The sequence below is a fragment of the Pituophis catenifer genome, unplaced genomic scaffold (assembly GCF_029215685.1).
Source record: "Pituophis catenifer annectens isolate HBS135680 unplaced genomic scaffold, rPitCat1.0.hap2 SCAF_2, whole genome shotgun sequence".
NCBI classification, from domain to species: domain Eukaryota; kingdom Metazoa; phylum Chordata; class Lepidosauria; order Squamata; family Colubridae; genus Pituophis; species Pituophis catenifer.
In genome coordinates, this window is record NW_027256882.1 from 187,271,182 (window position 1) to 187,415,360 (window position 144,179).

Consider the following 144,179-nt stretch of genomic DNA (forward strand, 5'->3'; position numbering starts at 1 on the left):
TCAATTGAATGTTATAATTGTGGATCCAAAGAACATTGTAGAAGAGATTGTCCTAAATTCCTTAGAGAAAGACAAAAACATGACTATAGAAGCAGATATCATAACAGACAATCATCTATTGATAGATATAGATATAGAAACTCACCTAATTTTAGAGAGCGTAGAGGGGGCAGGGATAATTCAAGAGATAGAAAGTCTGGATCATTAAATGGATTAGATAAACATAATATAACTAACATACAAAATTCAAGGGATAATGCTTGGCTCATTGATTCTGGGGCAACTAATCACACAACACATGACAAAAAAATACTATCTTCCTTTATAGAAGATAAATTTGTAATTAAGGTAGCCAATCAAGAAAAAGTCCAAGTTATTGGAAGAGGAAATGTAAATTTACCCGGTCTAGGGAAAATAGAGGGGGTATTATTAATACCAGAAATACCTCATAACATACTTAGTGTAATAAAACTAAGCAGAGATTCTGACATAAATATAGTATTCTCAAAAGGAAAAGCAACCCTAGAGAAAAACAAAACAAATTTGGGTAGTGTGGTTATCAAAGGGGGTCTACCATATTTAATCACAGAAGAAAAATGGCTACACAATATTGATTCAAACATGGGAGATGACACTAACATAGAGAATGAAGACAACAGCAATAGTGATAATGAGGAACATGAAACAAACCATAACCACAAAAACACGTCTATTGGTGACACACTCAATAACAAAAAAACTACAATTGGAAAACCAATTCACGATGAATGTGCACATATATTACATAGAAAGTTGGGACATGCTAGTTTTCCTGTAGTACAAAAAATGATTGAACATACTGAAGGTGTTAAAATAAAAAATTGTAAAAATTATTTGGAATGTTCAGTATGTAAATCCTCAAAACTCAGAACTAATCCCAGGCCAAAAAGGGCTACAAGATCAACTAATCACATTTTTGATCTGGTACATATGGATCTAGTTGGTCCATTAACCCCATCAATCACATATAGAAAATGATATTTTCTAACTATTGTAGACGACTATAGCCGTTATGGGTTTGTCTATACTTTGAAATACAAAGATGAAACATTTCAAAAATTTAAAGAGTTTTACAAACGTGTAGAAACACAACATAATATTAAAATAAAACAAATCATGACAGACAGGGGATCTGAATTCATGTCAAAAGAATTCTCCCAATGGCTAAAGGACAAAGGAATGCTACACTTCACATCTAGCCCTTTCTCTGCATTCCAAAATGGAGTGGTAGAACGAAAGAACTTGACACTACAAACCATGATTAGATGTACATTAGAAGAGGCTGGCTTAGGAAAACAATTATGGTCAGAAGCCCTACTATATTCCAATTATACTCAAAACAGAACTTGGTCCAGCATCGTAAACAAAACACCATATGATCTAATGTACAATAAAAAACCTAAGATAACACACATGCACATATTTGGAGTCACAGCGGATGTACACATACCAAAACAATTGAGACGTAAAGGAGAGAACGTATCCAGAAGACTTAGATTCATGGGATACGAAACAGGCACAAAAGTGTACAGATTTATTGATAATAACAACAAATTCATAATTTCTAGAACAGCTGTATTTCATGAACAGGCCAATCGGTCTAAGATACATCTTAATGAGATATTCCCAACTACAAAGACAGACACTGAATATCAAGACAAAATAGAAAGAGAAGAACACAATCACAACACATATGAAAACAAAAATAAAACATGGACATATAGTCACCCCAGAATAAAAACAGATTCATTAACCAAAAAGGAGGCAAGATACCTACACGATAACGATAGCAAACCAGAAAAGACAATCAGATGTAACAGAAATCAAGTGCCAAGTAAATATAAGGATTACATAATGTACATAAGTAATGAAACATCAACACCCAACACATACGAGGAAGTATTAAAGCTCCCCATTGAAGAAAAAAAAATGGGAATTAGCCATGGCCAAAGAAATGGACAGTTTGCGAGAATTAAATGTATTCACACCTACTCCTGCACCTAAGGACAAAACTATAATAGGCACCAGGTGGATATTCAAAATTAAAAATCTGGAGGAAGGTAACCCATTATATAAAGCTAGATTAGTTGCACAAGGTTATGCTCAAAAGTATCCTGAGGATTACACAGACACATACTCTCCCACAGTAAGGACTGAGAGTGTTAAGACTGCTTTAGTTATAGCATCTGCACTTCATCTCGATGTCTTCCAATATGATATACAGACTGCATATTTACACGCAAAGCTTGATAAAGAGATATATGTAAGAGCACCTCATAGCCAATACACAAACAAAAATGAAACTTGGTTATTGAATAAAAGTTTGTACGGACTAAAGCAATCCAGCAAACGTTGGTATGTGTAAGGATCGCCTCTCCTTCCAACTTAAGAAAGAACAAACTCTTGAAACGTAGTTGTTCAAAAGGATTCTTTTATTAAGCAGAAGTGAAAACCATCCAGTTAAAGCACAATCTGAATGCCCTTAGGCAAAGCAGTAGGATTAAAGTGGTAGAGACCCCTCCCTTTAGGTCAGAATGCGGATTTCAGCCAATACACAAGTGTGAAGATGTTTTCTTTACTATTTCCTTTGAGAACCCGAACACACATGCATTCCCACCACTTCCCTTTAAAGTGAGACAACCCACATGGCTATCATATAAATTCCTGCAGGTAAAGGGAATCTCAGGCTTCCTTGGCGCCAGGATATAGGTTGTAAAATATCTGATGACACAGGCCATCCAAGTCCCCCCTTCCTTCACTTGAATGGCAGTATCACTTTTAGGGATCTGACAGTATGAATGTTTGGTCAACGTACTCAAAACTATGAATTTCAATGCCACAACTGCAGACAATTGTTTCTTTTTTTTTTTATTGCAAAAGTTTTACAATTACATTTTCACCCCATTTTCCCCCCCATCCCACCCCCTCACCCCACCCTAACCCCCCAAGCCCCCCTAACCCTCCCCCCCGACTTCCACAAAATATAATCCCATCAAAATCCCCTTTTTATAAAACTTGAACCCCTCAGACCCCCTTAAAAAATTTTTTATCTTCACAGTTTTCATACATTTCTATTTTTATATAATACTTTCAATGAAAAACTACTTGGTACTTTCTAACTTGATATTTGTTCTGCACATAATCTATCCATTTTTTCCATTCCCATTCATAAGTCTCTTGTGAGCGATCTTTTAAATATGCTGAGATCTTCGCCATCTCCGCAAAACTGGCCATCTTCAAAGTCCATTCTTTGATAGTGGGTAAAGCTTCATTTTTCCAATATTTACCTATCAATAATCTCGCTGCAGTTATCATGTACAATATCAACTTGATTTCATCCAGTGTAAAACCCTTTACTATACCCAATAAAAACAATTGTGGAGAAAATGGAATTTTTTTCCTCAAAACATTCTGCATAACCCACCATATTTTTATCCAAAAAGCCTTAACTTTCTTACAATTCCACCAAACATGATAATATGTAGCATCTAAACAATCACATCTCCAACATTTTGGCTGAACATTAGGATACATACAGGATAATTTCTTGGGATCTAAATGCCATCTGTAAAACATCTTATAAAAATTTTCCCTCAAATTCTGCGATTGCGTAAATTTAACATTCTGAACCCATATTTTCTCCCATGTTTCCAACATTACTGGTTCTGCAAAATTCTGTGCCCATTTAATCATGCAATCTTTAACCAATTCAGTTTCTGAGTCCCTTTCTAACAAAACATTATATAGCCTTTTGATATGCATTGGACCTTTCTCTTTTATATGTCTAACCAACTCTTCCTCATGCAACATAATACCAGTTTTTTGGTCCTCTTTCCATCTCAGTTGAAGTTGATTGTATTGTAGCCAAATTAAGTTAATCCCTTCAGCCAACAGTGTCTGTAGTGTCTTCAGTTGCCATCTGCCCACATCTGTAAAAAGAACCTCTTTATATAAAAACCCCCCGAGTGACATTATATTTGTATTCCAAATAATATGACCAAGATCCAGCCACAACGGTATTTTATAATCCCATTTGATTCAGTGCTTCTTCCATACTCTCATCAGAGACTCTCTAAGTATATGACTTTTAAATACTTTATCCACTTTGTTTTCATAAAACAAGTAAGCGTGCCAACCAAATTAGAGATCAAAACTTTCTATATTCAATATTCCAGTCTTTTTCCTTCCAAACCAATCGCTTGCTTGAGTCAAAGCTGCTGCTTCATAATATAATTGTAGGTTTGGAAGTTTAAGACCTCCCCTTTCCGGAACATCTTGCATAATTTTCAATTTCACTCTCGGTTTTTTCTTGTTCCAGACAAACTTATTCACTCCAGTTTGCCACTCTTTCAATTGTTTATCACTTTTAAGCACCGGAATCATTTGGAACAAAAAAAGAAATCTTGGCAAAATGTTCATCTTCACTGCTGCTATTCTTCCAAGTAAAGAAAGCTGCAGTTTTTTCCATGTCTCCATGTCCTTTTGTACCTCTCGCCACAACACCTCATAATTATTTTGAATCAGTTTCATATTAGATTCTGCAACCTGAACTCCTAAATATTTAACCTTTGAAACAATCTCAAAACCTGCCCTCTTTTCAAGTTCATGTTTTCGATCTTGTGTCATATTTTTGACTATCATCTTAGTTTTTTTCTGGTTCAGTCTAAATCCTGATACTGTACCATAATCTTTTATAATGTCTTTCATCAGGATTATTGATTCCACCGGCTGTGTTAGGGTAACAACCAGATCATCTGCAAATGCCCTTATTCTGTAGTCTTCTTGCCTTATCACTATACCTTATCACAATTGTTTCTTTGTTAAAAAAGAAGGTGACTCATTAGAATTTGTGTTGATTTATGTGGATGACATTTTATATATTGGCAAACATAAAGAGAAAAGAGATACATTTGTAACAAAACTAAATGAACATTTTTCTTTAAAATCATTGGGAAAAGTAAACAAATATCTTGGAGTTCAAATCAGTAAGACCAAAAAAGGATTTAAATTATCTCAAAAAGATAAAATTATAGAACTCCTGAATAAATGTAATTTGAATGATGCCAAACCTTGTGATACTCCAATGCAGGCCGACTTTTTAAGGAACATGGATGAATCATCCCCTGAATTTAGAGATAATACACTTTACAGATCAGTTATTGGTTCCCTTTTGTATATATCTAATTGGACTAGACCTGATATTGCCTTACCCCTCAACCTATTATCCAGATATGTTAGTAAACCCTTAATGTATCATTGGGAAGCCATTAAATGAGTATTAAGGTATTTAAAGCACAGCTTAGACTTCTGCCTACTACTGGAACCCAATAATATTAAAGAGCCCATTCTTACTTGTTACGCTGATGCAGATTGGGCAGGTGACACTAAATGCAGAAAAAGCACCTCAGGTTATATATTTTTTCTTAACAATTGTCCAGTCTACTGGTATACTGGAAAACAAGATTTAGTAGCCACATCAACAACCGAGGCAGAATATGTTTGTTTATGTAAAGCCTCCAATAATCTTGTATGGTTTAATGATTTATTATCAGATGTTTGGAAAAATCCTTCATTACCATTTATCATACATGAAGATAACAAAGCTGCTATAGAGATATCTAGATCTGATGCTATTGGTCAAAGATCCAGACATATAGATATCAAATTCAAACACGTAAGACAATTATCTCAAGATGGATTCATTAAAGCCATTCATTGCGAAACTTCAGAACAAATAGCTGACATATTGACTAAGCCTTTGCAATCTAAACAACACAAATATTTAACTTCTAAACTACAAGTTTTATATTGTTCTGAATCTGAATGTAATTATTGTTGTATGTCGAATCGGCATTTAGAGGGGGATTTGTCACGAGTAAATGCCTTATTCTCAAATGGGGAGAATGTATATTCACAGAATATCAGGGGTTAATTTATACTTCCTCCTTAATGTATTCATATGTAACCACTCTCATCCATTACTCCGCCTTGTCGATATAAAAGGGGACGTACGCTCCTCCCACTTGCTTCTATCTACGATCATTCAGAGAATATAGAATGCCTACTGTAAATAAATAGTATTTTGTTTAAATACTTCGTTCCTGAATCATTTATTGAGTCTGATCCTCAAAATTACGCAACAGGATGAAATGTGGGACATAGTTTCTGAAGTATTTGAATGCAAACCAGAGCAGGAGTTGCGTTTGGAGGCCTTAAAGGCTTGTTTGATTGCTGAGAACAAGCACCATTTTAGAAAAAGCCACAAGGAGACATTCCTGAGGTGGGGGCCCAAGGAGCAGAAAGAGAAATATAGCAGACTAGCTGTCTGCAAGGAGCAGAGCAAAAGACAAGATGTCTGCAAAGAGAAATGTAGCATCAGAAGAGACCAGATTACAACCCAGCAACAGAGGCGGTGCTTCATCTGTGATGAAAAGGCACATTTAAAGAAGGACTGTTTGCAAAGAAAAATCTGTTTGCAAGGAAGAAAATCAGCAGAAGGACAAGTTGCTGTGGCAAAAGTTAGCTATTGCAATAGCAGAGACAAATGGTTGCTAAACAGTGGGGCAAGTCAAACAATTGTTAATAATTCTAAATTGTTTTACAGGATAGATCCAGCTGCTGGAGATGCAGTAGCCTTGGCAAATGGCCAGAAGGCTAAAGTCAGGCAGAATTTGCACGCATGCAGTGTGCAAATTCCATATCTGGAAATGAGGTTTAATGATATATTATGTGTGCCTGAAATGGAGCATAATTTATTGAGTGTCTCTAGTTTAGACAAGCAAGGATTTGAGATCACATTTGCAAACGGGAGGTGTCTCATAAAGAGAAATGGGAATGTATGTGAACAGGGCATAAAACAGGACAATCTTTATGTGTTGCAGGGACAAAAGGTTCAATGTGCCCAAATATTTGGCACATCACAATTCATGTGTTCATCTCTTGCACAGAAAGCTTGGCCATGCCAGCTTCAGAGTTTTGCAAAAGATGGACCAGTTTGGAGAAGGATTAAATTTAAAGGGATGTGTAAGGCATACTTGGACTGTGCAGTATGTAAGTCAACAAAGTCCAAGGCATTCCCAGTAAGCAAGTGTAGCACAAGGCAGATGACAAGAGCTCTAGAGCTGGTGCATGCAGATTTGGTTGGGCCATTGCAAGACAGTTTGGGAGGAGCGAAGTATGCACTGGTCATTGTAGATGACTACAGCAGGTTAGGTTTCTGCTATTTACAAAAGAGTAAAATAGAGGTGCTACAGAAATTTAAGCAATGTGTAAGCTTCGTAGAAAGAAGATATAAACAACAGGTATGCCAGTTGCAAACTGACAGGTTCAGAATGCATGTCAACAGGTTTTCAACAGTGGTTGGGACATTTAGAAATAAAACACAGATGCACTAATCCATATACAGCAGCTGAGAATGGTGTAATTGAGAGGCAGAAACAAGTCTTACAAACCATGAAGGACTCACTGCTGGAGGACTCTGGTCTGAGCAAGTCATATTGGGGTGAAGCCATGTTGACTGCTAATTATTTAATTAATAGGCTGTGGAGTTCATCAATTAATGATACTCCATATGCAGTGTTATATGGGAGAAAGCCATCTCTGGCACATTTAAGAGTTTTTGGAAGCAATGTGTGGGCACATATTCCAAAAGTAATTAGAAGAAACGGACAACCAAAGGCTACAGTAGAAAGCTCAGGTTTAGGGGCAATGAGCCAGGCTCAAAGAGCTATCATTTTAGTGATGGGAGCAAAAGAATAGTGATTTCCAGGTCAGCTAGCTTTGCAGAGCAAAACTGGAACAGAATTGATGCAAATTTATGGAATGATCCACTTAGTGATGGTAACTCACTTAGTGACAGTGTCAGCAAACAGGGAGGAGAAGCTGTGGAAGCTGAAAAAGATATGAAGCAAGAGAGGGTTGAAACACAGAAGCAGTCAATGCCACGCAGGTCAGAGCAATGGAACAAAGGGATTCCACCTGACAGGTATTCTGCTGGTAAAGTTAAAGTGTGTAATGTATGGCATGAGCCAAGGAACTATAAGGAAGTTTTGGCATTACCTAAAATTGAACAAGAAAAGTGGAAAGAAGCCATGGACAAAGAAATGAAATCCATGGGTGAGCATGGTTTATGGTTTATGGTTTATTTGATTTATATACCGTCCTACTCCCGAAGGACTCAGGGCGGTGAACAGCCAAACAATAAAATACATAAATACAAAAAATTAAAAAAACCTGTTAAAATCAAATTAAATCATTTTGGCCCAGACAAATTAAAACACCCCAATAATTTAAAAACAGATTAAAATTTACATATTAAAAGAGGGAGGAGATTAGGCCAAGCCTGCTTGATGGAATAAAAAAGTCTTCACAGCGCGGCGGAAGGTGTGCAGATCCGGGATCCTCCGTATCTCTGGGGGGAGCTCATTCCAGATGGTTGGTGCCCCCACAGAGAAGGCTCTCCCCCTAGGGGTCGCCAGCCGACATTGTTTGGTTGACGGCACCCGGAGGAGTCCCTCTCTATGAGAGCGTACTGGCCGGTGGGAGGCTATTGGTGGTAGTAGGCGGTCCCGTAGATAAGCAGGTCCTAAGCCATGGAGCGCTTTAAAGGTGGTAACCAAAACCTTGAAGCGCACCCGGAAGACCACCGGGAGCCAGTGCAGCTCGTGCAGGAGAGGTGTCACATGGGAGCGCCATGACGCTCCCATTACCACCCGCGCGGCCGCATTCTGCGCCAGTTGGAGCCTCCGGGTGCTCCTCAAGGGGAGCCCCATGTAGAGAGCATTACAATAGTCCAGGCGGGAGGTGACGAGGGCATGAGCAACCGTGCGTAACGAGTCCCGATCCAGAAAGGGACGCAACCGGCGAATCAGGCGAACCTGATAAAAAATCCTCCCGGTCACGGCCGTCAAGTGCTCTTCTAAAGACACCCATGAATCCAGGAGGACGCCCAAGTTGCGAGCCCTCTCCGTGGGGGCCAGTGATTCACCCCCAATAGTCAGAGATGGCGTCAACTGACTATATCGGGACATCGGAAACCACAGCCACTCGGTCTTGGATGGGTTGAGCCTGAGCCTGTTCCTCCCCATCCAGATCCGTACGGCCTCCAGGCACCGGGACATCACTTCAAGGTCATCGTTGGGGTGATCCAGGGTGGAGATGTACAGCTGGGTGTCGTCAGCGTACTGATGGTACTCCACCCCGAAACCACGGATGATCTCACCCAGCGGCTTCACATAAATGTTGAACAGGAGAGGCGAGAGGACCGACCCTTGCAGCACCCCACATATGAGGGGCCTCGGGGTCGACCTCTGTCCCCCTGTCAACACAGACTGCGACCGGTCAGAGAGAAAGGAGGAGAACCACCGCAACACAGTGCCTCCCACCCCTAACTCTTCCAACCGGTGCAGCATGATACCATGGTCGATGGTATCAAAAGCCGCTGAGAGATCTAACAGGACCAGGACAGAGGAGCACCCCGTCCCGAGCCCTCCAGAGATCATAAACCAACGCGACCAATGCCGTTTCCGTGCTGTACCCGGGCCTGAAGCCCGACTGGAACGGATCCAGATACGTCGTTTCATCCAGGTGCTGGGGGAGCTGTTTCGCGACCACACTCTCAACAACCTTCGCCACAAAACGAAGGTTGGAGACCGGATGATAATTTACCAACATTGCCGGGTCCAGGGAAGGCTTCTTGAGGAGAGGCCTCACCACCGCCTCTTTCAAGGCGGCAGGAAAGACACCCTCACCCAACGAAGCATTTATAATCCCCTGGAACCAGCCTCGTGTCACCTCCCGAGAAGCCAGCGCTAACCAGGAGGGACACGGGTCCAATAAACAAGTGGTCGCGTTCAGTCTACCCAGAATCCTGTCCACGTCCTCAGGGGTCACAGGATCAAACTCATCCCAGATAACATTCTCAAGACCTGCCCCAGTCCCTCCCCCTGAGACTACCCAGTCGGAGTCCAGATCTTCCCGAATCTGAGTGATTTTGTCATACAGATATTGAACAAAATCCTCGGCTCTACCCTCCAAGGGGTCCTCCTGCGCTTCCTGGTGGAGCAGGGAGCGGGTCACCCTAAACAGGGCAGCCGGGTGATTATCTGATGATGCAGTAAGAGCAGCAAAATAGCTACATTTCGCTGCTTTTATCGCCACTAGGTAATTCCTAATATGAGATTTTACCAGTGTCCGGTCAGATTCAGAACGGCTGGCCCTCCAACTATTCTCTAGGCGTCTTTTCCGGCGCTTCAACTCCCTCAGCTCCTCGGTAAACCAAGGAGCTAAATGAGATCGGCGCCGGGTCAGAGGCCGCAAAGGCACGACCCGGTCCAGAGCTCCAACGGCCGCCCTATCCCAGGCGGCCACTAGGTCTCCAGTCGGGGCGTGTGCCAGAGCCTCAGGGAATGGCCCAAGCTCCATCTGGAACCTGTCAGGTTCCATCAGGCGCCTGGGGCGGAACCATCTTACCGGCTCCGCCTCCCTGTGGCGGGGTGTAGCGGTTTGAAGGTCAAGACGAGAGAGTGATCAGACCATGACAAGGGCTCGGTGACTATATCCCCTATCTCGAGATCACTCAACCACTGTCCAGAGACAAAAACCAGATCCAGCGTGTTTCCCCCCGTGTGAGTAGGGCCATGAATTAACTGGGTCAGGTCCATAGCTGTCATGGAAGCCATGAACTCCCGAGCCACCTCAGACGCCTCGCCCATGGACGGTAGGTTGAAATCCCCCATGACCATAAGCCTGGGGGTATCAACCGCCACCGCGGCGATGACGTTGAGTAGCTCGGGCAGGGCTGCTGCCACGTGGCAGGGAGCCAGGTACGTGATCAGCAAACCCATCTGAACCCCATGGCCCCATTTCACAAGGAGGGATTCACAGCCTGTCGTCTGAGGGACAGTGGCCTCCCTCGGTTTCAGACCTTCCTTAATGATAACCGCTACCCCCCGCCCCTCCCCTGTGACCTCGGCTGATGGAAGGCAAGGAAACCTGGAGGGCACATTTCAATGAGGGGAAACCCCCCCCTCATGGCCCAACCAGGTCTCCGTAACACCTGCCAGGTCCGCATCCCCCTCCTGAATAAGATCACAAATGAGGGGGGCTTTATTTACTACGGACCTGGCATTGCACAGCATCAGCCGAAGGCCCGGACCCTGAGGGTCTGTGCAACCTGGAAAACGGGTGGAGCTTTGGGGGCCGGAGCACGCCATCGCTCGTAAACAGCGAGTGCGCGCTCTCCTAACACGATATGGCCCCCTGCTCCCGCCATATCTACCCCTCCCACTCACAGTAATGTGTTCACATCTATGACTTTGCCACAGGGTAACAAAGCCATAGGATGTAAGTGGGTATACAAAAAGAAAGTATCCAATAATGAGATACAATATTAAACAAAGTTAATGGCACTAGGTTTTTCACAGATGAAAAATGTGCACTATGATGTGCACTTACAGTAAAGTGCACATCATAGTGCACTTTACTGTAGGTGTATTCGCACCTACAGTAAAGAGTGAAAGCATAAGTGTAAAGACCAGCCTCTCCCCCCTTCCAAGAAAGTATGAGCTCTTGAAAACTTTGTATTTCAAAAGGAACCTTTTTATTGAAAAGGGATGAAAGCAAGTCAAGATTAAAAGCAGGTTCTGAGGTCCCTCAGGGCATGCAGTCCATGATAAAGGAAATTAGGAACCCCTACCCACCGTCCGATGTGGATTCCCACCAATCCACCGGTGTGAAGATGATATTGTACCGGCCTCTCTGAGAAGCAGATAAGAAGAACTTCTCAGGACCATCTTGCAATCCACACATCACCCCTCTTCCCCAGAGGTGAGAATTCTCCAGGCATTTCTGGCACCAGGCAATGGTTATAAATCAGGTTAAAGTTTATACAAAGAGGACCAGGCAGGAAATAGAATACTTAGTATACATAGGAAAGAGAACTAAATGTGACAAATCCAAATCCCCCCCTTCTTCCACAAAAAATGGCAGATACATGGATCTGACATATTGCCCTCCTCAGAAAAATGGAAAATCCATCTAGAAAGACATAAAACATATAATATATCAAGATTTAGGATGGTTTGTGAGGGTATTTCAGGTGGAATTTCCTTAACAATGTGGGGGCTTTTACATGTTTTTTTGGCTACCCATTCGTTCTAAGAGGATGGTAGGTGTTTCCATGCCACTAAATATTGTGTGGAGCCGTGGTGAGTGCGGGAGTCAAGGATATCTTTAATTTCAAAATGTTGTTCTCCTTCCACCATAATGGGAGGTTGGAAGTGTGGGCAAAGGGGGTCTGACTTTTGAAGTGATTTCTGGCTTGAGTAGGTTGCAGTGAAACACTGGATGAACCTGCCTAAGTGTCTTGAGAAGGAGGAGTTCTACCATGACAGGGTTAATGATTCTGGTGATGGAGAATGGGCCAATGAATTTTGGTCCCAGTTTCTTAGATGGTTGTAAGGATTGTAGAAACTTTGTGAATAGATATACATGGTCCCCAATCTTAAATGGTTTGGGTTCACAACGTTTTTTGTCAGCTTGAATTTTAAAAGTTGCTCTAGCCTCTTTAGAGCTAGTCTGACCACTGGCCAAGTAATTTGTAGGTTGTTTATCCACTCCTTAAAGGAGGGGATGTCAGGTTCCTTAGCTGGTAGCTCTGGCATGGGGTTGAATTCTTGTCTTGTGGCTACCTGAAATGGGGTGAAGCCAGTGCTACTGTGTACAGGGTTGTTGTAAACTACTTCAGCAAAAGGTAACAGGTCAGTCCAATTGTTCTGTTGGTAGTTAATAAAGCATCTTAAATATTGTTCCAATACACCATTGGCTTTCTCCATCCCCACCCCCACCCCCGTTTGTTTGGGGGTGGTGTGAAGATGACAGCCACTGGGCGGAGTCTATCAGGATTAAGAAAGCCTGCCAAAATTTGGAGGTTAATTGGACGCCCCTGTCTGAGATAATCCATTGGGGAGCTCCATGGAGGTGATAAATGTGGACTAAAAACAATTTTGCTAATGCAAAATGGACCTGTTTTGAAAAGAAGTCCGTTACAACCCAAATAACTGTGTTTCACGTGCTTTCAGGCAGTTCCACTATAAAATCCATAGAAATCTCTCTCCAGGGTGCTGAAGGATCTGCTACAGTTTGTAAAAGCCCTGGGGATTTTCCTTGTTGTCTTTTTGCAGCTGCACAGGTGGGGCAGCTAGCCATGTAGCTCTCAATGTCTTTTTTAAGGGATGGCCACCAGAATTGTCTTTTGATTAGGTGTAGCATTTTCACAATCCAAAATGTCCAGCTATCTTGGAGTCGTGGCATCACTTCATGAGTTCCAATCGTTGGTTAGCAGGGACATAAAGTTTGTTTTCAACCCAGGCTAAGTCGTCTTTGAGCAAAGAAATGTTTTTGTGTGCTTGGAACCAGTCATCCTTAAGTAGTGCCTCCTTAAATTTTGAGACTGTTGCATTGTCAGCAAGTGGTTCTTTTTTGGCTTGTGCTCAGGTAATTACTTTGGTGGCTAGCTGGGGCGTTTGGAGCATAGGTTTAACAATTTCAGTCTTTTTGCTGTTATATTGGAGTTTTCTGGACAGGGCATCAGCTAAGAAGTTTTTTCCTCCTGGGAGATATTTGAGGGTAAAATTGAAATGTTTAAAGTATTGCGCCCAACGTACTTGTTTGGGGGAGAGTTTTTGTGGGGTCTTCAGAGCTTCTAAGTTTGTATGATTCGTCCAGACTTCAAAGGGTATTTTGTTCCCTTCTAAGAATTGCCTCCATGTGAGGAGGGCCCATCGTACTGCATAAGCCTTTTTCTCCCATATGGCCAATCCTTGCTCAGTTTCTGTCAATTTCTTGAATGGTTGCAATTGTCCCTGTTCATTGTTTTGAAGTAGGACCATTCCTACTGCCACGTCACTGGCGTCTGCTCGGATGACAAATGGTTGTTCTGGATCTGGGTGTTTTAGGATTGGTTCAGCTGAGAATAGTTGTTTGAGTTTTTCGAATGCCGCTTGGCATTCCATGGTCCAGTTAAGGGGTTGCCTTGGTTTTAGCCCCCCCCCACTTTCGTCTTTAGCATGTTTGTAATGGGGAGGGGAATTTTCGCAAAGGCTGGAATGAATTGACGGTAAAAATTAGCAAAACCAAGGAAACTTTGTAGTTGGTTATGGGTTTGGGGCAGCTCCCAATCGATGATGGCTTTTACTTTTTGTGGATCCATCTCTATATTCTATATCCCAGATAGTCAATTCTTTCTTGGTGGAACTCATATTTAGAGAGTTTTGCATAGAATTTGGCAGCTTGGAGTTTAGCAAGAAATTGCTCGGACTAGTTTTATGTGTTCCGCTTTTGTTTCGTAAATTAGGATGTCATCAAGGTAAACCAGGACCCCTTTGTATGAATGTTCATGGAGCACCTCATTAATTAGTTGCGTAAACCCGGCAGGGGCCCCTTGTAATCTGAAAGGGAGTACTTTATATTAGTAGCACCGCAGCAGGGTGTTAAAGGCAGTCATCCCCTTTCCTAAGTCTGATGCAGTAGTACGCCTCTCATAAATCCAGCTTTGAAAAGATTTTTCCTTTTGAGAAGTGGGCCAGCATGTCTTTCATGAGGGGGAGTGAGTACATATTTTCCACGCTGATCGTGTTTAGGTTACGGTAGTCAACGCAGAGGTGTAAGGAGCCATCTTTCTTTTCACAGAATAACACTGGGGCTGCTATTTTTGTTCGGGTGAGTTAGATGAAACCCCTTTCTAGGTTTTTGTTGATAAACGCTCTGAGTTCATCTAGTTGTCTGGGGACATGCAGTACATTTTCAGTTTTGGGAGTTTAGCCCCTGGTAGGATCTCAATGGCACAGTCTGTGGTGCGATGGGGTGGAAGTTCATCACACGCCTCCTCGCTAAATACTTTAGCCAAATCCTGGTATTCTTTGGGGATGCTAGTGGGCTCAGCAGGGTGGCCAGTCATTGCCATTTTCCTGTTTTCCTTTCCTTCCTCTTTTCTCTCTGGGATGTTCATGAAGTTACATGCCCCAGGAATTTTACGGTTCCTGTCTTCCAGTTTATTTTTGGGTTCCACTTCTGTAACCATGTGAGCCCTAGGACTAGTGGCCATTCCATTCCTGGGGCTACTATGAATGTGAGGATCTCGCTATGATCCCCCAGCTTCATTTGCAATGGTTCTATGGCAAAAATAGCTGGCTCCCTCCTGCTACAGTTCTGTCTAGTTGGCAAAATGTGATGGGGGTTTTTATTTTTCTTAGGTGAATTCCCAATCTCCCTGCCAGGGTTGGGTTAATTAGACATCGGGTGCACCCCGAGTCCAGTAATGCTGCTACTTCCTCCCCTTTGCCTCAGCTGGGGATAAAAAGTCTTAGGGGTAGGGTGAATGGTTCGATTGGGTTGCTTACCAGCGGGTCATCTTCTGGATTGCTTTCAGACTGGCTCAGGTCCTGTCAGGGTGCCGGAGTTTCTTCCTCTGATTTTGGAGGGGAATGGAACTCCATGGCCTCTTGGCTTCTCAGTGCAGTTTCTTTTCATCGGGGAGTGATTTTTGCAGGCTTCCCCTGACAGGCAATTAGGCTTTCTGGCAGGGGTTTTTGACCGTCATTCTGCTGCATGGTGCCCCTCCTTCCCACACTTAAAGCAACCTGGTGACCCCAATGTCATGGCAGTTTGCGGTTTGAATGGCTCTCGCTTCCCTTGGGGTGGGGATCTTCTCCAGGCCCTGCCAGTGCGATACTGGTTTTGGGTCATGTCAATCTCTACCTCCTCTGTCATCAGGTACCATTCATGCAGGTGGTTAGGGGCGCCACGGGCCAGACAGGCAATATACAGGTCGTCATTGAGTCCATCTTTGAACCAGCAGACTAGGATATCTTCTGGCCAGTCGATTCAGCTGGTGAGGTCACAGAATTCTTTGGTGTATTCAGCTACAGGACAGCGGCCTTGCTTTATGACTCTAATGTGGTCGTGGGCTTTGCAATTGGCAAGGGGGGCTTCAAAACAGTGGCTTAGGGCTGTCATGAATCGATCGAAGTTTCATAGCTCTGGAGCGTTGGCTCACCATCCACCTGGCAGCGGCCCCTTCTAGGGCTAGGTGACAACTCGCACTCGTGCCCCAAGGGTTGGGAAATTCCACCCGTACTCTTGCATATAGGTGAGGACTTGAGCCAGGAAAACCCACAACTTTTTGGGGTCTCCACTGAATCTTACCCCCAAGGGGGGGCCTTCCTCTCTAGCTGTGGGCCCCTGGGTTGGCCGAGGACAACCGCCTGGGCTGGGACGGCAGGAAATTGGATACCTGGAGTGGCTGTTGCTCCACCGGCTTAGTTATCTGCTTGGTCAGCCGCGGCTGGGTCAGGGGTGATGGCCCGAGCTTCCTTGGCTGCTGGTCCGCCTGCTTTCCTTTGTTGGTAATCCTGTTCTCCTCGAACGTTGAGATTTTCCAGGGGTTCCATCACGATACGGTTGATGTACCGCTTCAGTCGATTATCCGCCAATAACCATTCAGTCAGCTCTTCCTGATCAGAGAGGGTCTCCAGCTCCAGCTCTATTTTCCATCCAGGCTTATGGCTGCCATGGATGAGGAGTCACCCCCCTGGCTCTTCCATCCCAACTGTCTCTCTTTCCTACACTTGACCATTGGGGCTTCATGGAACTTTCGAAGACAACTTTGATGTCCTCGATGGGACATGTGGAGCCAGGGTCTGGCATGGTAGTTGTCGAGGTTTCTTAACAGCACTCAGCTTCCCCTTGCTCGCTGCTTCGTTCAGACATATTTGCAAGGTCCCCTCAGTAGAGTGGAAATTAAGGGGGAAAAAATTTCCTCTCCAGATTGATCACTATTGCAGAGTCTGCTTTATGTAAGGACCAGCCTCTCCCCCCTTCCAAAAAGCACGAACTCTTGAAAACTTTGTATTTCAAAAGGAACCTTTTTATTGAAAAGGGATGAAAACAAGTCAAGATTAAAAGCAGGCTCTGAGGTCCCTCAGGGCATGCAGTCCAGGCTAAAGGAAATTAGGAACCCCTACCCACCATCCGATGTGGATTCCCACCAATCCGCCGGTGTGAAGATGAAATCGTACTGGCCTCTCTGAGAAGCAGATAAGAAGAGCTTCTCAGGGCCATCATGCAATCCACACGTTCCCCCCCCCCCGTCCCCTCTCATTGGGTGAGAGGTGAGAATTCTCCAGGCATTTCTGGCACTAGGCAACTGCTATAAATCAGATTAAAGTTTATGTAAAGAGAATCAGGCAGGAAATAGGATACTTAGTATACATAGGAAAATGTGACAAATCCAAATCCCCCCTCCTTCTTCCACGAAGAATGGCAGGTACATGGATCTGACAATAAGGCTGGCACTAGTGTTGGCAGCGGCACATGGCCATAAAATTTGGCATTTTGACATAACCACTGCATTCCTCAATGCAGAACGAGAGGAAGAAATTTACATGTTTCAAACTCCAGAGTATGAAAGTAAGAAGCCTAACACAGTGTACAAATTGAACAAGGCCATTTATGGGCTGAAGCAGTCAGTCAGGATTTGGAATATCTGTCCAGATACTGCATTGAAGGGTCTTGGGTTCAAGAGTTGCAACCCAAGACCCTGATGGTTGCATATACACTGGAAAGCCACAAGGTGGGGCTTGCCAACTATTAGCATTTGTGGATGATCTTTGTTTCATTGCAAAGGATGTATCACAGGTAAACGAATTTGCTAATAAGTTGGAGAAGAAATTTGAGTTAAAGAATTTGGGAGAAATACAAAATTATCTTCGTGTGGAGATACAAAAAACTGAGAAAGGTGGTTATGTTCTCAGTCAAAGAATAAAAACTGAACAGCTGTTGGAGAGATATAACATGAAAGATTGTAATAATGCTCCAACACCTATGAGCACAGATTTTCATAACAGTTTGGGTGAGGACAAAAGTGAAGCCGGTGATCAAGATATATATCAGTCAGCAATAGGGAGCCTGTTATATCTATCACAATTGTCCACACCAGACATAGCTTGTGCAGTAAGCATTTTGAGTTGCTTTACTGCTGTACCAACGCAATTGCATTGGATGGGTGTAAAAAGGATTCTCAGATATTTGAAGGGAACTGAATTTGGGTTTTCAAATACAGGTATCTGAAGAATATTAAGGTAATTGGATTTATGTCTCTTCCAGTCATGAATGGAGGAATGTCAATGTATTCATGACTGGCAGAGACATGGTAACAAGGTCAGCCAACGAATAGGGCTTAGTAACAAGGTCAGCCTATAGGAACTGAAACAGTTTGGAGCCTGGGCGTGGCTTAGTTCTGTAACCTCTGAGTCTGTGCAAAAGCTGCAAACTAGTCTGCTCTCTGAACTCTGAACTGAAAATGTTTTCTCCTCTGGCTGTTGGTATTGTATATTCACTTATGTGTTATATTATGTATAAAGAGAAGTTAATCAATCCTGCTGAATCAGTTACCTGTGTGTGCTTTGCACAGCGGTGTAGAAAGCAAAGGGAAGACTACTACACTATGTATTTCCCAGAAAAATGTTAATAAAAATAGGATTGCCAACATGATCGCCAACGTTCTATGATGGATATGGCACAAGAAGAAGAAGTGTGTGCTTCTGGATTTGATTTCTGCAACCAGAGCTGTGGAGTCGGGAGATAAATGTTCCGACTCCGACTCCGACTCCGACTCCTCAGTTTTTTGTACTTCCGACTCCGACTCCGACTCCCCGACTCCGACTCCTCTGTATTAATATGCGAATGTATTTTATACATTCCTTGAAGGAAAGAAAGGCAACATACATGTCATTACCACAGGACTACTGGCTGGGAAGCCAACAGTCTACTGTATTGAACAGTTTAAGCAAAAGACAAACACAATGAAAACAACAAAGTTTTATTAATTTTTTTTTATTAATTTAATTAATCAAGTTGCTGGATAGTAGCAGCAGGCATAAACATCAGGAACAGGAACTTTACCAGTTCAAAAATACAAACCACATTATTTGGTTGTTTTAGAACAAAAACAAAGCTTATCTATATGAACCAAAAACAAAATCTGTAAAACCTAGAAATGGTTTATATTAATCTTGAAATGTAGTTATAGGCTTAGCAAATGCAAATCAATTCAATGTAGAGTTCTAAGGAAGAGAATTGCCTCTGCCAGATCCTCTTTCATAGAGGCTCTTAAGTCAGACTTTATTATTTTTAGGGCTGAAAATAATCTTTCGACACTGACTTGGGTGGGTGGCATTGCAGTAACTATTCTGGCCACATCACTAACGATCTCTGGATAAACAAGGATGGCTTCTTCAACAGTAAGTTTTGATGAGCGATCATACTTTTCAACTTCTTTTAGTGCTTTATAAAACTCCTGTTGGAATTTTTTTATTTGGACATTTACTGGTTCTGTAACGCTTATGCGACGTCGCTTTCCTTTAGCAACTTCCATTTTGTCTAAGAAGGAATCAAAGTCTAATTCTTCGTTTGAAGAAGATGATTCTGAGTTACCACTATTGCTTAAAAGAACTCCATCCTCCTGTGGAGGTATTTCAGGTCGTAATCCCTTCATGCGAACTGCTACATCATAGAGGGCCTTTTTCCCAGTAGCAATCTGTTTACTGTTCAATAAAAGTCGGCTCATTGGGTCGACATAAATAGCCGCTAACAAGATTTCATTTTCCAGCAAAAGACTCTCTCTTTTCATCATTGAAGATGCAATGCCCTCAGCTATTAACCCTCCATTTTTGTTCAGGCGATATAACAGGCTCTTCCATTCCAAGAGGAATTTACCCGGGGTTAGATCATCACATTGCAACCTCTTGGTGACAGTGAAGGGGTGAGAAAGAAGGTTCTCCAGCTCTTTTGTTTGTGTCCACTGGCTTGCAGTTAATGCAAGATTTTCATTGTCCATTTCTTCTATGAAGTCTTTAAGTTCAAGCAAACGCTTCACCATTAAATAAGTGCTTCCCCAGCGAGTTGTTTGATCCAAAATGGCTCCTTTTCCTGCACGTCTTTTCAAAATTGCATCTGTTTTTGGGGCCCTGGCTGCAACAGTTACTTGCCGTAATTTGCCAATTAATGTAGCTGCATGGCGATCTTTTAATCCATCTCTTATGGCAAGTTGCAGTGTATGAACAGCACATCGCATATGATGAATAGTAGCAAGCTTCAATGCTTCTTCAACAAAGTTGTCTAAAAAAATGTCAGCATTCTCTTCAGTTTCTAAACTTTCTCTAATACTTGCAGAGCTGTCTTCCTCTAAGTCTAATATCTGTTTGATACCTTCTTCATCTGCCTTCATCTTCTCAATTGTGCTCAACATGTTAGAAGCGTTATCTGTCACAACACATAAAATCTGTTCCTTTTTAATTTCAAAATCTTCTAGAACACCCTCCACTAACTTCTGAAGGTAATCACTGGTGTGATGTGCCTGAGTGTCCTTTACTCCGAGGGTCCGTGTTATTGTTTTGTTTTTTCATCCACAAATCTAACATTAATAGCGAAATAATTGACTCTGTGACGTGTGCATGCATCCATTTTAAGGAAGACAAAACGTCCTTTCATAACTTTCTGTAGTTCTTCCTTTTTACATTTGGCCTCCTCAATTATAAGTTTCCTTATACTTTCTCTTTCCAGAGAAACACCAAGTTTTTTTGCCATTTCTCCATTTAGGCCTAAAAAGGCTGTCTGTGAAAAGAAGGATAGTGGTACACTATTCTTTACTACCATTTCAATAATGTGGTGTTTGAATTTTTCTGGTGTCATCCTTATGGTAACTTTGTCAGATATAAAGAATTTTCTTATTTGTGATTGTTCTCCAGTAGATTTCTGAATGTTTTTTGTCACAGAAGTAGATGCAATGTTTTCATTGCTATCTTTCTCATTCACGGCTTCTAACACTTTGGGATGAAAACGCTGTAAGTGTCTTTTCAAATTTGATGCTCTTGTAGGTGCATTTTTATCAGGCCCACTGAAACTGCTAATTTTTGCATCACATTGTTTTTCACCATCATCATCTTTTCTAATACATTGGCACACGTAATGTTTTCCATCACTTGATAATGCAAAGTGCTCATAAACAGTAGACTTTGTTGTGTTTGTTGTTAGCAGTCTTTTTGCCATTGTTTAGGATGCCTCTTTCCCTAAAATATAAAATATGTTATACTAACTGGCATATAATTAGATTTTTAATATCAACATACACAGTCTTGTAAGTTGTACGTACATGGCTTTATACAAACAAATAAGCTATATATCCCAGCACTAAACCTAGACATGATTTGTCCTATACAATATAAACACTTACAGTTGAATCCAAGAAGCTGTTCCACCAAGTTCTTCTAAGCCAGTGGTTCTCAACCTTCCTAATGCCGCGACCCTTTAATACAGTTCCTCATGTTGTGGTGACCCCCAACCAGGGGTGGGTTCTAAATTTTTTTACTACCGGTTCTGTGGGCGTGGCTTATTTTGTGGGCATGGCTTGGAGGTTATGTGACTGGGTGGGTGTGGCTAGCTGGTCATGTGACCGGGTGGCCATGGCTATGTGTATAGAGGGCTGAAAAAAGTCATTTCTGACAGGTCCTCGCACTTTTGACTGGTCCTCACACTTATGACCATCCTCACATTTATGCCCGTGCAGCATTTTTAACAACCATGTCACTCATTTCACAACTGCTTCTCTTCACCATGGTGACAAGATAGGGCAAAAACGTAAAATGTGAGGACAGTCGTAAGTTCGAGGACTGGTCAAAAGGGAGAGGACCAGTCAGAAATAACTTTTTCAGCCCTCTGAGTAGTCCATATACATAAAAGGATACAGCAATAGAGAGGGATGAAGGAAGGGAAGGGAAATTAGAGTAGGAGTGAGGGTAAGAGAGGGAGGAAGAGAGGAGGAGAAGGAGAAAGGAAGAGGAAGTAGGGAGGAGAAGAAGAGGGTGAGGAAGAGAAAGTAAGAAGGAAAGAAAAGAGAGAGGTGGTAGGTTTGAGGAGAAAGATTGCTGTACAATAAAAAAGATGAAAGGGAAGAAAGCCAACCCCAAACAAATATAAAGATATTAAGATAAAGAATGAATTGTTAAACTTTAAAGAATAAAAGAGAACAAATATGAATAAATAACAATAATTAGAAACACACATACAAACATACAATGTATTTTCTTTGAACAGAGTATTTGGCCGGTTCATAAATTTAAACAGTGTTTAGTCATGTTTAAAGTTTAAGCTAACAATCAGAGTTACAAGTTTTTATAGCCTTAGCTGAATGACAGCAGTTTTTCCAATGGTTTACAGCTTCAGTCTTGAACTATTGACCCTCCATTCCCTTCACTTATGCAAGTGTCTCTAGTCCTGCAAAAAACATATTTACTTAATCCCTTATCAGTGAGAGGCTAGGTTACCCATGGGCGCTGCGTTCCCTGTAACAGCAGAACACAACACTATGGAAAGTATAAGTATTGCCACTCCTAATTGTGCGTTGCGTGCCTTATAGTGAAGCACATGAAAAGCATGCTTCTTCACGGTCACTTAACGTGTTCATTTTGCGGTTACGTGAGGCACTGCATGCATTGGTCTTTATTCTTACAGTAGAGAAGTCATTAATTATAACTTTTTGTGAATTGGGACATTTAAACTTGCTTTTTTTAAAATTCCAATCTAAATTTAGTAGGAGTCGGAGTCGGAGTCGGTGCATTGTTTGCCGACTCCGACTCCGACTCCAGGTACCCAAAATTTCCTCCGACTCCGACTCCTCGACTCCGACTCCGACTCCACAGCACTGTCTGCAACAAACTCTGACACCCCCCTTCCCCCCATCTCTACTCTCTACATCCCATTGCCCACTCCTCCCACCCCACCCCCTCAGCATTTTATGACAGGATGCCAGCAAAACATAGAAGCTGAAGATGGCAGATCTGACAAATAGGTGATCATAATTTTTTTAGGAAGTATTCTTCATTTAAGCAAGTTCGTTAGTACAAGCAAAAGGGAATTTTTCCATATTCTGCAATCTCAGAATGGTTATTTAGAAAAAAACATTTATGCTGTTTTTTTCAGTCGAACAATGGCTTTCAGCAAATAAAAAATGATGAGTTATGATGAGTGTATTAGGGTTATTTTAATTGTCAAGTTTGAAATGGAATATTATGACTTCATAAGCACTGTTCCACAAATGTACCGTATTTTTTGGAGTATAAGATGCACCTTTTCCCCCCAAAAAAGAGGGTGAAAATCTGGGTGCGTCTTATACTCTGAATGTAGCCCCACCCAGCTTCTCAAATGGAGGTTTCAGGGGCTGAAAAAAGCATCAGAAACGAGGCTTCAGAAAAGAAGCCCCCAAACAGAGTTTCAGAGACTTTTTTTCTGAAGCTCTGTTTCGGAGGCTTTCAGAGGCAGAAAAGAAAGTTTTTTCTGAAACAAGAGTTTCAGAAGTTTCAGAGACAGAAAAAAAAAAAAAAAGGCACAGAGCTCACAACCAACGAACCCGTTGCTAAAATTCATGAACAGCTGATTGGGGGTATTCCGGGAGGCCGATCCACCTGCCAATCAGCTTTTTTCTTATTTTCCTCCCCAAAAACTAAGGTGCATCTTATACTCTGGTGCGTCTTATACTCTGGTGTGTCTTATACTCCAAAAAATATGGTAAGTAAAATAGAAACTGAATTCATTAAAAAAGAACAAAATCAAAGTAGAAAATTATAATGGAATAAATATCAGCAATGATCTAAAGATCAGAGTTTCTCCAGATAAGAACTTTGTTTTCTTCTCTTGCATGCAAGACATTTTTTTTTATTGAGATATGTTTTCAGCACATTGGCTCCATGGGTCATGGGAAACAGAGTACCAGCAACCTCTCCTTTGGTTCTACTCCTTCCCTCTTTAAACATCCCTTTCCTTTTCTCTGTCCTCTGCCCTAAAAAATAAAATACAAATCTTGACCAACAAGATAACCCTCAGCAGTCCTAGAAAAATAACATCAAACAAATATATATGGGGAAAGATTAATGGATATAATCATAAAAAACGTATGAAGAAGGTTTGAGATTCTGAAGTGTCCAGAATTCACATCCCTCCTTCTAATCCAGGGATCCTCAATTTTTTTTAAACAGGGGGCCAATTCACGGTCCCTCAGACTGTTGGGGGGACGGACTATAGTTTGAAAAGCTGTTTCCAAGGGTGCTTGTCTGCACATTGGTCTTGTGGCTGTTTCAGCCTTCTGGACACAGCTCCTTTAAGAGGCAACGCTTCCGAGGAACAAGGAGGGGGGTTACCATAGAGACAAGGAGTTGATGCTCCTAAGAGCTCATGTGGGAAGGTGAAGAATTGGGGGAAAGTGGAGGGATTCCCCCCTCCCTGTGGATCTGTGTGCAGGGGGTGTTTGTCAGTCTACCGGCAAAAGTGAGAGGGGCGAGGAATTAAGTTGGCAGCATGATCGAAGCTGGGCCCAAGGTAGGGGAGACTGCGGGGTTAGTTTGGCCAAGCAAATTATTACCACCACCCCTGCTATCAAAGTGGATCCTGGGCGCTGCAATGGAGAAATGGGCAATGGAACGGCCGGCATGAGGGAAGGAGGAGCAGGGAGAGGGAAAACATCCTCCTCCTTCCCTTGTGCCAGACACTCTGTTGCCATTTCTCCATTGCAGCACAGCGCTGTGGAGCTTGCCACACCCACCACCACCCAGATGCCCTCGCTTCCCCCAAGCATTTCTTTGCCTACCTGATTTCCACCTTCGTTGCGTTTCTCTGTCACGTTTCTCGCCATTATGTGCAGGGAAACAAAAGTTTGTGGGACTAAAAAAAGTTAAATCAATAATTTCAACCCAGTGTCACAGTCCATCACACAGGCCTGGAAGGGCACACCTGCAGCAGGGTGGCAGGCGGTGGCAGCAGCGGCGGGGCATGCTCAGCAAACTGCTCAACGAATTTGGGTGGGTGGGCATACAGTGTGCCCAGGCAGCAAATGCAGGCCAGGAGGGCGGCCTTGCTTGGCTGCAGGAACAGTGGCGGCTCCAGGGACACTTGTGGGGGAGGAGGAGGAGGAAGAGTGCTGGGCTGGGACCACAGAGGGCCTCCGCAGTGCCCACCTCAAGCCACTGCCCATGAACAGTACACCCGGGTAGCCGCGCAGCGCCAGCAGCAGCTCGTGGATCATGGCTGCACCACATGGGGACTGGGCCTGAGACCCTCTTCGCAGGAGCCCCAACTGGCCTCCTTCGGGCAGAGCCAGCTCCAGGCACTAGATCGGTCCCCTGCGAAGCCCTCGTCTGCCGAGGAGCCTGGCCAAGGCCTCGCTTCCCGTCCGCTGAGGCGCCCGGACTTCTGGTGACTGAATGGGGTCCTTCAGGCACTTAGCTTGGCCGCCTGTTTAGGAGCTTCAGACGCTCCCACTGAGCTGCCCTGGGGTTTTGCCTGCACCGACATCGCTTGCTTAGAAGGGGGTGGAGGGCGGTTAGAGGAGCACGGGCTGGATAAATTGCTTCGGCTGGCCGTATCCGGCCCGGGGGCCATAGTTTGACGACCCCTATTCTAATCCATGGAAAAGGACTGAAAAGAATAAGTCCTGTAAGTCCTCAACTTACAACAGTTTCTTTAGTGATTGTTCAAAGTTACAACAGAACTGAAAAAAAGTGACTTATGACCATTTTTCACACTTATGACCATTGCAGTCTCCCCATGGTCATGTGATCAAAATTCAGATACTTGGCAACTGGCTCATATTTATGATAGTTGCAGTGTCCTGGGGTCATGTAATCACTTTTTGCAACCTTCTGACAAGCAAAGGCAAACCCATAACAACTAATTTGGAAGTTCTGGCTCTATCCAGTATAGTGACATTACTGATGAAATATCAGCCACAAAGTAAGGCATCATTTCTAACTTTCTAACTAATGTTAGTTAGAAACTAACATTTCTAACTGAGGGCCATAACAAGATGAAGATTTCATCAAAATGATGAATCCATTAGGACATCATGAGGTAAAGTTTGTCCCCCATGTATGACATTGCATTGCAAGCAGAAAAAAGTGTCTGTGTTGAGGCACAGGCTATTGGATTAGATTGCCAGAGGCATCATATGCAAATGCCCCTTATTCCTTCCTGTCCACTTCCATTCTAATGATTCTGAGCAAGGTCATTAAGAGAAACGGAATAAGATTTCTTCCTTCCTCCAGAGACCTGCCCACAAACTGCTTTGTGAAAAATGGATTCATCTTTAATTCTTTTATTAATTCAGGATAAGGTGGGGAATTTATTAATTGGGATGTTATCTTAAGGATGCATTAAGTGACTGTATGCAGCCTTCAGCTGGCAGTCAAAGGCTGCAAGAAGAGAGACTTTCTATATTTTGGGTCACAATCCCGATTCCCCTCTCCCACGCAGCCCATGCAGAGTTCCGTGTCTGCAGTCAAGTTTCATCGAGCTGGCTGCTGAGCTGGCAAAGAGCGAACGGTCCCTTTCAACGAAGCTGGCTCACGAGATAGGTACAATTCACACCGTTGGGCGTGGGCGAATACCATGATATTTCCACAGAAGTCTGCAAAATGGGTGGGGTCGACTAGGAAACGGCCACAAATTCTTAAGAGAATAAGCCCAGTGAAAACTGGCAGCAGAGAAGGACAAGTTTGCTGCCACACTAGCTCAACTCCGCTTGTGCCTCACGTACGCGCGCTCCCCTCCTCCTTTTAACGACTACAGCTGCTTCTGAGGAGACGGCACCCAACTGGGGCGGGGGAGGGGAAAGATCTCTGCGCTTTACCGCTCCCTGCGCGGGATTGGTTGGAGGAAGGGGAGGGGGCTTTCATCTAACGGGCGCGCGCGAAATGGGGCGTCCTTGAATACGCTGCGTGTGCCGACCGCGCCCCCTCCTTTTGCCGTGCGCGCGCTAGTGGCGTCTTCCGATCCCTCCCTCCGACCCTAGCAGGCTAAGCAAGCAGGCTGGCAGGCGAGATCGGAGGTGGCGGTTTCTGGGGGACTGCGAGTGCGATTTAGGCGACCGCGGGAGCCCTACGGGTGGGCAGAGGCGCTGCCTCTCTCCCCTTAGTCGTGGGAGAAATTAATTTCGCTGGTTCATCTATAGTACCAAGGTTGGGCACGTCAGCTCCCCCGTCCATCATCAGCCTCTTGCTGACGATCTTGGTGGGGGAGAGCGCGTGTGGCTGGAGAGGCCGATTTCGGCACCTCCCCACTTTTTTCGTTTTTCCAATTTTGATCATTATCACATCGTCGGGAAATAATTCTGACGCTACCGACCGAGGTTTGAATAGTGCCACATTTGCGGGATCCATCGAGTCTTTAGTCTCTGCTGAAGCGTGTCCTCTTTCCCAGTCCTTTTATGTCTCCCCACACTTATTTTATTGACACCCTTTTATAATATTCGAGGGGAGGCGTTGGATTCCCCGCCTAATCTTCCTAAAATCCAGAGTCCTGTTCAGGAGGAGGAGGAAGAGACGACGGAAAGAGCAACCAGGTTAGTGATGACTTGTCGAAAGCCTTTCGATTAGAAATTGCCTCATCTTATGTGTTCAGGAAGGGAAATGTGCATACGTATGTTATTTTAGAATTCTTTGTCTGAGTACTGATGCTTTAAGTGTTAATGGTGACATGCAATCGCAGCTGTGTTAAAAATATTTCTTGCTAGTTTTATAGTATAACAAAGCCTCTTCTGTTGTACTTATCTTTGGATAGAAGAAGATAGTCTGCTGCACAGAAAATACTTTCTTGAACTGTACTGCTTTAGAATACATTTGTAATGAAATACGTATTCTGTTAAACCATGACTTTCCCCTTCAGGCTTGCAGTTTTGCTCATGGTCAATTTGCCTTTTCTTTTTTTTTTTTTTCAATTTAATTATTTTGTACTATAAGACGGTTTTGAAGGTATGTTTTTGCTAAATGATTCAAAATATTTTTTATCTCATTAGAGTCATATCACATATTTATGAGTAGTAAGTTTCATTTTGTCCAGTTTGAATGCTCCCTTAGCATCTTAATCAAATCTAATTTTAGATTATACATTTAAAATCACTCTTTTTTTTTCTTCAATAAGGCCTTAAATGTAGAAAGCTAACCTGAATTCTCTTTTTTCTTCTTCTTGTTTTCCAGATACTGGTGATGCCAGGTACAGTCTTTGTAAGGGCCCTGTTCTGAGGAAGATCCAAACAAGGCGTTTGTGTGCTTTGAATGCTTAGTCTTCTAAGCTTAATATTATTTTTTCCTTTGTTTATTCTCCTTTCCATGGAAGTAATTTGAGGATTAAACCTCCCAACCAAATTACTTCAGTCATCAGAACACCGGTTAGGTGTGGACCATCAGGGTACCAGGCAAAAACAATTCCCATGACACCTTTCTTTTTTTGGAGGTTCAATGACCAAATCATTCTTGAAGAGTCAAAAGGCACTGAGAGGACTTGATTATCCTCCAAGTGGGTGGTAAAAGGGAGAGGAAAAAAAAGAAAGTTCCAGAAATACCTCTTCTCAGAAAGGAGGGCAGAAGCAACAATTCATAAGCATTGCTGTTTTTCCCACCTTTGTGGTAAGTTATACTCAAGATTATTTATTTTTTTCACCCTACTCCTGTTTTAGGAAATAGTGCTAGATTAAGGAAGGGAAGGAAAGGAAAAGAGGAGGAGTTTTGAGCATGGTCTTATACAATAATTTGGCATTAGGTTATGCAGTGTAGATGTTCAAATAGCTTGTGTCCTGAATAGACATCTCAACAAAAAGAAGAAACACAGAATGCAGAGGAACTTCCTACAATCCTAAAGAAAGTAAAAATGGAGTTGTTTTTTTCTGATGTATGGAATTATGGGAAAGAATTTAAAGGGTAATTAACTTCATAAGTAGCTGAAAGTAATTAGCTAGGTTTTCCCTTATGGACAAGTGAGAAGAAAAAGTTTAAAAAAAGATGTCACAGTTGGCTGAACAGTGCAGAGAAATATTCCCTCTTCACCAGGATGTGGCGTCCTTTGTAAATAAAAGAAGTAGAGGAGGTGTATAAGTAGATTGATGCAGTCAAAAAGCATGTTTGATCACCTGGTTTCTGTGGTTATTTCTCTAAAAGGAGTGTAGCAATTGATGACTGGCTAATGTTTATGTTACCTTTTTGTGAAGATATTTAATTTAAAACTTAAATCAGTGCATAACATGTAAAAGGAGGCAGATTAATACAAAATCAGAATTAATATTTTTAGTTCAACTAGATTTTCATTTTGTAAATTCTAAATATTTCTTTATATAGAACATAACATTTTCAATAAATATATAAGTTTTATATAGTTTGCACCAAATCTGTATTGATTCTTTTCACCTATTGATTTTTAATGTTATATTTTTTTTAAAAGGTAGCCTTTTAAATAAATGTTTATAAATAACATTAGGATTTTAAACTTCTATAGCACAGATAATATTTGGATTCTCTAAATAACCTTTGTTATTTTTTTCCATACGTGGTTCTCTCAGATTAAATAAAATATGTTCATCCTGTCATATGATAAAGGGATGCATCTACCAGATTATCTAACTTTTTCCCAGGGAATAAATATTTCAGTTGATTAAATTCTTCCCAGAGAAACTTACTGCAAAGAAACAGTATGTTTTGTTAATATTTAACTGTATCAAGATACCATGCTTCTTGTTGTTGTGGGAAAAATGGAAAAAGATAGGTTGTTGCTTTGAGTTATTTATAAAAATAAGGGTAGAATAAAAATGAACAAATGCAATATACTATCTATCTTACAGATAAAATAGCTTTAAACATGTAATATTTAAACAGGTTTCTTTTAATGGGTTAATCATGTATTATATGATACTGTGCAAAAAAAGATAGGATTGCAAATGTATCTGAATTTTGAGGAACTTCATATTGGATCCATGTTCCAAATTATTATTGTACTATACACAGAATTTATACTATATATGCTTGATCACATCCTTATAATCTAAATTCTTGATTTGAGACCATCAGTCTGGATTTTAATTCCCACAACTATATATAAAGAACACTGACAAATATAGGACAGAATTCCATTCTGTCATGATGGGTCATACATCGAGGATTACCTGTATAGGAATTAGCAAAATATTAACATTAATATTTGAAAGTCATTGAGTAACAGGAGCCCATTCCTATAGGCTGGAAAACATGGCAAAAGTAACATCTTCAATTTTATTCTTATTTATATTTCATATTTTAAGATATTAAAACCTTTGTTTCATGAATTGGCAATCTTTAAAGGGGTCCTTTCATATAATTTTGTGCAGTGTCAAGTGAACAGTACTCAAAAATGAAACATGTTTTGTTTTGCATTTTTAAAATTAAAAATCTGAAATCTTGTTCTCTTACACAAACAGATTTTGTGAAATTTAGGTGCCTAGATTGTGACTGTCATTAATTTTTAATTTGACAGGTAACACTTTTTCTGTATTTGTTTTTATATAATGCAGCAAGCATACTACAGATGGTAACTCCAAACATACTTTGTATGTGACCCTGAACCTCTTATTTATGTTCTCCCACATTGAAAAATATCTCTGAAGTCATAATGCCAGATTTTAAAAATAAACAACTAAATGACCTTCCACCAACTTTTGGTGAAAAATAAAAGAATGTGGTATTCTTTTGGCAAGCTTAGCACATCTAGAAAAGTGAAACTGCCCAAAGCAACTCAGAAGATATTTCCAATCTAATTCTTAATGGCATTATTAACTTCCAAACTGCACACTGCATCAGATTACTTTAAAATGTTTTTAATAAAAATTGTAGTCCCTATTCACTCAAAGAGTATCCACAACTTTTATACTTTTGTCACTTGCCTTCATTTTTCTATCCTGCATGAGGAGTATGCAGGTTCTGTTACTTGTCTCCATAAATACATAGTTGATGAAAATGAGAGCTGAATTGATAACTTTAGAATTATACCAAATATGTATTCAATGTATGCAGCCACCCACCACTTTATGCACACGCATATTATTTTTATTTAAAATATTGATTATAGTAGTAAAAACTAATGCAAATTTAAAGAGAAAGGAATAGGAAGGAAGAATAAAGTGAAGAAAAAGCAAAGTGTGAATATAATGAAAAAGAATATACATACATATACATATTATATATATGATTTCCAATATTCATCACAAGTATAAACAAATGTGGCTTTCCACTTCTATCATGGCTACAAACAAATATATCTTCATCCCATATCCTATCCCTTATCCATAAAACATCAACTTTTCAGTCAAGTCATCAACCAAAAGTCTATAAAATGTTGGACAATTTTAAAAAGTGATTAGAAAATGAGGTTTATGAAGTTAGTATCTTTAAAAACTCTGCCAGTGTTGCAAACGAATGCTGATCCCTTCATTTCCCAGCACTCAGATGCACAAAAAACCACTGTCCTGCGGTTTCCTCGCATGAAGCAGCCATCTGGAACATATGAGTGCTGTCTCATCCTAATCCAGAGAAATTCCAAGAAACCTGTTGACTCACCAGTTTCTTGGTCTTTTTTGTGGTCATTTCCACTTTTGCAGAGCTGTTTTCAGTTTGCCATTATCTCCCCTAGAAATCCTCTATCTTAAACATGGCTTGGGGCACTAATAAGAAATAAATAATAAAGATGGGAGCCAAGGTAAAACCGTACAATCAGCATAATCAAGAGATGGGCTGAATCATGCACCCTAAGCCCACAGATTTGTATTACTTCCCCTCCAAAAGGAATTCTTTTGGATGGGCAGAGATATCATTTTTGAATCTCAATAATTTTCCTGTAAGATTCAGATACTTTTCTTGTTCCTTATTTCTTAAATTTTCTTCAATCCTGTTATCCTGATTTCAATAAAACAGTACCAAAAAATAAAAATACTTAAATATTAAATGGTTTCCAACATTTTAATTAAAACTAAATTTAAAACTATTTTTTCTTTGTCCCCTCTTCTCAGCTCCAATTTGAGCAAGAAATAGGTGGAGCATTAGCTTTTACCAAATTTTACAAGAAAATGAAGTGTCATTTGGAATGGTTTATATGTAAGTGTGAGCTAAGTTTCTTACTTATATTTTTTAGATATTGCTTTCAAAGGATACCTAAAGTCTGCAGAACTACTTCAAGATGTGTAGCTCTGTTATTCCCAGGCTCTGGTTTTTAACAGATCGACGTATCCGAGAAGATTATCCTCAGCAGGAAATTCTAAGGGCACTTAAAGCCAAATGTTGTGAAGAGGATCTAGACTTCCGAGCTTTGCTGATGGATGAAGTGGTCTTGACCATTGAACAAGGAAATCTGGGTAAGAATACTATATAGAAGATATGACTTGATGACTAGAGTATGGAGGAGAATGTTTGTAGCTCAGGGTTGAAATGAGGGGTCCTTGGTGCTCTCTGAGCTTGCTTGTTTTCTTGCAGACGTTTCATTACCCAGACTAGACAACATCAGTGCTGGTCCGAGTATAGAAATCTCAGAAATTATTGTATTTGGTCAGCCTGGCATTGTCTCTTGTTTTTTTGGAAAATAAAGCAGATTAATAATTAAAATGGTACCCGCATCATAGCAGAACCCAAGGAAGATTATAACCACCCCAAGGGGGTGGGGTATCAACCTAAAGTGCTATGTAATATAAATGTGTCACCAACTCTGTTCTGGCACTGAACATTGTTCCATATTACATGGCATATTTCTATTGTGCTGTACCATCAGTATATTTCAACTGCAGTGAAAAGCTTCATACTACAGTCTTTCCCTACTCTGAGCTCATCTGATTTTTGGACTAATTCCCAGAATTCTCAGTATTGGTTAGATTGGCTGGGAGTAGCTCAATGAAATGAAATGATTATTTTTGAATTTTAGTTTTTTTTTTTCAAATGAAAGCTATGTCGTCTTCAAAATGTTCAAATTCTGAAGAAAGTGAATTGATTTCTGAGTCAATGTCCCACGAGAAATTTGCAGAGAGGTAATATTATAAGTGTACATATATTAATACCCATTAAAAAGTTATTAATTATGATTTATTTCATTTATGCAATTTGTATCCATTATAATCAGCTGGTTGACAGATTTCACAAGAACATAATACAAATAAAACACTCACGTTAAGAATAAAATAGTTTAAAATTATTATAAATAATAATGGACAAATGGACATTTTTGTGATCTGTATGTTCAGTCACCCCTTTGGACTATGATAGACCCCCGGACTGGCCTTTTTCCCATCTCTGGTTCGGTTGATGCTCCAAAAAGCCGACCTTCTTGCGCTGCGAGACTCCCCCCTCTCGCAGGCCTGGCCCTCCACATTATCGAGGGCCTATCTTGATGACGGGCTTTGGAACCCCGAGAGATGGCATGTAGCGAAGAGGGGGTTGAGGGGTTTTTTAGGAAAATTTTTTAAAAAAATTTTAAGGGGACCCGGGAGGGAGGGGGGGGTTGTAAAAGCGGACCTGGGGGGGTCCAGATAGCAACCGAGCGGGATGATGGGTCGATTAGTTGCAGCAGGAGGGTCGCGAAAGGAAATTCAACCGGGAAGCAGGGGGATGACAGGAAGGGCTGTGAAATTGAAATAATGAGTGGGAGGGGCAGGTATGACGGACGCAGGGGGCCATATCAAGTGTCGGGGGTGCGCATACGCTGTTTACGAGCGATTGCGCACTCCGGCCCCCGATGCGTGACTCGTGTCCTGGGTTGTGTAGAGTCTCAGGCCCTGGGTCCGCGGCTGATGTTGTGTAATGCCAGGTCGGTGGTTAATAAAGCCCCCCTCATTTGTGACCTTATTTCGGAGGGGGGTGCGGACCTGGCAGGTATCATGGAGACCTGGTTGGGCCAGGAGGGGGGGTCCCCCTCGTTGAGATGTGCCCGCCAGGTTTCCGTGCATTTCATCAGCCAAGGGCCCAGGGGAGGGGTGGGGGAGTGGCGGTGATTATTAGGGAAAGTCTTTGTCCGAGGGAGACCACTGTTCCTCAGATAGCCGGATGTGAGTCCCTCTGTGTAAAGTGGGGCCGTGGGGTGCAGATGGGTTTGCTGACTATGTACCTGGCTCCCTGCCACGTGGCAGCGACCCTGCCCGAGCTACTCGACGTCATTGCCGGGGTGGCGGTTGATACCCCCAGACTTATTGTCATGGGGGATTTCAACCTTCCATCCGCGGGTGAGGCGTCAGAGGTGGCTCGGGAGTTCATGGCTTCCATGACGGCCATGGACCTGACCCAGTTAGTTCAAGGCCCCACTCACATAGGGGGACACACTCTGGACCTGATTTTTGTCTCTGGTCAGTGGTTGAATGATCTTGGTAGAGGGGACCTAGATATTAAACCCTTGTCATGGACAGATCATTCGCTCCTCCAACTAGACTTTCCTACCGCCGCCCCCCGCCGCAGGGAGACGGAGCCAACTAGATGGTTCCGTCCCAGGCGCCTGATGGAACCCGAAAGGTTCCTGACGGAGCTTGGGCCGTGTCCTGAGACCCTAACACACGACTCGACTGAAGAGCTGGTGGCCGCCTGGGAAAGGGCGGCCGCTGGAGCTTTGGACCGCGTCGTGCCTTTGCGGCCTCTGACCCGATGCCGATCTCAACTGGCTCCTTGGTTTTCTGAGGAGCTGAGAGAGATGAAGCGTCGGAAAAGACGCCTAGAGAGCATTTGGAGGACTAGCCAATCCGATTCCGACCGGACACAGGTGAGGTCTTATATCAAGACCTACCTAGTGGCGATAAAAGCGGCAAAGTCTAACCACTTTTCCGCTCTTATCGCATCTGCAGAGAACCGCCCAGCCGCCTTGTTTAGGGTGACCCACTCCCTCCTCCGGGGGGGAGTGCGGGAAGATCCCTTGCAGGGTCGCGCTGAGGATTTTGTGCAATTCCTGCACGATAAAGTCGCTCGGATTCGGGATGGCTTGGACTCCGACTGGATGAGTCCACGGGAGGAGACGAGGGCAGGTCTTGAGAATGTTACCTGGGAGGAGTTTGATCCTGTGACTCCCGAGGATGTGGACAGGGTTCTGGGTAAGATTAGTGCCGCCACGTGTTTATTGGACCCGTGTCCCTCCTGGTTGGTGCTGGCCTCCCGGGAGGTTACACGAGGCTGGCTCCAGGGGATTATAAGTGCTTCTCTGAGTGAGGGTGCCTTTCCTGCCGCCTTGAAAGAGGCGGTAGTGAGGCCCCTCCTCAAGAAGCCTTCCCTGGACCCGGCTGAATTAGCCAACTATCGTCCAGTCTCCAACCTTCGTTTTGTGGCGAAGGTTGTTGAGAGCGTGGTGGCACGACAACTTCCCCGGCACCTGGATGAAGCTATCTATCTAGACCCGTACCAGTCGGGCTTCAGGCAGGGGTACAGCACTGAAACGGCATTGGTCGCGTTGGTGGATGATCTCTGGAGGGCTCGGGACAGGGGCTGCTCCTCTGTCCTAGTCCTATTAGACCTCTCGGCGGCTTTTGATACCATCGACCATGGTATCATGCTGCAGCGGTTGAGGGGGTTAGGAATAGGGGGCACCGTTTTGCGGTGGTTCTCCTCCTTCCTCTCCGACCGCTCGCAGTTTGTGTTGGCAGGGGGACAGAGGTCGACCTCGAGGCATCTCGCATGGGGAGTGCCACAAGGGTCGGTCCTCTCGCCTCTCCTGTTCAACATTTATGTGAAGCCGCTGGGTGAGATCATCCGTGGTTTCGGGGTGAAGTGTCATCTGTACGCTGACGATACTCAGCTGTACATCTCCACCGCAGACCACCCCAACGATGCCCTTGATGTGATGTCCCGCTGCCTGGAGGCCGTGCGGGCCTGGATGGGGAGGAACAGGCTCAGACTCAACCCCTCCAAGACCGAGTGGCTGTGGCTTCCGGCGCCCCGATATGGTCAGCAGGTGCCATCGCTGACTATTGGGGGTGAATCTTTGCCCCCCACAGAGAGGGCTCGCAATCTGGGTGTCCTCCTGGACGCACGGCTGTCTTTAGAAGAGCATATGACGGCCGTGGCCAGGGGGGCCTTTTATCAGGTTCGCCTGATTCGCCAGTTGCAGCCCTTTCTGGATCGGGACGCCTTGCGCACGGTCACTCACGCCCTTGTCACCTCCCGGTTGGACTATTGTAATGCTCTCTACATGGGGCTCCCCTTGAAGAGCACTCGGAGGCTCCAACTGGTCCAGAATGCGGCCGCGCGGGTGGTTATGGGTGCAACCCGTTGTGCCCATGTGACACCCCTCCTGCGCGAGCTGCACTGGCTCCCAGTGGTCTTCCGGGTGCGATTCAAGGTGTTGGTTACCACCTTTAAAGCGCTCCATGGCATAGGACCCGGGTACCTTCGAGACCGACTTCTGCCACCAATAGCCTCCCACCGACCAGTTCGCTCCCACAGAGAGGGTCTCCTCCGGGTGCCATCAGCCAAGTTATGTCGGCTGGCGACACCCAGGGGGAGGGCCTTCTCTGTGGGAGCTCCAGCCCTGTGGAATGAATTGCCCCCCGAAATACGAAAGATTTCCGACCTCCGGGTGTTTCGCTGCGCTCTGAAGACCCTGTTGTTCCGCCAGGCAGGGCTATTAACATAATGTTTTAAATTGGGGTATTTTAAATTTCTGGGATTTTAATTGGAGCCTAATTATTTAATGATTTTAAATTTTAATTGTTGTCGTGTTTTTTGTGTTTTTAAATAGGCTGTACACCGCCCTGAGTCCTTCGGGAGAAGGGCGGTATAGAAATAAAATTATTATTATTATTATTATTATTATAAATATATAATGTATGCCCACAATAAAAGAAAATAAATTTCAGAAATATTCAAGCAGCAAAAATTATAGAACAGTATTAATGGTGTACTTCAGTCTTCATTAGAAATAATACATGTAGTTTTTTAATAGTTATTTTCAACTGTTTGAAATTAAAACAGTGCTGAATGAATGAATGAATGAATGTCCTTGCCTGAAGTTACAGCTGTTGTTGCAGTGTCATGGTCACATAATAAAATTTCAGGTACTTCAGACTTCAGGGGTGCTCTAATTCTCCACCTGCCCATCTCTTCCAGATCTAGGCTGTCCTGAACAGCAGCACTAGGCAGCCCTCTATATCAGCCCTAGCCCTGCTACTGCCACTCAAATGCCACTTCACTGTATTCTCCAAAATATGCTTGCTTTGGTGAATGGCACAATTGCCCTCACTGCCCAGTACTCCTGAGGTTTTGCTTTGTTCTGCCCACCTTCATGTGTTTTTTCTCCTGCTGTTAAGTGGCTGCAATGATCTATCTGAGGCAGCTCTCAGAGCCTCTTCATTCATGACTTTGGAAACCTCCAAAAGCCATATATGATTTTTGGAAACCCCCATAAGCCCTGCATAAACAGGGCCCATTCTTTGGAAACTTCTGAAGGCCCAATTTGACTTTGGAAGCCTCTGGAAGCCCCACATAAATAGGCTCTTTTCTTGAGCTTTCGGAGGCTTCTGAACTCATACAGGGCTTTCAGAGGCTTCCAAAGAACAGATCCTGTTCATGCAGGGCTTCAGAGGCTTCTGAACTCATGGATCGTATGAAATCATGTGCAAACAGGTTCTTTTCTTCAGAAGCTTCAGAAAGTCCCACTTGACTTCGGAAGTCTCCAGAAGTCACACAGAAATTTGGAAGCTTCTGGAAGTCCTGCATAGACAGGGGCTTCTGAAGAATTGAACAATAAGTCAACCCCCTCTTCTTTGTGAGATCCTTTTAATTAACTGCAAAACAGGTATCGTGTCCAATCTTTCCTTGAAAATCTCCAGTGATGTCCTGAAGCAAGCTGTTCCATTGATTAATTTTCTCATTGTCAGGTAATTTTTCTTTAGTTCCAGATTGGATCTCTCTTTAATGAGTTTTTTACCCATTGCTTCTTGTCCTGCCCTCTGGTGCTTTGGAGAAAAAGTCGACCTCCTCTTCTCTGACTGTCCCTCAGAGCAATGAGAGACCGCTATAATGTCACCCCTAATCCTTCTCTTTGATTGGTTCCACATACATACTTCCTTTAAACATTCATAGTATGGTTTAGCCCCTAGACCGCTTATCATCTTTGTTGCTCTTCTTCTACTCTTTTTTTAGGGTCTCAGGGTCTTTTTTGTATCATGGCAACCAATTGAATGCAGTATTCCAAGTGTGGCCTCACTAGTGCAGTATAAAGTGATACTATAACTTCTTCTGATTTTGATGCTGTTCCTCTGTTGATGCAACCTAGGGCTGTATTGGCTTTCTTTGGCAGCTGCAACACTCTTCTGACTCAGTATTTAAATGGTGGTCCACTAGAACACCTCTCAGTTACTACTGTTGAGCCAGGTATTGCCTATTCTATACCTGTGCATTTGGTTTTTCTTGCCTAAGTGCAGGATCTTACTTTTCTCATCATTGAACTACATCTTGTTGGATAGGGCCCAATGCTGAAGTTTGTCAAGATCCTTCTGAACCTTGAGTCAATCTTCCAAAGTGTTAGCAATTCCCCACAACTTGGTGTCATCTGCAAATTTGATGAGTTCCCCTTTTATCTAGATCTTTTATGAAGAAGTTGAAGAGCACAGAACTTTGAGGTATCCCACTGCATGCATCCCTCCATGTACATGTAGTTCTGTTAAGGGCTACACATTGACTGCAGTTAGTCAGCTAATTGTAAATCCATCTAGTAGTGGTACTGTCTGTCCAATATTGTTCTATCTTATGAAGAAGTAGGCTTCATAAGATAGAAGTCTATTTTATTAAATGCCTTAACTGTAGTCTAAGTATAATACAGGTGGTCCTTGACTTACAACAGTTCATTTAGTGACCGTTCAAAATTACAACAGCACTGAAAAAAGTGACTTGTGAGCAATTTTCACACTTATGACCATTGCAGCATCCCCATGATCGTGTGATTAAAAACTCAGGTACTTGGCAACTGACTTATATTTATGACGTGGTCATAAATAGTGCAGTGTCTCGGTATCATGCGATCACCTTGTGCAACCTTCTGACCAGCAAAGTCAATGGGGAATTTTATTGAAAAGTCAATTTTATGATGTTTGTGTATCTATATTTTTCTTGACTGTACACCGCCTTGAGTCCTATGGGAGAAAGGCGGTATAGAAATATAATAAATAAATATAATAAATAAATAAATAATGGGGAAACCAGATTCACTTAATAACCGTGTTACTAACTTAATAATGGCAGTGATTCACTTAACAACTGTGGCAAGAAATGTCATAAAATGGGGCAAAACTAAATGTCTTACTTAGCAACAGAAATTTTGGCCTCAATTGTGGTCGTAAATTGAAGAAATTCATAAAATCTCTGATCTCCGTGTGTTTCGCTGTGCCCTCAAAACCATGTTGTTCCGCCAGGCTGGGCTATCAATGTAAAGATTTTAATTGGTTTTAAATGGGATTTTAAATTTGGGGTTTTATAAATTGGGCCTATTATTTAAAAATTTTAATTATTTTTAAATTTTGTCTGTCTTTGTGTTTTTAATTAGGCTGTACACCGGCCTGAGTCCTTCGGGAGAAGGGCGATATAGAAATAAAATTAATAATAATAAAATAATAAATAAATAAAGACTACCTGTATATCCACATCATTTTCTTGATCCACTAATTTAGTCACTATGAAAAAAGGCAATGAGGTTTGTCTAGCATGATCTATTTCTAACAAACTCACGTTGGTTTTAGAAATCTCTGTTTATTTCTAGATGCTTGCAAATGTGCCGTTTTATCATCTTTTCCAGGATTTTCCCAGGTATTAAAGTCAAACTGATTGGTTTATAGTTTCCTGGTTCCACTTTTTTCCTGTTTTGAAGATTGGAATCATATCAGCTCTTTTCCAGTCCTCTAGTAATTCTGCCGTGCTCTAGAATCCCTGAAAGATTTTGTTCAGTGGTTCCAAATTTTTAAAAAAAAGTTTAGAAAGAATTCTGAAAATGGATTCATTAGGTCTTTTCCTCCACATTACCAAAGTTACACTCTGTTAATCTATTTTAGGTCCAGCACTCTTCAATATCTTCATAAACAACTTATATGAGGGAATAGAAGGGGAACTTACCAAATTTGCAGATGATACTAAACTGGCAGGAATAGCTAACACCCTAGAAGATAGGCTCATGATCCAGATGGATCTTGACAGACTTGAACACTGGGCCCTATCTAACAAAATAAAATTCAATGTAGAGAAAAGTAAAGTCTTACACTTGGGCAAGAAAAACCAAAAGTACACATATAGACTGGGTGAAATCAGACTAATAGCAGTAACTCTGAGAGAGATCTTGGAGTCTTACTGGACAACCAGCTAAATATGAGCCAGCAGTGTGCAGCAGTTGCCAAAAAAGCCAATGCAAACCTAAACTGCATTAACGGATACAATCAAGGTCAGGTAATGTACTAATACCACTCTATAAAGCCTTAGTAAGACCACACCTAGAATACTGCATCCAGTTTTGGTCACCGCACTATAAAAAAGATGTTGGGACTCTAGAAAAAGTGCAGAGAAGAGCAACCAGGATGATTAGGGGACTGGAGACTAAAACATGAAGAATGGTTACAGGAACTGGGCATAGCTAGTCTAGTGAAGAGAAGAGAAGGACCAGGGGAGACATGACAGCAGTGTTTCAATATTTGAGGGGCTGCCACAGAGAAAAAGGAGTCAAGCTACTTTTCAAGGCACCTGAAGGCCAGATAAGGAATAATTGATGGAAACTGATCCAAGAAGAGATTCAACCTAGAAATAAGGAGAAATTTTCTGACAGTGAGAACAATCAACCGATGGAACAGCTTGCATTTGGAAATTGTGGGAGTTTCAGCACTGGAGGTTTTCAAGAAGAGATTGGACTGTCATTTGTCAGAAATGGTGTAGGGTCTCCTACTTTGGCGAGGGGTTGAACTAGATGACTGACAAGGTCCCTTCCAACTCTGTTAATCTGATCTAATCCCATGAAACATTTATTGGTTAAACAGTTTGAGGGAACTGTGTCTATTAATTATCAACTGTGTCAATTGCTTCTTTAAACTAAAGACAAAATATCCGGGGGGGGGGGGGGCATGCAGAATAGTATAAGCAGACTTGTTCATGTTCTCTGTGTCTATACATGTTCTCTATGTCTCAAGTATGCTTCTGACTCTAAAATCTTGCCAAAAGAAAAGTTTTTCATTCTCTATCAGCTAGTCCCACTCTGGATTCTTACTGAAAATAGGAAGCCTTGGTACTACAGTGGTTTAAAGCACCCTGTTATTAACACAGCTGCCTGCAATTTACTGCTGGTTCGAATCTCTCCAAGGCTCAAGGTTGACTCAGCCTTCCATCCTTTCTAAGGTAGGTTAAATGAGGACCCAGTTTGTGGGGGCAATAAGCTGACTTTGTATAAAAATACAAAAGTATGAAGGCTATTGCTTAACGCACTGTAAGCCGCCCTGAGTCTCCGGAGAAGGGCGGCATATAAATCAAATTAAAAAAAAAAAAAAAGATGTCAAAATAGTGAGATTTCTAAAAATTTTCTATCATACCTACTCAGGCACAAAGCTAAGATATACTGCTAGCGATATGCTTGCTTCCCAGGTATTTGGACTAGAAATGTGGCTTTCAGTTGCCATTTGTAAGCAAATGGGGATAGTAAAATTATAGCTGTTAAAACAAATGTCTTTTTGTTCATTTCTTGTGGAATATCCCATGGTAATGTCTTTATATTAAGATGATTTTTTTCCATCAGTTAATTATGTTTATGTATCTTCATATTTTGATGGCATGCTAGTGCACTTCTAGACAGGAAATAGCATTTGATTCTCTTCCTCTTCCTCTTTATAGCAATAGCACTTAGACTTACAGACCACTTTACAGTGGTTTACAGCCCTCTCTAAGCGGGCTTAGAGTCTTATAGAGTCAGCATATTGCCCCCAACAATTTGGACCCTCATTTTACCAACCTTGGAAGGATGAAAGGCTGAGGCAACCTTGAGCCTGTTGGGATTTGAACTGCCAAATTGCAGGTACCCAGCAGTCAGCAGAAGTAGCCTGCAGTACTGCACTCTAACCACTGCGCCTCCAAGACTCTTTATGCACACATTTATATGGTTTGAGACAGTGCTTTTGTTTAGTTATTTTCTTATAGGAAGCTCTATTTTTAACTGTTTTTAATGTGTTAACTTTTCTTCCTATTTTCATTTTAGAGACTATGATTCTAAGGTGGCCTTAAAATAAAGTTTCTTTTAAGGAGCTTGATCATACATGTGCCAGTCTTTCAGAGACCAGGAGATGCTTAAACAATTAAACAATTATGTACTCACAAATCCACTGCTTGATTATCTTTTCCAGATTTTCCCAGATATTGATATCAAGCTGATTAGCCTGTAATTTCCTGGACCCATTTTCCCCTTTTAATAGATTGGCACTCCATAAACTCTTTTCCAGTCTTCTGGTAGTTCTCCTATGCTACGGGAGCTTTGAAATGTTGCATTCCATGGTTCCAAGATCACAGTTGCCAGCTCCCTTGGAACACTGAGATATAAACCATCTGTATCTGTACTTACCTAAAGTAGATAGATAATCTCTTACCAATTCTTTGCCTATTTTGACTTACAATTCTGTCTCTCGGTGCTTGCTTTTAATACATTGGGCTATTTCTTCTTTTGCATAAAGACAGATGCAAAGAAGGAATTGGTTTTTTTTTAATTTACTTTATTGTCATTGCACTTCATACAACAAAATTAAATGCCATCTTCAGTGTACATTGTAACTATAAAAATAAAATACAAACACATCCTTCACATTCTATACAATTGAATTGAAAATCCAATATTGCATTAATATTGCACTATACAGTACAATTCAATATAGTTACTGCCCTGGGATAGAAGCTGTTTTTCAGCCTATTTGTCCTTGTTTTTATTATCCTGTGCCGTCTGCCAGATGGTAATAGTTCAAAAAAAGGGTGCCCAGGATGAGATGGATCTTTAAGAATGTTTTGAACTTTCTTAAGGCAGTGGGAGCTATAAAGCTCTTCCAAAGAGGGGAGAGGACAACCAATGATCCTCTGGGCAATGACGTTGACCCTCTGGAGTGCTGTCCTATCTGCCACTGTGCAACTCTCTGGTTTAGCGGTAGGAGGTCACCAGCAGTTTTTTATTCAGTTGTTGTTTCCTGAGAAGTCTCAGGTAGTATAATCTCTGCTGGGTCCTTTTGACCAGTGCTGCAATGTGAGTGCCCCAGGTCTCCATTGATAAGCAAGGGCTGGTTGTCTGACCTATTCCTTCTATAGTCCACTATAAGCTCCTTGGTCTTATTGGTGTTAAGGACCAATTTATTGTCTCCACACCACGAAAGCAACCGGTCCCCCTCATCTCGATAGGCAGACTCATCCCCACCACTGTTATATCATCTGCAAATTTAGTACTAGTATTACTAGCGTGAGTGGGAATGCAGTCATGCACATAAAGAGTATAGAGTAAGGGACTCAACATACAACCCTGTGGTGTACCAGTGTTAAGAATAAGGGCTGAAGAGATATGATTATCTAATCTGACTCTCTGAGAGTGGCCAGACAGGAAATCCATAATCCAAAGGCAAACTGATCTGCTATCTTCCTGCTGCCTATCATTTTCTTGCCATCTGCTTCCATTAGTGGACCTATCATTTCCTTGACTTTCTAATGTAAGGAACAACATAACATATTGAAAGAATTTTTTTTTTTTGGTTATTTTTGGCATTTGTTGCAAGTCTTAGTTCATTCTGGACCTTAGCTTTCCTAACTCCCTTTTTGCAGATTTGGGTTGTTTACTGGTATTCTGCTTTAGTTATCTGCCCCTCTTGTCATTGTTGCCAAATGAATTATTTTTTTAACAAGGTGTATGTTCCATATTTGGGATATTGCCATTATCAGCTGATTTCAAGTATGCGAAAATCAATATTGAAAGAGTGATTTGTTTTTATTTCAGTCTCATTTATGTTTTAAAAATTTGTACCTTTTTTAATTAGAGCAAAAAGGAAATACTATATTTTTCGGAGTATAAGACGCACCTACCTTTTTTGTTTTGTTTTGTTTTGTTTTTTACAAAAAGTTATTTTTATTTTTTAGACAAACACACATACAAACATACAATGTATTTTCTTTGAACAGAGTATTTGGCCGGTTCACAAATTTAAACAGTGTTTAGTCATTTTAATTAAATTTACAATTTCTATATTTCCTTTTTGCTATATTTATTCCTCATCTATTTTTTTAAAAAAACAATATTACCCTTCATCCTCATCTCTAATCTTAATCAAATTCAATTTTTCCCTTCTATTTTATATTATACCCCTTCCCATTGTCATCTATTTTTATATCCATCTTCACATTGGTTAATTATGTAATATTACAATTGTTTAATACAAATTCAACATTTTAATACAAATCAAATAGTTATATAACACTCTTTTTTGTATATTAATTAATATGAACATGAATATTCCAATTATTTCCATGCAATCCAATTTCTTACAAATCAATTAATCATATTTACCAATAATAATAAACCAAATAATTTTCCCCATATATTCCTCCAAACCACAACTTAACCATTTCTGCTTTCAACACAATATACAATTAATAGTATCTCAATTATTACAATTCCCTAGTTAAATAGAGCTTTCCCTTTATGTTACTCATTTTCACATTTTAAACTCTCCCAATAGCCCAAATAGTTTTGCCCATATAATCCTCCAAATAACAACTTAATCATTTCTACTTTCATCACAATATATAATTTAAAATATTTCAATCGTTACAATTTCCCTAATTAAATTTAAAAATGTTCTAGCTGTTATCCAAGCTACAACTTAATCCTTTTTACTTTCACCACCATATACCATTAAAGATATTTCAATTGTTACAGTTTATACTTATCATATTTCTAAAAAAAAATTAAAAAATAAAAACTTATCATTGTCTAGATTTCAAAAATACAAAGACAAATATTCCAATTATTATTCATTTCATTTTTACAATCATGATTTCCCATTTATTTCTTACTACTATTCTAAATATGTATAACATCTTTCTTTTTCATTTCTTTTTCTCCCTTCCCATTTTTATTTTTGCCTTTTTCTTTCTCCTTTTTTTCTTTTGTGTTTTAAAATCTTGAACTCTCCTCTTTTGCCCTAAATTTCCTATTCTTTGCACCTACCTATTTTGGTGAGGAAAAAGAAGAAAATGAAATCTCCCTCTGCCTCTGCCTAATTTTGCCTTGTTACAGCAAACAGCCTGCTTTACTTTCAGTTTCGTTTTCAGCATAGCTTGATTAGCACAAGGAAAAAAAAAATCTGCTCCAGCAATTTACCTCCTTGCAGCAAGCAGCAGAGTCCTGCGCAAAACAGCTGAGAGCAAATCAGCTGTGAGTCGGGAGGTCAATCCAATCAACTTGTGCTAATTAGCCTATGCTGAAGCTGAAAGGAGCTGTTTTTTTCTTGCTGTTTGCTTGCAAGGAGGTAACTGCTGCGAGGCACAGGCCAAAGGGTGGGGGGCAGTGGGTGGGCAGGGTACATTTGGTGAATAAGACGCACCTAAATTTTCACCCTCTTTTAGGGGGGAAAAAGGTGCGTCTTATACTCCGAAAAATACGGTATCTTTCAAAATTGAACTTTTTTGAGGTGCCATTCTTCACTAGAAGAATGATCAGAGCTTTCTTAAAAGATATTAAGAAGCCTTGGTGGCGCAGCGGACTAAAACTGCTGTTAAAGTAGCACTTGCTGCCAGCTGCCTGCAATTACTGCGAGTTCAGTTCTCACCAGGCTCAAGGTTGACTCAGCCTTCCATCTTTTCGAGGTAGGTAAAATGAGGACCCAGTTTTGTGGGGGCAATAAGCTGACTTTGTATAAAATAGAACACCGCTCGGGGGGGGGAAGCCCTACTAAGCAGGTATATACAAAAAGTATGAAGGCTATTGCTTAATGCATTGTAAGCCGCCCTGAGTCTCCGGAGAAGGGTGGCATATAAATCGAACTAATAAAATAAATAAATATATTTGTGCATTGTAATAACCAATAAATAGCTTGTCAGTGCATGAATCACTATGACCAGGATAATTTTTTCAAGAATTATCACAGCTGTACAGAACATTCAGTATCATCATACAGAAGTCCAAAAGCAAGAGTGATAGTATGGAGTCTTGAAAATCCTCATTGTGCAAGTATACATCTACTTTTTTTGTTTTTGTTTATACTTCACTAAGTAAATTAGAAATAATAGTCTTTGTAAGCATAGTCCCTCATGTACATTATAGCATCACAAATTCTAAAAATAGAATTGTAGAAAAGGAAAATAATGATTTTACCTACATATATTTTTTTTTACACTTGGTTCCCAACCTCAGAATGTTCCTGGGTGAATTGTACCAATTATTCTTAATAAGAATGGTGCTTTGGTGTAAAACAACAAGATTCCTCATCCCCAGTTTTACTTGGGAAAATAAAAAAAAAGTTTAGACAAACATAAAATTGGAGAAAATAAAAAGTGGAGATTGTAACAGTCTCCACATACAGCATCGTGTAGATTCAATTAAAAATAACTATGCCAGCTATTTAAGATAATACAGTAATATGGCTTACTCCTATGTTTAACAACTATCCCAATTTCAAATTATACTAGCTCTTTAAAATATATAATGACATTAAAGTCTAATTGAACTTTAACTATCCTAATGAATTTGTTGATATTTTAGAAAATCCTAAGGGAGGAGCAGGGCAGAGTTGTCCAAAAGTCAATAAGAGTTGAAATACTAAAAAGGGCAACAGATGATGGTTAGATATAGAATACTTCTTAATATTTATGCTGCACACTGTTGGCTCATATTTAATTGGTTGTCCACTGAGACTCCAAGATCCCTCTCACAGTTACTGTATTAAGCCTGGTTTCACCCAGTCTATATGTGTACTTTTGGTTTTTGGAAACCAATTGTTCATAGTAGTTCAGCTAGCATAATGTTAAAACGTCTTAAAAAGCATTTCAGTCATAATTCTAAAAATAAAATGCTGAAGAGGAGAGCCTCTTCCAGTTCTCCCAGTAGAAAATTATTTTTTCTACTGGGAGTGTGGCTGTGGTGCAAAATCTTCCTTTCTACCCTCACAAGGTCCTTATCTACATACCGTATTTTTCGGAGTATAAGACACACTTTTTCCCCCATAAAAGGGTGAAAATTTGGGTGCGTCTTATACACCAAATGTAGCCCCGCCCACCTGCTGGCGCCCCAGAAAATGGGGCGCACGGAGGCGGCAATAGGCAATGGCAATCCCTGCAGCCTGAAACAGCTGATCTTCGGGAGGCCGATCCAACCGACAACCCGTTGCATGTGCTAATCAGGCTGTGCTGAAGCTGAAATTGAAACGGTCTGTTTGCTGCAAGGAGGCAAATTGCTGGGAGGCAGGGCAGATTTTTTTTTCTTGTGCTAATCAGGCTGTGATGAAACTGAAACAGGCTGTTGCTGTTTACTGCAAGGAGGCAAATTGCTGGGAGGCAGAGGGAGATTTTTTTTTCTTGTTTTCCTTCCCAAAAAAGGTAGGTGTGTCTTATAGTCCGGAGCGTTTTATACTCTGAAAAATACGGTAATGGCCATACTTGCAGTGCTGTGTTTGCATTTGTACATATGGTAGATAACTAGCCACATTGACAGTATCAAATTATTTGCATGCCAAATTAGAATCTCCTTTAGTATGTATAGGATAATAGCCTTCTAGTTTAGCTACAGTATAAAGATTCTTGTTTGGTTTGGTGTGGCTTTAAGTTAAACTTTCCTTGAAATTAGTGCAACTCTGCAATAAACAGCTAAGCACAACTCAGCAGCAATGCAGTAATGCTTGCTTTGCAGCTAATGAAGTGAACTTGTAGCAAAATCTGCCTTTTACAGTAATGTTCTTTCTGTAACATTTTGAAAAATCAGGATTAAAAGGACAATGAATGAATTGGTTTGGTTTTTGTGTTTTTTAAGCATCGATATGGAAAAATGTCTAGATAGGCAGAGCAGAAAGAATTACGGTATAAACTGTGTATAATTATAGCCTTTTATCTTTACTATAGGGTGAACTTTGAAATGTATATTGGATATGTTGAGAACTGGAGAAATTAGGAATTAGGCTTCTTGCTAAAGTGCTTGAATCTTATCACCTCCTTTGCTAAGACATGTTCAGTTGTTAGGATACCAAGGAAAGAGCTTCCCAGAATTGCCCTGTTAGCAACAGGACTGCTGCAATATATTGACTATCTCACAAAATATACATTTAAAAAGAGAGATTGTTAATCTTCTTTTATTTTTCAAAGGAATATGAATTTTTACTTTTACAGAAAACAGGAGAAAAATGCCTAATTTAATTTCTTCAAATTTATAAAACTCACCAAGATGACACTAGGCAGAAAACAGAATTTTTAAAACAACAGTATAAATAATAATCTACAAAATATTTAGAAAAATGTGGGATAAACATCATCACCACCAGATGAGCTTGCATCTGGCTAACCATCTGCACTCAATGGGGCCAGATCTACATGGACAGAAGTATACCTCAAACTTCTGGTTTAACCCAGTACTCTTCAAATCTTCATAAATGATCTAGATAATGGGATAGAAGAGGAACTCATCAAATTTGCAGATGATACCAAGATTTGGGGGGGGGGGGAGAATAGCCAACCCTTTAGAAGATAGATGTAAGCGTCAGAAGAATCTTGACAGACTTGAGCACTGAGCCCTATCCAGCAAAATGCAATTCAGTAGTGAGAAAAGTAAGGACTTACATTTAGGCAGGAAAAAAACATATGACAGATACGTATCCGGCTCAACAGTAGTCACAGAGAGATTTGGTGTCTAGTGGACTGCCATTTAAGTATGAGCCAGCAGTGTACTGCAGCTGCCAAAAAGTCAGTACAGCCTTACATTGCATCAATATAAAGAAAGTATTAAAATCATGTGAAGTGAGAATACCATTTTATAGTGGTATAAAATTCCAATATTTGAAGAGCTGTTTATTTATTTATTTTATATTGCAATTTATATGCTGCCCTATCTCCCTATTTCCAAGGACTCAGGGCGGCTCACAACGGTAAAGATGCACAGTTCCTCATTAAAAGACAATATAAAATTAAAATTCCAATTTAAAACAATTTAAAATTCATTAAGAAACCCCTCATCAGTCCAGGCTGCGGAACAACCAGGTCTTCAAATCGCGGCGGAACGAGCGAAGGGGCCATCCGGAGCTCCAAAGGAAGTTGGTTCCAGAGGGTGGGTGCGCCCACAGAGAAAGCTCTCCCCCTGGGGGTCGCCAGCCAACACTGTCTGGCCGACGGCACCCTGAGGAGGCCCTGTCTGTGGGAACGCACCAGGCGATTGGGAATTGTCGCTGGCTGCAGGGGGTCTGACAAATATCCCGGGCCTAGGCCATGAAGGGCTTTGTAGGTAATAACCAGCACAGAGAATAACCTGTTACAGAGAAGAGGGGGGTCAGCCTATTCTTCAAAGCACCTGAGGGAAGGGGGACAAGAAATAACAGAAGATTATCAAAGAAAGATCCAAACTAGAATTAAAGAGAAATTTCCTAACAGTGAGAAGAATTAATCCTGGAGTTGTGAGTGTTCCTCCTTTTCAAGAAGAGGTTGGACAGCCATTTGTCCAGAATGGTATAGGGCCATGATGGCATGTGTGCCAGAAGTGGTACACAGAGCCATCTCTCCGGGCATGCAAGCCATCGCCCGTTGCTCTTCCAGGTTCTGGCGCGCTGGCCAGTTGGTCTTCACGCACTCTGGAAACCGGAAGAGCAGCTGCTCGGCGTGCGAATGTGCACTGGGCAGCTCTTCCAGTTTCTGGCACACACGTTCGCTTTTTGGCACTCGGTGCTGAAAAGGTTCGCCAACACTGGTATAGCATCTCCTGCTAGAAGACCTCCAAGGTCCCCTCCAACTCTATATTCTATGTTCATCATTCATGATATTAGCAATTGTCTAATCCACTGCAGGATGAAGGCTTCTTCTGCATGTTTCCAAGTAATACGGTCCTGAGCTTTCTTTTGCCAATTGGGCCTGCAATACTTGCTGATGTCATTGCTCCATCTTGTTTTAGGTCCTTTTTGTGGATACTTTTATCAAGTGGGATCCAATCTATGACTGTCTTAGTGCACCTGACATCAGTTTTTGCTATGTGACCCTCCCATTTCCATTTCAATTCTTTTACTCTCTTGATGATATTATATACTTTTGTTTGTTCTGTAATCCATGTGCAGATTTTTTATCTTATCTAGTAATGCCGAGAATGTATCTTTCCATGGCTCTTTGCACCACTTTTAGCTTTAATATCAATTGTGAGGTTAATGTCCATGTTTCACTGGCATATGTTAAGAATAGGTAGCACACACTGATCGAAAACTTTTCAGGCATAGGGTGAGATTGTTCTGGAAAATTATGCTTAGCTTGCCGATCATATATGATCCATTGTGCTGTAGCCACTCCTGAACCATGCCTGCTCCTTTGTCTGTACATCATTTAATGTTCTCAATAGTCTTTTTGCTATTATCTTGGTGAAAACCTTGTAGATGACTGAAAAATAATGGGTAATAGTTCTTTAAATCAACTTGGGCCCTTTCTCTAAAAATTGCTTTAGCATGTTTCCATGCGTTGGGTATTTTTTCTTCTCTGAGGCATCTCGAATATAGTTTTGCTATATTTGTATCTTGTGTAAACTGACCACCAGCTTTCAGCATTTCAACTGTAATAGTCATTTCCTGAAGCTTTGCCATTTTTTATTGATTTTATGCCACTTAATACTTCCTCCACTAAGATATCTGGCATTTCCTCTTTCAAGTCCAAAGGGAGCTTGATTTAACCTGATGATTTTTAGCACCCTCTGTCTTTGGGAAGATCTTCCCGCTGCCATGTGTAGTTGCCCTAGGGCAGGGCTGTCAAACTTGCGGCCTGCAGGCTGGATGCATCATGCACTGGCCACGCTCATGCCCGGTTAGTAAAGGGGAAAAAAGTCACGATACATCACATGATGCTGCTGTGACGATGTGAGTTTGACACCCCTGCCCTAGGGCCTCCCGGGAATGAGGGCCATTTTTGAGGTTGTACTGGCATGTGGGAGGAATAAACCATAATCTTCCACCCTGGTCCAATGCGGGTTGGCAAATGTGATCACTGTTAGTCTGGGGAATCTATCATGGCCTATTTTCCTTGGGAGACTCTTCTGGACATGTCTGATGACATAACCCACAATTTCATTTACCCACACAAGCCCCTTTGCCTTATCAAGGCCCCCATCATAGAAGAAGATGTTCTTGTTTGTTACTTTGGGTGACGGATTATCCTTGTCTGCCAAATTTTGTTTTTATTTTATGCAGAAATAATATAGAATAACATGCTTTGTTATTCCAGCATAGAATAAAAACAAAAATTGGCAGCCAAGGGTAATCCATCACCGATGCAGGCCAATCCATCACTATGCAGGCTTCACTAACTTTCTGAACCCTTGTCTGGACAATAACCAAGACTTTGGCAAGGTCAGAGCCAATATAAACTTGAGTGGTGTCATGTTCCAATAGGAAGAGAGTATGTCAAAACATGTTTCTTGTGTCCCACTACATGATATTCTGTAATCAGTGAAAACCTAGATCATGTCCTCCTATGAGATCTAATGGAGCAATGTTCTCTATTCTTCAGACTAGATCAGTGGTTCTCAATCTTTTCTTCACTGTCCTCCCTTAAATGCCTTTTGCCATGGATGATGGCCACAGACCCCCAAAACTTAACTCAAGATTTAAACCATACCATTTCTTCAAGCCTTTGCGGATTCCCTTTGAAGACATCATGGCCCTTCAGGCATCTGCAAACCACAGGTTGAGAACCACTGAACTAGAGAATTTTTTAGGAAGGGCAAATAGTTTTCTTCTTTTTCAATTCTTGAAGGAATATGGAATATGGAATATCACACATCCCCTTGGAGATGGTATTCCTGGGGCTCTGTCCATGAACATGTAGAACATGTTTATCCCCTCCAGTTTCCCCCCCCCCTCTAGGTCAGGGGAAAAACTAATGTGAGTTCAGAGGGGAACCATTTGCTTATACTGACTAAATCAAAATGGCTTGACTCTTCTTTAACATCAGCAGCTTCAAAATGATCCAGCAAGTACCTAAAGCCTACTACCTTAATTGTTAAGCAATTACATAGAGGTAATTGCCAAGTTTCTGAGTGGAAATAACTCAAATTCTTCTCAAATTTGAAGATTTCCTATTTACCTTGTTTTTTTTAAAAAAAAAAAAAGTTTGTACCACTATCAGAAATAGGATTTCCTATTTTATTTCACATACCCTGAACATATTAATCCATGGAAGTACATGAAAGAAGAATGAAAGCTACAATTCTCCCTTTTCTTCACCCTTTCCTTTTTATAAGAAGGCTAGTGAATAGGAAGTTTTAAACTAAATTTTGTGCAAGACAAAAAAATGTTCTTTCTTGACCTCACGTAGAGCTTTGTAAAAACAAAAATAAGCAGTGAAATTGGAAAGGCTATTGACACATAATCTTCACAGATTTAATTGTTTATATATTAAGGGGAATGTATAAAAATATTAAACTAGTATTCAAACTTAAAAAAGGCAAAAAAAAAAGGCCTGGTGAGTGTGACCTCCTTAATCATAATACAGCAATTAAAGAATACAATAAAATTCAGTTGAGTACTGAAGATGTTACATGGTTGGGTAATGAAAGCAAACAGTAAAGTTTAGAGAACACCAAGGACTGCACAACACAATTCAACAAAATACAATTTCTTAAAAAGGAAAAGAAGTAATAAAAAGTCAGGAGCTCATGTTCAGATACAATGGAGCTAGGTACCATGTTTCCCTGAAAATAAGACCCTGTCTTATATATTTTTTAACCCTGAAATAAACACTTGGCCTTATTGCCATGCGCTCAAAAGCCTGATTGGGCTTATTATCAGGGGATATCTTATTTTGGGGAAAACAGAGTATTTACTACTGAGCAACAGAAAATTCCCCAAATATCATTATGCAGATAGTTCCAAGTTCAAAATGTTTGAAATTGAAAATTGCCATTTCAAAGATACTAAACTCAGAAAAGAACACACTGTACTTGAAAGTGTTGCCCTGAGCTTGGAAGAAAACAGAGCAGTTCTAAGTTATGGTTTTTCAAGAATAAGTGCAATAAATACTGTAGGGTCCCCAATCCCTGGTACCAGTATTGGTCCATGGTCTGTTAGGAACTGGGTCGTGCAAATGGCAGATGAGCAAGTGAAGCTTCAACTGCATGCAAGGGATCTAGGTTGCGTGCAAAACCATACCCCCACCCCTGGTCTGTGATAGACTGTTTCTTCCGAAAACTATCCCTGGTGCTAGAAAGATTGGGACCGCTGATTTATACTGTAGTATACATAGTACGTAATTTATAGTGTTATTTATGCAGACCACCAGGACTTTGGTGTTTGTGTGAAAATCATGTAAAACCTAATGCAATGGGGCATGATATAATGTAACAGCTATGTGTCATTTTCCAAAAGTTAAAGGGACTGGATATACCATTCTGTTAGATTAAATATAGTGCTTTTTTCTTTATTAACTATTTTTAATCAAATTTGCATGTTTTTGTTACTCTTTTCTGCAGGTCTTCGGGTCAGTGGGGAACTCATTACTGCTTACCCGCAAGTAGTGGTGGTTCGTGTACCAACACCATGGGTGCAAAGTGATAGTGATATTACAGTCCTTCGTCATCTAGAGAAGATGGGCTGCCGGCTAATGAACCGTCCACAAGCCATACTTAATTGTGTCAACAAGTTCTGGACATTCCAAGAATTGGCTGGTCACGGTGTGCCTCTTCCAGACACCTTTTCTTATGGTAAGCCAAGAAAAATTCCACAATTATTATGCATTTGTGAAATATTAACTGAAACTAATATTAAGTGCATCATCAGAGCGTTTGTGTTGACAGGAAATGATCCAACATATAGTTCAATAGGTCCCTTCTTGTAATTTAGTTTTAGCACAAGCAGCTTCCTGCAACTGAGAGTTTGTCATGTGTTTGTGTGTGTGTATACATACATCCCCTCGCCATTTAAATCCAAGGAATAACATTAAATATACATAGGGTTGGATTAGAAGACCTCCAAAGTGTTCATTTATATTGGCTAGCAATCTCTCATGGGCTGGTAAGATGTAGTTTTCTCTAGCTTCATGATAGCCATCACATGAGGAAGATATGTCTCTTTTTGTCCCTTCTCCATTCCTACTTTCTTCTTTGGTGATTTTCTGATTTCAACTGCTTCTATTTCTTGTCTTGATCCTAGTTTCTTCTGGAACTAACAAGGGTTTAGCAGCCAGTGGTGCCTATAATCCAACTTGGTTTTCCAGTCATCACCTTTTATAGAATTCTCATCTTTGCCTTTTTAATGGTTTATAATATAAAATACAAAAATACAAAAGCAAACAATAGGAAAAGTAGGGGAGGAAAAAGGGAAGAGAAAAGTGTAGAGAAGGAAAAAAGAAAGAAAAGGCATTGATTTCCGATTCCCTTTGATGCAGTAGAATAAGAAGTAACATTGAACCTCAACTTTTTACTTTTACATAATACTAGTCGTTTCTATAACAACAGATCTATCTAATCAGTAAAAGACAAAATCAAAGTTTCATATTTTTCTATCTCAAGTACAAAGTCCAGAAGCAGTTTCCAAGTAGAAACAAAAGTACTTATGTTCTTGTATTTCTTCAAAACAATCAATTTAACCATCTTTTTTAACTCCAACAACTTTTGCATCCATTTGTCCATTGTGAGAATTGAAATGTCCTTCCATTTTTATGCATAGTCTTGTTGCCTTTAACATATATAATATCAAAGTTCCAAATCATTTGCCATTAAGCTCAAAAGAAAAGTTTCTGGTTTTCCAGCACGCTGCTTCTCCAATCCATTGAGCCTTGGTAGTACAGGGGTTTAAGGCACCCTGTTATTAAGCTGGTTATTAAGACCAGCTGCCTGCAATTACTGCAGGGTTCGAATCTCGCCAAGGCTCAAGGTTGACTCAGTCTTCCATCCTTTCTAAGGTAGGTAAATTGAGGACCCAGTTGTGGGGGCAATAAGCTGACTTTGTATAAATATACAAAAGGATGAAGACTATTGCTGAGCACATTGTAAGCCGCCCTGAGTCTTCGGAGAAGGGCGGCATATAAATCAAATAAAAAAAAAAAAAAGCTCTCCTCATGTTGCTGGGGAACTGAGTGCAGATTTTCCTTGGCTGACCACGCCCCCTCTGTGTCACTCCCGTCAGTCTTTCTCACTCAGTGACTGAGGGAACTTGTGTTTCACATAGCTCTTTTAAAATTTATTCAAAGTCCTTGGCTGCTTCCTTAATTAATTTTTTATTTTAGTTTGTTATTTTACATCCCTTCTCTGTGTGATTGGAGCTGCATCATGGGATTGGTGAGGCTGCTGGGGGAGCGATAACGTGCCTGGGGCTCCAGGCCGTTTCGTTCCTTCCTTTCGATCTATCAGCGAGGCAGCTATCCGGATTCCGACCCGGCTGGGCGGATCCGCGACGACCGTTAGCCGCCGGTGCTTCGTTGGGTTCCTAGCGAGCTGGGATAACCACGAGCGCCTCAACTCCGATGTTTTGGGCGGCTCCGGAGCGTCTGTCCATGCTTCTGACAGGCTCTGAGGTCCAGGCATCCCCAAGTCATTAATTGTGTCTCGTCAGGGATCGGAGCTGCCGGCTGCCATTTTGGATCGCCGCCGTCCTTCGTTTCGACACCGCCTTCCTCAAGTTAATCTTAGCGCCCTTAGAAGCAAGTCCGCGGAGCCGAAGCCCACAGCAGCCCTTTGTCAGTCGGCGCCCAGCTCGTAAACGACCAGGGAGGCTGTAAACTGATTCCCTTCGCTGCGGTCGCCATTTTGGAGGACGGAGTTTTCGCGGCCGCCATTTTGAACGTGAGTTAGCAACGGCGGATTGGGGACAGACTGTTCTGGCTCTAATATAAGTGCAGACTTATAAGGCCTGGAGTTTAGCTGGACGCAGGGCTTGAAGACCTTTCCCCACCGAGTGGGAATATCTGATTGCTGGCCCGGGTGTCCCTTATACGACTGTTTATTGCTAGCTGATCTAACCTTTGCTGCTTGGGGACACTCCTGCAGCTGGTTATCATAATGGCGGACTTGGAGTTGTCATCCGACATGGAGCAGGATGCTGCTCCGACTACTAAGGCAAACCAACGCAAAGGGGGGAAGAAGTGCTTCAAAACCAAACATATTACTTCATCCAGAACATCTCAGGCCGCACAACTTGGAAGTCGGCATAGATCTGAGTTACAGCGTCACAAGGCGCTTGAAAAACAGTTCGATAAAGCAAAGAAGGCCAGGGACCAGAACACCTGTCCCACGATCTCTGCAGGGTCTGATGTTTACCAGGACCATTCCAGTGCTTCTTCGGTTTGCTCGGAGACTTTTACGGCTACTGACCATCGCCCATCTCCTTCTTCCAATTTAGAAGCGGTGCGTGGGGTTTCTATGTCTTTATCTAACGTATTCTTGGTTCATCAAGTGGCTCAACCGGAGCGTTCCAGACCAGATCCGTCGGCTACCTTTACCCCGACAGCTGCTGGACTGAGACCAGAGGACCACACTGGCCAAATAGATTTGCAGTCGATGTTGTCCGACGCGTTGGCCAAAATCTTGGCGGCTGGATTACAACAAGGCATGGGCGCTCTTCAAACAGCTCCCAGCTCGTCAAAGCCGCTGACTCAACTTCCTCCTCAGCCTAAAGTAAAGGACTTATCTCAGGTCGAATATGCCTCCTCGGAGGCGTCTGACCAGGAGGAGGATTGTCCGGAGGACTCAGAATTCTCCGAGGACGAAGGCCTGCCACCGGGGAAACCATCATTTACTGGACTGTTTCGTCCTTCGGTTTTTAAATCGCTTTTGCACAAAGCCAAAGTGACCACTCAATTTGGACTATTGACTGCTCCTCCCTCTGACACAACTGCCCAATCCTTGTCCACGCACGATGCTTTGTTTCAGGTGGCTAAGCAGGAGAAGGACGCTATTCCTTGTCCACCACTTTTTGCAAATGTTATCCAGAGTGCCTTCGGCCAGCCAGGTTCCTTAACAGCTCCTAGTAACCTGGACAAACGTCTTTATTGCGCGGCGGCAGAGTTGGACGATATCCTAGCCTTACCAACGGTAGACGCGCCCGTGGCCAACCTTTCTTCGTCCTCAGTAGTGTCGGCAGATGCTATGGACAGTTTGAAGGCCGACGAAAGAAAGACTGAAATGGGATTTCATAAGGCCCATCAGGCGGCTACTTGGGCAATAAAAGCTGCAACAGCGACATCTTTTTTCAATAGAGCAACGTTGATTTGGCTCAAACAGCTACAGGAGCGTCTTCCCACCTCCGACAAACGCTTACATCAGGATATTAACAAGATAGTCGCCGCTACGGAATATTCGGCGGATGCATCTTTAAACGCCGCAAAATTCGCAGCCCGCGCTCTGGCATCTACAGTTACTAATAGACGTATGTTTTGGCTCTGAAATTGGAAAGCCTATTCGAAGTCAAAGTGGAAGCTAGCTTCATCAACCTTTAAAGCTCCGGCCTTGTTTGGCGCTGCCTTAGACCCTCTCTTGGTGGAAGATAAAGAAAAACGTAAAGTTCTTCCTTCTTCCTTTCGCAGACCAGAACGCAGGTATACGCCGTACAGTAATCGACAAACATTTCGAACCTATTCGGGTTCCAGTGGGTCCTATACTCAACGACCATTTGGTCACGGAGGTGACCGTTTCCAGGATCGGCAGTCCTTTCGGGACCGACAATCCTCACAACCATCTTCCAAGCGTCCTTTCAGAGGTGGCGGACCCCGTCCCAACAAACGTGGCAAATGACTCACAACATCCAGATGCCATTGGTGGTCGTCTCCAGCTGTTTCATCATCAGTGGCAAATTTCAACGGCCGAAGAGTGGATCCGACACACCGTTCGTTTCGGCCTTTGCCTCGAATTCGTCGGGGTCCCTCCCAGCCGATTTCGTCCCTGTCCAGTATCTCCAGTCTTACACCAAAGACAACTAATGGAGACGGAGATTACTCATCTCTTAACCATCAAGGCCATAGAACCAGTGCCCGAGGCCCAAAGGACGAAGGGGTTCTATTCCATCTTGTTCCTGGTCCCCAAGTCTTCAGGGGGGCATAGAGGTGTTTTGAACCTGAAGCACTTGAACAAGTACATCCTGTATCGCAGGTTCAAGATGCAGTCCCTTTCGTCGATTCTGGCATGTATCCAGCCGAACGATCTTCTGCAGTCGGTGGATTTGAGGGAGGCCTATTTACATGTTCCGATCCACCAGGCGCATCGCAAGTACCTGCGATTCTAATACAACTCTCACCATTATCAATACTGTGCGATGCCCTTTGGTCTCTCCTCCACTCCCAGAACCTTTACGAAACTTGTCTCCGTGGTAGCCGCATCCCTGAGGGCTCTACCAATTCGTCTTCTGTGTTACCTAGACGACATCCTTGTCCTATCATCTTCTCCGCATCAAGCGTCGAGCGACATGGAGACAGTGCTAAGAGTCTTTCAGAGTCACGGATTCACCATAAATCACAAGAAAAGTCATCTGGTTCCGACGACAAGGATTCTTCATCTGGGGGCGGTGATAGATACAGCCAAAGGCCAGGTCTTCCTGTCACCGGATCGTGTCAAAGACATCAAGTCATCAGTCTCTCAAATTTCGGCCAGCCAGACGGTTCCGATTTGCGCCTATCCCAGGTCTTAGGGAAAATGGTGTCCTGCATCAATATCGTTCCCTGGGCACGCAGACATACAAGACCATTGCAATGGTTCCTGCTCCCATTTCAGAAAGCCAATCGCAGCACTTCTCCGTCGTCAGTTCGGCTTCCACCTCAACTTCGGTCATCACTGATGTGGTGGACGTCCCCCGCACTTCTTTGGGGATGTGTCTTCCTCGAAGTCGACCGACTGGTTTTAACATCAGATCCCAGTCTGGTGGGCTGGGGGGCTCACCTTCTGGATCACGTAGTCCAGGGGCGTTGGTCCCCGTCGGAGAAGGCGAACAGCATCAATTGGCTGGAGTTGAGAGCTGTTCGCCTTGCTCTCCGGCATTTCCGTCCAGTCTTGGAGGGCTGTCACGTGTTGATCCGGACGGACAACATGACAACCAAGGCTCACGTGAACCGAGAGGGAGGCACTCGGTCCCGGAGCCTCATGATCGAGTTGGAATTGCTTTTAACCTGGGCGGAACGTCACACAGCGTCTCTAAGAACAGATCATATTTCCGGAATTTCCAACGTGCAAGCGGACTGGCTCAGCCGGGAACGCATCGACCCGGCCGAGTGGCAACTCCATCCAGACATCTTCCAAGACATAGTTCGGCGTTTTGGAAAGCCGCTCGTAGATTTGTTCGCCACTCCCAGCAACGTACAACTACCAAGATATTTCACCCGCTATCAGTGCCAGGAGGCAGAGGGTTGCAACGCATTGAGGTGCCAGTGGCCGGACAGGCTTCTGTACGCATTTCCTCTGCTTCCTTTGATTTCTCAAGTAATCCGGAAAGTGTTGCTAGAACAGGCAGAAATCTTATTGGTGGCTCCTTTTTGGCCGCGCAGACCGTGGTACGCGGACCTATTGAGCCTTTCCGTCTCTCCACCATGGACAATATCTCAGCATGTCGTCTCTCTCCGCCAGGGGGTTATCGTCCATCCAAAGCCCCAGTGGCTCCGATTGACCGTCTGGCACTTGAGAGGCGGCTGCTGAAGAAGGACAGACTATCGGACTCGGCCATTGAAGTTATCCAATTGGCCAGACGTCCTTCGACGACTCGTATATACCAAGCTTCTTGGAAGGCTTTCTCGATTTGGTGTTCGGGACACCATGTGGATCCGACTTCGGCCGACATCCCAGATGTGTTGGACTTCCTCATGGATGGTTTGGCTAAAGGTCTGAAGCCTGCCACATTGAGGCGCCAGGTGGCGGCGCTTGCAACTGTCCTTGTGTGTGAACCTCATCGTTCATTGACGCAGAACCCACGTATCCAGAGTTTTTTGCACGGTGCTGCTAATATGTCACCACCGGTAGTCCACCGTTTCCCGACTTGGGACTTAACTCTAGTACTCCAAGCGCTTACCTCGCCTCTCTTTGAGCCGCTGGCTTCTATCCCGCTGAAGTTCTTAACTTTCAAACTTACATTTCTAATAGCGATAACTTCGGCGAGGCGGATTTCTGAACTGACCGCCTTGTCGGTTCGAAGTGATCTTTGCCAGTTTTATCCGGATAGAGTAGTGTTGAGGTTGGACCCTTCCTTCTCACCAAAGGTGAACTCCTGGTTTCACCGGGCCCAGGAGCTCATTCATCCAAATTTTTGCCCGGATCCTCGGAACCCGAGGGAGAAAAACTGGCATACTCTAGACGTGCGACAGGCTCTCCGCAGATACGTCAGGAGAACGGCATCTTTCCGTCGTACTGAGGCCTTGCTCGTTTCATTCCACCCTTCCACTATGGGGAAGAAGGTAACACCAACTACTGCAGGTCGCTGGATCAAAGCCTGCATCTCGATGGCATATTATAGCAAGGGCAGGACCGTTCCAGGGGGTATTTGTGCCCATTCCACCCGCAGTGCGGCGGCATCAGCAGCCTGGACGACTCAGGCATCAGTTCTTGATATATGTCGAGCTGCATCTTGGACGTCGGTTTCGACATTTATTCGACACTACAAGATTGACTCATTTGCTGCTGCGGAGGCATCCTTTGGCCGTAGAGTTTTGCAACGAGTGGCCGAATTCCAGGACTCAGGGAACAGTCAGCCTCCCGCCCAGGATCTATAGCTTGGGTATATCCCAATCAATGGATTGGAGGAGCAGCGTGCTGGAAAACGGACGTTGACTTACCTCTGAACATCCCTTTTCAGTACGCTGCGACTCCAATCCATACCCGCCCGTTGTTTGGGCTTCCTGTTCCGGAGTTACCTTCCGTGTTCCTGTTTTGTTTTCCTTGAGATTCTTGTTGAGCTTGGACCTCCTGTATCTTCGTGAGGAAAGACTGACGGGAGTGACACAGAGGGGGCGCGGTCAGCCAAGGAAAATCTGCACTCAGTTCCCCAGCAACGTGAGGAGAGCTTCCCCCAATCAATGGATTGGAGTCGCAGCGTACTGAAAAGGGACGTTCAGAGGTAAGTCAACGTCCGTTTTATCTTTATATTCATTTTAAGAATTTTATATATTAGAGTATGAATCCTACTCCAACATTTCTTTGTTTTATCACATGTCCACTATAAATGGTAAAAGATTCCTTCTTTACATTTACATTTTTGTTATGGTCCGCCAGCAGCCTGCAGAGCTAGCAGCGGAGTCGGACAGTGAGGAGGCTGGGGAGGACCATGGGCCAGTCCTGGAGTCAGGAGAAGGCCCGGACGAGGGCTCTGTGTCAGAGGCAGAGATGGGGCCAGGGCCATATGGGAGCAATGCACGGATTCCGGAGCCTCCAGAGGCGGATAGCAGAGAGGCAGAGGAACAGGAGGAGTCTGTTCCTAGTGCAAGCATGGGAAGAGCTGCCAGAATACAAGAGCAGCTAAAGCAAAAAGGACGACTCGGGAGTAAGGCCAGGAGATGATTGGCCCCTCCCAGAAGGCTTAAAAGAGCAGCAACTGCTCTTGGGATCTTTGTAGGAAAGTAACGTTGCTACATTTGTTTTTTGTTTCTTGTCTCTTGTTTCTGAACTTTTGCCAATAAAAGCCTTTGGCAGGGTGCCAAAGAAGATAAAAGTTGGTGATAAGGCCGAAGGACTGTTTATGAAGAATTTGTTTTGGACTTAATTTGGACTAAGCTGAGAATGAAGTAATTCTCAGCTGTTCTAATAAAATATGTTTGTTTAGGACTGATTGTATCTGGTAATAACTACTTGGGCCTAGGTCACAACAATTTCCAACATTCATTTGAAATACCTTTATACATTCTGGATAACTTGTCTGGTGTTAAATAGTGATACATAATCTTAAAGAAATTTTCCTTTAAATTAATCCTTATAATCCTTTAAATTATAATTTAATGTAAATTTAAAACCTTTCATCCACATATTCTCTCATTGTTCAAACATAACATATCCAAAATTCCTTGCCCACTGAATCATACAATGTTCATACAAACATGTTCACTTTCCAAATTCAATTTTAATAACATTTTATAAACCTTCGCAATAATATGTTCATCACTACCGCACAGTAAGATTTCCAATTCATTTTTGACAAAATCAAACGGATAACTCTTTTTATCTAACTTAAATCTTTTTTTCAATTGTAAGTATGTAATTGTAAACCAATGGCAGACACAACCTTCTGATTCTAACTCCTCCTTAGACTTAGGGTGGGATCACCAAAATTAAAAGATATTTTACTATGAGTCCACCAGTCCGCCTTTGACTCCATTTCTTTTCTGAAGAAGGCTTCCTGGGGGGGACACCCAAAGAGGCATCTTCATAGAGAACTTTGTTTTATATTTATTCCATACTCTTAGAATGGCATGTCTAACAAAATGGTTGTTAAAAACAACGTTTACTTTAACTTTGTCATTATCATAAATAACCATGCCATCCAAACCTTAATTAATGACCTTCTAAATCAAGTAGCCTCTTGTTTTGGAGATTCACCCACTCTTTTAGCCAGACCAAACAACAAGCATTGAAATACAGTTTCAAATCTGGTAAACCCAAACCCTCTTTCCTTAGCATCTTGCAATAGCTTGTATCTAATTCTTGGTTTTTTTCCCTTGCCATATAAACTTGGAAATATGACTCTGCCATTGTTTGAATGGAATATCAGTTTCAAGTATTTGTAATAGCTGAAACAGAAAAAGCATCTTTGGTAAGACATTCGTCTTAATTACAGAAATTCTACCCAATATTGATAAATGCAATTTGTCCCATCTTTGTAAGTCCTTTTTAATATCATTCCAGAGAAGCACATAATTATTTTGAAACTGTTTTGTGTTTGTCAACATAACCCCCAAATATTTCACCTTTTTCTCAACCCTAAAACCAGACTTTTTAGTCAATATATCACAATCTTGAAAGGACATGTTTTTAATCAGCATTGTTTTCTGTTTGTTTATTTTAAAACCTGCTAAAGCCCCTAACTCGTTAATTTTCTCATCAAATATTCTATATTGTTTTTGGGGTCTTGCAGGAATATAACCAAATCATCAGCAAATGCCCTCAGCTTATAAACTTCTTTCTTGATACTTATACCTATTATTTTCTCATCTTGCCTAATATCTCTGTTCAAAACTTCCAACACCAAAATAAACAAGTACCCTTTTGAATTTCACATGAATTAGTTAAATCATCATTGATAACAATATTTGCTTGCTGTGACATATAAACAGCTTTGACTCATGGAATAAAATTTTCTCCAAAGTCCATTTCTTCCAGCACTTTAAACATAAAGGCCCAATTTAGATTGCCTTCTCTGCATTTAAGAATATTAGAGCTGCCTGTTTCTCGTTATGATATTGTAAATATTTAATATTATTCAAAATAGTCCTCTCATTATCCCTTAACTGTCTTTTTGGCAGAAAGCCAGATTGGTCTTCATGAATGTATGCCTGTAAAATCTTTTTTAATCTTTCTGCCAAAACTGCAGCAAAGAGTTTATAGTCCTTGTTTAAAAATAAGATTGCCTGTAATTCTTTATCTTTGTAGCATCTTCAGTAGCAACACAATATTGGCTTCTTAACCACAATTGAGGTTCTTTCCCCCCTGTAATATATCGTTCAATATATCCTTTAGTAGGTGAAGTTCATCTTCGAAGCATTTATAATATTGGCTTGTAAAGCCATCTGGACCTGGAGCTTTACCTGATTTCATTTTTTTAATGGCTTCTGATATTTCAAAGACAGTTACTGGGTCATTCATAAGTTGTCTCTGAGTTTGTGAAAGTTTATGCAACTGTTGTCTTAACAAATATTCATCTATTTTAGACATATCAAACTCCTTTTTATACAAATATGAACCAAAATGCGCCTTCCTTCTCTGCGCATGTCCAAGATGGCGGTCCTGCTCTAAAATGCTGTGGAGAGATGGGGTGATACTTGGCCTTTGTGGGGGTTCCGGGGGCCGTTTTGACCATCTACGCCCCCACCCCAGCAAGCGGAGCCTATTGTCAGTGGTTAGAGAGCTTTCTCGCTTTCTAACGTTCCCTGGAACATCGACTCTGTGAGGAATTGCTGGTCCATGGTCGCCACGGGAAGGGCAGTGTCAGCGGCTTATGATGGCGAACTAGCCCGTCGGTTGTTTAGCCGGCTTTCCTAGCTAGATGGCCCGTCAGTATTTACAGCTGGAGCAATGCCGGCGGCGGCTGCGGCATCATCGTGGGCAGCATCTCTTCCGTCGGAGCCGTAGACACACGGTTGGAGGTAGAGGGGTGTCTACGAGGTGAAGATACTCAATGAGGTAGCTATTGGTGGTGCCCGTGATGATGACGCCGACGGGGCAATGGTTGGCTGGTGGGACGTCTGGAAGTAGGGCGCTAACAGCGGATGAGGGATATGATGGTGGGGGCCCCTCCATCGTGGAATTTAGATCCCGGAGCCTGCTGGACCGCTACAGGGCCGTCGGGGTAACTCCCGAAGATTAGTCCCTGTGGCGAGGCCTCCTCCATTAACATCGTTGGAGGCTAAGACTGGACATAGAGTGGCTGTTGAAGATCTGGAGTGGATGAGGAGGTTCGAGAGGTTGAAAGAGTGGTGTCTTCCCTGTCGCCTCGTATGACCCCCCCCCTTCGGCCGGTTTATAGGCCCCAGGGCGGTCACCCTTGACCTATTGGTTCCTGCTCGATGGAGGTGGCCCTACCCATTTCCATCTTTTCCCTTTTTGGTACACCCGCCTTTGTGAACAATGTGGACCTCCTTATTCCGGAGTCTTGGGACCTGGCTCTGTTTTTCATCCTGCTCGCTGGCTGTATGGAGAATGGCAGTTTACGGGAGGATTGATGGAGCCAGTTCTGTACTACATTTTCACCACTGGTGGGATGTTCCACCTTTTCCAGTGGCCCAACCACCATGAGAGGGTGGCTTGGATGTTCCCCCCCCCCAGTTGGTCGGAACGCTATGACTCCAGCCCATTGCCGTGAGAGGGCAATGGAGGCTCTCCCAGTTATGTTTAATCTGACCTGTCTCCTGGACGTTTCTGGACTATCATTGTGGACTCCCTGGCATTATTTTTCACCATCATCCCAGAGTTTTAGATGTACTCAAGGTCCAAGCTTCTTGCGCTGCGAGATTCCCCCTTCTCGCAGGTTTGGCCCTCCATGTTATCGAGGGCCTATCTTGATGACGGGTTTTGGAACCCCGAGAGATGGCATGCGTCAAAGAGAAGATTAAGGGGTTTTTTAAATGTATAATTAACTAAAATTTTAAGGGGTTCTGGGATGACCAGAGTGGGATGGGGGGAGAACCCACAAGGGTCAAGGCCAGTTGCGTCCCTTTCTTTCCCCAACCTTTAAAGCGCTCCATGGCTTAGGACCGGGATTTATATGAGACCGCCTTCTGCCATCAACAACCTCCCACCGGCCAATACGCTCCCACAGAGAGGGGCTCCTCAGGGTGCCGTCGGCCAAACAATGCTGACTGGCGACACCCAGGGGGAGAGCCTTCTCTGTGGGAGCACCAGCCCTCTGGAATGAGCTGCCCCTAGAGCTCCGTCTTAGCCCCGACCTGCGTACTTTTCGCTGCGCACTTAAGACCCTCTTATTCCAGCAAGCCAGATTGGCCTAATATTATTTTTATTATGGGTGTATGTATGTTTTAATTTGCGGACCAATTTTATATATTGATTTTAATTGGTTTTAAATTTTATAAATCTATGTGTTTTAATATGGCTGTACACCTCCCTGAGTCCTTCGAGAGAAGGGCGGTATAGAAATCTAATAAACTTTAAACTTTAAAATTATGAGACTTTTTAATAAGCTCATTGTTTGTTATTACATTGTTGCCTTCACAGATTTTCTTGATCATTCTCCTTTCCCTTTCCTTTCTTAGTTTATATGCCAACCATCTTCCTGGTTTATTTGCAAACTCAAAAATGTCTTTGCTTCACATAGTTTAGTTTTGTTTCTATTTCTTGAACATTAACATAGATAATTGTTGCCATAAAAGTTTAATTTGATGTAAAAATTTAGAGTCCATAGGCGTCTTTCAATTTCTTTTTGTCTAATTTCATCCAATATCTTTTGCATCTTTTCCTGGGATTTTTCTTTTCTAGGCGATTATATTGTATAAAATAACCCCTCATAACTGCTTTACTAGCATCTTAAACAGTCATTAAATTTGCCTTTTACCTAGATTGTTATTCAAAATATTTATTTTGTCAGATCCCTAAAAGTGATACTGCTATTCAAGTGGAGGAAGGGGGGACTTGGATTCGATTTACTAGCATGGCCTGTGTCATCATATATTTAAAACCTATATCCTGGCGCCAAGGAGGCCTGAGATTCCCTTTACCTGCAGGAATTTATATGATAGCCATGTGGGTTGTCTCACTTTAAAGGGTAGTGGTGGGAATGCATGTTTGTTCGGGTTCTCAAAGGAAATAGTAAAGAAAACATCTTCACACTTGTGTATTGGCTAAAATCTGCATTCTGATTTAAAGGGAGGGGTCTCTACCACTTTAATCCTACTGCTTTGCCTAAGGGCATTCAGATTGTGCTTTAGCTGGATGGCTTTCACTTCTGCTTAATAAAAGAATCCTTTTGAACAACCATGTTTCAAGAGTTCATACTTTCTTAAGTTGGAAGGGGAGGCGATCCTTACATATTTAATTTCTTATTACAGTCCTCTACAATTGTCTCCTTTTGCAAGATAGATTCATTTTATCTCCATCTTTAACTCAAACTCATTTTTCTAATTACCAAAAGAACTGGGTTATGGTCAAAAAAGATTTAGGTAAAATGTCAACTTTTAAAATTTTATTTGCAAGGTTTTTAGAAGTCCATATCATATCAATCAAGGATTTATGTCTTTCTGGTGGAAAAAAGTATATGCTCTAGCAGAGCCATTTTTTGCTGCCACAAATCTATTAATGTTAAATTGTCCATCATCTCAGAAAAAAAGTCTTTGGTAGTTTACTCTGGGAGGATTTAATCCCTTTGGTTTATGTTCAATCCAAAACTGTGGAAATCACTCCATTGCAGTCCCCCAGCATAAGCAAATTTTCATGCAAAAAGGGTAGTAATTGATCCATAAGTTATTCAAAAAATTTACTTTTATCATCATTTGGCACATAAAGTCCAACTACTATTGATTTTATTCCATTAAGTTCAATTTCCACTACTACAAATCTACCATAGTCATCTCATAAAAGTAACTTAGGCTTAAATTGGGGTTTTATATATAAGACAACTCTATTGATCTTTTTTAAACCAGCAGATAATTCCTTCCCATATCATTTATTTATTAAGTATTTATTATCTTGTTTCTTAACTTTACTTTATTCAAATTTCTATACTTTATTCAAATTTCTATACCGCCCTTCTCCTTTCGGACTCAGGGCGGTGAACAGCCAAGATAAAAACATCTATACAAAACATCACAGTTAAAAAATAAAGTTAAAATAATTTATAAATTTGGCCCATAATTTAAAACTTGTCAATTAAAATCAATATTAAAATTTTAAAAACTAACCCTAAAATCAAGACAGACCGGCTAACTGGAAAAAATGAGTTTTTAGGGCCCGACGAAAAATCCGAAGGTCGGAGATCACTCGTATCTCTGGGGGTAGATTGTTCCATAGGGTAGGTGCCACCACAGAGAAGGCTCTCCTCCTGGGGGTCGTCAGCCGGCATTGTCTGGCCGACGGCACCCTGAGGAGGCCCTCTCTGTGGGAGCGAACCGGCCGGTGGGAGGCTATTGGTGGCAGAAGGCGGTCCCGTAAGTACCCTGGCCCTAAGCCATGGAGCGCTTTAAAGGTGATCACCAACACCTTGAAGCGCACCCGGAAGTCCACCGGAAGCCAATGCAGCTCGCGCAGGAGAGGAGTCACATGGGAGCGCCCCATCGCTCCCATAATCCCCCGCGCAGCCGCATTCTGCACCAGTTGGAGCCTCCGGTTATGCCCCAAGGGGAGCCCCATGTAGAGAGCGTTACAATAGTCCAGACGAGAAGTGACGAGTGCTTGAGTGACCGTGCGTAGGGAGTCCCGGTCCAGAAAGGGGCGCAACTGGCGTATCAGGCGAACCTGACAAAAAGCCCCCCTGGCCACGGCTGTCATATGCCCTTCTAAAGACAGCCGCGCATCCAGGAGGACACCCAAGTTGCGGGCCCTCTCCGTGGGGGCCAATGATTCGCCCCCAATAACCAGCGATGGCGTCAGCTGGCTATACCGGGACGCCGGCAGCCACAGCCACTCGGTCTTGGAGGGGTTGAGTCGAAGCCTGTTTCTCCCCATCCAGACCCGCACGGCCTCCAGGCACTGGGACATCACTTCCAAGGCATCATTGGGATGGTCTGGGGTGGAAATGTACAGCTGAGTATCATCAGCGTACTGATGGAACTCCACCCCAAAACCACGGATGATCTCACCCAGCGGCTTCACATAAATGTTGAACAGGAGGGGTGAGAGGACCGACCCTTGCGGCACCCCACAAACAAGGCGCCTTGGGGTCGACCGCTGCCCCCCTGTCAACACGGATTGCGACCGGTCGGAGAGATAGGAGGAGAACCACCGCAAAACGGTGCCCCCCACTCCCAGTCCCTCCAGCCGGCGCAACATGATACCATGGTCGATGGTATCAAAAGCCGCTGAGAGGTCTAATAGGACCAGGATAGAGGAAGAACCCCCATCCCGGGCCCTCCAGAGATCATCCACCAACGCGACCAATGCCGTTTCCGTGCTGTACCCAGGTCTGAAGCCGGACTGGAGCGGATCCAGATAGACAGCTTCATCCAGGTACTGGGGAAGCTGTCGCGCCACCACACTCTCAACAACCTTCGCAATAAAGCGAAGGTTGGAGACTGGACGATAGTTAGCCAAAACAGCCGGATCCAGGGATGGCTTCTTGAGGAGAGGCCTCACCACCGCCTCTTTCAAGGCGGCCGGCAGGACACCCTCGCTCAAAGAAGCGTTAATAATCCCCTGGAGCCAGCCTCGTGTAACCTCCCGGGAAGCCAGCACCAACCAGGAGGGACACGGGTCCAATAAACATGTGGTTGCGTTCAGCCGCCCCAAGATCCTGTCCACGTCCTCGGGAGCCACAGGATCGAACTCCTCCCAGATAACACTCTCAAGGCCTGCCTCAGTCATCTCGTCTGAACTAACCCAGTCGGCGGCCAAGTCTTCCCGAATCTGAGTTATTTTATCATCCAGATACTGTACAAAATCCTCAGCTTGGCCCTGCAAGGGGTCCTCCCGCGCTCCCAGATGGAGGAGGGAGCGGGTCACCCTAAACAGGGCGGCTGGGCGGTTATCTGATGACGCGATAAGAGCGGCAAAATAGCTAGATTTCGCCGCTTTTATCGCCACTAGGTAGGTCTTAATATGAGACCTTACCAGTGTCAAGTCAGACTCGGAACGACTGGCCCTCCAACCGCTCTCTAGGCGTCTTTTCCGGCGCTTCATCACCCTCAGCTCCTCGGAAAACCAAGGAGCTAAGTTAACATGTGTTTCTTGAAAGCAAGTTATATTAACATTGAGTTTCCTCAGGTAGTGAAATAGTTTTTATGCTTAGATGGAGCATTTGCCCCATTAATGGTCCATATAATAGTATTAATCTCCATCTTTAGAAAAAATGTCAAGTTCCTGTTCCAATATCTCACCTGCATCTTTTTCTTTGGTGTCAACTTTGGGAGGTTGTTCTACCTCTGATTTCTTTTCTGTGTTCATTTCTTCAGCTGGGTCCAAAATTAGTTTATGTCTAATCAAGAAGTCCTTGGCTTTTTCTATGGAATTCAGTCTGAATCTTTGCTTTTCATAAGTATCACTCCTTCAAGTTTATCCCAGCGGAAGGGAATTTTTCTCTTCTTCGGAATATCAGTAAGGAAAGAACAGGCTTTCCTGATTCTCAAAATTCCAGCAGGATTTTCCTTCAGAACAATTATATCCTCGTTTTCCTTTCTTAAATTTGGATTTGAAGTGGCAATCTAGATCATGATCTCTAGTGAAGTGAAAAGTGAAACTAAGACATCCCTTGGTAATTTTCTCGTAGTAGCAAATCTGGAGCTTACTTCATCTATTTCAAGATCAAGGATCTTTTTCCCCCAATTAATTAACTGAGAAAAGTTTATCATTCTTAATTTGATATCCTCTCCAGGCCGCTCAGGAATTGCTTGAAATCTTAATTGTAGTTTCTTAATCTGGGATTCTGAAATAGCTTTTATGTAAGTCAGCTTCATACAAAATGCTTTTCTTCTCCAATTTGTGCTCCATAAGATCCACTCTATCCTTCACCTATTTGATATCTCCAGTCAAATGTTAGATCTACTCTCAGAGTTCCTTTGAAAGTGTATTAAGTTTAGATTCAAGCTTTGTTCCCGTTGCCTGAATTAGTTCATGTGTTTTAGCTGTGTAATAATCCAAAAGTGTCTTTAAAATTCTGTATCTCCTGATGTTTTTTTCCATTTTCTCTATCATCTAACATGTAGCCATGCCATCAGAGTGTAACTAAAGCTTAGATTTTAAAGTTAAGAGTTTTAGACTTGTAAATTTATAACATGAAATCAATGGGTTAAATCAGGGGTCGGCAACCTTAAACACTTAAAGAGCCACTTGGGCCCGTTTCCCACAGAAAACAAAACACTGGGAGGCACAAAACCGGGGTGAGCGTGGCCAACCTGCGGCGAAGGATTCCCTCCCCCTTCTTCCCGCATGTGCACTTTCCCGGCCCTGCCTCAGCTGGTCAGGTCCATCTTGCTGAGGGGGGGAGCAGCCCTGATGCCTCTGCTCCCCCTCCCCCATGGCCCCAGCCATCAACTGCCCGGGGAAACAAAAGCAAACAGAAATATAGCTTTTGCTGAAAGGGCTGAGATCAGGGAAGGCACAGGAAACAGAAAGCCGGACCACGCCTCTCCGCTGTCAAACTCGCAATGGGGGTGCTTCTGCCGGGCCATCCCCCCCTCCTGCTGAGCTGTTGTGCTTGGCAGGACAGGGGAGCGCTTCCCCACACTGCCCCCTTCTTTCCCTTGGCCCCGCCAACAAAGGAGGAGGAAGGCCAGGCTTGGAGGATGGCCCCCACCCCGCAAGATCTGCCCCTGCCATTCTCTCCCAGCAGTCTTTGCTGGTGGCAACAGCAAATGTACCAGGTGGAATGCTGTTGCTGTGCAAAGACAAGTGCCGGGGTGCTTTGCTCCCGCACTAAGGGTCCAACCATGCCACTGCTGCAACAGGGTGACAGGGAGCCGCGGCAGAGGGCCCAAAGAGCTGCACGTGGCTCCGGAACTGCAGGTTGCCGACCCCTGGGTTAATGATGGTACTGAAGAGTTAAAAAGGATTACCAATACTACAGACTTTTGGCTCGCTCTTGTGGTCAAAAAACACCACTGTATTATAAGCCGCAAAAAAAGAACTTGGTCTCTGCCTCTTTGTTTAACAGCCCACACAACTAGTCCAATCAAAAGCAAGTAAAATTGGAACTGTTTCTCCCCCTCCTCACTTCAATATCAAAACACAATTTAAATAGTCCTTCTTTTTTAAAAAAAATCATCAATCAATTAAAGATATAAAGTCCTCTAAAATATTTAAATCCAAAAGTTTCCAGAGTAGTTTCAACAATGATTTCCAGCTTCTTTATTTTGGCTCGGTACACCAACTCCTCCCCCCCACCCTTGCCATCTTCAAGTCATGGAGCTTCAAAAATGATGATATTTCAACAAAAAAGAAAAAGCAGTCTGCAGCCAAAGGAAGCCTCTTGACATGAAAGTAAATATGGCTTGACATGAAAGGTAAATATACAAAAAGATAATATCTAAGAAGTGGTGGCACACTTTATTGTCCATTTTAAACAGCTGATTTTTCCACAGTGAACTTGCTTTTTGGTTGTCCCGCCCCCAACCAGAGACTCACCGGATTACTACTTCTTGAAGAAGCACTCTGAGAGTGTCCAGCTATCTGGGGGTGCAGAACGGTTGATTTCCAGAGCTTCCTCTTTCCCAGGGAAGTTTCTTCTGATTTAGAAAGCATTCCGAGTATAAAACTGTGGAAAAGCTATAGCAGACCAAAAGATAAGATACAAGGAAGGAGCCATGTTCCACCAAAAGTGCTTTTCTAGCATTCTCATCCCTCCTCCTTTAGCCAGTCAGCTTAACCCATATCAATTTATTGTCTTTCTATTTCTGTTGCTGCCTGTGAAAAATGTGCTATCTCTTCTCCTATATCATTTCTCAGCCTTTTGACTAAGATCAAGTGAATTATCTCCAATTTTATGTTAATAGCTGAAAAAACTGTGTACATCTATAAACTCAAATGACACAATAGTAGATAGCTGTCCAGAAGTTGTGTTCTTTAACACAATAAACATTTTTTTCCTAATGTTGTGCTTGTGACACAGAATGATGGAACTCTGTTGAAGAGCAAATATTAGTTTGGGTTATATATAACAGAGAGGGATCTAGTATGAGCCAGCAGTGGGTTGCAGTTGCAAAAAAAGACCAAGGCTGCATCAACAGCAAGATAGCATCAAAATCATGACAAATGATACTACCACTTTATACTGCACTAGTGAGGCCACACTTGGAATACTTTATCCAATTCTAGCCATAAGATACAAAAAAAATGTTGAAACCATAGAAAGAATGCAGAGAAGAGCTACAAAGATGATAAAGAGTCTGAAAGTTAAATCATGAAATGAACGGTTAAGGGAACTGGATATGTCTAGCCCAGGGGTGTCAAACTCAAGGCCCAGGAGCCTGATCTGGCCCGCAGGGTGCTTAGATCTGGCCGTGGAGCCACCCTGGAAACAACGAAGGATCAGCCCGCGGTGCCATTTTCATTGGCAGAGGGTTGCAGGAGGCCATCACAACCAAAAACTGAGCTCGGGAGCCTGTTTTTGATGGAAGAGCGCTCAGGCCACAACAGGCGCTCCAACACGAGTGACGTTGAGCTGGCCATGCCCATCCCAGCCCTCCAAGGTCAAACACAACCCTGATGCGGCCCTCAATGAAATCGAGTTTTACACCTCTGGTCTAGCCTTAACAAAGAGAAGGATTGGGGGGATATGATACCTGTTTTCAAGTGATTGAAGGATTGTCACAGAGAAGAGGAGGTTGATTTACTCTTCAAAGCACCTGAGAGTAGGAAAAGAAGCAGTATGAAGCTCCTTAAAAAGAAATCCAATATGGAACTAAGGAGAAATTTCCTGAGAGAACATTTAAAGTTGGTTACATGTCCCCTGCTGGGATGCTGCCATTCCGATGGAGGGGGAAGGAGGCTATTAGGATTGCATTCTCTGCATGTTTTGCTTTTACTGTAATCACATGGCATTTAGGGAGGAGGGGGCGATCCTGAAGACAGTTGGGCTTCCTTCCAGCCAGTTCTAGCCTGACACCAAAGTTGCTGCACCCTGGGGATGCACTGCCTTCAAGCTAATGCCTTGGAGTTCTCAAAACACCTATACAGCACTATATTGGCTGACGGTAGACTTGAAGGAGGGTGAGGTTTGAATTGGGAAGAAAATGTCAGAAACTGAGCAACACGGGGCTGTATGGAAGGAGGAGGCTTATGTTGTAAGATGGACACTCCTCTCCCTTTTAGAAGGGATCACAAAAACCTAAAGCGCTGAAAACCTCTCCTAAACTTTCTCCTAAACAAGCATGTTGGGCGCAACACTTTCAGAATTTCCTAGCTGATGCCCTATCATGGATGCCACAATTCAATTGCTCCAAAATAGAAATAATCTAACTAGTGCTCCCGTTGCGTCACTGGCAGCCCAAGTGACCACCAGAGCACAGCAGAAAGAAAAGGTACCAGTACCCTGAAAAACTGCACTAATAGATGATGAATGGTTCTGCAGCCATGGTAATATCTGCTCCATTTAGGATGGATTGGCTTGGATGAAGACATGCTATGATTCGAAAGTGGCAGGACATTTTGGATTTGTAAAGATACTGCATCTAATAAAACAACAATTCTGGTGACCCTCCCTTTAAAAAGACATTGAAAGCTATGTGTCTGTCAGGGTTCCAAGTAACAGCCCATATGAAATCAAAACTCCAAGGCAGGGTTCCTCAAAGTATAGATTTATTAGGCATATCATATTGGCACAGCTGGTGAAAATCTGAATCTGAAGTCCCCCGGGTTTTCCCCACCCAGTTCAAAATCCAAAGATCTTCCCCCATCACACCCAACCATCACATGCCCCAATCAAGTCTCTCCATCCCAAATGCCTCCCATCCATGCCCCTCCGGGTGCTGGTGAGGGTGTCCTTGGTTCCCAGAAGAAAGAATGTTATTTTGACTACATATCCCCCTAGCTATTTCTACTCCCTCCTCCCTTTCCCATAGCTCCAGCCAGCTTCACTGTGGCAACCCTGAAGATGCTCAAAGATGGCTCCAGGGTTGACAGTGTCCAGTTGCTCTGTGTGTGCATCTGCTAAGTGGAGAAAAGGTAAAACACATGGACTCCTTCAGATTGTGGCCGAGCCGTCAGCACCCTGGAAAGAGATCTCTATGGACTTTATCATAAAACTTCCCCAAAGCATGGGGAATACAGTAATCTGGGTGGTGATGGACCTAATTTCAAAACAAGCGGACTTTGTCCCATGCCAAAGAATATCCATGGTGCAGGGACTCACTAAGCTGCTTTTACATCTCATCTACCGGCTACATGGAGCACCCCAATGTATCATATCAGATGGGTTCAATTCACCTCTAAGCTCTGAAGGGCCTTTTTGGATTGATTAGGTACTGACCAGGGATTTATTTCTAGTCACCATCCGGAAATGAATGGGGGATGTGAACAAGAGAACTCAGTTCTGGAACAGTGCCTTAGGTGCTTCATCTATTATCAACAAGACAACTGGACAGACCTTTTACAGTTTGCAGAAGTGGCTTACAACAATTCTGTTCATAGCAGTACTAATTTCATCCTTTTTCGAGTTGCAGCTAGTCAGGACTTCAATCCTATGCCCGAGTTACCTACCAAGCATCCTCCTCACTGAAAGACTCGATAGGCCAGTTACAAGACACCTGGTTGGTTGTACAGAAAGCACTTACTGATGCTAGAGAGGCTTATAAATGTCAAACAGACAAGAAAAGAATTGAGCCAAAGAAGTTTAATGTGGGGGATCAAAGTTACCTTTCCACACACTACCTACAGTCATTGCAACCTTCTAAGAAGTTGGGACCCAAGTTTGTTGGACCTGTCCTGATTAAACACATTGCTAACCCTGTTACAGTAGAGTTAGACCTGCCCTAGACGCTTCATAAGGTCTACCCCGTCTTTCATTGTAGTCTGTTGAAACCTGAGGTGTTGGGGGTGGAGCTATCCAGAATGAATGATAGATGCTGAATTTCTGCCTCCTCCGGGCCATCACAGAGAACACCCATCTAAAGATTATGAAATGTGAGTTATTTTCCTTGCTTTTCTCCTGAAGATTGGACTGTATTTGACTCTGAATTGGACACTTTTCAGAGGAGCTTTGAGCTTGGATGTTTGATTAAGAGACTTGAGAGGCTTTTGAAGGCAGATGGAAGGGCCCTATGATTGAGAAAACATTTGGAAAGAGTTTAAAGGAGTACAGCTGAAAAGATAATAGTTGATTTATAAGTGTATAGTGTGAAGGCCTGTTACTCCCTTCTTTCAGTCATCAAGTGTCGAGGTCTGGAGAAGGTGGAAGAATTAAATATTTTTAAGACAGAGCCTGTAATAAAGTAAATAAAGACCCCCTCATTTGCGATCTCATACAGGAGGGGGGTGCAGACCTGGCGGGTGTTACAGAGACCAGGTTAGGGCAGGAGGGGGGGTCCCCCTTGTTGAACTGTGTCCACCAGGTTTCTGCGCATTCCATCGGCCGAGGGCTCAGGGTAGGGGCGGTGGGGTGGCGGTTATTATTAAAGAAGATCTGAGTCCGAGGGAGGCCACTGTTCCTCAAGTACCAAGAGCCTTGGTACTACAGTGGTTTAAAGCACCCTGTTATTAACACAGCTGCCTGCAATTTACTGCTGGTTCGAATCTCTCCAAGGCTCAAGGTTGACTCAGCCTTCCATCCTTTCTAAGGTAGGTTAAATGAGGACCCAGTTTGTGGGGGCAATAAGCTGACTTTGTATAAATATACAAAAGTATGAAGGCTATTGCTTAACGCACTGTAAGCCGCCCTGAGTCTCCGGAGAAGGGCGGCATATAAATCAAATTAAAAAAAAAAGATAGCCGGATGTGAGTCCCTCCTTGTGAAGTGGGGTCGTGGGGTTCAGATGGGCCTGCTGACTGCGTACCTGGCTCCCTGCCACGTAGCAGCGGCCTTGCCTGAGCTGCTCGATGTGATAGCCGGGTGGCGGTGGATACCCCCAGACTTATGGTCATGGGGGATTTTAACCTGCCGTCAGTCGGCGAGACGTTAGAAGCGGCTCGGGAGTTCATGGCTTCCATGACGGCTATGGACCTGACCCAGGTAGTTCATGGCCCGACGCACACGGGGGGGGGGACACACTCTGGACCTGATTTTCATCTCAGGTCAGTGGCTGAATGATCTAGATATAGGGGATGTAGTCATCGAACCCTTGTCATGGTCTGATCATTCACTCCTCCGACTGGACTTCTGTACCGCTGCCCCCCCGCCGCAGGGAGGCGGAACCGGTTAGGTGGTTCCGCCCCAGGTGCCTGATGGATCCTGATGGATTGCAGAGGGAGCTTGGGCCATTTCCTGAGGTTCTGGCTCACGATTCGATCGAGGACCTGGTAGCCGCCTGGGATAGGGTGGCCGCCGGAGCCTTGGATCGCGTCGTGCCTTTGCGGCCTCTGACCTGGTGCCGATCCCGTGTGGCTCCCTGGTTCTCCGAGGAGCTGAGGGAAATGAAGTGCCGGAAAAGACGCCTAGAGAGCGGTTGGAGGGCCAGCCAATCCAAATCCGACCGGACACTGGTGAGGTTTCATATTAAGACCTACCTAGTGGCGATAAAAGCTGCCAAATCTGAGTATTTATCAGCTCTTATCGCGTCATCAGATAATCGCCCAGCCACCCTGTTTAGGGTGACCCGTTCCCTACTCCATCAGGGAGCGAGGGAAGACCCCTTATAGGGAAGAGCTGAGGACTTTGTGCAATATCTGTATGACAAAATCGCTCAGATTCGGGAAGGATTGGACTCTGACTGGGTAGCTTCAGGCGGGGTGACAGAGACGGGCCTTGAGAATGTCATTTGGGAGGAGTTTGACCCTGTGACTCCCGAGGACGTGGACAGGATTCTGAGCAGGCTTAGTGCGGCCACATGTTTACTGGACCCGTGTCCCTCCTGGTTGGTACTGGCCTCCCGAGAGGTTACACGAGGCTGGCTCCAGGGGATTATCAATGCTTCTCTGAGTGAGGGTAACTTCCCCACCTCCTTGAAGGAGGGGGTGGTGAGGCCCCTCCTTAAGAAGCCTTCCCTGGACCCGGCTGTATTAGCAAATTATCGTCCTGTCTCCAACCTTCGCTTTGTGGCGAAGGTTGTTGAGAGTGTGGTGGTGCGACAGTTTCCCCGGTTCCTGGAGGAAACGGTTTATCTAGATCCGTTCCAGTCAGGTTTCAGGCCTGGGCACAGCACGGAACGGCATTGGTCGCGTTGGTGGATGATCTCTGGAGGGCCCGGGACAGGGGTTGTTCCTCTGTCCTGGTCCTGTTAGATCTCTCAGCGGCTTTTGATACCATCGACCATGGTATCATGCTGCACTGGGGATGGGGGGCACCGTGTTACGGTGGTTCTCCTCCTTTCTCTCCAACCGGTCGCAGTTCGTGTTGGCAGGGGGACAGAGATCGACCTCAAGGCGCCTTGTGTGTGGGGTGCCGCAAGGGTCGGTTCTCTCGCCCCTTCTGTTCAACATTTATGTGAAGCTGCTGGGTGAGATCATCCGTGGTTTCGGGGTGAAGTGTCATCTGTACGCTGATGATACTCAGCTGTACATTTCCACCCCGGACCACCCTAACGATGCCCTTGATGTGATGTCCCGGTGCCTGGAGGCCGTGCGGATCTGGATGGGGAGAAACAGGCTCAGGCTCAACCCATCCAAGACCGAGTGGCTGTGGCTTCCGGCATCCCGATATAGTCAGTTGGTACCATCGCTGACTTTTGGAGGCGAGTCGTTGGCCCCCACAGAGAGGGCACCTCTCCTGCACGAGCTGCACTGGCTCCCAGTGGTCTTCTGGGTGCGCTTCAAGGTATTGGTTACCACCTTTAGAGCACTCCATGGTTTACGACCCGGGTATTTACGAGATTGCCTTCTGCCGCCAGTAGCCTCCCACCGACCAGTACGCTCCCACAGAGAGGGGCTCCTCAGGGTGCCGTCGGCTGGCGGCCCCCAGGGGGAGACCCTTCTCTGTGGGGGCACCTACCCTCTGGAACGAGTTGCCCCCGGAGATACGGCGGATCCCAGATCTGCGCACTTTCCGCCGTGCTTTAAAGACGTTTTTGTTTCATCAAGCCGAGCTCACCTGACCATACTTTTTAAATTGCTTTAATTTTAAATTGCTAAATTATGGGTTTTAATATGGGGGTGTTTTAACTGTGGGCCAAATTAATTTAATTGGTTTTTAATATTGTTTTAATTTTTGTATTTTCTGTATTTTATCTGCTGGCTGTTCACCGCCCCGAGTCCTCTGGGAGAAGGGCGGTATACAAATATAATAAACATAAACATAAACATAAACATAGACAAGAGGTCATGGAGCAAATCCAGAAAGTGAATGAGATGTTAAAAAAAAATTATTATTTTCAAATTTTTATTTTAAACATAAATAAACATACAACGTAAATACATATAAAAACACGTACATAATACTTTTATTTTTATTTATTTTATTTTATTTTGAATTTGTATACCGCCCTTCTCCCTGAGGACTCAGGGCGGTGAACAGCCAAGTAAAAACATCAAATACAAATATTAAAATACAGCTAAAAGATATAAATAAATTTGGCCCCAATAATTAAAAACGATAAACAAAACAATTAAAAACACTTAAAAAAATTAGGCCAGCCCGTCTAGCTGGAAAAAGAAGGTTTTAAGGGCACGGCGGAAGGCACTGAGGTCATGGATTCTCCTTATCTCTGGGGGCAACTGATTCCAGAGGGTAGGTGCCCCCACAGAGAAGGCCCTCCCCCTGGGGGTCACCAGCCTGCACTGTTTGGCTGATGGCACCCCGAGGAGGCCCTCTCTGTGGGAGCGCAGGGGTCGATGGGAGGTCGTCGGTGGCAGCAGTCGGTCTCGAAGATAGCTAGGCCCTATGCCATGGAGCGCTTTAAAGGTGATAACCAACACCTTGAAGCACACCCGGAAGACCACCGGGAGCCAGTGCAGCTCACGCAGGAGCTGTGTTACATGAGAGCGCCATGCTGCTCCCGTCACTACCCACACTGCTGCGTTCTGGACCAGCTGGAGCCTCCGGGTGCTCTTCAAGGGGAGCCCCATGTAGAGAGCGTTGCAGTAGTCAAGGTGAGAGGTGACGAGGGCATGAGTGACTATGCACAGGGAATCCCGATCAAGAAAGGGCCGCAACTGGCGAATCAGGCGAACCTGACAAAAGGTCCCCCTGGTTACAGCCGTCAGATGTTCCTCCAAGGACAGCTGCGTATCCAGGAGGACTCCCAGATTGCGAGCCCTTTCAGTGGGGGCCAAGGACTCACCCCCAATAGTCAGTGATGGAGTCAACTGACTATATCGGGATGCTGGGAACCACAGCCACTCAGTCTTGGAAGAGTTGAGCTTGAGCCTGTTCCTCCCCATCCAGATCCGTACAGCCTCCAGGCACTGGGACATCACTTCAAGGGCATCATTGGGGTGGCCTGGGGTGGAGATGTACAGCTGGGTGTTATCAGCGTACTGGTGGTATCTCAACCCAAAGCCACGGATGATCTCGCCCAGCGGCTTCACATAAATGTTGAACAGGAGGGGCGAGAGGACCGACCCCTGAGGCACTCCACATATAAGAGGCCTCGAGGTCGACCTCTGCCCCCCTGCCAACACGAACTGCGACCGGTCGGAGAGAAAGGAGGAGAACCACCGTAACACGGTGCCCCCCATCCCCAACTCTTCCAACCGGTGCAGCATGATACCATGGTCGATGATATCAAAAGCCGCTGAGAGATCTAACAGGACCAGAACAGAGGAGCAGCCCCTGTCCCGAGCCCTCCAGAGATCATCAACCAATGCGACCAATGCCGTTTATATGCTGTGCCCAGGCCTGAAACCCGACTGGAATGGATCTAGATAGGATGTTTCCTCCAGGAATTGCAGAAACTGTCACGCGACCACACTCTCAACAACCTTCGCCATGAAGCGAAGGTTGGAGACAGGACGGTAGTTGGCCAATATTGCCGGATCCAGGGACGGCTTCTTGAGGAGAGGCCTCACCACCACCTCTTTCAAGGCCGCGGGGAAGTGACCCTCACTCAACGAAGCATTGATAATACCCTGGAGCCAGCCTCGTGTAACCTCCCGGGAGGCCAGTACCAACCAGGAGGGACACGGGTCCAGTAAACATGTGGCCGCACTAAGTCTCCCCAAAATCTTGTCCACATCATCGGGAGTCACAGCATCAAACTCCTCCCAGGTAACATTCTCAAGACTATTCCTCATCACCCTGCCCTGATCTACCCAGTCAGAGTCCAAGTCCCCCCGGATCTGAGCGATTTTGTCATACAGGTATTGTCCGAAATCCTCCGCCCTGCCTTCCAAGGGATCCTCCCGCGCTCCCGGATGGAGCAGGGAGCGGGTTTCCCTGAACAGGGCAGTCGGACGATTCCCTGATGACCCAATAGAGGCGGAAAAGTAATTAAACTTTGCCATCTTTATCGCCACTAGGTAGGTCTTAATATGCAACCTTACCAGTGTTCGGTCAGATTCAGCGCGACTGGCCCTCCAACCGCTCTCTAGGCGTCTTTTCTGGCGTTTCATCTCCCTCAGCTCCTCAGTAAACCAAGGAGCTGCGAGGGATCGACACCGGGTCAGATGCCGCAAAGGCACGACTCGATCCAAGGCCCCACCAGCCGCCCGAACCCAGGCAGCTACCAGGTCCTCGGCTGAGTCGTGTGCCAGATCATCAGGAATTGGCCCAAGCTCCATCTGGAACCTATCAGGATCCATCAGGCGCCTGGGGCGGACCCATCTAATTGGGTCCGCCTCCCTGCGGCGGGGTGTAGCGGTTCGAAGGTCCAGACGAAGGAGTGAGTGATCTGACCATAACAAGGGTTCCATGTCTATATCCCCTATAACAAGATCACTCAACCACTGGCCAGAGACAAAAATCAAGTCCAGAGTGTGTCTCCCCCCGTGAGTGGGGCCATGAACTAACTGGGTCAGGTCCATGGCCATCATGGAAGCCATGAACTCCCGAGCCATCCCAGACGTTTCACCAACGGATGGCAAGTTGAAATCACCCATGACCATAAGCCTGGGTGTATCAACTGCCACCGTGGCTATCACGTCGAGTAGCTCAGGCAGGGCCGCTGCCACGCGGCAGGGAGCCAGGTACGCAAGCAGTAAGCCCATCTGAACCCCATGACCCCATCTCACAAAGAGAGACTCACATCCGGCAATCAGGCACAGTGGTCTCCCTCGAACCGAGACCTTCTTTAATAATAACTGCCACCCCCCCCGCCCCTCCCCTGGGCTCTCGGTTGATGGTATGCTCTGAAACCTGGTGGGCACATCTCGACCAGAGGAACTCCTCCCTCCGGTCCCAACCAGGTCTCTGTGATACCTGCCAGGTCCGCTCCCCCCTCCTGAATAGGATCGTGAATGAGGGGGGCCTTATTTACCACAGACCTGGCGTTGCACAGCATCAGCATCAGCCGCAGGCCCAGGTCCTGAGTATCTAAGCCACCTAGTATCCGAGAGGAGCCTTGGGGGCCGGGGCGCGCAATTGCTCTCAAACAGCGAGTGCGCGTCCCCAACACATGATGTGGCCCCCTGCTCCCGCCATATCTGCCCCTCCCAACCACCGTGCTGATGGTACTTCCCTCATTGGGATAGCCCTCCGCCCCCTCCCCATTCCCTGGTCCTGTACCGTCCAAACCATTACCCCGTGCCGGGCTTGGCTCTGACCTTGGTGGATTACCCCCCCATCCCCTTTGGTCGTCCTCCCGGTTCCCCTTAAAAAATTATTAAAAACCCTAATTAAAAAACCCCTTAATCCCTGCTCTGAAACATGCCACCTCTCAGGGCTCCAAAGCCCATCCTTAAGGTAGGCCTTTGATAACGTGGAAGGCCATCGCCGCGAGAGGGGGGCATCTCACAGCGCAAGCAGGTCTGCCAAGGTATAAACCATACATACACACACGAAGAAACAAGAAAAGACTATCCTAAGAAGCTATCCTATCGGTGGTTGTTTACTCATTTACTTGTTTCTTTATTTAAAAGTTTGCATTTCTGCTTATTTATGCCTTAACATAGTTGTGCTTTTCTAAGCGTAGTTTTCTGCAATTTGTACCAACTATTCATAACTACCATCCTACTATTTCCCTCATGTGCCACTTTCTGTACTCCAAATTAATTTTTCCTAACATTTTAAGTTACTGGCCCTATCTTTTCCTCCAACCATGAGTACCATCTTTGCCATACTATATAATAATCAGTATCTTCCTTTTCTTGAAGCTCTTTGGTGAGCCTGTCCATTTCTGCACATTCGGTTATCATTGCAATTATTTTTGCTTCTGTTGGTAGTAGTTCGGATTTCCAATTTTGGGCGTACAATATGCGTGCTGCTGTCAAAGTGTGTATGATAAGATATTTTATCTCCTTAGTATATTGTGGTGTAGTCATTCCGAATAGAAAAAATTCCGGTTTCATTTCAATTTTTTGTGTGATTATTTCTTCAATCATTCTCTTAATTTCTTGCCAGTAGTGTTGTGCCTTTCTACAAGACCACCAGAGATGGTACTATGATCCCTTTTGCGTTTTGCATTTCCAGCACATTGGCGATGTATTTGGAAACATTTTAGCCAAACGTGCCGGCGGGAGGTGCCATCTGTAGAATATCTTATATAGATTTTCTTTGTATGGGATCGACATTGTCATCTTACGATTTTCTGTCCATAACTTATCCCATTTGTCCAGTTCTATCTTGTGACCTATATTTCTTGCCCAGCTTATCATATTTTCTTTCACCGTTTCCTCCTCTAATTTATACCTCAGTAGGTAACTGTAAATTTTAGGTATCATTTTTTCACCCGTGCCTTTTAGTATTTTATCTAATTCGTTCGGTTCGGTTTGGAATCCATATTGTATCCGGTCCGCTGTAAATTTTGACTCTATTTGAAAGTATGGCCACCAATCAATAACTATACCTCGTGTTTCCAGTTCTTGTCTTGTATATAGGTTCCCTTCCCTGCTCAACAATTCTTGATATTTCCTCATCTTTCCTATTTCTATCGTATTTGGGTATATTAATGCTTCCATAGGGGACAGCCATCTCGGGATTTTACTGTAATGTTGCTTTCTAATTTCTTTCCATGTTTTATATAATGAATCTCTGATTAAGTGCCTCTGGAAATACCCGTGTTTCTTTTTTCTTTTTTTTTTTTTTTTGAAATACCCGTGTTTCTTGTCTATGTCTTCCCACAGAAAGGCGTGCCAACCTCGGCTCAAATCAAATCCCTCTAAGTATAGTGTTCTCCTGTCTGTTAAGTCAATCCATTCTCTGATCCAGTTTAGCGACGCTGCCTTATAATATAACTCCCAGTCCGGTAGACCCAGGCCTCCCTTCTCCTTGGTATCCTGTAGACATTTTATTTTGATTCTAGCCTTCTTTGCTTGCCAAATGTATTTCATTATTATTTTGTTAAGGTCCTTGAAGAAGTCTTTACCTGGGCCAGTTGGTATCACTTGAAAAAGATAGAGGAGTCTTGGTAATACGTTCATTTTTATTGAGGCTATTCTGCCCAGAAATGACAATTGTACCTTATTCCAAATTTCCAGGTCCTTTTTAATTTGTTTCATCAATTTAATATAGTTGTCCTCTCTAATCGTTGTTACTTTTGTGGTAAGCCAAATTCCCAGGTAATTTACTTTCTTGACAATTTGTATTCCTAATTCTTCCTCCAATTTTGTCTCTTGTATCCTAGTCATGTTTTTGGTTAGGACTTTAGTTTTTTGCCTATTAATTTTGAGACCCGCCACTTTGCCGTACTCTTCTATCTTCTCTAATAGTTTAATTCCTGCTACTTCCGGTTGTTCTACTGTGAAATCCACATCATCGGCAAAAGCCTGTAATTTGTATTCCTCTTTCCGTATCCTTAGTCCCTTTATTTCTTCTTCCTTTCTTACTTCGTTTAATAGGACTTCCAGTGATATGATGAACAGTAGGGGCGATAGTGGGCATCCTTGTCTTACTCCTTTTTGTATATTTTTTCTGTCATATCCCCATTTATTGCAATTCTCGCTGTCTGGGAGGAATATACTTTCTTGATCATTTTTAGAAATTTGTCGCCAAAATCCATAAAATCTAGTTGTGCTATAAGGAATTTCCAATTCAAGTTCTCGAATGCCTTTTGGGCATCGAGGAAGATTAAGGCCACCTGTTTATTAATTTTTTGCTCATAATATTCTAAGATATTCAGAATTGTCCTCATATTACTTTTTATCTGCCTCCTTGGGACGAAGCCATTTTGATCCGGGTGTATATAGTTGTGTATAATTGTTTTCAATCTTTGTGCTATGATTGTCGTAAATAATTTGTAATCAACGTTTAACAGGGAAATCGGTCTATAATTTTTAACTTTGGTCAGGTCCGTATCTTCTTTGGGGATAAGTGAAATGATAGTTTCTGTCCAAGATTTAGGTGTTTCTGCTTCCAGTAATGTATCGTTAAGAACCTGTAGGAGTAGTTCATCTATTGCAGTTTGACAGTTTTTGTAAAATTCAGTTGGGATTCCATCCAGACCTGGGACCTTATTGTTCTTTTGCTTCTTTCGGGCTTCCGTCAATTCCAACATCGTAATCGGTCTATTTAGTATGTCTCTGTGGTTTTCTTCCAATTTTGTGATATTTACTTTTTGCAGGTATTCCTTAATATCTTGGTCTTGGATCTCATCTTGTGTGTAGAGGTTTTGATAAAATTCCTTAACTATGCGCTTTTTGTCTAAGTTCATATTGTACATTTGTCCCGCTTCGTCTTGTAGTTGGTATATTATTCTCCTCTCCCTCTCCTTTTTCAGTCTATATGCCAGCCAGCGTCCTGTTTTGTTTGCATGTTCAAAATATTTCTGCTTTGCCATCTTCATTTTATACGCAATTTCTGTTTGCATCATTAAATTCAACTTATGTTTGGTGAGGTTCAATTTTGCCTTTAATGTTTTATCGCCGGGCTGCTCCTGTAGTTGTAACTCATGTATGTTCAGTTCTTCTAGTAGATCTTTCCTTTTTTGTTGTTTATCTTTTTTTTTTTTTTTTGCTGTATACGCTATAGTAAGGCCTCTTATGTAGGCTTTTGTGGTGTCCCATAGATTCTGTAGTGAGGTCTGTTCCTTTGTGTTTATTTGATAAAATATTTTGAGTTCGTTTTCTATCATCCATACATACTCTTTATCTTTTATTATTCCTGTGTCCATCATCCATCTCTTTTGCCTACGGTGTCCTTTCCATATTATTTTTATGGGGTTGTGATCGGCCCATGTATTTGGCATGATTTCGATATCTTGTAGTTCCTTTCTAAGATCTGACGTCATCCAAGCCATGTCGATCCTAGACAATGACTGGTGTGGATTTGAATAAAATGTATATTGTTTAGTTTGTTTGGTGGCCTCTCTCCATCCATCGTGTAGCTCAATTCTTCAATCATATCCTTGAATGTATCCAGTAAAATTCTCTTTCTAACTTTGCTTTGTTTATTACTTCGATAGTCATCTTGTGGGTTCGCAATTGCATTAAAATCCCCAACGATACAGATGTTCTCATATTCCCAATCTTTAATTGTGTCATGTAATTTCTTGTAGAATTCCCTCTGGTTTCCATTAGGAGCATATATAGATACTAGTAGTATTGTCTTTATTTCTGTTTGTACTTCCGTTATTAGAATGCGTCCTTCCGTATCTGTGTATATTTGTTTAGCTTTCAAATGATTTTTAACGTATGTTACCAGTCCTCTTTTCTTACTATCTCCTAAGGATGTATATAGTTTTCCTAATTTTTGGTTCTCCAAAAGTTTTTGTTCCTGTCTTTTGATGTGTACTTCTTGTAATGTTACAATGTCATAGTCCAGTTTTTGCAATTTTGTGAATATATGTTTCCTTTTCCTTGGTGAGTTAAGTCCGTTTATATTAATCGATATGATTTTCAGTTCTCTTTCCATCTCTATTGGATTTTTCTGTTCGTTATTTTCAACTTTGTTGTGTTTCTAGTGACTCTTTGGGTCTTTTCCCTCGTTCCCTCTCTCTCCATTCTCTCTCTCTCCGCATTTCTTTTGTCTTCCTGATCGTTTTCCTCTCTCTCCGTCTGCTGTTTCTCTTGTCTCCCGGGCTCTATTTCTCCTCTCGTCTCAAGTTCCTCCTCACTGGCGAAATGTTGTTCAAAGAAGTCTTGAGCCTTTTCTATATTATCAATTCTATATTTTCTTTCCTCCCAGGAGATAAGTAGGCCTTCCGGTAATAGCCAACGGAATTTTATTTTGAACTTATTCAACTGGTTAGTTAGGAAGTTGTAATTTCTTCTTTGGTCTCTTGTTCTCCTCGGTATTTGTTTAAGGGTTAAGATTTCTCTTCCTTTATACATCGTTGTCTCTTCTCTCATTTTTCTGTAGATTTCTTCCTTTATCGATTTCTTCGTAAATCTTATGTGAATTTCCTTCGGTAATTTATTCCTTCTTGCGTAATTGGTATACACCCTATATATTTCGTCAATTCCATTTCGCAATTCATCCTTGTCCATCTGGGTTGCGTTCGCCAATATCTCGATCATTGTTTCGCCTAGGTCTTCCTCCTTTTGTTCTTCTACATTCTGAAAATGTAAATAGAATGATGCCTTCTCCATCTCCAGATATGTTAATGCATCTTCAGTTTCCTTATTAAATGCCCCTTGATCTTGTTCCAATCTTTCCATTCTGTTGGTCGTGTGTTCTATTTTTTCCTCCACCTTATTAATCCTCTGCTCATTTTCCACTATGTTTTGATGGATTTGTTCTATTTTCTCATCCATATTTTTGATGTTATCCTTTATTTCGCTTACATCTGACCTCAGTTCTTCGTGGTTTTTTCTTGTTTCCTCATGATTGTGTGCCATCGTTTCCTGCATTCTATTCATACCTTCCTGGATCATTGCTAGTGCGGATTGAATGTTCTGTATGTTGGGGGCGGGGCCCATCTTTTCCTTTTCTGTAGTTTCAGTTACTTTTTGTTGGGCTGGCGAGGCCATAAGTATCATTTGGCTTGATGGTATTTTCTTACTTGTTTTAGTTGTTGTTGTGTCTGTGGTTGCCATTATTATTTCTTTTTTTATGATTTCCCAGAATTTCATATGCTAGTCAATATTTGCAATTCTGATTCTTGGCTATGCACCCAGGTGCATCAATGTTCTTCTGTTATTTCACGATATTTGTGAGACAACAATGATGGGAACTAAGAGGGAGGGATTGAGGGAAAAGTACACTAATCTAGCAATCCATCGACCGGTTGTTCTTAAAATTAAGTATTTAAATACCTGCTATAGCTCTTATCCTATTAATCAAAAATCAATTTCTGTTGAATTCTAATTTATCTAGTATGGTAAGGGTGTATAATTTATATTAAATATAGTTAATATACTATAGGCTGACAAGGCAATAATCGACTTGATCAATACCAAATTATACTATGCAATCATATATAAAAATGTCTATATATATATAAATATTACTTCTTAGTCCCTATTGATAATTAATGAGTAGTTTTAATAGCAGGTCTTTGATTCTTCTTTGGAAGTACTTCCCACACTCGTTACTTTCTCCTTCTTACTCCTTTTATTAAGTGTCCACCTATAGTCCAACTCGATTTATTTTCAATTGTCCATTATTTCAGTTTTTTAATATATCTAAATATTATCCAGTTGTTTCCTAGTCCACAGTTCTAGTTCTCCCGAACTGGAAACGGTAGAAAAAACAATATTATAGGTCCAATATGTTTCAAGTTCGTTCGTACTTTTCCCTCCCTTTTATATATATCCAAAAATCACCAAATGTGCACCAATAATGTCAAATATCTGCTTCCCTAAATAATTTAAGCCAATTATCCAGATATCTTATTCTCCGATAATCCAATTGTCTCAATCCTATTAACGGGGCTTTGTCCGTGCTATCCAGTAAACGTAAAAATATTTTAAATCCCAAGCTCGCTGCGTTCTCTCTGCTGTAAGTCAATATGGCTTCTCCGTCTTTCTTCTTGTATATCCTGGGATCTAGTAATCCTCCTGTCAAATCTTTTTTGCTTCCTCAGATTTTAATTTCTTTTAGATTCTTGTTTGTAAAGTTCTAAATATCTCCTTCACGCTCGATCGGCTTGCTTCCCTCTGGGTTTCCTCGGGTTTCACTGGCTACCAAATTACGCGCTGTCACTTTCAATATGGATTCCTCCCTCCACTCACTCGTCAGTCGCCGCTTCTTCTTTCTTTAAATCAGGGGTTCCTTCCTCCCGCTATTTTTCGACAATTAGAAGATGTAAATGTACCTTTTCTCGCTTTCTATTTCCACCGATGTTTGTTCGGTCTTCGCTTCCCTCTATACAGCTGTCACCATTTCTGGCCAGCCTGGGTGGCTGGTTCTTTCCCGGTCCGAGTTAAGGGAGTTTTCCTGAACCTTCGGGGGGATTTCCTGAACCTTCGGGGGGAGGTCCTCGGAGGTTTCCCTTTCCTCTATCAACCTCTACAGGGTCGATAGTGCCTAAATCGGCGCTCGAATCGGGATTATTAGAGGCTTTGGGAATGGAGAGTCGTTCCTTTCGCCACTAACACGCTGATGTCACCGCCGGAAGTCCGAGATGTCAAAATTTTCAAGAAGGGAGATGGAGAAGAAGAAAGATCTACAGGAGAAAGGGAGGCTGGATGAAGCAACAGGAGTTACAAGTTCGCTTGTAGAGACAGTATATAAATATTTGTAATAGTTATATTAAGGGATATGTATTATAACATATGTTTGGGTGTAGAAATAGGGTAAAGATGGTTAAGGAAGGTGGAGTGGACTAAAGTCCATATATGGATGGCTCCTCTTCCACCCCCCAGAGACCATATGCAGCGGACAGGAGGAAGATATGAAGAAGGGAAGTGAGAGATTATATATGTATATGGGTTGGTAAGAGGTTATTTACATTTTGGGATAATATGTATACTGTGTAGTTTTAGTTTTGTAAGATTTATGTTAAGAGCATATATGGAGACCAAAAGGAATATGTAATATGAGGAATAGATGGAGAAATTTTTGAAGGTAGCTACATGGAATGTACATGGCTTGGGGGGAAAATATAAATGAGCAAGAATTAAAAAACCAATCAACAAAGAGAAAATAGATATAGTATTTTTACAAGAAACAAATCAAAGGAAAGGGATGAATGAACTTAGGTTATACTGGGCTGATGTATATGAAAAGGCATTTGGTACCTCAAAAGAAGTGGGGTAGCAATCATTGTAGCTAAAAACGTGTATTTATGATAAAAACCATAAAAAGGGATGATATTGGAAGATTTCTTACAATTCAAGGCTTGATTTATGGACAAGAGGTTACCTTAGCAAACTTGTATGGACCTAATACAAATCAACGAGAGTTTTATAATAGGGTATATAAAGAAATAGGAGAACTTAAAAAAGGTTATGTGATAATAGCAGGTGATTATAATATGGTTATGGATAGTGGAATTGACAAATCCAATCCATCAAAAGTTTAAGAAAATGTATTAATAGGAATAGATTGAAAGATGTTTGGAGAGAATTACATGGTAATCAAAAGAGTTATACATATTTTTCTGCTAGACATAAAAATTTTACAAGAACAGATTATATATTTGTAACACTGGAAATATCTAAAATAATGAAAGCAGAGATAAAAATAATTAAAAATCTGATCATGCAGTGGTAACTATGGAAATGGAAATAGATAGTGATTATAAACAGGCAAGTAGATGAATGGATTTGAGGATTTTTAAAAATAAAGATTTTAGAAAAAAATGGAAAGGGAATTAAAAGAAATATGGACTATAAATCAGAGCTGTGGAGTCGGGAGATAAATGTTCCGACTCCGACTCCTCAGTTTTTTGTACTTCTGACTCCGACTCCAGGTACACAAAATTTCCTCCGACTCCTCGACTCCGACTCCACAGCACTGCTATAAATGAAGAGGAAGGTAGTAATATAGGTGTAGTATGGGATGCAATGAAAGCAGTAATGGTGGGGACATCTGGTTGACGTCGCAGTGGGAATGGACTGGAAAATAGTGGGCTCTGATGAGCTGCATGAAATCCAGCCGGATGAACTGCTGCCAGGAGGCTTTCGAGCCATAGCAGTCTTGCAGGGACAGTGAAGAAAGGAGAGGTATTTCGTGGACTGCGAGGAATTGGCAATTTGAACAAAATGAACAGAAACAGCTCTCCCGAAGTGGCAGCAGGGGCGGCAGCCATCTTATGATGACCATCTTGAAGTTGAGACAACCGGACTGAAGAATTGTGCAGGAATGGCAATTGGACGGAGTGCCAGAACTGTGTGAGATAAATGCCAATTTATGCTAAAAAAAGTGGAAATTGAAGTTTTAAAAGCATTCCTGAGCTTGGACTAGCAGCTATCGGTCTTTTGAGGAGAGAAACACACACACACACGGAACATAGAGAAGGCATGGATTGTGATATAAAGAATCTAAGAGAAAGTTTTGGATTTGGGAAATTGGGAAAAGCAAAGATTGTTAAAAGGAAAGAAAAAGATTTTTGGAAGAAAATAACAATTCATAAGAGAACTTTGAAAAAAATTATTGGACATTTTGACAAACAAATGGATAAAAGAGCCTGCTTTGTAATGGAGTAGAAACGGAGAGTGCCATCTGCTGGAGGAAAGAAAAATGCTTTATAATATTCCATTCAAATAGACAAAACAGAAGAAATAGTAGCTGGAAATTTCGACCTTGGGCATTGTTGTGGCTCCGATCCCCGAGCCCATCTTATTGGAGGAAGAAGGCTCCGAACATGAAGGAGAGGATCCGGCCAGGCCTCCCTCTCCAGGCCCCTCCTCTCTGGCTATGCCTCAGGTGTCTGCCGAGGGAGAGGAGATTGGCCAGGAGCCAGGTGTCTCCGATGACAGCGATGACGGTGATACGTCGTTCCTGGATCCACGCCAACGAAGGCGAGATAAATGTTTGCAGCAGATGAGGAGGCGTACCAGGGATTAAGCTGAGTCACTGGACCACACCCCACAGGCTATATAAGAGAGTGTGGTGGCCATTTAGACTCTGTGACGGACAAAGCTAACTTCTGGCTAGTCACTTTGTACAACACCTGAATCTGCTGAAGGTTTCTGTTTGAGCTGGACTGTTTTTGAAAACTGTGTGTATTTGTTGGTGTTTATCTGGTGGAGGAAAACTCCCTCTTCTTGAAGTAAAGCACTTGGCAGACAGTTATCGTATTGCTGCCAAGTTCCTGATAACGAACCTTGTGTGTGCCAAGTAATTCTTTAACCCCCGGCTGGCTGTTTGTGTGTGTGGGGGGACAGGGATAGAACAGGCATATAGAAGAAGGATTGGATACTGTGTCTAAAATTAAGGAGTTAATTAAGGGTGGTTGTTTTATTTTCCTTCTCTTCTGGAAGATAGTTTTACGTTTGGATTTGACTGTTGCTGAATTGGGATAATAATTAATAATTGAGAAGAACATTTTAACTTTAAAGAATAAAGGAATAATTGAAGCAAAAAAGAAGAAAAGAGGAGAAATAAGAAAATTATACAGACTTAAAATTTTGACTAAGTGTATAGAGACATAATTGGGGGAGGTATTGGTAACCTTTTAAACTGTAACAAAATGGAGTTGCAGATATATGGAGAGCTACTTTTGATGCTCAAAAGCGTGCGTGAATCTTTAACAGGCAAAAAAACGGAAAATTCATTTAAATATATAGAAAACAAAAATGAAGAGAAGCTGGAAGAGGGAAATTTGAGAAATAAGAAACTAATAATAATGGTGAAGAGAACATATTAAAAAACAGAAATCAGACAGCATTATAGAAATGATTGGGAATGTAAAAACAGTAGAAAGGAAAGGGGAGAACTCCTAAAAAAGAAACAGGTAAAAGGAAAGAAGGGGAAAATCTGGAAGAGGCAAGGGAAAGCTTTGGGGAGGAAGGTTCAACAACACAACAACAAAAAAAAAAACAAAAACAAATGGAAGCCAGAAGATGAAATGTAACATATATAAAAAAATTAAAAAGAGAATTGAGAAGTTAGAGCGAGATAAAAGGTCATGCAAAAAATTATTAGAAAAGAGGATGCTAAAAAAATTTAGAGATGAGGGTTAAAGATGAAGAATGAAGGGGAAAGTAGACAATATAATAACAGTAGTATTTTTGATAGTTTTTTAAAATTAGAATGGGAATTTTAATTGTTATAGTAGTGGTAAGAGAAGAATTTTAAGATATACTGTGATATTAGCTAGATGAAAGCATTGAAAATGAAATGATAAAGAAATATGTAAGAAAAATATGGTAGAAGTGGAAAAAAATAAGATATGGTGGAAAATGATTATAAATGAATATGTGATAAAGATGAATGAATAGAGTTTGTATACATTAAATTTCAATAGATAGAAACGTGAAAATAAGTAATTTGATCATATTAATTTTGATATCAGTGTAAAAATGTTAATTGTAAAGAGAAAGATAAGGCTGAAATTATGAAAGTGACTGCAAAAAAGAAGAAATAGAACTGTTTGTGACAAATCACAGCAGGAGGGAAGGTGAAAATTAAAATAAGAATATCATTAATTTTGATAATATCAATAATTATTGATTATTATTAATTATTATTGATAATAATATCAATATTTTGATAATAATGGAAATTAAGATGAATATTTTATTGTTTGTGATTGGGTAGGGAATTAGAGATTCTTCCAGAAATTGAGGAAGAAAGTAAACAATTGGAGTGATTGTAATAGAGAAGAAACATAAGGCGTGATGTTATTTAAAAATAAAATTGAAAAGGATAAAAAATGATGGAAAGAAAATAATATGGCAGAAGTTGAAATAAGAAGAGATGGAGAAAAATTATAAATTTGTGATAAAGGATACATAAAAGAGATAAATATTGGAAAAAACGGGAAGATTAAGATATAGTATAATGATGATTTTGATTATATAGAGTTATATAAGATGTATAAGATGTGACCTGGTTAGAACTCTATTCATAAAATATGTATGATGAAAAGAAAAAATTTTCAATAAAACTTGTCTATGTATATATAAAAAAGAAAGCAGTAGTGGTTTTTTTGTATTTATATGTATTATGTTTGTATTATTTGTATTAAAAAAGAAAAAAGAAACCTGAGGTGTCCTCTCCCCTGAGGCCAACTCCTCCCCTGTTCCTGAACCATTGGTGGAAGGTGAACAACATTTTGAAGTTAAGGAAATCTTGGACTCCTGTACATATCGAGGGACCCTCCAATACCTGGTGGTGTGGAAAGATTTTCTCACCACCCAAAACAAATGGGTTAATCACCACCACGTTAGAGCCCTAAATTAATCAAATGGTTTCACACCCAATATCCTAATAAACCTAAATGAGACAAAATGTTTCCTTTTTCTTTCCTGTTTATTATGTTATGTGCTGCAGGTATAAGCCATCCTTCTTTTGGGAGGGCAGCATGTCAGTTCCCCTGCTGGGATGCTGCCATTCCGCTGAAGAAGGGGAAAGGAGGCTATTGGGGTTGCATTCTCTGCATGCTTTCGCTTTTTCTAGTAACCGTGTAAGATTTAGAGAGGGGGGCTATCCTGTAGACAGATGGGCTTCCTCCCAACTGGTCCTAGCCTGACACCAAGGTCACTACGCCCTGGGGATCAAGCTAATACCTCGGAGTTCTCAAAACAGCTATGTGACATTGTATTGGCTGCCGATGGACTGGTGAAGGTGGGTGAAGTTTGAATAGCTTAACACTTTGGGTGAGAACTTCAGACTCCGCCTGACTTCTCTGCAATCATTCTCTCAAAAGTTCCTTTTGATAATTAATTGTTTCAAGAGTCCTGAGGGAGTAGCTGAGGCAGGTCCTTACAGTTGTTGCTCCATTGCTGGAGATTTTCAAGAAAAGATTGGATATCCATTTGTTATAAGGTCTCCTGTTTTGGGCAGGAGGTTGGACTAGAAATCCTCCAAAGTTCCTTCCAGAAATATGATTCTATGATTCTGTTTGGTTTAACTTGTTCTGGTTATATTTGAGATAGATTTTCTAGTTTGTGAATGACAGAGGCCCACCTGTTTTTCCTTTCCCTGTAGTGTGAGGATTGCATCCCTCCTACCAGATCTCCTCCTAACAGTCGCTATTTTAGTGTTTAGCACTGCTACCAGGTCATTTTGTGTATTCTGTTGTTTTCCATTTTCCTGACACATTTCATAACATTAGATACAACAACTAGAAAACCAGTTTCCTTCCCTCTGACTTCCCACTTCTCTTTCACTTTCCACCCACACATTGCAGAATACAGTAAAAGTGGGATTCATTTAACCCAAATGTCTATAAAGATATCCCAAACCCAAGAAAATGAATTGCACAGGTTGCGAAAGGATCAATGATATCAAAACAAAAATTCTGAAAGTAAACTAACAGCAATAAAAAACTTTCTGGAAAAAATATTAAATTGATTATGGCTTGCTAATGTTAGTTATGTTGCATGATCCTTTGTCCTATTGATTATGGAACTTTAAATATATTTATAAAGGCATCTAGAAGCTCAAGATCAACAGGAACTAACACCATTCACATACAGTACATACAGTACAGATAAATACAAGTAAATGCAGCTAGGCATCAGACCAATCACACTCATACAACTAGGTTTTGCTTTTACTTCACTTGGGTCTGACAGTGGTGCATGCACTTTGCCTGCTTTCTTTTGAAGACCTCCCACATTACCCCATCCACATGAACTCCAGCTTCTCCATAGGAATCTTTACAAAAAACTGCAGTAGCTTATTTATAAAGGAGAGTATTTGTAGCTCAGGGGTCCTTGGTATTCTCTGGGCTTGCTTGTTTTCTTGCAAATGTTTCATTACCCTAACTACCTGTTACCTAGTTAGGGTAATGAAATGTCTGCAAGAAAACAAGCAAGCTCAGAGAGCACCAAGGACTCCTCAGTAGCTTATCTTTCAGGCAGTTAGGCTGAGCAGAGAACAAGAACTTTTTCTTCTTCCTGGGCTTTGTACTCTGCTACTAGTCAAGCATCATGTTTGCGACCTCAGAGTCAGCACACTTGGGCCCATAAACCTTTTTTGGCCATAGATTGATGTTGGTAAACCATGCAAAAGAGAATAGGTGAATCACCCTATAATTCTTAGAGTGAGACTTAAATGGAGTCTCTTCCAAAGTGAGTCTCCCTCAGCAGTTTTACTCATTAAGCAAGTGACTTATTCAAGGTATGACCCAGGTAAATTGATGTTTGTGATGCAAACACTCTTGGCTATATAAGACCAGTGAACAGGCTACTGTTAGTCCCCTCTATTTTAAGAGGGGCAGAAAAATCTAGCAAGGGGAGATTGTTTTAAAAGAAAACAAGGTACTCCAGCAAATAAGCCTCCAGGTATGAGTAATGCAATAATACCTCATTATCTGCCTTGGATACAACACTTTTGTTCCTGATGATGTTGGTAAAGAAGAGATGTACTGCTAGGCAACCAGTGCAAGTTTGGTTGTCCATACTGGAGAGGTGCTGTTTCTTCACCTTTCTCTGGCTCAGTCAGAGAGCACAGAACATTGCACAAGAAAATTCAAATAGTAAAACCCAGTTTGCAAGAGACAAACACCAATCACAGTAACTAAAATAGAACAATTTAAACACTTTTTCTGCCTGGAATAACTGAATTTCAGATGATACACAGAACAAAATATCCAAAATACAAGTTGGCTTGCATCCATACTTTTGACAGCTTTGTCTGTTCTGTTTTAATTCTTGTTTTTGTGGGTATGATTTGGCCACAGTGAATCAGTGATTTCTCCATGCAGTTAATCCAGTTAATGTGGGTTGTGATTGGTTGGTAGGTTGCCTGGAAGTAGTTCTGTAGTTCAAGTAGTTCTGAATGCAGTGGTCAGATTGTAAATTTGGGCAGAATGGAATTAATACTGATTCTGAAGATAGTGCTGACCTTAAGCATTTGCATGCAGTATTCAAACCAAAGCCTTTAAAGTCTGAAACTGCTTGAAGCCTAAATATTTGAAACAATGTCTACATATGTCAGCCTCCTCGTGACTTGAGATTTGTCATAATTGACTGGAGTTTCTTATAGATCATCAACAATAATAATCTAGGTTATGATGCCTTCACAATGGCATATTTCCCACAAACTGTAACCTAGTCATAGTTATTTTAATGATGGCTGAATATCTTGTTTGAATATCTTGTTTTCCCAAGATTACTGATATTAATATGTGAATTTTGTGTTTTCTTCTTTCTCGGCATTAAAAGGATTATCTATAAAATGAAGGGTGGATTTTAACATGTTCCAATAAATAAATAGTATAGCACTTGCACTGTGTATTTACTCAGTGTTCTAGGACAGCGGTAACCAACCTGTAGTCCGCAGACCACTGGTAGTCCGTGAGAAAATTTTGGTGGTCTGCAGAAAAATTATTTGCATTTTTTATTATTGAACTAAATACTATTTATCTTTTTTAAAAAATCATATCAGTGGTCTGCGGGATTTACAATTATGAATTTAGTGGTCCCTGAGGTCTGAAAGGTTGGTGACCCCTGTTCTATGAGATTTTTCAAGTACTGCTTTTCCTGTTTAAGAAAGGTTATAGTTAGTTAACTTTATTGTAGTCATTAATCAGCACAAAAGAATTGGTATTCAAATATTCAAGTTATCTAAAACTAAATTGACAATCTCATGATAGTTAATAAAAGTACATACTATAAATTGTACCAATATAATGTAAGATAATTTTATATTTATAGGAAATTCTTTTTATCCAAGACACAATTAGAAGTATACCATAACTCTGATATTTGTAGATTTCAAACTTTCTTTACCCGTTGATATCTAATATTTTTGAAAGTATTAGAAAGTAACCTGAGAATACTCAAGAGTAATATACTTTTTTCTGTCTAGAACCCGGATGTCAAACTCACCACATCACGTTGCCATCATGTGATGTATCGCAATGTTTTTTCCCTTCGCGGAGCTTGGATGGGTGTGGCCTGCACGTGACTTATCCAGCCTGCAGGCCACCAGTTTGACACCCCTGGTCTAGAATCACAGAATTTTGTATTGTAACCACAAGAAAATATCCAAAACTCACATTTTGTGCATCCCTATTTACAGCTTTGGCTATTTTTTTCCTAGGGGGTCATGAAAACTTTGCCAAAATGATTGATGAAGCAGAAGTATTGGAGTTCCCCATGGTCGTGAAGAACACGCGAGGTCATAGAGGTGGGTATGAGAGTCTAGATATGATTGTTATAGTGTTAAATGAGAGTTGTTTTGTTGAAAATGTTTAGCTGCAAAATACTACAAATCTTAATCTTAAATACAAAGTTTTAAGTCCTCCAGTTGTGGCCGCCTTTCTTGCAGAGCTTCATTGTGACCCGCTGGGAAGCCGTCGCTTGGCCCTTTTTGCTCCCCACAGAGAGTGCACCCGATTTGCCCGCGAGCACTTTTTTTGTGTGACCTGATCCTTGCTGGCAATGCTGCGGGCAAGAACTGGCCACACCTATCCTGCTTCAGGGATAAGACCCCCAATAATAAGGCCAAGGCCATATTTCGGGATCAAAAGAAAATAAGACCCTGTCTTATTTTTGGGGAAACACGGTATATTCCTTGTAGGAAAATAATTATTTAATATACAGTACTTCCACTTTCTCTGAGAGTTTTTGGGTTAAAAAATGCTACTTGTTATTTATTTCATTTTATTCACAAGTAACTCCTTACAGCAGTGGTCCCCAACCTTTGCAGCTTGGTGGCCCGGCTGAGGGGGGGAAGGACAACTGGGCTGTGCAAGTGGCGGGCTGGCACGCACACACATGCACACACAACTCAACGAGCCAAGGCCAGTGCATGCACATGAGTGCATGCTGACCCACTGTTTGTGTGAGTTGAGCTGTGTGCATGTGCACACTGGCCTGCTGTTCGCACGAGTTAAGCTCTGCATGCAGGCAGGCATGTCAGCCCACCACTTGTATGGCCCAGTTTTGAAAAGGCTATGGCCCGGTAGTGGGTTGCACCCCAGGGGTTGGGGACCCCTGCCTTACAGTGGTATTTTTTGTCTCCCTACAGTTTGCTGATGCAATTTATTCTAGCCAATCTTGTGAAATTACAATTACTTTAAGTTAATTTGAAATTATATCTGATTCCACCCCCCCAAACAAATGAGAAGATTTTATTTAAATCCACATAAAATAGAATAGTTGAAGAGATAGAATCTCTTGGAAGAGCAATGTAAGATGATTATATTGCAGGTATTGCAGAAGTCTGCAGAAGGAGGCTTCAATTTAACTCTGCTGTTCTTCAAGTTTGCCTGATGTTCTTCAGTACAGTTTCAGATATAATATTGCTTTTGAGGATGACTTCAAAATGAAATTACTGCATTTGGGGAACCATTCTTTTTCATAAAAAAATAGGTAATATGAACATTTTGAAATTTAAGTTATAAATAATGCAATTATTCTAAAATAATTGTATCACTCATGTGGACCTATTGTATGATTTTGTTCTCCTATCATGTCACTGGGTTGTATAAATTAAGGTGGACTGCTCTGTCTCACCAAAAATAGATCCTAGCAGAAGCAAGAACACCACTGACCCATGAAGCATCATGAATGAGTCAGCATTAATCTTTAACTGATACATCCTAGAGATTCCCAGATAGGGACTTGAGTGTATTTCAGCTTCATCCAAATCTGTTAAAAGCACATTTTGAAAAGGAAAATGCGGGCACTAAAAGAAAAGAAAAGTATTATTGTATCACCCTCAAATCTTCCCAGCTCAGTAGAATGTAGAGTTACAGAAAACCTACAGATTCCCTGCAGTACTTCTGCATGAGGAGACAAAATTTTGCAGAGAACAAAAAAAGAAAATTCCAAACTCAGCAGTAATAGAATAAATTGCTACATTAGCTACAGCAGTAGGTCCAACCTATAGCAGTAATTGACAATATCTCTGCAATATGGTCATCCATAGTGGAACATAAAAATGTAACAAGTGCCCTGCCAGCTCGTACCCCATCTAATCCAGCAGTTATCTCATAGTACCCAACCAATTGTACAAGAAAGCCTAATAATCTCCCAGCAGCTAGACTTCAGAGGAGTGATAGCCAGATTTGGCTCTAGGTTTTGCCTCAGTTTACATTCCCAGTAAGCAACTGAGGGGTTAGGTCATTTAGAAGCAATTTATTAAGGTACCCCAATAAAGTGGGATCACCCTATGAAAAGGGAGAACCTCAAAACCCATCTTGCATTCCTTTTTATAGTTAACACAAAAAGAAAATGCAAGAGGAAAGTTGATTGGACAGGATAAAAGTTACATATTTGCATCCCATAGTATCACACATATTGCCGCTGTCGTCAATGAGGTCTGTCGTCAGAAGGGGCATAAATTTTAAGGAAAAAGGTTGTTTGAAATTATTCTGAGTAATTTTACTGAGTAACCTCTGATTCTAGTATTTTGGGAAAGGGAAAATAGCTTCTCCTCCCACCATGTGTAATTTTTACACCTCAATCCTATCCCTTCTCATTCACTACTTTAGCCCAAAAAACAGTTCCACGGAGGGAAATCCTTCCTTGGAGGGAAGCTTTTCCAACTCCTTGATCATTTTAGTTGCCATTTTCTGAACCTTCTCGAGCTGCACTATATCATTTTTATAAGTGTAGCAACCAGAACTGCACACAATATTCCAGATGTGGTTGCAAGATAGATAGATAGATAGAATATACATGAGTAAATCAGATTCCTTAATGAAGAAATTTTAAATAGAATCAACATCTTTCATATTAGTTATTGAAAAAAATGATTATTTATAAAATCCTCCCTAAGATAGAATGAAATATGTTTTATTTATTAATGATATTATCCTAAATATGGTTGTATTCAACTAAAGGATATTTATCAATAAATTTAACATTTGAATAAATGTATTTAATGTGAATTTTGATTTGGCAAGAATTTTAAATAGGTTTTATATTCCATTGCTATACTAATTATTTTAATTGGCAACTACAATTTAATTGGGACTGGTTTGCTTTGATTCGTCAATTAATCATGAACAGCACCTTGGAATCTCTGCCATCTTTAGACTGTGATTGGTGCAGCCCTCTGTTTTATGTGTCTAGAGAATCCCAAACCTGTTGCAATACACTCTTGCAACCTAGTTCTACTAGAATAGCACGGAATGGTACAGGCCAAGATTGAAGGATACTGAGAGATCTATACTGAGGGAGTGAGAACCTGAATAAGCCCTGGAAATTGTGAGTGTACTTCAAGGTAATATTTTCCAAATTTTGCTGTTTAAGTAGCACTAAATTTATAAGTGCTTTGCCATTTTTATTTATATTCATTCCCCAGTGTTACCAAGATAATGTTTCCAGTACAGAAGTTGAGAATGTATAGACACACTGCTTTTCCAGCTCTTTAAAATACAGGCAGGAAAATCATTGACTAGTTTTCATCTTCTATGTTTTTTTTTTTTGTTTTGTTTTTTTTTTTTTGATGCAGGAAAAGCTGTGTTTCTTGCCAGAGACAAACACCATCTGGCAGACCTGAGCCATCTAATTCGTCATGAAGCCCCTTATCTATTCCAGAAATATGTCCAGGAGTCTCATGGCAAAGATGTGCGTGTCATCGTGGTGGGAGGCCGTGTCGTGGGCACTATGCTGCGTTGCTCAACAGATGGTAGAATGCAGAGCAATTGCTCACTTGGTAAGAATGAAAATGTGTTTGAATTTACTATATATGCTGAATTTTTAAATTCTAATTTAAGGCATGCCGTACTTTTCGGAGTATAAGACGCACTTTTTTCCCCTAAAAGAGGGTGGAAATGTTGGCGCGTCTTATACACCGAATACAGCCATTTTTGGGCTCCCGAAACCCCGCTCTGCATGTCCTGTTTTTGCCAAAAACAGGCCCGTTTTTTGCAAAAATGGGGCCTGCAAGGACTTGGGAGGCCTGCAGAGTGCTCCTGGGGGCTGGGGAGGGTAAAAATGCGATGCGTGGGGTGTTTGGGAGGCCAAAAACGAGCCCATTTTTCATGTAAATAGGCCCGTTTTTAGCAAAAACAGGGTTTTTGCCCTCCCCAGCCCCCCGGAGCACTCAGCAGGCCTCCCAAACCCTCTCCAGGCCCCGTTTTTGTGAAAAATGGGCCATGTTTGGCCTCCCAAACCCCCTCCCCACGTCGCATTTTTGCCCTCCCCAGCCCCCAGAAGCACTCTGCTGGTCTCCCAAACCCTCTGTGAATTTTTTTGTGAAAATGGGCCCGTTTTTTGCAAAAACGGGACGCATAGAGGAGGCCTGCAGAGTGCTCCTGGGGGCCGGGGAGGGCAAAAACTTTTTTTTCTTGTTTACCTCTTCGAAATCTTGGTGCGTCTTATAGTCCGAAAAATACAGTACATTTTTCATAGACAGTGCTATCTTAAATGTAAAGATTATTTTGAAAGAAACAAATAGAATAAACTTTGATTTAATGGACTAAAAGGAAAATCACTATCTAAGCTTGCATATACACTAAATAGCAAATTGGATTTTTCAAGTTCTAAAACATGCTCCTACATAGAAAAACTAATAACATCAAACACCTTTTGATGAGAACCATTGGTTATTATATGAACTATCTCACCAAACAACATATTTGTGTTTGTTGTTTGGGGCAAAGTCCTGAAAGTTGATCAAAACTCAGATCTAACAATCTTTTATCCATTAAATTTTAAGTCCACTAAATTAAGTAATTGCTGTATAAAATTTGTATTTGTATAGATTGCCTTTACATTTACATTATTTCTGCAGTTTCCTTTTGGATCATTCTCCCAATCATTTACTATAGTTAAAGAGTAGATAGGCCATTTTATGTGCTGAGCCAACATCATGCAATTTCACATGGTATAATCACCAGAGCCTTTTTTTAATATCAACATCCTAGAATATTAAATCAATCTCACCGCAAAGTCTTACAAAAACGTTAACTTTCTCTACCCTGATCATGAGAATTTGTATAAGTACCAGCCAAGCCATCCACCCCCTGATGCCTGCCTCGCGGCAATGCAGCAGGAGCCCACATGGTAGGCTGGTGCAGGGCACATGGAGCAGCATCACCCTCCCACCTCGCCTCATGGCTACAGCACCAGCAGATCACTCGGCCTCCTACTCCATTGCGGCTCCAAGCAAGCAGAAGAAGTGGCCAGACGGCCACACAGGGTCCTGCTGGAGCCGCTGCAGCAAGGTGAGGCAAATGTAGGGGTGTGCATGGCCTGGCTGCAGGGGCCCTGAGATAAGCCGGTGCGGGGACATGGGGCAGCTCCACCCCGTCTGCTTTACGGTGGCAGCACTGATGTGCCGCACGGCCTCCTACACCACTGCGAACAATCAGAAGAAGTGGGCCTCCCATACATAGGGGGAAAAAAATAAGACACCTTAGGGCTTATTTTGTGGCCCAAAAGAAAATAAGAGCCAGTCTTATTTTCGGGGAAACACAGTACATTGAAACTTCATGAGACTTCTAGTATTAGTAATTTTAAAAACTGTTTTTTTTAAATCAGTTTATGTGGTAGTGCAAGTGCCTTGGTATCTGGAGATGCCACACTATCTTTGTACTAGTAATAGTTATTTCTTCTATCTGGAAATTAACACTCTGAAATGGCCTATATTCTGGATCAATTCTCCTCTTTGTGGCCTTGTTTCCAACGTTGATACTATTTCATCGGCTTTTATAAGTGTTCTATATTCCTATTTTATTTCATTCAGTCCTTTATTTCATCTCTCTGAGATGAGAGTGGGGAACAAATGCATGGTGAAACACAGGTAAGCCTAACTGTAATTGTGAATCAGTTAAATAAATGGTATGATTGAAAATAAAGATAAATAAAGAAGATATATTAGGCTCTATTGGTTACCTTCTTATTCACCCATCAAAGTTTTTCTAGAGCGCATTTAGTTTTAACACTAGCAATTAGATTCCTTTTTTTAATTTAAAATGGAAAATCCTCGCAAAATTTCTTAAATACCATAATAAGCATTAAAATATCATAGCACTCTCTGTGGCTCATGTAGGTTTATTGATTGAGAATTTGAGTTGGAATACTATTGTACCCTGATTTAGCTTTCTTCCTGTTACTAGGTGGTATAGGTATGATGTGCTCACTCAGTGAACAAGGGAAACAACTGGCAATCCAAGTTTCTAACATCTTGGGGATGGATATCTGTGGCATCGACCTCCTAATGAAGGATGATGGCTCGTTCTGCGTCTGTGAGGCCAATGCAAATGTAGGTTTCATTGCCTTTGACAAGGCTTGCAATCTAGATGTAGCTGGTATCATAGCGGACTATGCCGCTTCACTGCTTCCTCCCGGTCGCTTGACACGACGCATGTCCTTGCTCTCTGTGGTATCCACGGCTAGCGAGACTAGCGAGCCAGAGCTGGGACCTCCAGCTAGTGCCACTGTCGACAATATGAGTGCTAGCTCCAGCTCTGTCGACAGCGACCCTGAAACCACAGAGAGAGAGTTGCTCACCAAGCTCCCGGGGGGGATATTCAATATGAACCAGCTAATAGCCAATGAGATTAAGCTCCTAGTGGAGTGATGCCACATGTAAATAACTATGACCAACTTTCTTGTAAATTTTTTTTAAAATACAACCAACTTGTAGTGCTGTTTATTGGAAGCAGCTTATAGAGGTGAGGTGAGGGTTTTAACTTGGGGCTCAGAATCAAAACATGCATGTTCTGTGAATGCTGCTTTCCTATTAATCTTACAGAACATATGTTTAGTTGTTATTTTTAACAACTATTTTTCATTTGATAATACTTTGTTTAATACTCTGCATTGGGAAATGGAGGAAAAGAACTGGATAAGAATTGTTTTTGATAGGGATGCCATTATGATTTTTGAACTCATATGAAAATGCTTCATTTATGCTATTTGTAATTTGAAAAGTTAATGCTCCAAAAGCACCTGTGAACAAATACTTTGCCAACCATCCCCTCACCTCATTGGAGCTCATTCCTATTAGTTATTATATGCCTTTTGCTTTATATCCTATAGGAGTGGAGAGAAATTAGAACACCCATTTTTTATTTCATTCAGAGGTTCTAAATATCAGCATTTCTATCTATTATCAATAAGATCTGTAAAATTATATCCCTGGCAACAGTCCACAGTTGCCTCTGAAATTCTAGCCTTTAAGCAGTTTTACAGGGTGCAATATTGATTACTTCAGCATGAGCTTTTGAAATAAACCTGCAACTTCTGCCATTTCTGTATTGACAGATGTCCACATGCTTAGATTTAAAATCAAATTCACTTTCCTTGAGAGAAAAAAATTACTATGTATCTGAATTTTAAAAATAATTTTAAAACCTTGCTTTAGGTCAGGATGGGGAGAAACTGTGTGTAAAATTCAGTTTGGGCCATTGATGGCAGAAGCGGCATGTTTTCTTTTGCACAAGAACTGAGATAAACAACACTGTTAACTTTTGGTGTACAAAATAATGTTTAATCCAATGTGAAAAAGAATAACACTAGTTTAAAACAAATGTGCATTGACTTGTATTTGTTAGTGTTTTAGTCCTTTTTGCAAGATATATGCTGTGTTAATGTTTCATTTTTAATACATGCTTGTCCAACACTTCCTTCTCCATGCCTACATCTTTAACAGGGGCCCAATTTGAAAAATACCTGTACTACTCAACATCACCACTAATAGTAACAAACTTATACAAAAATATCTGATGCCTAGAAAATATGGGAGGGGTGTGGAGGAGGGTTGAAACGGATGCAAATTTCAAAATTACATTTTGTAAATTTAATGTGTCACTATTATTGATAGAAGGCATTAAAATCTAAAGTGGTCTGATTTACAAAGGATAAATCCTGAAAGAAACAAACAGGTTTTGGTTTTGGGAAACACTTTGCCAGTAAGGCCCAGCCAGAATGGGAATATGATTTAAGGCCGCCAGTGTGTGGATCTCAGGCCCCTTTGTATGTGTCTGTATTTTGCTTTGTTTTTGTCATTAATTTTTGTCTGTCCAGTTCGTCAGTCTTTTTTCCAGAATGCCTGATGATCTCCTCTCCCAGTCCATCCCTGATACTTCTGGCTGTGCATTTTCTTATTAAATTTGATAAAAGAACCAAAACAACAGCTTTGGGTCTGTTTTAATGGCCTCATCTTCCTCCTCCTCACCCGTTTCTCACTCATTTATTTACTTTGGGTATATACCATATTGAAATTATAGAAAAATGTAAATAAAATCCTGTTACTTTAAAAACAGCCATCCGCAACACGACACAGTAGAATATTTGTAACAGCAAGTTGGCTTATGAAAGGGTTTTGGAGGATGGGCAGTTTCTGTGTGTAGGGTTATTTTGTCTCAGTGCTTCAGAACAACAATTTACCCTCCAGGGCTCAGCTTCATTCTACTAGCCAACTTCACCACTCAACTGTTTTAACTTTCACTTCGGTATTAAACATCACTTGTGAACACTTTACAGAGACACTAGGAATAAATAGAAAACTATTAGCTTGCTTTCATGAAGGTTAATCATGCTTATTTGTACAGGTTTTTAAAATGCAATAATGACATTTTTGTAGAATTAAATGTTATTGTTAAAAACAAAATACAAGAATGATTGTTGGCATTGGCTGATGAAGCAGAAACGATATTTTAGCGTGTGTAGGTTTAAGAAAATACAAAGGTTTCTATTTTTAAAAAACTCAGAAAAAAGAAAAACCCGAAGTAGCTTTCTTTCCTTCTGCTTTGTGGCCCTTCACCCCTTTGTTAACTAGACATGTGCCTTCTAAAATACAGGTTTCTTTAAAAGATTGCACATCTTTCAGAAACATGAGCAAAGAATTAACCTTTGTTAACTAGCAGAAAAATATTGCAACATTCACAGGAAACAAAGTTGATGCCAGAAGAAGCTTGACAATTCTTTAATACTTCTGATTTGGGCTGTTTGAGTTTCTCCACTGTTTGAGAAAAACAGTTTGTGACAAATGTTTTTCACATGAATTTTTTTCAAAATGTGTAGACCCAATTTACACCACTATAAATGCAATGGAATGACATACATTTTGTTTTGAATCATACACAATGGATACATTAAGGGATTTTATACTTTGGTTTATGTGTTGGCCATGTGATGGCCATGTGTGTGTTGTGGTTGTATTGGAAAGATGGAAAAGAGACTGAATAACGTTTGGGCAAAGAAAAGTCTCACACGTTGTTGAAATAGAAGTTGGCATTGCATGTCAAAATCACATAGGAAATTCTCTGCTTGAAAAAAATGGGGTGGTACATTCCCTCCTTACGTAATGTAATTTTTTTAAAAAAAATGTTGTAAAAGAAGTTTTAAAAACATTACTATTGGTAAAGAAAATGAATTTAGTTTCTAATAACTAGAGTTTAAGTTCTGTAGAGAGTAGTGCTACACATCACACTTCGCTGAAAAAAAATACTGACAAGTATATTAAGAGTACCAATATTACTTAACATAATTTGAAATGAACAACTAGTAAAGCAGAATTGAACAATTGGGAAAAATAGAAGCTGTAGTGAATGTCAGCATTCAAATGATACCAAGTTTGGATGATAATGATGGAGTTTAATGAGTACTGTATGTTTTGTTTGTGCTTTTATTTTATAGATGCTATGTTTATACTTTTTCTACTGTATAGAATTACAGGTTGTATTTGTAGCTTTGTATCTCCTCAGATTTTATATTGTTGATAAAACTTCTCATTCTGGAACACTTTGGTAGAACATTAATAACAGATGTTGGGAGGACAACATATTTGTGGACTATTTTTGTTGTTGTTGTGTTCCACCAAACTTTCAACCTGTTGGATCAAACTACACTGACTTTGTTCAGCAATTTACCATAGAAGATATGCCAAGAAAAATGTTTTGAACCTGTGAAATTTGGAAAGAAAAAAATAAAAGACAGTTTTAGAAGTGCTGCATTGGACATGTACCAGACTTGATGAATACTGTTTTAAACTTCATATCCTCCCAGTTAATAAAAGCAGAGCTCAAGTTGGTTAAATGTATAAGGGTTTAAACTATGTAAGATGTATCAATATGTACAATTCTTTCTCATGGCTCACTCTTTTTGAGAAGGTTTATGAGCTATTTGGCTGGTGTGAGACTCACGACCCACTCCTGTTCTCTCTATGGAATTGTAGGTGCTCAGACAGGTAACCTCTGCTGCTACTGTCTCTTTCATTTTTAATTTTTCACTATTCTAGGAATTTATAAAGTACTATAGAATTTATGACAAAAGGTTATATTTTTGCTTTCTTTTTCTTTTTAATATATATTTGAATGTCTTGATATTGGAGGGTGAATTTTGGGATGTTCTGATGATGGCTTGGACCATCATTGGCAATTTCTGTATCCCTAATGTTACAGTTTTCAGTTGAATGACTTTTATTTGTTTAATGCATTGTCAATAACTTGATGTTTTGGGGTGGGAATTTGTAACATTTAAGGAATCACTGTGTAGTGCATACTACTTTTTTCTGAATGTTCTAACAATTCACACTTTCTTACTGTTCTTTGCAAAACTTTTCAGGAGCCAAAAAAGTCAAACAATCCAGAGAAAAACTTCCCTTCTCCCCTTTCTGGTGACAAGAGAGAGAGAGAGAGAGAGAGAGAGCTTGTGAAAATCCTTGAGAATGTTCCTCCCTAAACTTCCCCCCCCTGTGGTAAAACAATAAACGCAGCAGCCCGGTGGCATCCAATACCAACCCCTTGGCAGGTAACTTTCAGCTCTTGATCATCCCATATTAGCTAACACTGCTTTCCTTTTTTCTCTTCCTCAGTCATAATATGATTATTGCTGTAAAAGAATGAGTTTTAGGAAGCAAATGGTATTTCTTTTCTTGTTCTTCATTTTGTGTATATTTAGCAGAATTAGACTTTAAAGCTTATTGTGATCCATGTGTTCAAGTAGGATCACAGCAAGAGAAAATTTAAGCAGTGTGCAGTGACAGAAAGAAGGGATGGGATGGTATGTAACTTCACAGATTCTGCCATCTCGATCTTCCCATGTACCTACCTCTTCTTGCTGCCCCTTCCCCCAATATACGTTCTTGGCTTAAGTTTTACAGGGCTTTGATGCTTTCCAGGGGCACAGTCAGCACAAAACTAATCGGCATCAATTAACAGGTACGGAAAATAGGAGTAAAAAGTTTATATAATTTTCTATTTCTTATAGCAGGGCTTGGGTGGAGGGCATTGTGTACTTGCAAAAATTCAGAGGGGGATTTTATTTCAGGAATTTTCTATATGTGTTGCTCAGTATACTGCTATTTATTAGTAATAATGAACAATCTGAATAATTTCTTAATATTTTACTTTTGGTTTAATATTCAAATATCTGCATAAACATATGACAGCAGTGACATAATCAGTGGTAGAAATGATGGCTAATATGAAAGAACAAAATGTTCCAGATGAACATCCCCCAAATGATTTTGCATGGGAGCGCACACATGTCTTATTACAAGAAAAGTGTTTTCTTTTGTCAGGTTAACTTTATAATTATATGGCTTTGAAATTTAAAAGTGCCAAGATATTCTGCTAAAATAGATTAAGATAGGTTAAAAGCAGTATTTTTTTATGTGGAAGATTTACTATTATTTCTATAACTTCTATTTTTCACGAATACTTAGTCTCTCACAGACATAGCAAACATTTTTGCAACTTTATTTGAAACAAAAATGGTTGCTCTTCAAAAGTCTTATAAAATTGTCTTCCCTGTTATTTTTGACCCAGAGGCATTGCGTAAAGAGAAAAACAGTAGATTAAAATTCGCTGTTGAACAGACTTTTTTTTCCTTCTCTTGCCAATTTTTAGACTTTTTGACACAATCTGATTCCTACTGCAATTCTTGTGACTTGAAAAAGCTAAACAAGAGGAAGGATAATATTGCAAATTGTTCCTTAAAATTGTCAACACTCATGCAAATTAGCAGTTGCTGGAATTGGGGGGAGAAGTGGAAAAGTGATATTAAAGCAATAGGATGCTGTTCAACAAAATCAAATTTTCACTTTGCTTGCACTAAAAGGGCAATCCAATAAGGCAGACATTTGGCACTGCTCAGAGTTCCAGCTTTCAGGAAATGGTGTTTTACTTTTTAATGTTCTATGTGAATTAAGTTTATGATTTGCAGAGTTTGGTTAGAAATATACCGGTATTTGGGAAAAAAAATATGGTACTATGAAAGAGGAAAGTAATAACTAGGTATGCTTAGTGCAACAGAAGATCTTTTATGTTGAAATGTGATGGTAATGTAACAGAAGCATCTGGTGGCATTTGTATTTTTAATCTGCCATGTAGTATCCATCTGTAAGGATACCTCCAAAGTTTATTATTTTGGTCTTCTGTCCAATATTTTTCTGAAGGAGATGGGAGGTATGGGAGGAAAGATTGTAGTGAGCTTCATGCCTTTAAAGGATCCCCATTGTGTGGTTTTTCTGTGAGCTGAACAAGAACTTCTTCTATATGCCCTTGTGCTGCAACAGAATAATAAAACTGGTAGGTGGCAGCAGAAGAAGGAGATTATACAGATGGCACCCGAGAACAGAGAATGCTGCCATGTGGGGAGAGATGGATTCCAAAATATTAGCAGATGTAACGTGCAAAGATGAGAGACAGCTTCCTTGACTTGTTACTCTGCATGGTGAGTCTGACCCTTGATCAGTTCTTATTCACCATAACGGATATGTTAAAAGCACATTTCTGTTTAATCTGGAATGCTGACTAAGGGAGCTGACAGATTTAGGTATTTCTCTTAATTTCATTATCACGTTCTTAAAACAAGTTGAAGGCCATTATTCTCAACTTTTTTCCTTTAACAACTACATCCTTACGTTAAATATACAAAAGTGATGTTGTAGATTAATTATCACTTTCTTCTATCCTGCATTGATTCTATTCATGCACATAGAGATGAAGCTGTCACTAAGGATGGGAAATACATTTACAGTGTGAATAGAATGGGAAATGAAGCAATTTCTTAGGAACACTTATCTCCATTTATTTGCCCAGAGGTAATATACTGTGTAAAACAGAAAAGTAGGAATAGTTTTCATTAAGAAGAAAATTTCAGCATCTAAATAAATGTCAAACAAAAATGTGTTCTCTAAAAAGTTCAAAATTAATTTCCTTTGGCTCTAATACTTTCTTTCTGGCCTTTTCAAAATCATGCTTTGAACCTCCCAATTTTTGAGGCTTATTGGAAATTAGTTTTAGCACTGCAAAATTGTGAATCAGAACATTTCTTTTAGCTGTTGATCATAGTGTAAGAGGAATATCATGCTTAATCTCAGAGTTGTGTATTAAGCACAGTGTAAATCATTCAGTATCTCATAATTTGAAGAACGTTCTGTGGCATTAACAATAATTTCCTCACAGGTGAATTACTGTTATAATTGTAGGAATCACTGGTATCTAAGCAGTACTTCCATTTGTAGGAAAGATGTCCTAGGAGGAGCAATTTATTTGTGGTGCCATATATGTGAATGTGGTATACAGTTTGACAAAGTATCTCAGGAATTTTATTATATGCAAAAGAAGAATGTAAAGAAAAGAGGGAGGGAGGGTAGAAAATAGAAAGAAAGAAGGAAAGAAAGAAAGAAAGAAAACAGAAAGAAAGACTCACAAAGGAATATAAGAGATTTGTATTGTATTAAATGCTACATTAGTAACATTAAATGCTACATTAGTAGTATTTAGGTAGAAGTTTCCTGTTTAAATGTTTTAGGCCCAGTACTCTTCAGTATCTTCATAAAATATTTAGATGAGGGAATAGAAAGGGAATCTCATTGTTGGGGAAGTGTTGTCAAATCTGCAAACAACACTAAACTGGCAGGAATAGCCAATATCCCAGAAGATAGGATCCAGAAGAATATCAACAGACTTGAACACTAGGCCCTGTCTAACAAAATGAAATTCAATGTAGAGAAAAGTAAGGTTTTACACTTTGGCAAGAAAAACCAAATGTACAAGTACAGATTAGGTGAAACTTGGCTCAATAGCAGTAACTGCAAGAGAGATCTTGGAGTCCTAGTGGATAATCACTTAAATATGAGCTAGCAGTGTGCAATCCTAGGCTGCACTAACAGAGGGATAGAATCAAGATTACGTGAAGTGTTAGTACCACTTATAAGGCCTTGGTAAGACCACACTTGGAATATCGCATCCAGTTTTGGTTATCACAATATAAAAAAGATGTTGCAGAGATGAGCAATAAAGATGATTGGGGGCTGAGGCTAAAACATGACGAATGGGGTTTGCGACAACTCGCCACAGCCAAATCACTGTGGTCAACTCGCCATGCCCAACTCGCTATGGGACAATTCGTCACGGAAGAAAAGTTACATTTATATCAAAGAAATAGTGGAATAGAATCATTAGAGAAAGGATGCCAAAGGAGGGACAAAATGAAATGTGAACAACAAAAATTAAAATGATTTTTAAATTATTTTAAATAATTGAATTGTTGAATTGTCCTGCAGTGAGTTGACCCACGGCGAATTAGTTGTGGTGAGTTGTCCCACCACAAATTGGCCATGGTGAGTTGGCTGCGTGAATTAGCCATGGCAAGTTGATCGTGGTGAGTTGGCTACAGCGAGTTATCCCATTCTGTGAAGAACAGTTGCAGAAATTGGGTACGTCTAGTTTAGTGAAAAGAAGGGACTAGGGTGACATTATAGCAATGTTCTAATATTTGCTGCTACAAAGAAGAGGGGGTCCACCTATTTTCTATCACATCAGAAGGCAAGACAAGAAGCAATGGTTGGAAACTAATCAAGGAGAGAAGCAATCTAGAACTAAGGAGAAATTTCCTGACAGGGAGAACAATCATCCAAGGGTATGGCTTGCCTTCAGGAGTTTTGGGTGCTCCATCACTGGAGGATTTTAAAAGAAGACTGGACAGCCATTTGAAATAGGGCAGTGATGGCTGTGCTGTGATGGCAGTGATGGCTAACCTTTTTGCCATTGTGTGCCAGGAGAGGGGGGGCGCTGCCCACACCCATAATTCTATGCGCTCTGCCCTGTGCATGCACGTGTAACCCCGCTCCCTCCCCCCTCCAGCTCCTGGCACGTGATGGCCCGGTAGGCCCGTTTTTCTTTCTCACCTGGCTCCAGATCCTTTATGCATCTAGGAAGGGCGAAAACAGCCTTTCCCACTCGCTCGGAGGCCTGAAACGGCCCATTTCCCAACTCCCAGTGGGACAGGAAGTAACGTTTTTTGCTGTCCCCAGCCTCCAGAGCCTCTCTAGGAGTTTAATTCAATTCCCTGACTTTCTTAACTTAAGTTTGTACATTTACATATATACAGGATTATTTTCAGCTTGGGGCCCAAGTCATTGTTTGGGTAAAGGTAGAATTAGAATTGTGTTTAAAAATAATTTTATATTGGGCAAGTTTGGTATTTTCAAATATTTGTCATTCTCTTTTGCTCTTTGAAAAATCCCATTTTCTCTTCTACATTTTACAAAATACACCCCAAAATATACAGTGTTTCTTTGAGAATAAAAGCAAATAGATAAGACTAATAGGCTAATGATAAATAAAGCACCATAGCTGGTAATGGAATGGCAAAACAACTATTAAAATCTAAGTGAAAGAAAATAACAGGATAGGTTCAACCAGACATAAACTAGAGCTACACCTTTTTGCCAGCATCAGGTCCAGTCAGAACTTTTTCACTAATTGAGTGTTTGTTCCAGCAGTCTCATTTCCCATCTTTTCAGGTATCATATTTTAAAAATATAGTTGATCTCTGTAAAAGCATTTTTAAATTAGTACAATTGCTCCATGAGAGCAATTTCGTGGGAAAGAGTCATGTATGGGGAGGCAAGGATTGACTTTATCTTGCCTTCCATGCTACAGTTTGCCTCTTGCAAATGCTCACATGGCAAAAAGATTTTGAAAATGTTTCATTAGTACTTTATCCTCTTCTCTCAGACATATCAAAAATTAACAGGCAGAATGACAGTATGTGCCAGCTGTCACCACTTCTTCTCCACTGATTTGTAGCCCTGGACAACACTACTCTGAGGAAATGTGGCCCTGAAAAGAGGTGATTTCCCAGTTGCACTCTGATAGGTGTCAGGGTGATTATAATGAATCCACAATCATCCATTGGACTTTTTGGTCACAATGCCTACCCTCAAGAATACTGTACCCACAAGATGAGATTCCAAAACACTGAAGATCTAGATGTGCTCCAGGAGATTAAATGGACCATGAGATGTTATTGTTGAATGTTTATTAGAATTATTGTATAATCCATTGTAGGCTTTTAGGCTTTTATTGATATTGGTTTTTGTATTATTTCTGGTATGTTGTTAGTTACCCAGAGTCACATCTGCAAGATGGGCAGACATAAAAATCAATACATATATAATTAAAAGGTTTTTAATATTTCCCCTAAGTCCTATATTGGAACTTGCATTCAAGTAAAATGTTGCAAGTTTGTCTGAAGTGTTTGAATTCCTCAGGTGTCAGTTCTCTATCCTGACCATGTTGATTGGGTGTTGAGAGAAATATTTCCTGCTATTTTAAGTGTTCAATTTTACTTCACCTAGTTAATATTTTGCAGAAAAACAACTTTCTTGATCTGGAAGACCTAAGTACCTCAGTAAGATTGGCGGCATTTGCAGTTCCTTGAAGGAGGCAGCAGACCCTTATCTATAGATCAAACATTTCTTTTTTGGATAAAAATAACTGAGTAGACTGTGGCAGTGGAAATGTATTGATGGGATTTTTTTTTTTCAGTTTAGATTAAATCATGAATTATGTAGATTCTAGTAATGTTATGGGTGAGAACAAAAGCTCAGTTAAAATGAAGTGCTTTGGGGCAAATTTAAGCCAACCAGAAAGATAGTATTCAGCCTGTGCAAATTTGGGTAACACTTGAAATGAATTAGATTAGCATAATGATTAAAAACAGGACATTTTTGATATGTCAAATAGCAATGAGATCTGTGATTCTGATTCACAGTTTCTGAAATTCAGCTTACACTTCCTATAATTACAAGCGTCTGCATATTTTGTAGTAGTAGAAATGTGCTTTCTAGCTTCAAACACAAGGAAAGCTTAAATCACAGAACCACAAGGAAAATAACAATGTTGGGCTGAGGCTGAGAACTGGACCCAAGATTGTAGTAGTAGTTAATTGTCCTGGAGTAGTTTGTTTCAGTTTATTTTCTAATTCTATTGTGTATCAAAAAATTAACTTACTTTTTAGTGGGAATATTCTTTTTATGGCATTAAAAATGCCTACTTGAGGGAATAGTTAGAATCTGTAAATAGATAGTCCTCAATTTACAACAGTTCATTTAATGAATGTTCAAAGTTACAACAGCACTAAAAAAAGTGACATGACTATTTTTCACACTTACAATCTTCGTAGCATCCCCATGCTCATGTGATCAAAATTCAGATGCTTGGCAACTGGTTCATACTTATAACTGTTGCTGTGTCCCAAGGTTATGTGATCACTTTTTGCAACCTTTTGACAAGCAAAATCAGTGGGGAAGCCAGATTCACTTAACAACTGTGGCAAGAAGGGTCGTAAAATGGGACAAAACTCACTTAACAAATGTCTCACAACAGAAATTTTAGCCTCAATTGTGGTCGTAAGGCAAAAACTTATCTGTATATAGTAGAAAGAATGACAGCATATCTTAGCCCCTTTGAAAAAGAAATAAAAAGACCCTCCCTCTTTTTAAGGCTTCTGAACACAGCTCCTCCTTAGACGTTCTCAACAGAGGGCAGGACTGTCTGTATTTTTCATGTCAAATCACACAAACCTTAGCTCTCTAGAGGTTGGGAATAGTCTGATCTGCCCATTCAAGATCCAGTTGTGGAACAACAGACAGCTATTCTGAATTGGTGTATTATTATGATCTGAGTTTGAGGATGGATTTGTCCAAAACTGAATCCAATCCTGCTCTTTTGGCTCTGTAGTATGGCATTTGATATAAACACTTGAAAGATTTATTTAAGCTTGGTTGCTATAGTGCATGATTTGCAGCACAGTAAGTAGAAGAATGATTAAGAAGCAAAAAGTAGGTGAATACAAAACATGGCATATTTGTACCACCAATTCTGCATTATACAAGCAGGAATCTATCTTGAATTACCAAATTCATTTTGGAATGAGCCTCTGGATCCAAGAATTATGTTGTTTTTCATAAGCATCTTAAAGGAAGATTTGTGGTAATTTATAATACAATTTGTTTATTTTTATATAGCCCTTTGGGCACAAAGGAACCAATTTGTAATTACTTAAAATAGTTGCTTTTGCAACATTTTAAAAAGTAAATTCTGAAATCCAGGTGTATCCTTTTTTCTATCTAAAAGCAAAGAAGAAGAAGAAGCAACTTCATAATAAGGGTCCCAGGTGGAGTATGTGGCAGGCAATATGTAAAATGATCAGTTACCTTGATGTTTCCCAATACAGATTTTACCCTGCAGGTCTGTAGAAAAGGAAGTGGGAGAAGATAAACATCAGATCTCCTCTGCAAAAAACAACTTCCCAACCGTGCTATGCAGCTTTTCAAGAAGGACACAGGTCTATCAAATTTATAGCTCTGTTGTAAAGTAACGTATTCACCTCTGGATGACTTTGCAAGCAAAAATAATGTGTGTCATTCCATATCTTTATTTTAAAGGGAAGAATGAGTAAAGATACCCAATTGTTCCCTCACATGAGCAGCAGAATTTACCACTGCTGAGGGTATTTTGATATTACCATGTTTCCCCGAAAATAAGACAGGACTTATTTTCTTTTGGGCCCCAAAATAAGCACTAGGGCTTGTTTTCAGGGGTGTCTTATTTTGCAGCTGCCTGCCCGCTCCCTCCCACCATCTGCTTGCCCATGGCTGCAACAGCTTACAGGGCTTCCCAGGGCAGACACACTTTTTGCCCAGACAGAGAAATGACGGAGACTTGAAACTTTGCCTGCTTGCAAATGGGATGCTTTGAAACGGAGTTAAGCATGTTGAATTCGCCTGCCTACCCACCCCCCATGTCTCTGCCTCTGCCTGGCTCTACCACGTACTTTTTGCCCAGAGGGAGATGAATCTTCGGGTGCTTGCAAATGGGATGCTTTGAAACAAAGCTAATTGCTTCGTCTCCCTCTGGGTGAAAAGTGCACAGCAGAGCCAGGTGGATGCAGAGGCATGGGGGTGGTGGGGAGGCAAGGAATCCCAATGCGCCACCCACTCCGTCCCATTGTCTCTCAGTTGCTTGCAGTCGTGCCAGGCAGGCATTCATGCAGGGCATCGGGATTGCCTTCCTCCCACTCCCCCATGCCTCTGCTTCTGCCAGTGCCACTGCACAAGCCTCCCATGAGCCAGGCAGCCACGCAGCAAGTCCGGATCATCTGTCTCTCCCCCCTTCCCGCCTCTGCCTCTGCACTCAGACCTATCTGCGCTGTTCCAAGGGGCCAGCGGGCTGCGGCTACTTCCAGACACTGTTGGCCCTGCGCACTCGCCATCTCTTATGCTGGCCATACCCATCCCTGGGCTTATTTTTGGGGTGGGCCTTATATTAGGCCCACCCCAAAAAAATCAGGCTAGTGCTTATTTTCAGGATGGGTCTTATTTTCGGGGAAACACGGTATTAAAGAGATGAGCATATTTGCCATGTGCTTCCAAAGGTCTTGAAAGCAAACTGCTTCTCTCAGAATTCTATTTTGTTTCAGTTGGCAATTTCTGAGAAGAACTATAGGAATGTCAAGGAAACAGATAATATTAATTTGTTCTGAAATCACTTATCCACATTTTTCTTTTCTATTAAATATTTTCACAGGACTCTTTGATGCTATAGGTCAGCAGGCCAGAGATGCAAGCCAGAGACTGCAATTTTTGTACTGCGGCCCAGGTAATGCAGGACTAGGAGGCAGTGGCAGCAGCATGCTCTTACAATCAGTTTTTGCTCATAAACTCTAATTGTGCCTTTCCACCCCCAATATTAAAGAATCATCTTCAAAGCTAATTGCTGAGTCTCTATTGGCCACCAGTGAAGCCAACTACTCGGATGGTTTTAGTGATGCTTATATTTTCATTTCCCTTTTAAGTTTTCCCTTAGTTATCTTATATTGTCCTGACCATTTCTCTTTCTGACTTATTTCTGTAGATTTTATGAAGAATCAAGCATCATTCCTTCCTCCCCTTTTAAGAATTGTGTTCCTTGCCATTTTGTTTCTTCAGTTCTAAAAGGAATGAATCGCGATGCACAATGTCCAGAGCTGGAAAAATGACAGCAGTGTTAATGTATAGATAAAATGGAAGTTATTCAATAAAAAGTTAATTTTTAATTTGAGTGTGCAGTGTGTCAGGTATGCCTCCTTTCACAACTCAAGAAAGAAAAACCCCGACTCCCATTTCATAGAGAAAGGTACTTTTACTGAGTATGAACTGAATGCAACCAAAGAAAAGCAAGGTCTGAGGCAATAGGCGCAAAAATCACATATAGAAAGCATCCCCAAAACCCTCCTCCCAAGGGTCCAGTAAGGATTATCCAATCCACATCCCCCCAAGTGTCATGTGGGGTGCAGCTTCAGATGGCTCCATCCTTCTGGTATGCCAGGACGGTTGACCTTGATTTGTTATCAGAACGCCTTCCAGCTGCAGAGAAAGCGCTGAGAAAAACTTTCTCCACTTCACTCCCTGTTACAAGACATCTCCACCAGCTCGCTTCCCCCCTCCCAAATACCCAGACAGCTCCCTCCTCCCCCCCGTTATAATGTCAGCCGAAGCAAGCAAGCAAGCAATATAGAGACGGAGGCTGACATTGTGTCTCTGCTGTGAGCTTTACAGTGCAACTGACGAATAGAACTGATAACAATATTTAATAAAACAACAGAATGTCAGTGTTAACCTTGATTTTCTGTTTGCCTGATATTATTTAGAATAATATTATTTCCAAAGCTTTGTTGGAAAGACCATTTAAATCTATATTGTTATATAATTTATATTGTGACATATATTAACAATTATATACTCTTTAAAAAAAGTAATATAATTGTTCAGATCAGTGAATTGTCTGACAGTTGAACCTGCTATGGTTTCATCACTTCTGCATGTTTGTGGGAATTAGGGAGGAGCACTATTTTAAAATACCGGGCTGGCTATCCACTATGGAGGCAATGATTCACCCTAACACATTAGACATTGGTAAAATAGTAAAATATAACTAAATTTTGGATAATGGGGGAAGATTAAAATCCAACCAAGAATTAAAGGAGCAGGGAATAATTATAGATTGGTGGCCCTATCTCCAGCTACAATCAAGATACAAAAAAGATTTAGAGGAATTTGGATTTGAACTGAATTTAACACAACTAGACAAATTATTAACAGGCCCGGAAGAGAAATTACTATCTAAAATATATAATTATTTATTAAATTTTGATTTGGAAGAAGAAATCGTAAAGGGGCCAATGATAGCTTGGACTAAAAATGTGGGACATAATATTGAGTTAGAAGATGGGAAAAAATTTGGAAGAAAAATTATACATTAACAAAATCCGCTATATATAAAGAAAATCAGTATAAAATGTTCTATCGGTGGCACTTAGCCACATCAAGACTTGCAAAAATGTATCCCAATCTAAACCCTAACTGCTGGAAATGTAAAAAAGCACAAGGTACCTTTTTTCATGTATGGTGGCTTTGCCCAGAAATTAAAAAAAATACTGGATTAAAATTCAAAAATGGTTAAAAGAAATTACCCATTGCCAAATAGAATTGAAGCCTGAACTGTTTTTTCTGGGGATCATTAAGGGAAAATATCCTATAAAGATTAAATATTTGATCATATTATTACAGCAGCAAGAATTGTACTCGCACAAGGCTGGAAAACGTCCACTACATCGACAGATTTGTGTAATAATCCAGAAAATCTTTTCAGTGTGCAGAAATGAACAAACTTACTATATAATTAAATAACAAGGAAGACTCAGAATATTACTCAACCTGGGAAAACTGGCATCAATGGATAGAAAATAAAAATAGGAAATATATAGATCAAAATAAGACATAAATTGTGTTTACATATATTCGATCAAGAAAGAATATCTGAGAATATATGAATAGAGTTAAGATATATGTACTGTTGGAACGATGTTGAATTGTACAATTATCATGGACGTATTTTTGTTACAGACGTATTTGTATTAGTATTTTAATATTTTAAATTTTAATAAACGTCTTTTGAAAATAAAAAAAAAAGATTATAGTAGCTTGCTTTGAGGAAAGTTGATTTTCCAATTATTAGGCCAGAGATCAGAATGCAGTAATACACTGATTCTGGAAGATGAGCAGAGGTTTTACTTCACTCTCACTTCCAGTAGCTTATCTTCTGATCTTTCCTGGGTCATTACTAACCAGAGCACTTTATAAATATTCATTTGGTTCCTTATTTATTTTTCACATTTTTGAATCACCCATCTCCTGGTGGTATACAATAAAATGTTAAAATATGAAAATAGCATATAAAAATTAAAAAAATTAAATTAAAAAAAATAGAATTTAAAAGGCAGCAAGAATTATTGAACCATGTTAAAAATTAGTGTCAGGCAAGGCTCCCCTCAGGAGCTTAGGAAAGAAAGACCTTTAACTCTATTTTATTGAAATAATTGGTTCATCTCCTGTGCGCTGCTTGGAGAGTCCAAGCAATAGGTTCAAGTTTAGCTTGGTTGGCCAGAGACTGAGTTGAATTTGCCTAGCCACGCCTCTTTCTACCATGAGTCATCAGTGTTTCAACTCAGTCAGCCTAAAGAGACTTGCTTTAATTTCTCCGTCTTAGAAAAATTCTTTAAAACTCTTTAAAATATTCTGCCAGCCACAGAAGAAGCCCTCTTTCTCCCTTTTCTCTTAAAACTTAACACTAACAGCCTGAAGTGTTTCCCACCGCCAGGAGCTCCGTGGAGCTAATTAGCTCCGGAGCTAATCTCTTGCCTCAGGGGCCGTTCCTAATTGCCGCCATTAACAGCACAACAGAGGCAATCCTTTGAAAGGCAAATTAAGCTCCTAACAGCTCAGAAACGCAGCGAAAAGCCTCAAATGCCTCAGAAACCATTAGCAATAGTGGGATTGCTAATTAGCAGTTTTTCTTTATCGGAAACACAGCAGGAGCACGTGAGTTTGGGCCTAGCATTCTGGCTGATTTACTGCTATTGCCTTTTGTGGTTTGGGGATTGTTGTGTCTGTCCCGCACCATTGTTTACTGCTGCCTTTCTCTCATAGCGTTATTAGAGCTGGTCATTGATCAGTCTCACGCCTAATACCTAACAGCAGTGGAAAATTGCGCTTACACACCATTGTATCAGTTTGGCGCCATATTTACCAATACTGGAGTGAGGAATAATATTATTATAATCATTGTCCTAGTAAGTTCTTCTGATTGAATTGCCTTTTTTTCTTGTCATTCCAAGATGGCGGATCGCAGCTCCTCTTACTCCAAAAGTACTACATCCCATTCTTCTGCTTCTAAGAGAGCTAAGTCTTCAGATCACAGTAAGGCAATGGGGCCTCAGCCTGGGCCTTCCACCAGATCCAAGGCCTCTTCTTCCACAGCTGTTGATAAGGATGCAGAAAGAAGGCAGAAAGCCTTAGAGAAACAATTTGCAAAGGCAAAAAAGCAGGCAGAAGCCTCCTCAGGCCTAGGCCTTGTCATTGTTCACCCAGAGCCTAATATCCCTCCAATTCAGGATACACCTCCTTCTGCTTCAAACGAAGATAGATTGAATTGGTCTCCAGATATTACCACAGATCCTCCAACTGAATTAATTGAGAGTGCTGAGGAGGTTATTCCCATATCAGAACAGGGCTCATCTGATCAGGGAGTCATTCCAGTACCTAGGAGGTCAGCTCCGTCAGCTACTATTTAATTTAATTTAATTTAATTTCCAATTTATATACCGCCCTTCTCCCTGAGGACTCAGGGCGGTGTACAGCCAAGATAAAAAACATAGAATACAAATATTAAAACATTTAAAAATATATATAAATTTTGGCCCGAAAGTTAAGAATCACAGACTAATTAAAAGAATTTAAAAAATTTCTTCTTAAGCCAACCCGGCTTGCTGAAAAAGATGAGTTTTCAGGGAACGACGGAAGGCATTGAGGTCCTGGATTCTTCTTATCTCCGGGGGCAACTGATTCCAGAGGGTGGGAGCCCCCACAGAGAAGGCCCTCCCCCTGGGGGCCACCACCCCTACAGCGGCGGGGCTCTGCCCTGAGGTAAACCAGGCCCCTGTTCTTTCTCAGGAACTCTGCCAGATGTTAGCTCAGACCATTGCCCAGGGCATAGACTCTGCCCTGATTAGGAGGGGCATTCCTGCTCCCGCCTCAGCTGGTACCACTCCCAATGTACACCAGGCCCACCAGGATAGGGTTTGTTCCTGGGCCCCCCACTCGCCCCATGATTCTCAGGGCAGTGAATAGTCTTATACTGGGGAGGAGGAAGAATTCGCATGATCTTTCTGAAGATGAAGGCAGATCTCCAGACAAACCAGCCTTCACTGGCCTTTTCAACCCTAGCATGTTCAAGACCTTGTTATACAAGGCCAAAACCACTGCCAATCTAGGGGTTGTGGCTGGGGCATCTGACCACTCAGCTGAGCAGGATCCCCATGCTCGATTATTTACAGAACCGGTCACTACCCAGGACGCTGTTCCTTCTTCCAGATTATTTATAGACATTATCAAGAAGCAATGGCTTCAACCTGGATCCTTGTCTAATCCCAGCGGATTAGACAAAAAGATGTACACTGTAGAACAGGAGGTAGAGGACATGCTTAAGTTGCCTACAATAGATACTCCCTTTGCCAATCTAGCATCTTCCAATATTCTCCCCTCAGACTCTGCAGAAGGGCTGAAGACCGAGGATAGGAAAGCTGAGATGTCAGTTTGTAAGACACATCAAGCAGCTGCCTGGGCGATCAGATCAGCCACGGCAGCTTCCTTCTTTAATAGAACCTCCCTCTTGTGGCTGCGTCAAATGCAGGCAAGGGCTCCCCCTGGAGATGTCAGATTACACCAGGACATCAACAAATTAATTGCTGCAGCAGAATACTCTGCTGATGCAACCCTTAATGCGGCTAAGTTCGCTTCCAGGGCCCTGGCATCTAACGTGATTTCCAGACGATTATTATGGCTTCGCCATTGGCAAGCCAATATGAAATCCAAATAGAAATTGGTGTCTGCTCCTTTTCAGGGCAATAATCTTTTTGGTGAGGTTTTAGATCCCGTTTTGGTAGAGACCAAGGATAAAAGGAAGGTACTTCCCCTGTCTCACAGGAGAACAGGAGTTACTCCGCTCCAACCTATCAGAGGACTTACCCCACAACTTCAGACCGATCCCAGGATAGGGCTCAGTTCAGGGACAGGTCTAGACAACCCCAGTCTAGGAGACCCTTTCAAGGGGCCGGCGGTAGACCTTACCGCAGGTCCAAATGACTCCCAGTCACACATTCCCATTGGAGGCCGCCTCATGAGGTTCTCAGCCCAATGGGAGCTCATCAGCGGTTGAGGGGGTTAGGAATAGGGGGCACCGTTTTGCGGTGGTTCTCCTCCTTCCTCTCCGACCGCTCGCAGTTCGTGTTGGCAGGGGGGCAGAGGTCGACCTCGAGGCGTCTCGCATGGGGAGTGCCGCAAGGGTCGGTCCTCTCGCCCCTCCTGTTCAACATTTATGTGAAGCCGCTGGGTGAGATCATCCGTGGTTTTGGGGTGAAGTGTCATCTGTACGCTGACGATACCCAGCTGTACATCTCCACCCCAGACCACCCCAACGATGCCCTTGATGTGATGTCCCGCTGCCTGGAGGCCGTGCGGGCCTGGATGGGGAGGAACAGGCTCAGACTCAACCCCTCCAAGACCGAGTGGCTGTGGCTTCCGGCGCCCCAATATAGTCAGCAGGTGCCATCGCTGACTATTGGGGGTGAATCTTTGCCCCCCACGGAGAGGGCTCGCAATCTGGGTGTCCTCCTGGACGCGCGGCTGTCTTTAGAAGAGCATATGACGGCCGTGGCCAGGGGGGCCTTTTATCAGGTTCGCCTGATTCGCCAGTTGCAGCCCTTTCTGGATCGGGATGCCCTGCGCACGGTCACTCATGCCCTTGTTACTTCCCGGTTGGACTATTGTAATGCTCTCTACATGGGGCTCCCCTTGAAGAGCACTCGGAGGCTCCAACTGGTCCAGAATGCGGCCGCGTGGGTGGTTATGGGCGCAACCCGTTATGACCATGTGACACCCCTCCTGCGCGAGCTGCACTGGCTTCCGGTGGTCTTCCGGGTGCGATTCAAGGTGTTGGTTACCACCTTTAAAGCGCTCCATGGCATAGGACCCGGGTACCTCCGAGACCGTCTTCTGCCACCAATAGCCTCCCACCGACCAGTTCGTTCCCACAGAGAGGGTCTCCTCAGGGTGCCATCAGCCAAGTTATGTCGGCTGGCGACGCCCAGGGGGAGGGCCTTCTCTGTGGGAGCCCCAGCCCTGTGGAATGAACTGCCCCCGGAAATTCGTAAGATATCTGACCTCCGGGTGTTTCGCTGCGCATTGAAGACCCTGTTGTTCCGCCAGGCCGGACTATCAATACAATAGTTTTAAATTGGGGTATTTAAATTTATTGGGGTTTTAAATTTGAGCCATTTATTTAATTATTTTAAATTTTATATCATTGTTTTGTCTGTGTTTTTAAATAGGCTGTACACCGCCCTGAGTCCTTCGGGAGAAGGGCGGTATAGAAATAAAATTATTATTATTATTATTATTCATCACAACCGACGCCTGGGCTCTGCAAACAGTCCTCGGTCTCACGTTGGAGTTTTCATCACTCCCTCCAATGAGATTCATCTCTTGCACTCTTCCCAGAGATGCCACCAAGAGGTCTCTGATGGAAGCTGAGATCCTTCATCTACTTTCCATCCAGGCAATAGAACTGGTGCCTGTCTCGCAGAAGGGTCTCGGTTTCTATTTGATCCTCTTTCTGGTTCCCAAGAAATCGGGGGGTTGCAGGGGAATACTAGATCTAAAAAGACTCAACAAACACATCAAATACAAGAGATTCAAGATGCAATCCTTAACCTCTATTCTAAATTGCATCAGACGGGGATCTGTTTACATCCATAAATCTAAAGGAAACCTACCTACACATACCAATTCGGATTTCACACAGGAAATATCTCAGATTCTGTTATGCAGGGCAACACTTCCAATACAGGGCCCTTCCATTCGGCCTGTCCTCTGTCCCCAGGACATTCACAAAGCTCCTGGACGTGGTGGCAGCCCATCTGCGGGCTCGCCCAATCAGACTTCAATGTTACCTAGATGACATTTTGATTCAATCTTCATCCATCAGGCAGGCGAGACAGGATTTGTCAGAGACTGTTCAGGCTCTGCAACTTCACGGGTTTTCAGTAAATCTAGAAAAGAGCCAGTTAATTCCATCCCATTCTATCCATCATTTAGGTGCCCGGATAGACACAGTCAGTTGCCAGGTCTTTCTATCACCAGAACATCTAGTCAGCATACGGGCCTTGATATATCGGGTCAAGTCAGCCAGGTCTGTCTCCCTCGCAGTATTGTTCCAGTTGCTAGGGAAAATGATTTCATGTCTGGCCATCGTTCCTTGGGCAAGGTTACATTCCCGGACCTTACAATGGTTCCTCCTACCGAGCCAACGAGCAGGTATCAGTCACTCCACAACAAGAGTCAGGGTGCCTCCAAAAGTTCTCCACTCCCTGAACTGGTGGATGTCACCTTCCCTAGAGAAAGGCTGTCTCTTCAAGGAACTGCCACATCTAACACTAACTTCAGATGCCAGTCTATTCAGCTGGGGGGCTCACCTGGGTTCCCAGATGGCACAGGGCAGATGGTCACCACAGGATCTGTTGTACGACATAAATTGGTTGGAACTCAGAGCTGCCCACCTAGCTCTACATCACTTCCACCTCTCGCTAACCAACCAGCACGTGTTGCTGTTAACCGACAATGTCACTGCCAAGGCACATGTGAACAGGCAGGGAGGCACCCGATCCAAGGACCTGATGTCCGAAGCAGCGAGCCTCGACCTCTGGGTGGAATCACACCTGCTCTCCCTCCAGGCAGAACATATTTCAGGCACACACAACGAACAGGCGGACTGGTTGAGTCGAACAACCGTTGACCACTCCGAATGGCGTCTCCATCCAGACCTGTTTCACCAACTGACGACCAGGTTCAGCCAACAATGTGTGGATCTATTTGCAACACCAAAGAACACTCACCTACCTCGGTTCTTTTCCAGATTTCCGACGCCGGGGGCAGAAGCGACCGACGCCCTTCAGGCGCCCTGGCCTCCAGGCCTTCTATATGCCTTTCCTCCGACACCTCTACTACCACGGGTCATCCGGAAGCTTCTGGACGAGCAGGCAGAAATTCTGTTGGTGGCTCCGCACTGGCCCAGAAGGGAATGGTTTGCGGACCTAGTGTCACTGTCAGTGTCCCACCCGTGGAGGATTCCGCCAGACAGGATTGTCCTAAGCCAGGGGGCAGTGCAACATCCCGAGCCCCAGTGGCTCCAACTGGCCATCTGGCGATTGAGCGGGAAATCCTGAGGGACTCCAGATTCTCGAGCGAAGTCATTTCTGTCATCCAGGCCTCTCGTCGTCCGTCTACTACCAGGATTTACGATGCCACTTGGTCAGCATTCTCTAGCTGGTGCCGAAAATCGCACATTCCTCCCAAGACAGCTTCCCTTCCGGACATCTTGAGTTTCCTTCACTCAGGATTCAAACAGGGACTTACTGCCAACACGCTCCGCAGACAAGTGTCCGCCTTAGCGACTATTCTGCATGGAGAGGGTCCTATCCCTCTCTCTCAACACCCCAAGGTGAGGACTTTTCTTCGAGGTGTCGCTAATTTACGGCCTCCTCCAATCCATAGGTATCCTTCCTGGGACTTGCCTCTTGTCCTACAAGCACTCACGTCTGCTCCGTTCGAGGCTTTAGGATCCTCCAATCTCAAAATACTTACCTTCAAGGTCACCTTCTTGATAGCAATCATATCTGCAAGGAGGATCTCCAAACTGGCGGCACTGTCGGTACGTAGAGATTTATGCATCTTTTACTCCGACAGGGTGGTCCTCAGGTTTGACCCGACTTTTGTACCAAAAGTCAATTCTTGGTTTCACAGGGCACAGGAGGTGATTTTACCTAACTTTTGCCCTGACCCAGCACATCCTAGAGAATGGCGTTGGCACACACTCGACGTTTGTAGGACACTTCGCAAATATATTGACAGGACCGCATCATTCAGGAAGTCTGAAGCACTATTTGTATCATTCCTGGAGTACCATGCCTGGAGGCTGTGCGGATCTGGATGGGGAGGAACAGGCTCAAGCTCAACCCTTCCAAGACTGAGTGGCTGTGGCTCCCGGCATCCCAATATAGTCAGTTGACTCCATCACTGACTATTGGGGGCGAGTCCTTGGCCCCCACAGAAAGGGCTCGCAATCTGGGAGTCCTCCTGGATATGCAGCTGTCCTTGGAGGAACATCTGACGGCTGTAACCAGGGGGACCTTTTATCAGGTTCGCCTGATTCGCCAGTTGCGGCCCTTTCTTGATCGGGATTCCCTGTGCACAGTCACTTACGCCCTCGTCACCTCTCACCTTGACTACTGCAATGCTCTCTACATGGGTCTCCCCTTGAGGGGCACCCGGAGGCTCCAGCTGGTCCAGAACGCAGCAGCGCGGGTAGTGATGGGAGCAGCATGGCGCTCCCATGTAACACCGCTCCTGCGCGAGCTGCACTGGCTCCCGGTGGTCTTCCAGGTGCACTTCAAGGTGTTGGTTATCACCTTTAAAGCGCTCCATGGCATAGGGCCTAGCTATCTTCGAGACCGCCTGCTGCTACCGACAACCTCCCAGCGACCCGTGCGCTCCCACAGAGAGGGCCTCCTCAGGGTGCCATCAGCCAAACAATATAGGCTGGTGACCCCCAGGGGGAGAGCCTTCTCTGTGGGGGCACCTACCCTCTGGAATCAGTTGCCCCCAGAGATAAGGAGAATCCAAGACCTCAGTGCCTTCCACCGTGCCCTTAAAACCCACTTTTTCCAGCAAGCCAGGCTGGCTTAGGAAGAAATTTTTTAAATTTTTTAAAAAAAATTTAAATGTTTAATTGGTTTGTGGTTTTTTAAATTTTTGGGCCAAATTTATATATATATTAATTGTTTTTAATATTTGTATTTCATGTTTTTAATTCTGGCTGTGCACCGCCCTGAGTCCTCAGGGAGAAGGGTGGTATATAAATTGAAAAATAAATAAATAAATAAATAAATAAATAAATAAATAAATAAATAAATAAATAAATAAATAAATTCCAGCCCACTGCCATGGGCAAGAAAGTTACGCCATCTACAATTGCGAGATGGATCAAAGCTTGCATCGCAATGACTTACGAACACCAAGCTACTCCAGTGCCCAGAAACATCACTGCGCATTCAACTCGTAGCGCTGCCACCACGGCAGCCTGGGCTACTCAGGCTTCCATATTGGAGATTTGCAGGGCCGCAACTTGGGCTTCTCCCACTACCTTTATCAGAAATTACAAGTTGGACGTTTTTGCCTCGGCCGAGGCTTCGTTTGGCAGAAGAGTCCTGCAGCAGATTCTACCAGGAGAACGACAGTTGAACCGCTTGGACTCCCGCCCTGGGGATACTTAGCTTGGGTATATCCCATTGCTTGGACTCTCCAAGCAGCACACAGGAGATTGAACATTGGATCTTACCTGAATGTTCGATCTATGTGTGCTGCAGGAGAGTCCAACCCCACCCTAAGGTAGTGGTCCAGCATCCAACACCTAGTTATAGTGGACATTCTTCTATCATCATTGCTACGTTTTCTACTGACCTCTTCGTCGAAACACTGAAGGCTCATGGGAGAAAGAGGCGTGGCTAGGTAAATTCAACTCAGTCTCTGGCCAACCGAGCTAAACTTGAACCCATTGCTTGACTCTCCTGCAGCGCACATAGATCGAACATTCAGGTAAGATCCAATGTTCATTTTACTAAGGTTAAGTGATTGCAGCGAAAGAAAGGCTAGATCTGAAGATTCCCACACAAAATGTTACATTTTTTCCATTTTCCTGGCCCTCTCCCCTTGACCAGTCAATCTCTGTCCAATGGCGTGCCGTTTAAGTGTTTTGGGAATGACCTGGGTGTTTGTGCCATTTTGTTCTCAGGCCAGGTATCCTTGAAGACTGGTATATGCTGGTTCTCACACCTCTGGTTTCTGGCAAGGCTGTCACACACACTCCTTCCCTCATCTCTATTCTCTACATTCCAATGCCCTCTCCTCCCCTCCTTGCATTTTATGACAGGGTGCTAGTAAAGCGTAGAAGGTGAAGCTGGCAGATCTGACATTCTTCCCCCCTTTTCAGGGGCTTTAATCCTGTATAGGAAAGAGAAATGGGAGGAAAAAGAGAAACAAAGACAATGCAAAATTATTCAACATTCAATGGGGTTTGTCCGGGTATTTGTCATGGAACCTTTGAACGAATCTTGAGGTTCTTATATGTTGGACATCCACCCATTCTTTTTTTGAAGGGGAAAAGTCCTTCCATGATACTAGATATTGGATTTTTCCTCTGTGTGTGAGTCTAGAATAGCTTTGACCTCAAATGTTGCTGTCCCTCAATAAGGATGGGAATGGATGGTGCTTTCAACACTGGACGTAGGGGAGAGGTGGTTGCTGGTTTTTGTAAACCACAGTGTAATATCTGATGGATGTGCCTAAGGGTCTTTAGTAGTTCAAGTTGAATTTATTGGGTTAATGATTCTTTTGATGGGGAAAGGGCCATTATATTTTGACCTAGTTTCTTCGAAGGTTGCCTGGATTGCAGGTATTTAGTGGATAGTTAGACTTTGTCACCAATTTTAAACTCTAGGTTTAGAGCATCTTTTATCCACTTGTTTTTTATATGACTCCCATGCTTTCTTGAGTGCTTTCCAAACTGGCCAGATGTTTTGCAATTGTAAAATTCATTCTGTCAGGGTTGTAGTTTGTGGGGTGGCTTGGGGCAATTCAGGAATAGATACAAAGTCCTGTCCTGTTGCCACTTTAAAAGGGGTAAACCCTGTATGGCATTATTATAAGGCACTTTGGCAAAAGGAAGATCATTCCAATTGTTCTGGTAATTAATATAGACCTCAGGTATTGTTCTAGGACCCTATTCATACATTCACACACATCAATTCGTTTCCTGATGATGGGAGGAGCTAAGTTTCTAGGTGATCCCTAACAGTTTCAGAAATTCTTGCCAAAAGAGTGAAGTGAACGCCACGGTCTTATATGATTCTTTCTGTATAAATGTTGCACAAATAGTCTAGCTGAGGTGTGTGCTGAGGGAATTTTTTGACATGGCATGTAATGTACTAGTTTAGAAAAAACATCAGTTATCACACAAATTACAGTGTTCCCGAGCTTTCCAGCAACTTGACTATTAAGTCCATTAAGATTTCCTTCTAAGGCGCTTTGGGTTCTGCCACTGGTTGGAGAGATTATGGCATTTCCCTTGGCACCATTTTGCAGATGCACAAATGCGGCAGCTGAGTAAATAGCTTTCTATGTCCTTTCTACGCAATGGTCACCAGAATTAGCGTTTTATACAGTGGTGAAATCCAAAAATTTTCCCTATCAGTTCTATGGGCATGGCTTGGTGGGCATGGCTTGGTGGGCATGTGGCTGGCTGGGTGTGGCTTGGCAGTTGTGACCAGGTGGGCGTGGCCAACTTGACATCACTCACATCACTCACTGTTAGAGCCGGGAGATATCATAGATTGAGTAATATGTGGTGAAACTCACTTAACAACACTCTTGCTTAGCAACCAAAATTTTGGGCTCAACTGTCATAAGTCAAGGACTATCTCTGCCGTCCTCTGCATGGCAACCTTGTCTTAGTAAACTCCTTCTCAATATTCCTCTCTGTTAGAGACACCAAAATAATCTAGATGATGTAAGGTTTCCTGCTGCAGCAGGGGGTTGGACTAGATGACCTCTGAGATCCCTTCCAGCCCTAGATTGCTGTGCTGTTTCAAGGCATCTTCTGAAGCCACATCTAGTGCCAGGGTTTGTGGTGCTTCCTTCCTCTTCCTCTTCCTCTTTCTCTTTCTCTCTCTCTCTCTCTCTCTCTCCCTCCTTCCTCTTTTTTTCTCCTTTTTCTTTCTTTCTTTCTCTTTCTTGTCTCTCTCTCCCCCTTCCTCTCTCTTTCTCTTTCTTTTTCTTTTTCTTGTCTCTCTCCCTTCATATTTCTTTCTCTCTTTTTTTCTTTTTCTTTCTTTTTCTCTTTCTTTCTCTCTATCTGTCTTTCTCACACACACACACACACACACACACACACACACACACACACACACACACCTGGTCTGAGCAGAGGCAGTGGGAGAAGGAAGAAAGTGCTCCAGGAGGGAGGCCCGGTCCGGAAGCAGCACGTCCCCCTCATGGGCTGAATGGGGGCAGTGGGACCTGAGGCGGAGGGGAAGGCAAGCGGGTGGCAGTTGCCCAAAGGCCCCATGGAAGCCAAGCACGCCAGGCCCATAAGGCAAGCGAGCCTCACCATGTCCCCCTAAGGCGGCTCCTCAGCCAAGCGCAGCAGGTCTCCCTCCCCCACCGCCAGCGTCAGCCTTACCTTCTAGATCTAATGCACCTCCACCAGTGTATTTGGCATGCCCATCCCAACGGAGCTGATGGTGGGCGGCCCTCTGGAGAGATGCTGCCGCTGGGGCCGAGATTACTGCTCCACTGTGGTGCAACCCTGGGATATATGCCCACCCTTCCGGGGCTGCCCATGCAGAGAAGGAAGAAAGAAAACAGTGGCGGCGGTGCTCTGGGAGGGCAGGCATATGTCCCGAGGCTGCTGCATATATGCACTACCGCCACCCCTCTCAGCCCCAACGCAGTGGCTGCATCTCCACCAAGGGCCGCCCACCCACCCACTGTCTGGGCCGGGCTGGACACTGACCTCGGAAGGCAAGAGGGTGTGTGGGACCTCTGGGAAGGCTGTGTGGAAGGCAGGCAAGCATGGCAGGGCTGCGGGGAAGGGAGTAGCCTGCTAGCTCCCTTCCCCGCAGCCAAGCGGCCCCAACATGCCTGCCTTCCACACGGCCTTCCGGGAGTCCTCGTGGCCAGGCCTATTTGCCTGCCTTCGCAAGCTGGCCGCAGGGACCGCCGGGAAGGATGCATGGAAGACAGGCAAGCATGTCAGGGTCGTGGGCCATGAGGAATGGAGTAGGGGAGGCCTTCGCAAGCAGGCCTGGCCATGAGGACTGCCGGGAAGGCCGCGTGGAAGGCAGGCAAGCATGGCAGGGCTGCGGAGAAGGGAGTAGACTGCTAGCTCCCTTCCCCATGGCCAGGCGGCCCCAACATGCTTGCCTGCCTTCCACGCAGCCTTTCGCTTGCCTGCCTTTGCAAGCTGGCCATGGGGACACCAGGAAGGCAGTGTGGAAGGCAGGCAAGCATGTTGGGGCTGCCCGGCTGAGGGGAATGGAATAGGGGAGGCCTTCAAAAGCGGGCCTGCCCACAGGGACCGCTGAGAAGGCTACGTGGAATGCAGAGAAGCCTGGCAGGACTGCGGGCCATGGGGAATGGAGTAGGGGAGGCAGGCTGGGATGGTGGGGGGGCAGGGGCAGCTAGCTAGGCCGCGATTCATAGGCTTACTTGGCAGGCAGATCAGGGCCACTCAGTTGGCAAGCTGCAGAGCAGAGACTGGGCGAGCGAGCAGTGACCGGGTGACCGGTTTGGGGGTGTGGCCAGCCAGCGGTTGCTACTGGTTCAGTGACCCAAGCCAAATGTCTGCTATTGGATCACCCGAACCGGTTGGATTTCACTCCTGGTTTTATAAGAGGTAGTATTTTTATGAAGCAAAAATGTCCTATGAGAGTGATAATAAATGCACTTGAATATTATGAAGCCCACCCGGAGAAACAATCTGCACTGGTTTTCCTTGATGCCCAAAAAGCATTCGACAATTTAAATTGGAAATTCCTAAAAGAACAGTTAGAGTATGCAATTTGGACCAAATCTGGAAAATATTATAGGAGAAATCTATACAAAACAAACAGCGAAGGTAATTTTGAATGATGATATAACAGACCAATTTGACATAACAAAAGGGGTCAGACAAGGCTGTCCACTTTCCCCATTACTGTATATCCTATCTTTGAGATCTTGTTAAAAAAAATTAGGGAGGACCAAGAAATTAAAGGACTAAAAGTGAGACGAGAAGAATACAAAACCCAGGCCTTTGCCGACGATCTTGTACTTATAGCAGAAGAACCGCTAGAAGTAGTACCAAAACTCCTTAAGAAAATAGAAGATTATGGAGAGGTGGCTGGTTTAAAGATGAATAGAAATAAATCAAAATTACTAGTTAAAAATCTGATGAAAACTCATGAGATGGAATTGGAGAATAGTATACAAATTCAAGTGATTAATAAAATGAAATATTTAGGTATTTGGCTGTCACCAAGAACCTCCTCTATAAAAGAAAATAATTATGACAAACTAATAACACAGATAAAAAAAGACCTGGACAATTGGAAAAACTTACAAATCTCATTTATGGGAAGAATCTCCACTATCAAAATGAATACACTACCAAAACTGTTGTACCTGTTCCAGGTTGCACCAATTAAATTAGAAAAAAACTTTTTTGTGAGCTTAAACAAGATTATTTCTAAATTTATATGGCAGGGAAAACGTCCACGAATGAAATTAAAATTACTCCAGGACTCCAAGGAAAGAGGAGGAACAGCACTCCCGGATTGGGAACTTTATTATCAAGCGGCAGGACTAGCATGGGTTAAAGATTGGATGGAGTTGAATAACAGCAGAATATTATCCATTGAAGGCCATGACTTACAAATGGGCTGGCATTCCTTTTTATGGGATGAAAAGTACAAGTCACATACCTATTTTAAAAGACATACACTTAGAAATGCTCTATTACTAACTTGGTTAAAAATTAAAAAACAACAATATACAAAAATCCCGATTTGGTTTTCACCTTCAGAAGCCCTAAAACACCCAAACCTTACAGAACCCAAAAATATAATTAGATATAAAGACCTAATTGATCATCAAGGAAAACTGAAATCCAAACAACAATTGGAAACAGAGTTAAATAGAGAAATCGATTGGTGGACCTTCTCACAGATACAATCAAAACATAAGGAATACATAAAAACGTATGAAATATGTAAAGAAAACCAGGAACTAGATAAAATTATATTAGATTCTGGAGAGAAATTAATTAGTAAAATTTACAAATTTCTGTTGAGAAATTTGGAGGAGGAAATAGTTAAAAATACGATGATTAAATGGATGCAAAACTTTAAATACTCAATAGAATTGGAGAGATGGGAAGAATTATGGCAAATGAACACAAAAACAACATTGGCGGTGGCATACAAGGAGAATCAGCTAAAGATGTTTTACAGGTGGCATATGTCACCTACAAGATTGGCCAAAATAAACCCGAAAAACAGTTCGGTGTGTTGGAAATGCAAGAATCCACAAGGCACCTTTTACCACCTATGGTGGACATACCTGGCGGCAAAGAAATTTTGGTCCAATATTAAGAAATGGCTAGAACAAATCACCAAACTACAAATAGATAAGAAACCCGAAACCTTTCTGTTAGGAATTTTCACAAAAACTTACCCCAAAGAAATAAAATACTTGTTAATACATATTTTAATGGCAGCAAGGATAATATATGCCAAAAATTGGAAACTGGAAAAAACCCCAACGGAAGAAGAAATAATAGATAAAATTACACAATGTGCTGAAATGGACAGGCTGACAAAAGAGCTAAAGGAAAAAGAAGACACTGAATTTTATAAAGTCTGGAATAAATGGTATCAATGGCATATGGCTACTATGGAAGAAATATAACTAGAAGTCAGATAGAATAGAAGTACAAGTGTGCATATAAATACTTCCTTATGGGCAAATAAACCTACAGAGAGAAACTCAGAGAGCAAAGGTATAATCTAAACATATAATATACAGAAAGCAGAAGTCTTAGAGAGCAGAAGAGAGGAGAGGGAAAAAAGACAATAAGAAACTATTAAGTTAAGATTTAAGGGACTAAGTATAACTGTATTACCTGAAAGACCATTATGAAACAAACGCTTCAAATGATTGATTACTTATAATTGTTTATTGTATAATGTATTTTTATGTTTTTGTCATATGTGTTTTATGTGTTTTATATCTGTTTTAATAAAGTTTATAAATTGAAAAATGTCCTGCTGTTTTGGGTCATGTCTCCTTTGAAGGACCATCGTTCGCTGACACTCCACGACATATATTTGGCTCCTACCCATGCTGAGCCACCACGTAACATGGATTCAATCTGGTAGTCTTGAAACCATTCATCTTTCTCTAATGCTATTTTTAATGCACTAAGTCATCCGCTACCTGAGGTTTGAGTTTCCCTTGCACCCTAGTGATGACTGGGGCTGCTAGCTGTCAAGATAGGATAACTAGTCTGATGATTTCAGGCTTGGAGCTATTATGTAGGTGTAAGGTTTCCTACCTGGGCAGGGGGTTGGACTAGAAGACCTCCAAGGTCCCTTTCAACTCTGTTATTCTATTCTATATTGTGGCAAACTTGAGAGAGCATCAGCTAAAAGTTCTTCCTTCTTGGAAGGTAAAGTTGAATGGCTTAAAATACCAGAGGACCTGTTTAGGAATAGCCTCCTGGGTTTTCAGGGCCTCCAGATTTTTGTGGTCTTGTCTACCCTTCGAATGGGGCTTTGTTCCCTTCTAAGAAATGTCTCTAGATCAGGAGTGCACTGTGTATGCCACCTTTTCCCACATTGCCCACCTGTGCTTGGTCTCAGTGAGCTTTTTAGAGATGTGTGTGCATGGTTGCAAGACCCCCCTATTCATTTTTCTGTAATACGGCTACCTCGGCATCTGCTTCAATAATAAAGGGAGCATTTGGATCGGGGTGCTTTAATACTGCTTCAGCCACAAATAGTCACTTAAGTTTTTCAAACACTGCTTGACTGCCATGGACCATTTTAGGGGTTGGCTAGGCTTGAGCTTCCCTTCCCTTTTGGTCTTTAATGGGTTAGCTATTGGCAATGCTATCTGTGCAAATGATGGGATGAATTGGTGATAAAAGTTGGCAAACCCCAGAAAGCTCCAAAGTTGCTTCCTCATGCGAGGCAGAGCCCATTCCAACACTGCCCATACCTTTTCAGGGTCTATCTCTATCCCCTCAAGGGAAATGTATCTCAAAAAGTCAATTTTACTTGGAGAAATTCACACTTAGACAGTTTAGCGCACAGCTGAGTGACTTAAAGCTTTTTAAGTACGGCTCTCATTAGTTTCATGTGTTCAGCCCTGGTTTTGGTGTAAATTAAAATATCTAGGTAAACTGTTGAGATGAGAGTGTTTTAAACCTTTAATCATTTTTTTCATTTTCATTTTATTAAATTTGTATACCGCCCTACTCCTGAAGGACTCAGGGCGGTGAACAGGCATAAAATAAAACACATAAATACAAAAGTTAAAACATAATTAAAACCCAATTAAATAATTTTGCCCGAGACAATTTAAAACTCCCAATAATTTAAAACGAATTAAAATTTCAGTTTAAAAATTTAAAAGAAGGGGAAAAAATTAGGCCAGGCCAGCCTGCTGGAATAGGAGTGTCTTCAAAGTACGGCGGAAAGTGCGCAGATCTGGGATCCTCCGTATCTCCGGGGGGAGCTCGTTCCAGATAGTAAGTGCCCCCACATAGAAGGCCTAGGGGCACTAGTCGACATTATTTGACTGACGGCACCTGGAGGAGCCCCTCTCTATGAGAGTGTACCAGCCGGTGGGAGGCTGTTTGTGGTAGTAGGCGGTCCCGTAAGTAGCCAGGTCCTAAGCCATGGAGTGCTCTAAAGGTGGTAACCAAAACCTTGAAGCGCACCCGGAAGACCACCGGGACCCAGTGCAGCTCGCGCAGGAGAGGTGTCACACGGGAGCGCCATGTTGCTCCCATAACCACCCGCGCGGCCGCACTCTGTGCCAGTTGGAGCCTCCGGGTGCTCCTCAAGGGGAGCCCCATGTAGAGAGCGTTACAATAGTCCAGGCGGGAGGTAACGAGGGCATGAGTGACTGTGTGTAGGGAGTCCCGATCCAGAAAGGGACGTAACTGGCGAATCAGGCGAACCTGATGAAAGATCCTCCCGGTCATGGCCGTCAAGTGCTCTTCTAAAGACAGCCGTGAGTCCAGGAGGATGCCCAAGTTGCGAGCCCTCTCCGTGGGGGCCAGCGATTCACCCCCAATAGTCAGCGATGGCGTCAACTAACTATATCGGGACATCGGAAACCACAGCCACTCGGTCTTGGATGGGTTGAGCCTGAGCCTGTTCCTCCCCATCCAGATCCACATGGCCTCCAGACACCGAGACATCACTTCAAGGGCATTGTTGGGGTGGACTTATTAGTTTAGTTATAAAATAAAACATATATACTGATTCTAATCATATGGAGTTGTTTGGCTTGATCATTTTTAATATAACAATTTGGTAGCAAGAGGATGGTTAGCCAAACTTAACTCACTAAAAAAAAAAAAAGAAAAAAAAAGAAAAAAGATGTCAGAATCAGAAAAAAGAAGAATTAACACGAGAGCCTTCACCCACAAAATAGCGGCTCAATTGACTCCCGTAAAGACAATAACAGGAGCTGTTCCAGATGAAGAAAATATAAATACATCCACTGAAGAAATTGAGAAACAAGATGAAACACCTTTTAAAGGCAACGATATAAATTCTACTATAACTAAAATAATTAATATATCTAAAAGAAATAAAAATTCAAAAGCAGAAATAAAATCGCTTTTAGACGATTATATCAAAGCTAATGATGCTGACCCAACGAGTCCCTCAGGAGACAATTTGATGTTGTCAGAACCTGATAACGAAGCTAAGGCGCCATTTTCAGAGCAACAGGCTTTTCAAACTCAATCAATCAAAATGGCCACCCAATGACCAATAACATCAAATGCATCTCAAACAACCCAAAGGCACTCCAGAAGTTTAATACAGACAACTGAACTCCAAAAAATCAAAGACAAAAGCTTACCTTCAGATACAGAAATTGTGAAGGCAATAGAGACTTTAGAAGCCGCATTTGGCAGCATTTTAAACCTCCAGATCTTTAAAAACACTGAAGCAGCCAGGTTTTTAAAGAAAACTCAGACAGAAACATCTTCAAAAAGCAACATTGTAAACAACAACCCAGCTTCAACTGAGGTTCTCGGGATGAATACAATGTTTACTGAAGATATCTCTCAGTTTTATCACATTTTTTCAACAAAACCTCAAGCAGTGACTGCAACTACTTCAGGAGATCAAACCATTCATGGAAGCATACCTAACAATACTGTACCCATGATGTCATCCAATCTACAACATCAACAGGGCGATTATTATATGCAAGGATTCTACCCTGCTAAACAAAGTCAGTCTTCAGGCAACAATCCTTTTCTACTGAATTTGAAAGGTGAGAATCCAAACGTTCAACAATCTTCTGAAATGCCACATCTGACAGCAACCACACAGAGAGCATCTACAATCAGCGATCAACACAAGATAAATCATTGTTTACTTCAACAAAATTCGATCACCTGTCAAGAAAGAAGAGCAACAGAATTTTCAAACCTTACTACATGTATACCCATACCCTTCTGTCAATATTTTCACGTTCAGGGTCACCTTCAACAACAATTTGTGAATAACAGTGGTACGCAACCTAACATTCTGCCAAACGGTTTCCCTAAATTATGCGCCACAGGTAATAATTTAATAGAATGGGCCCAACAATTTCAAATTGCTTTAATGAGAGAAAACACACTTTTCCTCATATTGAGTCCACCCAAAAAACCGTGGTCATTAGAAGTGGATTGCATCCACCATAAAGCATTCTGTTTATTGCTAAGCTCACTTGAACCAGCTATTTACTATATTATACCCAATGGTTTTACAATATTTGAAATATGTAAAAAAATCTGTAATCTTTTCCACAGCAAAAACAGAAGTACTACCTCTAGAATTTCTAGAGAATTTCACTCTGCCAATTAAAGCCAGCTATGAGCATGAGTGAACATTTGCTTAAATTAAATGCTATGAGATCTCAATTATTACAAAGGGGAGAAATTATATCTGAAGAGAGTTTTATTAGTATTATTATCAATTCCCTCGATTCATCCTGGGACAACTTTCTTAATCAGTTAGATAACCCAGAATACGGAAATTTATCTCTTGAAAGTCTATCTGGAAGATTAATAGCTGAGGATAACCTCAGGAGGGATAGAACATTAATGCATAGGGAAAACAGAAATACAAGGAGGGTGGATTTTGATGAGCAAGTAAATGTCCTACAAGGGTGCTATAAATGTGGTTCAAAGGATCATTTTAAGAAAGATTGCCCAAGAAATTTTAGAGAAAGACCAATTAATGAATATGTCCGAACATACAATATCAATGCCCATAGAAAGAGATCTAATTCTGGACAAAGATATTATGACAGGACTCATAGTAATCAAAGAATAAGTATTAACTCAAGGGGCAAGAAATCGCCTAGTCCAAGAAGGGGTAGAGTATCCGAAAGAGAAAAAGATAGGAACAATAGTGAATATGTAAATGGATTCAGGGATATTGATCCCATCCTTAACAGGGGTAAGAAAGGAAATTACTGGTTATTAGACTCTGGGGCTACGTCACATACTTCATGTGTCAAAGAATTGTTTACCTCCTTCACCAAAATGTCATTCAACATTAAAGTAGCCAATCAAAAACTTGTAAAAGTTGATGGGAAGGGAAATATTCATATTTCAGGTATTGGCAATGTAAGCGATGTTCTTTTCATACCAGAAATACCTTACAATGTTCTTGCTATGGTAAAGTTGAGTAAAGAAACAAAAATAGAAGTATTATTCAGAGATGGTAATGTATTGTTAACTAACAATGGAAAAGAAGTAGGAATCGTAGTTATATCAGGAGGACTACCTTATTATATACCATCTCACGAATCTATTGAACAGATAAGTGCTAGCTTTAGTAACGAAGATGATGATAGTGATGGTGTAGAGAAAAAAGAAGGGGAAGAGAACATAGGTAACGATTGTAATACTGATGACTATGGAAAAGAAGGGGAAGAGAATATAGATGATGATTGTAATACTAATGAATATAATACAGAAGGGGAAAATAGTAACAATGTTAATAACATTGATATTGAACATGTTGTAACTGAACCAATCAATAACAAATGTATTTCTATCGGTAAACCTATACATGATAATTGCGCCCACCGATTACACCGAAGATTGGGACACATTGGTTTCCCGATTATAAAAAAGATGTTAATCTGTTCTAAAGGTCTTAAAGTAAACAACTGTGATAATTATTTAGACTGTTCTATTTGTAAAAGCTCAAAATTACAAAACAGGCCCCGACCAAAGAAACTATAAGGAGCACCACACACATTTTTCAACTGGTGCACATGGATTTAGTTGGCCCATTGAAGCCTTCAATTGGCAACAAATGTTTCTTCTTTTCGATTGTTGACGACCATAGTAGATTCGGTTTCGTGTACATTCTCAAACACAAAAGCGAAACATTTGCAAAATTCAAAGAATTTTATAAGAGAGCCGAAACTCAACATAATATCAAAGTCAAACAGATAATGACAGACCGAGGTTCTGAATTCATGTGCAAAGAATTTAGTAATTGGATTAACAAAAATGGTTTGATACATTACGAAACTTCGCTATTTTCGCCATATCAAAATGGCGTAGTTGAACGCAGAAACAGTATTTTACAGACTATGGTTAAGTGTGTTTTGGAAGATGCAGGATTAAGTTTTTCATATTGGGGAGAGGCCGTTCTATATTCAAATTATACATTGAATAGGTTATGGTCTAGCGTAATTCAAAAAACCCATATGAGATCATGTATAACTGCAAACCCAAATGATCTCACCTTCATGTCTTTGGGGTAATGGCCAACGTACATATTCCCAAACAACTTAGAAGAAAGGGGGACAAAATTTCAAAAAGGCTAAGATTCATAGGTTATGAGTCCAAAACCAAAGCATATAGATTTATGGACAACAATCATAAAATAATAATTTCAGGATCAGCGAATTTTGATGAAAATGCTAATTGGAGCAAAATACATTCAAGCGAAATCATATTAGATAAACACACATATAAAGACAATCAAACACAATCAAAACCTCACATACACATCAACAAATCAATCAAACATAAAGTAGCTATTAAGAATTGGAAAGAAGGCCATCACATTATTAATACACGAGACATTGATGAAGAGAACACCAACGAATCATCTGAAAATACTAATAACGCAGAGAAAAATATCAGAAGATCACCTAGATCAAACAAAGGGAATACGCCTAAAATCTTAAAGGACTATGTGATGTCCATTAATTGCGATGTCACTACGCCAAAAAACTATGAGGACATTTTGGCTCTTCCCAAGGAGGAACAAATAAAGTGGAAAAACGCTATGCAAAAAGAGATGGATAGTTTAAGGGCACTAAAAGTATATACACCAGCTAGAGTCCCCAAACACAAAAAAACAATTGGAACGAGATGGGTATTCAAGATAAAACATTTAGAAGATAACAAAAATTTATATAAGGCAAGAATTGTAGCACAAGGATTTTCTCAAAGATTTCCAGATGATTACACAGATACCTATTCTCCTACTGTCAGGTCAGAAAGTGTAAAAACCGCACTAGTCATTGCATCAATTCTAAACGAACATGTGTTTCAATTTGATGTACAGACAGTGTACTTACACGCACAACCAGATAAAGAAATTTATGTCAGAGCACCACCAGGAATTGACCAAGATGAGGGCAAAACATGGTTATTAAAGAAAAGTCTCTATGGTCTGCGACAATCGGGTAAGCATTGGTATGATTGTCTTTCTGAAACACTTGGGCTGATAGGTTTCACCGCCACATCAGCTGACAAATGTGTGTTTGTCAGGAGAGATCAGGGTTCCTATGAAAAGGTATTAGTATATGTTTGTTTGTTTTTTATTGAAAAAGTTTTTCAAATACAAATTTTTCCCCCTTTTTTCTCCCCCCCTCCTCCCTAACCCCCCCTCACCACCCGTCCCCCTGTGACTTCTTCAAAATAAAATCCAAATTCGTAACAGATTATATAATATTTTACCATCCCCTTATTCCATCCCTCAAATACTGACCCTTTCTTTCTAATAATATTATTACATCCCCCTTTTACCATACATTTCAAAATAACATTCTACTGTAACATTGTATAATAACTTCTGGTTTAGCATAATAACATTATTATAACTCCCAATTTAGCAATAATCTGCCCTTTTTCTCCTCCCCCATACATATATCTATATATTAATATAACATTTCAAAACAACCTTCCACTTTAAGACTATATAATAAATCCTATTTTAACATTTAATCTTTAATGTATATTAATATAACATTTCAAAACAGCCTTCCCCTAAAAGGCTATATAATAAATCCTAATTTAACATTTATTCAGCTCTATCCATTTCCTCCACTCCCATAAATGTATCTTTTAAACATCCCTTTTCTTAAACTAAACAATCAATAAACTAACCTGTCTCCACCCACTTTCCTACAAAATTACCATACATAACAATTCTTAATATCTTTATTCTTCTGCCCACCCTACTAAAAAAAAATATTCCCATATATAGATAAAATCAATGACTTTAAACTTATAATCCATATAATATAATATCTTCTTTGATGTCTCTCCACTGGATTGTTAACTCCATCACCCATATTAGGGTAACATAGCATCCTAATTGCAACAGAATGTTCAAAATCCTCAGTTATCATCTGCCCCCATCAATAATAAATATCTTCATGTATATGAAAAAGGAAAACAACCACCCGAGTGACATTATAATTGTATTCTATATAATATCTGTAGTAGTGGATTTCTTCAGGATTATTAATTCCCACCATCATAATGGGGTAACAACCAGATCTTCTGCATGCCCCAGCATAGCTCTCTTGCCATATAGCTCAAGATAAGCATGATATATTTATCAAAAAAAAAAAAAAAAGTCCAAAATGGATCATTCCAATCCAACAATTTAAGGCCCTTTTCACATCCCAAAATTACAGCATTGCAGAGGTCTGTCACTCTCCTCAGGATAATATTGACCAATACTTCGCCTCAACTATCTTTTCATGTATTCAGTCATCTTTTAAATAACTGGCTTCACTGTTGCCTAATTTAGAATTTTTTGTTTTTGCGAGATCTATTTCTTTTTTTCTTGACTTGTTGTGGGTTTGATCTCCATCCTAATCTCCTTTCTACAAGTTGTATATCGACTGATCGGTTTTCATTCTGATTTATAGCTTGATCTTGTTGGTTTTGCTTTTGTGACTCATATTTCTTTTCTATAAGTTGTGTATCAACTAATTGATTTCCATGCTTGTTTGTGACTTGATGAATCATCACATTAGAATCCAATGCCACATCTCTTTTATTTGTGGATAATCCAGCTGAGGTATCTAAAGAATCCAAAGGCGATTCATCTACAGAGGCCTCTGTAGCTCAATATTTTTCCTTTATTTCCAACTCCTTCTGCTTATCTTGTGTTGTGCGTAAAAATGTTGACCTCATTTTCAAATTTTTTTGGTAAAATGCTTCCGCTTTTTCAACAGTATTTAATTGATATCTTACTCCTTGATATCTCAATATTATACCAACTGGAGCATCCCACCTAAATAGAATATTTCATTTTTTAAGCTCAGTCACCAGAAAACCAAATTTCTTTCTTTCCAATAACATCTTAGGTGGTAGCTCTTTGTATATCCAAATCTTTCTTCCAAACAAATGCAGAGTAGAATTAAAAGATTTTTGCACGATATTATTTCTTATTTCCTTGTCTGTAAAATAAATCACCACATCTCTTGGCAATTGCCTTTGTTTTGCAATCCAGGAGTTTATTCTATAAACTCTGTCAATCCTACAAAATACTTCCTCAGGATGAACCTTTAAGATCCCAGCCAGAATTTCAGAAGATATTTTCCTTAAGTCATCTCTGTTGTTTTCCTGTAATCCTCTCAGTCTAATTGCATATTCTGTGAGATTATATTGCATCATTAAAACTTCTTTTTCAATCCGTTGTTTTATATTTTCTGCATTACAAGTCTTATGATCAGCTTCCATTTTAAGTTTTTCTTCTAAACTATTATCTTGAGTGTTTATCAAATCATTTTCAGTTCTTTGTATTTTATTGTCCAAATTATCCTCAATTTCCTCCATTTTAGACTCTAATAAGTCAATATTTGTACCCAACTTCATAACAATTTCTGAAAAACCATCAGTCACTTTTGCAATCTTTCGTTGCAAAGTATCAAACTTTAATTGCACCATTTCTTTAATTTCCTGCTTAAATTTTTCAAAGTTCTGATTCACAATCTCATCCCTTCTTACAATTTCCTCCAAGAGAAATTCAATTATATTAAAATCAGTTTTCTGAGTCTGTAGGTTTAGAACTTGTTCATGTAGTTTATAGATGGGGGAATCCCCCCCCCACTGCTTGTTTGTCTGGCTTTGTAAGTCTAAACGCCATATTTCCACACAGACAAACTCTCTTAAAAAAGAAAA

At 41.8% G+C, this 144,179-nt stretch overlaps 1 protein-coding gene across 1 annotated transcript; it reads left to right on the forward strand.

Moving 5' to 3' along the window:
• Positions 1–32,092: 32,092 nt before the first annotated feature.
• On the forward strand, positions 32,093–104,513 carry RIMKLB (ribosomal modification protein rimK like family member B). The gene is made up of 5 exons (XM_070935294.1): positions 32,093–32,287; positions 53,569–53,799; positions 97,589–97,675; positions 100,952–101,155; positions 103,563–104,513. The coding sequence occupies exons 1-5, from the start codon at positions 32,113–32,115 to the stop codon at positions 104,024–104,026; spliced, it is 1,161 nt and encodes a 386-aa protein (XP_070791395.1). The 5' UTR covers positions 32,093–32,112; the 3' UTR covers positions 104,027–104,513.
• The last annotated feature ends 39,666 nt before the right edge of the window (positions 104,514–144,179 follow it).

Bases quoted from the DNA above. Each gene is read 5' to 3' on its own strand.
- RIMKLB (XM_070935294.1), top strand. From the start codon at position 32,113: ATGTGTAGCTCTGTTATTCCCAGGCTCTGGTTTTTAACAGATCGACGT. The intron at 32,288-53,568 runs GTAAGAATACTA...TCTTTTCTGCAG, and splicing joins CATTGAACAAGGAAATCTGG to GTCTTCGGGTCAGTGGGGAA. The intron at 97,676-100,951 runs GTGGGTATGAGA...TTTTTGATGCAG, and splicing joins GAACACGCGAGGTCATAGAG to GAAAAGCTGTGTTTCTTGCC.